Genomic DNA, 139,835 nt, shown 5'->3' with positions numbered 1-139,835 from the left:
AGAGTGTGGGAGTGCTAGAGGAGGGATCCCTGAGGGCTTGGTGGCTGCCTGTGTGGTGGACTGGAGACAAAGCCAGGCAAAGAGGACCCAAGAGGCTCGTCTGACATCTTGGGGAGGACAGCCCTGCCCCTGAGAGGGCTGTCCCATGGAGGATGAGGGGCTGGGGAGAGGAAGAGGCTGAGATGGTGGTGCTGCCTGTCCCCACAGGAGAGCACCTCCACGGCAGGGTGGCAGGGGTGACAGTAGGAAACTCCTTCACCTTGTCCCCATAAAATGGCAAGGGACAGATAGCGCTATCCAGATGCTTCTCCAGGTTCAGAGAAATAATTCACCTTGGATACAAGAGTGAGTGACATTCGGAAATGTAGGAATGGTACAATGCCTGTTTAAAGGGGTGTGGGGGGGAGGAGGAGGAGGAGGAGGAGAAGGAGGAGGAGGAGGAGGAGGAGGAGGAGGAGGAGGAGGAGGAGGAGGAGGAGGAGGAAAATAAAAAGGAGAAAAGGAAGCTGGCACTGATGGCTCATGTCTATAATCCTAGCTACTTAGGAGGCTGAGGTCTAAGGATCATGGTTCAAAGCCAGCCCAGGCACAAATGGACCTGAGACTCTTTATCTCCAATAAACTACTCCAAAAAAAACCAACTGAAAATGGGGTTTTGTGGCTCAAGTGGTAGAGCAATATCCTTCAGCAAAGGAAGCTCGGGAACAGTACCCAAGCCCTGAGTTCAAGCCTCAGGACCGACACAAAAGAGAGATGGAGGAGAAGGAGAGGGAGAGGGAGGAACAGGAGGAAAAAGAAAAGAGGAGAGGGGAAAACAGAAGGAGAGAGGTTTAAATCATAGGTCTGTCCCTTTTTCCACTGAGGGGGAAGAAATAGTTCAATTTTTGAAATGAGACAGAAAAGGAGGAAGGAGAATGCACCTACTCATGGAGCCATAAATAACTGTCCCCCAAGAAAACATCTGTCCAGAGATATATTCCAGAGAGAGAGAGAGAGAGAGAGAGAGAGACAGACAGACAGACAGACAGACAGACAGACAGACAGACAGAGAGATCCCACATACCCACTGCATGCTGATATGTAGGTGAGTGGTGGGGGGCCAGGGGGGACCAGGGGGTGAAGAGCAGAATCTGATCAATGGAAGAGCCATGCCTGGCTTACCTCTCCCCACTAAGCAATAAAACATGCCGGGAAGGGGTGCTGAGAATCTGTACTGTGATAATATCTGTCCTGGACAAAGTGATGTGTTTATTTACAGCATTTGCAGGTTCCCTGTTCCTCTCAGATTTATAGCCTGCAATGTGGTGGTACACACACACGCACACACACACACACACACGCGCACACACACACGCACGCACGCACACACACGCACACAGAGGATGGGAAGATGAGGGCAAGCAACTGGGTCAGGGGAAGAAACGACAATTTATTTATTCTCCCGCCCCGCCCCACCTGCTGCCATCCATCCAGCCAGGAAGGTGGTGATGATATCTGGGGGTGCAGGGTGCTGGGCCCCCATTTCAGGTCTTCCATGGCTGATTGACATGAGTAGTCATTATGGGGTGGGTCACACTGTGTTGCAGACACTGGCTTCCAGGCTGGGGGAGATGAGAAGTGAGCAGGTGTGACAAAGGAGACACCTGAGCTCAAGCACCAGGACTTCTCAGCCTGCCTGCCCTCCCTTCCTCCCTCCTTCCCTCCCTCCCTCCCTCCTTCCTTTCTTCCTTCCTTCCTTCCTCCCTCCAATTCTCTGTCTGTCTGTGTCTGTGTCCGTCTGTTTCTTTCTTGTTTCCTCTCTCTCTCCCTCTCTCTCTCTCTCTCTCTCTCTCTCTCTCTCTCTCTCTCTCTCTCCTCCCTCCCTCCCTCCCTCCCTCCCTCCCTCCCTCCCTCCCTCCCTCCCTCCCTCTCTCTCTCTCTCTCTCTCTCTCTCTCTCTCTCTCTCTCTCTCTCTCTCTCTGCAGTCAGTCATGGAGCTTGAACTCAGGGCCTGGGCTCTGTCCCTGAGCTCTTTCTTCCACTCCACTTTGAGCCACAGCACCACATCCGGTTTTCTGGCGGTTCGTTGGAAATCAAATTCTCAGACTGGCTTCTAACCCCAATCCTCAGGTCTCATCAGCCTTCTGAGCAGCGAGGATGGCAGGCCTGAGCCACCACTGCCTGGCCTTTCTTTCTAAGGCACTCATTCCACTCTCTCTACAAGCATACCCTCTAGAAATACTGCATCTCAATGAAGCCCACTGTCTCTAAGCCTCAGTCTCCCCTTCTTCACACCAGGTAGGGTTCAGCTGGGTATCCCTTAAAAAGTCTGGATGTACACAGAGTGAGAACAGGGATGCTTGCAGGGTTTGAAGCTACACAAGCCAGTCTGCTGAGGGAGATGAGAGCAGAAGAGGGAATGAGTCTCAGATACTACAGATGTCTCATGTGTCTGCCTATATTCCCTGTGGTCAAACCTGTGACTCAAGCCAGGCACCAGTGGCTCGTGCAACTCAAGAAGTTGAGATCTGAGGATCTGGCTTGAAACCACCCCAGGAAGAAAAGTCCAGGTGAGATACTTTATCCCCAATTAATCAATCAAAAACCAGTATGGAAGCTGTAGCTCAAGTTGGTAGAGCACTAGCCTTGAGCAAAAGAGCTCAAGGATGGCACCCAGGCTCTGAGTTCAAGTCCCATGACTGACAAAAAGAACAAAGAAACCTGTGGCTCAGACTGGTCAACCTCTAAATGGTTAGGCTGCTGACCCCAGACTAACAGAAAAATCCACACTTACATCCAAGCTTCTGTGGGTTTTCCTAGAAAGCCAACTCCACCCCACCCCAGTCCATTCCCTCGCCTCTGACGGCTGTGGAAAGTGTTTAATTAATAAGCCTGCCTTTAGAGCAAGCTGATGTTTAAGAGTGATGTTTAAGTGCTAATTATTGTTATCATGGGCCGCTTTCCACCTAATTAAATGCATGGATTTGGTAATTGTTAACTAATTCCCACAGAGAAGCTGGGCCCCGCTGGTGTTACAATGATTTCATGCCCGGCCATTGACTTAGTTTGCAGTGCCAGCATGGCATGTTTTGCACGCTCAAGGTCTGACATGGGGAGGGGTGGGGGTGGGTTGTATTCAAAGAACATGGGTCTTGACTCCACCTGGTTAGCTTCAGCTCCACCCAGCTGTGTCATTTCCCAGTGCCGTGGCCTTAGGGAGATGTCTCCAAACCTTCTGAGTATTCATTTCCAGGCCAGCAAGCAAGACACATGCATACAGACCCTCTGACAGCACTGAGTGATTCTGGGCCAGGCCATGGACTAAGTGTTTTATTTTGTTATGTTTTGTCAAACCAACTGAAGTGTGCTTTACAGACAAAAGAGATGATCAATCCACCCTTAACGGTTACTATAACACTGTGCCAGAGGTGATCCATCCACTTTTATGGAGATAAAAGGTTTCTTTGGCTTTTCTGGGTCTGGTAGTTCTAGCTGACATTGCTGGGCCACAAGTTCTGGATGTGTTTAACTTTATGAAAGAGCAGCCATGCCCCAGTTAGCACTCCCACTGGCTCCGTTTGAGTCCCCTGGGCTGCTGTCCTCCCCAATTCTGCTCCCCCTGTCACTCTTAACAACATCTAGCCATTCCACCCGCCACACATTGAACCCTGACAGCTGTGAGAGTTAAGGCACCACGGTTATTCCTATTTTACTGAGCCACCAGCTAGTAAAGGGAAAGGGAGCTACACTGTAGTGAATCCCATACTCCAGAGTCATCCTTGAGGAAATGCTGTCCAACCCCGAGGGAAGGAAGAGACAGCCTTGTCCTCCAGCCTCGGGGTGATGGGTACACAACCTCTGCGATGTGGTTTCTGTCCGTGGTGCTGAAACATGGCTCACGCACATGCTTTTCCTCATGCATGGATTCTGATTTGAACCCAGCTCTCCTGGAGATTCTAACCCAGTGGAAGAGGAGAGTAAGGAAGGCCTAAACAGCTAGGTGCTGGTGCTGGTGTATGTACCAGCTACTCAGTACCCCATACATAGAAAAGCTGGAAGTGGTGCTGTGGCTCAACTGGTAGAGCCACTAGCCTTGAGGAAAAAAGCCCAAGGACAGGGCCGGGAGTTTGGCCTAGTGGTTAAAGTGCTTGCCTAGCATGCACGAAGCCCTGGGTTCGATTCCTTGGTTCCACATATATAGAAAAAGCCTGAAGTGGTGCTGAGGCTCAAGTGGTAGAGCTCTAGCCTTGAGAAAGTCCAAGGACAGTGCTCAGGCCCTGAGCTCAAACCCAGGACTGGACAAAAAAAAAAAAGCCCAAGGACAGTGCTCAGGACTTCAAGAAAAAAAAAAGGTAAAAGGGCTTGAGCTGTGGCTTAGCAGTGGGCGTGGTTTAGCAGTTGAGATCCACTCCATAGCCTAACTCTGATCATGGTGTGGCCAGGCCAGTGGGAGTATGGCTTCACTGTGGAGGCATGGCTTTAGCATAGGGGTCATGGTTCTAGTGGAAAGGTGCCTACCTAGCCAGTGCAAGAGTCTGAGATGAGCAGCCAGCGGCCTGTAATCCTAGATACTCAGGAGGCTGAGATCTGAGGATGGTGGTTCAAAGCCAGCCCAGGCAGAAAAGTCCATGAGACTCTTATCTCCAACTAACCACCAGAAAACTGGAAGTGGATTTATGGCTCAAAGTGGTACAATCTAGCTTTGAGGAAAAAGAACTTGGGGACAGTACCCAGCCAAGTTCAAACCCCATGACTGACCCAAAACAAACAAACAAAAATCACCACCAACAAGCAAACAACAGAAGCAGCATAGACACGTAGACAAGATTGCACACCTCAGTGCTGATCTCTGGGATTGTGAGTCATTCTCCCTTCGAATTTTAGTTTGCTTATCTGTATATTCTCACTTTCCCAACAACAGCAGAAAAGCAGTCATGACTTGGGTGGCCCCAGGCTTTCATTCATGTTATTTATATTCTAGACCGTCTAAAATAAACTGATTTTCTACTTCTCTGTTCCTCAAATGACATGACTTGATGCATTTGAATCAAAACTGGAGAAAAAGAAGAGCCTGTGAGAGGAATGGACTCTCAACCCTCTCCTTTTCTCTCTTCTCAATGGGCTGTGCTTCCAGCCCCCCTAGAGAATCCTGTGCTGGGCGAGCTCACCACAGGGGCCTCTTCTCAGCTGACATTTAAGGTCAAACAAGCTGTTTTCCTCAGAGCCATCCCCATCCTCTGCGTATTCTGCAGCCAGGGGCCCCAAGGAGATTCAGACTAAGGTGCCATGCGGGCAGAATCCAAGAATCAGAAACCAGCTGAGCAGTCACCAACCCCTCTGAGGAGGACAGAAGGGGATCTGGGAGCCCACACCCCAGCCTGCCCCCCACTTCTTTTCATTCCACCTGCCTCACTTCCTGCCACTTCTCCTATCACCACCATTTGTTTGGGGTCTCTTGCCTGTCCTGAGAACTCACTGAGGGGGGGGGAGGGTTGTTGCCCACAGTGCATGCTGGAACCCAACATGTATCTCACCAATTTCCAGCCAAGAGCCCAGTCTTCTCTCCCCCACCCCTGCTCCTCTTGGCTCCTTTATAACAGAAAGCCTTTCTCTCTGCTCCATGCTAACGCCTCAGCATCTATGTCATTGAGCTCATGAGGCAGACAATTAGCCAGCGGGACAAGCCACTGTGTGAGGACAAACACCTGCGCTCCCGAACGTCCATACACTGCAAGACTGCTGTGGATCATCATGGTGTCTGTGGCTAGCTGGTTGCCTGGGACATAGTAGGTGCCCAATGCCAATGGCAATGGCTGGATAGCCCTGTGGTTCTGAGAGGCTGACTGGATCCCCGAGGGCTTGATATACACATGAAAGGATGACTGAGGCAGTTGCCTCTGGCCACCTATCACCCTGCCTGGAATCCCACACAGGTCAACAGGCTCGGTGCCTGAGTGGTGGCCATTAGCCCAGCTACCATCAGCCAAAGTCCAAGCTTGACTGACCCCTCCTCCCAACTCCACAGCCAAACATCTGGAAGGAGCCGGAAACTCCTCCCCTCATCCAGATGCTGCCGCTAAGGATGTGCCAAATGATTGCACAAAGAAAACTAGAGCAGAGCTCACCCGAAGTGTCTGCCTCTGCCAGGGTTAAGCACCTGGGATCCCAAGCCACAGGCCAGCCAGGGCAAGATGTGGGGGAGGGGGAGACCCCGGGGGTGTCTGTGTCCAATTGTGCATTGCTGTATCACACACCATCCGTGTCGAATGCAGACCTTCTGCCCAACTGATTGCTTCACCTCCGATTTCCACGCAGAGGGACACACACAGGAAGTTTGCGGTCACGGTGATACCAGCCAAGCCCTTAATAAGAGTCCTGGCCGCAATAAAAGCTGCAAAGCATTAGAGAGATGGGGGCAGGGGTGGGGGAGGGGGAGAGTATCTGCTTCCTTGATTTGCAGGCTGCAATAAATCAGATGGGTGATGGGGAAAGGGAAAGATCCCAGGGGGGCCACAGGAAGCTGTTTATGGAAACCTCCTTTGTCTGGGATTGTTCCTAACTTCCCAAGGAAAGAATCCCAGCTCTTCTACATCCAAACCTAACCCCCCCTCTTCCCTGTCTCACTGGGGGAGGAATTGGAAATGGCAGTGGTGGTGGTGGAGTACTCAGAACCAGCAAGAATCTGGGGATGGTGATGCTGCTGCTAGCAACATGGGCCCGTGTGGATTTCCATATTCATTCTACAGTTTAAAAGTTGTGAGGGCCGGGAGTTTGGCCTAGTGCTGGAGTGCTTGCCTAGCATGCACAAAGACCTGGGTTCGATTCCTCGGTACCACATACATAGAAAAAAGCCGGAAGTGGGGCTGGGACTCAAGTGGTAGAGCTCTAGCCTTGAGAAAGTCCAAGGACAGTGCTCAGGCCCTGAGTTCAAGACCTAGGACTGAAAAAAGTTGTGAGCAGTGGCCATTCCCTACCACCACCCCACTTGCAACCTGACCCAGCCCTCCCCTCCTCGGGATAAAGCAATCCCTCAGGCCCTCCCCCAGGGCCCCTTCTTCTAGACGTGATCCAAGCCCTCCACTCCCTTCTCCCTTCACCCACTCCCACCCCCGTCTCCTTCTGCCCACTTGGCTGGGTATCTAGAGAAGTGGGGGGGGCTGGCATGTCATCCTGGCACAGGGACACTTCTGGAAGATTTACTAGGTCAGCACTCAGTGCTATCCAAGGCTAACACCAAGTTCAAGCACTTCCAATCCTGGACTGCAAACTTCCCTAAGCCCCTGGGGGGCGCCACGAGGCCCTGGCTCCGCCCTGCTTCTGTTAATGTATGCATTATTTACAGGGCTTTGCTTCATGTTCACATGGCTCCCCTGAGAAATGTGTGCACACAGAGGCCAAGTTGAGTCATAGTCCCAATTAATTTCCATCAATAGAGCGACCTCCAAGGAGCACAAATGGGTCTGCGGTTGGCTTCCCGCTAACTGCTCCCCTGAGAAAGCTCGGGCAGCCTCTCAGCACCATCCCAAGCTTTCTGGAGCTGTCTCCCACCCCGGTCCCCCCAGCCCCCTCCCCCAGAGAGGTCCAGAAGCATCTTCTAGGCATGTCAGGCATCACACATGACTGCCCCCCTTCCTCGGATAAAAGGCCCTCAGCCCTCTGCTCATCTACCTTCCTCCCTGCAGACCCCAGAACTGCTGTCCTCTCCAGGGCCCCTTGTTTCCTTCCCCCCTCATCTCTCCCTCCCTCTTTCCCTCCTCTCCTTCCTCCCTTCCGTCCCAGAGTGGGGGAAGCCGAGGCTGGTCAGTAGATCTGGTTCCCAGCCCAGCTGCATCGCCCCCCGAGCTGCGAGCCTGACCCCACTGCCTTGGTTGCCATGCGGGATGAGACGGTCTGGCTTTCCCCACATCAGCCATGGGTTCTGACCTGGGTGCCGACACTCGGTGGCTACTCACTATACTAAATAGGCTCTCCTCACCCTGAGATTTCTTTCTGTCCCCTCTTCTCTCATCCTCAAGTGCCCTCTTCTCTTCTTGTCCCTCTACCTCTTGTCCCCATGGTCCCCCCCCAACCCCCCATCCTCCTGCATGGTGTTTGCTGTGGGGACTACACAGGTGATACCCAGAGGACACTTCGGGACATGAGGCAGGTGCAAAGGGGACATGCTGGCTACACATGTATGCTGGGCAGGAAGCTAAGGTCAGAGCAGGAACCCTAGAGTCACAGCCAGAAAGAGGGGGGCCTGACCAGCCTGAACTGGGAAGTTGATAACCAGCTTTTTCAAAGGATAACCTGAACCCCTCGCCTGCAGCCCACTTGGCCTGGCCTTAACCTAGAAAGAGCATGGTCCTGAGTCCGGGGGCACCAGGGCCCTCACATCAGTCTCTGTGACCTGGGATAAACCCCACTGGCACATGGTACCTCCATTCCTCCATCTGGAGGCCTGGGGAGAAAATGGCAGGGGCCATGGGCCAGCTTTTAAAACTCCCTTTTGCTCTCACACTCCCAAGTTCAGACTTCTGGAAGCAGCCAGAGGCCCCCAGCTTGGATCCATCCAAAGCTCCCTCAACACGGACATCAAGACCCAGCCCGGAGACGGCTTGTCCCTAATGAAGTATGACTCAAATAGCCCAGGCGGGGGCAGTTATGACATCGGTTTATTTGTCCCCTGTTGGAGAACAGGCCCTGCCATGGAGTGACTCAAAGAACGGAATGTGTTCTCTCTGGCTTAGGAGGATGAAGGGCCTTGGATGGACAGAAGCTAACCCCTCCCAGCTTCTCCACCCCCAGAGGCCTTGCTTTATCCAGAGGCCCTGGGTAGGGTAGGAAGGGGTGAGGCCTGGAGGATTGGAACCACGGGGGTGGGGTGGGGCAGGACAAGGCCTTGGCAGGTGTCCAGGGGGCTGTAGGCCACATGCCTTTAATCCACTGAACAATGGACGTGGAGGGTTGAGACTTTATAGACATCTCTAGTTGCTTCCTGGCTGCTGTCTCACTTGAGCCAGGCGAACTGAGGTTTCAATTCAAACACCTCTGGCTGTCCTGGGGCCGGTGGCAAAGTCTCGCTGAGTCCCTACTGAGGTGAAAGAGAAGGTATTTTCTCATTGTGACTGGGGTGGCAGGATACATTTGGGAAGTGCTATATACTTGAACATAACTACAATAGGCGGGGATATTCTCGATAGATAAATTCTCCTTGTCAGAAAGGATGGAGTCTGAGTGGATGCTGTTATCTGTGCCTGACTCCTGGCATAGTTGGGCAGGAAACTTCCTCCTTCTCCAAAGCTTTGGCTTTGTCATAGGTCAGTGGGACAAAGTCACTGGCGGCACTCAAAAATTGTCCCTTTCAGATGTGAGAAGCCAGGCCTTGGAGTTGCAAAGGGAGGCAAATCTCCCAAGTTCAGTTCTGGGAGATAGGGAGGATTCAGGCTGTGCTTCAAGTTTATGACCCAGCCCCCTGAGCCACCACCTTCTCCCTGGGGATTCTCTAAGGCGCGTGCGTGCATGCGTGCATGCGTGCATGCGTGCGTGCCTGCGTGTGGTGTGTGTGTGTGTGTGTGTGTGTGTGTGTGTGTGTGTGCCTATGCCAGTTCTTGGGCTTGAACTCAGGGCCTGAGTGCTGTCCCCTAGTTTTTTCACTCAAAGCTGGTGCTCTACCATTTTGATCCACAGCTCCACTTCTAGCTTTTGGGAGGTTAATTAGTTTTGTTTTGTTTTTTAAGTCTCACGGACTTATCTTTTCCAGCTGGCTTCAAACCCTGATCCTTAGATCTCAGGCCCCCGAGTATCTAGGATGACAGGCGTGAGCTGCCTACCCCAGCTCCAGGCTGCTCCTTGGTGCTGCACTCGGAACTGTCTCCCTCAAGGCTTGGAGGAAACAAAGCCCTTCACCCTCCCTCCACCTGCCCAAGAAGCACATGGCCAGCACTGAGTGAACTGAGGAAAGAAGAGAAGAAGGAAAAGGAAAGGGAGGGGAAGGGAAGGGAAGGGAAGGGAGGAAGGGAAGGGAATGAGGGAGGGAGGGAAGGGAATGAGGGAGGGAAGAGAGGCAGGGAGGGAGGGAGGGAGGGAAGGGAGGGAGGGAGGGAAGGGCTCAACTGCGCCCCCCAGACACACCCCTTGGTAACCAAGCCAGGAGGCTGTGGGTGCAGGGGCTGCCACCATCCGCACCCACAAATGGCCTACAGACCCTGCCCTGGAAAAGTTCCATTCCCACAATATTTGTCCCTCTGCCTCCATTCTCATCCTTTCCTGGGCACCATGTTCTGATCACATCCCCTCCTCTCCCGCCCCCCTCCCCCCGCCCCATGCTGCCCTTGCAAAGAACTCATGAAGCCTGGAGGAGCAGGTCTTCTCAGCTCGTCTAGACATGCATGTGGTTGAGAGCTCGCTTTCCTCTTCCTGTGAGCCAGGGCCTTCCCCATGTCAGAGCCCAGAGGGAAGACCAGAGGGGCAGGAGCGGGCCCACGTGTGTATGCTTGCATACACGCATGCGTGTACATATATGTATGTGTGGCTGTGTGGATGCATGTGTGCGTGTCTGTATGCATATGCCTCCCCTGCTCACATCAGAGGTTTTGCAGTATGCCTGGCACTTCTGGGACACACATTAGGCAGCTTAATCCGTTCCCTGTGCCAACCCTAGTATAGGACAATGTTTTGAGAACTGCTCTTTTTCTTCTCTTTGTGTTGTTTTGAGTGAAGTCAAAGCCGGCTCTCGCTCATACAGAGCGTGCACTGCTGCTCCAGGGCCGCTCATGGACGTGGCGGGGCCATGGGCTGTCTACCATCTTCCCTAGAGAAAGGCTTCCCTGCCCTGGGTCCTCAGCTGAGAACAGGATTCGCTTTGCATGCACTGTGGTGAGTACCCCCAATGTGGAGGAGAGTTCTTGCCTTGGTCCTTGGATTGGGGCGCCCCCCCCCCGCCCGGGAGGGGTGGGGGACACACTCAAAGCAGGCTGGTCTCCTTGTCGTTGGCCGAAGCCCTCTCGTTCATGGAGGACATCTTGGTAAAGCTTCTGCGGCTGGGATATGAAGACTGGCCCGTGTCATCGCTCAGAGCGTTGGCCAGGCGGGATAAAATGGTCACCTTGAACTTCTTGAAATCCTGACCCATGAAGACGTAGAGAATGGGGTTCATGCAGCTGTTGGCGATGGCGATGGCGGTGGCCAGGGGCAGGGCAAAGGAGAGGGTGGTGGCGGGCAGGGTGGCATGGCGCAGCTCCAGCAGGTAGATCGTGTGGTAGGGGCCCCAGCAGAGGAAGAAGGTGATGATGATGGCCACGATGACCTTGAAGGGCTTCTTGGTCTTGGCCAGGTGGTTGCGCCTCAGCTTATGGACGATGATGAGGTAGCAGGTGGTGATGAGGAGGAGGGGGACCAGAAAGCCACAGAGGAAGCGGGTCACCGTCACCCCCAGGTGACGACTGTACCCTACCGAGTCCAGGTGGGGCTGAGCGGAGGCAGACGCGTCGGCCGCCAGGCTGAAGTTGTTGAAGCAGATGACCTTGCCGTGCAAAGGGGTCGTGTCCCTGAAAATGAGGGAGGGAGAGCTCAGGAAGAAAGCCAGCACCCAGATCACCAGGCAGGCCACACAGGCCAGGCGGACGCTCCGATGGTTCTGAGCCCAGACGGGGAAGAGCACGGACACGCAGCGGTCCAAGCTGATGGCCGTGAGCAGGAACACGCTGGTGTACATGTTGTGGATGAGCAGGAAGTTGCTCATCTTGCACAGCGTGAGCCCGAACACCCAGTCGTAATGCATGGCCACGTAGGCGATGTGGATTGGCAAGAAGATGTTGAAGAGGAGATCCGCCACGGCCAAGTGCAGGAACCAGACGGTGTTCACTGTCTTTTTCGTCTTAAAGCTGCCGATGACAATGACCAGCCCGTTACCCAGGATCCCCAGGAAGCAGATGATGCTGTAGACCGCCACGAAAACCTCGATCACCCCCGTCCCCAGCGGAGGCGCCTCCTCCAGCGCCACCACGGGGTCTAACTCGTCCACGTATTCCTCGTCGTAGTTGGAGGAAGAATTGTAATCGAAAGTCTCCATCGTCTGCAAGGGAGGAGACTCAGTTACACGTGGCTCTAAGAAGCTGAGCGGAGCCACTGCTGGTGGTTCACACCTGTAATTCCAGCGACTCGGGAGGCTGAGATCTGAGGATCGAGGTTCAAAGCCAACTCCCAAGGCAGGAAAGTTCCCGTGAGATTCTTATTTTCAATGAACCACCAGAAAACCAGAAGTGGCTCAAAGTGGGAGAGCGCTAGCCTTGGGCAAAAGAGCTCAGGGACAGTGCCCAGGCCCTGAGTTCAAGCCCAACAAATGACAAAACAAACAAACAAAACCAGAAGCGGACCAGCCCCAATATGCGTAGCTCTGACCTGGGCTTGGAGAAAGACAGCTACTGGTTTAACCACTTGGCCATTTCCTCTGTGGCTTTGTCCTCCTTCCCTTCTTCCCTTCTTTTCTTTCCATCCTTTCATTGTGGTACTAAAGATCAGACCCAAACTTTTGAGTATTCTTAGGCAGGCACTCTCACCCTGAGGTACGATTCCAGCCCATTGTTTTTCCTTTACCAAACCCTTCTCCACTACCTCCTCCAAGCCAGGCACTGTTCTAAGGGCAGAGAGCTAGAAACTTGTGGTAGTCAGTACTGGGGTTTGAACTCAGAGCTTCATGCTTGCTAGGGAAATGTTCTACCACTAGACAGACTCACCTCTATCCACGAAGCTACATGCCCTATCTCTCTCTGAGCCACGCCCCCCAGCCCTGGCATATATAAGCCTAAATGTGCTTTTTTCTTTTTGGGGGGAGCAGGTGGGGGCCAGTCATAGGGCTTGAACTTAGGGCATGGGCCCTGTCCCTGAGTTCTGTATCACAGCTCCACTTCCAGTTTTTAGACAGTTAATTGCAGATGAGTCTCATGGATTTTCCTGCCTGGGCTGGCTTTGAACCATGATTCACAGATCTCAGCCTCCTGAGGAGCTAAGATGACAGGTATGAGCTAACCCATGCCCAGCTCTAAGTGCGTTCTTAACATCTATTTTCTACCTCTTCCCTTAGAGTCTAGAGGCAATTGTTCCATAAAATCTCCCTCAATGTCTATACTCCTAGCTCTGTGGTTGGCTGAGACCCAAAGTATGTAATTCCAAGTCAGAAAAAAACAACAAAACAAAACCTTCTAGAGACTCCATCTCAACAGAAAGAAAGAAAGAAGAAAACGGCTCAGCAGCACAAGCCTGCCATCTCAGCGACACTGGGAAGTACAAATAGGAGGGTGGCAATCCAGGCTAGGCAGGGGAAAAATTGATACTTTACACAAAAATAACCAGAGGGCAACTGAGGCAGGGAGGACTTAAGAGATGTACAAGGCCTTAGGGGGTGTGGCCAGATGTGCTATTTGCATGTGGCCTATTTGCATATATTTGCATACATCTTCCCATATGATTTGAAACAATCTCCGTATCATTTTCATCCCTACCACAACCAACATGCCATAGAAATGGTCCGTTATGAAAGAACAGGAAGAGATGAAGGGATGCAGTCTGTGTGTCCATTCACTGACTGGATCCACAGACCTGGAGTCCACAGATAATAAGCCACAAATCCACATGATAGCATTGCTATTATTATTTACTGCTCAGGACCCCACACTTGACTCTCCCCACAGAAATGGCCTTGCCTGGGCAGGTGGAACAAAGACTGGCATGTCTCTGCCCACTTGTCTCTCCAGACCCCCTCAGGGAAGAATGAGGAGGAAGATGTATTAGCTTCTCTGAGCTCTAATCTTTTATCTGTCAGCTGTAGGTGACAAACCTCTTCAGGCCACCCCTGTAATCCCAGCTACACAGGAGGCAGAAATAGGAGGATCGAAGTTCTAAGCCCACTGGGGCTTGTCTAATGAGCTGGAGGGTCTGAGTTCAGGTTTCACATACACACATACACACACACACACACACACACACACACACACACACACACATACAAAAAGAGCACATATGCATCACCGTCACACACAATCATTTTTGCAAGACACTATACAAAGCCCTCCCCACAACAGGGATATAAACACACACCCCACTACCACCACCACCACTACCACCCCGCTGCTTGCAGTTAGAAAACTGTGTGTCTGAGGCCACACAGGAAGGAAAGCTGACTCCAGAGTTCCAGGTGGGAAGGTTAAGCATGGCCTCCACTTCACCGCCCCTCCCAACCTTCTGAAGGCCCACACCAGACCTTCAGTCTTTATTGCTTTGGGCCCTCTGTTCCTTCACCTTGAATCCTGAGTGTCAGGCCCTCACCACATTCCTGATCAACTGTACACCAGTCGTTCACTGAGCTTCTCTGGGCCTCAACGTCTCTTTCTGTTTCTCTCTCGGTCACTACCAGCAGCTAAGCACAGGAGAAATACCTCTACACTGGGTCACTTCTGCCCAGTGCTGCTCCCCTCAATGAAGACAAAATGCCCATGAGAGAAATAGCCCTGGAGAATTTTGTGTACAAGAGTGACATGGCTTCCCCCTGGGGAACTGGGTTTCTTCCTCTTTTCTTCATAGTCCAAGATTTATAACTCATCCCGTTTCCCTTTTCTCATGGGGCCACCAGGAAGCTTCGAGTCATGTGTCGGGTCAGTGAGCTCTGCTAGCCTGCAAGGTTTCTGCACTCGTTCTTGGGGAGGGAGGGGTGTCCTTATGTCTACACCCAGTTCTGTTGCAAATTCAATTTGGCTCCTTGTGAGACGTATATAATGGCTCAAGCACCATGTTAAGTACCTAATTAAGCACTGCATACTTAGTTACGTTCCTCCACATGCCTCCAACCATCCCCTCTCCAGGACTGACCCTGCTGCCACTCCACTGTGCAAGTGGGGAAGTGAAGTGGTCACACGGTCAGCTAGTGACCCCGACACCTTCCCTAACCACACTCACTGTCTCTAGAGATCAGGACACACACTGACTCCCCTCTTCTCACCCACCCCACAGCCCAGGATCCCCTGCTCCATCCCAGAGTAACTCCCCAGTGCTCCACTTTTCTGAGCCCTTTAGGGACTGCATTCTCCCTCTGCCCCCTAGTTTCCAGGTCTAGGGGACACACAGGAGTCACGGCGCAGCAGCCCAGGCTGGAGGCCAGTCTGGAGGTCAGCCTTTCTCCCTTCCTGTGCTCCATCCCCACAGAACCCCAGGGCAGATGAGCCAGCCTGGCCCAGCTCCCGGGGTCTTCCTCCAGCCTGGAGCTCAGGCCACACCTGGCGTCCCGCGCAGCACACCTGAATCACAACACCCCAGGCCAGCCTTCTGAGCCCTCGGTCAGGCCCTGGACCAAGGAGAAGAGGCCAGGGATGCTGGACCACACGCACGCTCGCAGGAGTGCCTGCGCCAGGCCCTGCTCCGCTCCTGGAGGAGAAAAGCCGGGGTGAACCGGGTCTGTGGAGCCCTGTCCATGCCGTGTCTAGGTCAGGTGGCCGTCTCTAAAAAGCAAAAGCGCTTTCCCCAGGATGTCTGAGTTGTTACTCCTTTTCAGATTCCTTCGATCAGACCAGGCATGGTGGTGCATGCTGTAATCCCAGCACTCAGGAGGCTGAGGTAGGAAAATCATAATCTCAAGGCCAGCCTGGGTGACCTAAGTAAGACTGTCTCAACAACAAATATATATATATATATATATATAATTATTTTGTTGCTAGTCCTGGGCTTGAGCTCAGGGCCTGAGCACTGTCCTTGGACTTTCTCAAGGCTAGAGCTCTACCACTTGAGCCTCAGCTCCACTTCTGGTTTTTTTTCTATGTATGTGGTACCAAGGAATCGAACCCGGGTCATCGTGCATGCTAGGCAAGTACTCTACCATTAGGCCAAACTCCTGGCCCCCCAAAATATTTTTTAACACGCTCAAAGTTACTGCCCCCCCCAAATCCTAACCAGACTCAAAGCTCATCTCCAGGAAGCCTCTCTTGGGTGTCCTCTGGCCACCAACAATGGGTGTGGCAAGGCCCGGCCCCCCAAGAGAGATGTGTGCACCAGAGCCTGAGGTTGCAAGGTTACTGAGGGACAAGCAAAGGTCTTGGCACAGGGAATGGGGACCAGGATCTCAAAGTGAGGCTCGAACCTCGACCAGAGGAACCCCTTGTGGCAGCAGTCACAAGTCCCTGGGATTTTTGACTCATTCTACCCTGAACCTACAAGGGGCATTGCAGCACACAACCCCAAGGTGAAAGACCAGTCCATGACTAGACGTCTTCCCTCCCCATCTCAGCCCCAAAGCCTCACCTGTTCTAGGGGACTCTCCCACAGACAGACAGACAGACAGACAGACAGACAGACAGACAGACCGGCCCTGTATGTGTCCTGTGTGCATGGGCGCACGCGTGCTCATTCACACAGACACACACACTCACAACCACATACACATACACACTTTGCTCCCACTATGAGATATTTACTGTCCTCAGAGCTTTCTTTGGTGGTTAATTGGAGATAAGTCTCATGGAATTCCCTGCCTGGGCTGGCTTTGAACTGTGATCCTCAGATCACAGGAAGGTGGATGTGCAGTGTCCCAGCCCCAGGAGGCCACAGCAAGGTCAGGGGAGACAGGATCACCCTGCTGTGTCCTGCTTCCTTGCGCACCACAGGACTCTTGCTGGGGAAAGATGGTGCTCAAGACCACAGCTGGTTCCTTCGACCCCAAAGAACAAAAGCCTCAAGTGGATATCATTAGCTTCATTTTTTTTGGTTGTTTTATTTTGTTTGCTGTTGTTTTTCCAGACATGGAGCTTGAACTCAGGGCCCGGGCGCTGTTCCTGAGCTTTCTTTGCTTGAAGCTAGCACTCTACTACTTTGAACCACAGTGGCTACTTCCGCTTTTCTGATGATTCACTGGAGATGAGAATCTCACAGATTTTCCTTCCCTGGAGTTGGCCTTGGACAGTGATCCTCAGATCTCAGCCTTCTGGGTAGCTAGGAGGACAGGCGTGAGCCACTTGCACCTTGGCTAGCCTCATCCTTACTGTTAAACAAGCGGCAGACAGTTCTCACTCTATTCCAGCCACCTCTCCAGACGCTGTGCCCCGAGGAATGTGGGGCAGAGAGAGGCAGCATGGGTAAAACAGAGACATCAAATGAACCCATCCATAGAAGAAGAGGAAGCCCGGGTGCGGGCAGGTGCCAGGCTCCAACCCTGTCAAATTCCTGCAGAACTGACAAACTCACATCCTTGGAACATTCCAGAGCCCTTTGGGAAAGCCTGAGGGAACCCCAGGAGATCCACACATCTGACATTGGGGATGTGGACGAACCCCCCCCCCCCACCTCGGGCACACATGTCCTCAGTGACTGCCCTAGCGAGGGGGGATGGTCTCCCTGCACATTTTGAGAGATGTGTGGATGGGGGGTGTCAGGTGGCAATAACTGAGACCCACATTACCAGAGTGGAACCTGGACCCCACCTCTGGCTGCTCCCGGATGGCCTGTGTCCTCACAGCTCTGGGCCACTGAGGTCAGAAGACTGGAAGCAGCTGTTGGCTGTCTGCTCTGCCCTCACCCTGTTTGTGCCCCTTGGCCTGATGGGAACCCTGGGTGTGCAGGATTCTTTCTGCCTGTCCCTCCCCTCTCCCCCACCCCCTCACATCTCTCTGCCTCTGTCCCTCTCTTCAAAATCCATGTGTCCCCACCTCCCCTCTGTCTAGATCCTTCTCCTCCTGGTCACCTCCTGTTCCCCCATCCCCTCCCCTGCCCGCCCCCTCAGCCCACCCCCTGTCTCATGGCTCACCTTGTGTTCACCTGCAGCAGCTCCCGACTGCTGTCCCTTCCTGGCCTGTCCACCAGGCAGTCTGCTGCTCACCCACCCAGGCCTGGGCTCCAGACCAAACACAAGAGGCTTATCAGGGCCTGTGGGCGTGAGAGCCCCTTGGGAAACTGGAGGCCTTCCTCGCCTCGGCAAATGGCCTCGTTTACACTGGCTGCATCCCAACTCCCAGCCAGGCAGCTGGATACCTCTGCCAACCCTCACACTGCACAAGGCTTTCAGGACCTAGAAGGCCCTCCGAGGATGACTTGGTGGCTGGGGAAACTGAGGCCCAGAGGGAGTGAGGACCCACTAGCCATGTCCCTGATCTCACACACGGCACACCCCAGAACTGCAACCATGCCTGGCACCTCTGATCTCACACACGGCACACCCCAGAACTGCAACCATGCCTGGCACCTCTGATGTCTCATGTTCAGTGCAGTCCCTTGAGGCAGAGGTGGGCAGAGATTTGCAGATGGGACACACAGAGAGGTGAAGTGATTGGGCCAGAATGCACAGCAGTGTGTGTGTGTGTGTGTGTGTGTGTGTGTGTGTGTGTGTGTGTGTGGGACCGGAACTCAGGGCCTGGGTGCTGTCCCTGCGCTCTTTTACACAACCCTGGTACTCTACCACTTGAGCTCTGCTTCTGGCTTTTTGGTAGTTCACTGGAGAGAAGAGTCTCAGGAACATCTCTGCCCAGGCAGAGCTTTGAACCACCATCCTTCTGAGCAGCCAGGATTACAGGTCTGAGCTACCGGCGCTTCCCCTCTTCCAAATCACCTTAGGGTTTGAACCATAGACTCCATGACCGCAGAGCCCAGCCTCCAGCAGCGGCTGAAACGCTTTGCCTGTAGACACATCAGTCCTCCAGGAACCCCAGCCTTGCAGGCTCTGCGGGCTGGAGTTTCTGCCCAGGGCCCCTAAATTCCCAGACTCCGAGAGAGACGGTGGAGCTGGAAGCAACCACCAGCGTCTGCAGATGTTGCAGCCGCACGCCTGGCAGCCAGGCCCCGGGACAGAATTAGCTGTGGTGGGAGAGCTTTTCCTCCCCAGTCCCACACCCCCGCGTGGCGTGAGGGCTGAGTCAGGAGGCCCAGGCGGCCGGCTGGGCTCCCCACCCCTCCCACACTGCTCTCAGGCTTGGATGGCATCAAGCTGAAGCCTCAAACCCCATGAGGATGGGCAAAAGCAGAGACCCCAGGATGCCCCTAGAATGGATGGGTTCCTGCCATCTCATGGCCACCATGCAGCATCTTCAGTACCAGGGACCGCCAGGCTCAAAGGAACACAGAGGTGTCAGGGCTCAGCCCAGCTCCCCTCCATGGCGCCACACCCAGGCAGAGCTCTGCCCCTCAGCTCAGGGATGGCAGGGCCATGGTACCCCTCTCCCAGCCACCTCGGGGTCCACCCTTCTCTCAGCTGAGCTCTCGTCAACTTGACCATTGTGGGCAGAGAGGCCTCCATTTTTTTCCTTCCAACCCAGAAATGAGATTCTGAGGCCAGGAGCCATGGCTCACGCCTGTCATCCTAACTACTCAGGAGGCTGAGACCTGAGGGTGACAGTTCAAAGCCAGCCCGGCCAGGAAAGTCCATGAGATTCTTATCTCCAATGAACCAGCAAAAAGCCAGAGTGGCTCTGCGGCTCAAGTGGTAAAGCGTTAGCCTCAAGCATGAAAGCTCAGGAACAGCACTCAGGCCCCGACGTCAAGCCCCAAGACCGACACAAAAGGAAAAGAAGAAACGGGTTCTTGGTACCTCCCCTCCCTGAACCCCACATTTGCCCAGTCCTGCTCAGAATTCACCTGCCTGGCCACCATTGGCTCCCAGCCAGGCTCTGCTCTGGCTCCAGTTGAGAAGCTTGATTGACAGCCTGGGGCAGGGCTGATGGCAGGAAGTGAGGTCATGGGGGCGTGTCCTCCAAGGGGACCTTGGCACCCAGGGCCTTCCTGTCTCCCTGTGCTTCCTGGCCTCCTTGAGACCAGCCTTCTCCACCAGGAGCTCCTGCCTCGAGCTTCTGCCTTGCCACAGGTCCCGAGACAACAGAATCAAGCCACAGGGCCTGATGTTTCTGAGCCCGGGTAAACCTTTCTCTTCTTCTGAAGTTCATTTGTCTCAGGTATGTGTTACAGGAGCAGCAGGGAGTGACAAAGACCACGGGGAGAGATGCAAAAACGCAAGCCACGTTGTGTTGTCACCTCCTCATCCTAACTCCCAGGCCCATGCTTTGCTAAGGTCCTGAGCTGGGGTTTATGACCATGCTGGGGCTCTGCCTTTGTTGCCTCCCCTCACACACCTGGCCCGTGACACCAGCCTCCAGCCCCAGCCTGACCCTGGCATGGATCCTGTCCTTCCAGGCTTGGCAGACCCTCCCTGCCTCCATCCCCTCCCCAGCCTGCAGGTCCAGCGGGCGCAGGCCCAGTACCACCCCCCGCCACCAGCTGTGTATGGAGTCCCGGTGCCTCAGCCAGGGTCTGTAAACAGATCCAGGTTGTGTACAGCACTGTAGCCTGGGAGGGCCCGGAGGAAGCTCGGTTAATCCCGGCTGCAACCAGAGTCCACTCATGCTCTTAATCCATGGCGTCCGTGTGGGCTGCCAGGAGCCAGCGGATGGCACGCATGCCTGCAGCAGGCGGAGAGCTTAGACCCGATGGGTCCCTGACCCCTGCCCCCAGCCTCCGACAGACTTCCAGGCCCGCTCAGTTAGCATCCACACTGGGGGCCAGCCACCCCTTCTTCCTCAGCGCCTGAGAGCAGGGGGCACCCAGGCTCCATTTTCCCAGATCCCTCTCTTAATCCAGCCCTTGCTGGGGTCCCCTGTGTCGCTCTGTCAATTGTACCACCATTAAACGCACAGCAGAGCCTGTCCAGGTATGAGACATACCACACAGGGGGATAATAATCACCACAGGACTCTGTTTTACTGAACACCTATTATGTGCCAGCCACTGAGAGGGACTTGGTGATTATTCATTCACTCTACGTGGAGGGACGACGGCCACGGAAGAAGCAGGGACCAACAACACTGAGAACTCTCCTTGAGGTCGTGTGGCTCATGAGAGACAGAGGTAAGGGTCAGAACTCCAGATTAAGAATCTAGCCAGGCACAGCAGTGCACACCTGTAATCCCAGCTACGTGAGAAGCAGAGATAGAAGGATCTAAAGCAAAAAGGACCGAAGGCATGGCTCAAGCGGTACAGTGTTTGCCCTGAGTTCAAGCCCCAGAACCATCACCACCACCACCAACAATCTAATGCCAATTAATTTTTTATAGGCCCTACTTAGCAAACATCCTTAGAACTATCTCTGACCCCTTAGGACCTCAGTGTCCCCACCTATAAAATAATGGAGTTGGGGTTGATTGCCTCAAAGGCTCAGCCCTGTGTGTCCCAGCTTTGTCACTGTCTCCGCCCAGTGCCCAGTGACCCTGGCACACACTGCTTGGCCTCTCTGACCTGCAACTGAAATAGAGAAGATGCTGACAGAACACAAATAATAAAACCAGAAACGTGGGCCCAGATGAGGGCATCGGAGGGTATCCTTTACAGCTCGTGGGCGGGAGGTTCGAAGCTAACTTCCCATCTTCCCCCGAGGTCTTCGCTGATGGTTAGGAGCCCCAGACCGTGAGGCTGCCATTCTAGATCTTTGCGTGGGCTATGGTCTCCGACCCCAGGATACACAGTCCCTGGGGTCCTGCCCTCTGCCCTCTCAGACCACCACGGCCCTGGGCCAGAAGCAAGCTGTGGACACAGCGCACCCACCACCCACAGCTCTGCCCCCCCCCCCACTTCCTTGCCCTCTCTCTCCGTGGCCCTTCTGAGCCCTTTCTCACCACTCCAGTCCCTAGGGGAAGCATAGCAACAGATATGAAGGCCGGGTGCCATGGCCCATGCCTGTAATCCCAGGAATTCAGGAGGTGTAGGTCTGAGGCTCATGGTTCAAAACCAACCCGGGCAGGAAAGTTCATGACACTCTTATCTCCAATTTACTATAAGAATCATGAAGTAAAAACCGGGCGTAGTGGCTCACGCCTGTAATCCCAGCTACTCAGGAGGCTCAGATCGGAGGATCAAGGTTCAAAGCCAGCCGGGGCACAAAAGGACCTGAGATTCTTCAATTAACCTCTAGAAAATGGGAAGTGGGGCTTGGCTCAAGGGTAGGGCAGTGGCCTTGAGCTGAAGAGCTCAGAGACAGCGCTGAGTTCAAGCCTCATGACCCACAAAAAAAAAAAGCATGAAGTAGAGCTGAGGCTCAAATGGTAGAATATCAGCCTTGAGCCAAAAGAAAAAGCTAAGGGACAGTGCTCAGGCCCTGAGTTCAAGCTCCAGGACTAGCACGTGTGTGTGTGTGTGTGTGTGTGTGTCTGTGTGTCTGTGTGTCTGTGTGTGTGTCTGTGTGTGTGTTAGTGAAGAGGCAGCCATACTTGCCTGCCCATTTCCACTCCTGAGACCCCCCCACCCCCAGGCCATGCAGGAAAATGGTATCCACATGGTATCCAGCCCTTTAGGGGCTCCCCCTGCCTTCCCAATCCACAGACAAGAAAACTGAGGCCCAGGTCATTTCCCCAGGCTCCTCCATGGGTGAGCAAAGCGGGGTCTCCAGGCTGGGTCCTGACCCCACCGCCGGTCCCCCCTCTGATCCCACCATGGGCCATGCAGAGTCAGGCTTGAATCCCAGCCCCGCCCTCGCAGCCTGGGGGACTCTGATTAAGTTGCTCCACCTCTCCATGCATGGTCAGGTTGTGGGGATGCGAACGCGCATTAGAAGCTGGCAGGCTTCTGGAAACGTGGCCGCCCTCGGCTCAGAGCCACCAGGGGCTTCTCAGTTGCCTGCAGGAATCTCACCATCTGCACTTTGGGCCCCAGCCCCCCAGCCCGTCCCCAGCCCCCGAGTCCCCCAGTCACGCTTGAGCACCCTCTTGACTTGCACACGCACCCCCTCCTCAGGGCTCCGGCTCCCCAAGTTAGTGAATTTTGGAGGAAAGCTAAATGTATGCGGAGGTGGAGTCTCCCAGGAGCCAAGGAGAGGGGGTGGCAGCAGGGGGGCAGGGGGGAGAGCAGCTCCCCCCCCAGCCCCTCCCCGAGCACATCTGGCTTCTGACATCTCCATCCGGGCCCCCAGCCCAGCCAGGACAGGAAGTGTGTCCGCCTAGGCCCTGGAGCTGTGCGGTTTGGCACCTGCACGGAGGACGGGTCCGAAAACAGAGCAGCCATTGCAGGCAGCCAGGGCCCCTCCCGGCAGGCTGACTCAGCCCCCCACCCTGGGCCACCATCCCAGCACCCAGGATTCCTCCCGCCAGCGCCGTCCTCCCCTTCCTCCAGCCTTCGAGACACACAACCAGTGCCCCCCATCTAGACACAGCAGAGAGGAAAAACGGGTGCCTGGCTGCCAGGAAAACAACAACAAAAACACAGTGAAGGGCTAAGAAAGGAAGCCATGCGTACAGGAGGGCAGGCCACTTAGGTGGAGACAGCCGTGCTCCTGTGTGACTCCAGACATGTCACTCGACCTCTCTGAGTTTGTTTCTTCATCCAAAGAGCAGGCCTGGAAAATGGAGTCCTCTTGTGGTAAATGCTAAAGGGATGCCCACAGCAGCAGAACTGAGTATTTAAAGTTGAGGGAGGCTGGTTGAAGTAGAAGGCTCCAGAAGCCTGGAAGAGTCGCACTGAGAGGAGCTCTGAATGGCTAAGGGGAAAGGGGGGAAAGGGGAGTAGGATAAGAAAGTGCAAAGGTCCTGGGGCAGGAGCAGATGTAGTAGGTACAAGAAACAGGGCAGATTCACTCAGGCATCCATTTAATGAAAGAGAGCCACTAATCATGCATCTTGTAAGTGCTGCAGGGATAAGATGGCCCAATCCCTGCTCTGAGTTTGAAGACAGATCACAGCATGGTCACATGAGATGCCACCCCAAGTCCAGATTTCCAGCAAATTGGCCACCAGGACCTGACCTATAGACAAGAGAGGATTTGCCATTATCCTCGCCCCTTCTGGGTGTTCCCTGTACAGTGCCTGCTTTTGCAGAAATAAAAGAAGTCCAGAGGGAGGGAGGGAAGCCAGTCGTTCTAGCTTGTTAGTCCCTAAGCACTGGTGCGTCTTGCCCGGCTGCAGGGCAGCCATGCTGAGGCCTTGGCTCTATACAAGGAGTATGTGGCTGGAGAATCATGGGAGGCTTCCTGGAGGAGGTGACATTTGAGCTGTGCTTTGCAGCCTTTAAATTCTCTGGCAGAGGGAGCCCTGGAGAGGAAATGTATGTGCAAGTCCGAAGCTTGATAAAATGAGATTCGGAGTTGTGAAAAGCAGGTGAGAGGGGGTGCGGGCAGAAGGCAGGGGTGCAGGAAAGAGCTAGAGATTGCCACACTCTTTAGTGGGCAGTGGGAAGCCCTGGGTGGCTCTAAGCAAAGAGTGTCCCCCCAGCTCTACAGCACAAGCAGCCGGGCACGGGGCCTGGGCATCCCGGCAGGTTTGACTCCCTTGGAATTTCCAGGCCTCCATCCAGGCAGCTGACAAATGGCCGGTACTGTTGTCAAGAGCCAGGATGGTGGAGCCCGAGACCCCACCCTGTTCCCAGGCTCTGGGGAGTCAGGCCAGGCTCCGCGCCCCCCAGAACCAGGCCTCAGCCCCGGACACCCTCTTCCTCCCCACCCTCTACAGAAACCGGAAAGCCAGTTGGAAACCAGAGAACATTCCAGAGTCCTGGAAGTCACCCCGGGGAAGGTCTGGAGGGTGGCGGCTGGCGGCTGCGTGCCAGCTGCAGCCCTGCTGGCCCTGGTGGACCTGACCCCAGCCAGCCTGGGCAGTTGGCTCTGCCAGGGTGGAAGGAAATGAGCTCCAAGCAGGGCATCCTTCGGCTATGGGGTTGAAAGAGGCACAACTGCTATCTGCCAGGGAGAGAGAACTTCTAGAAAGATCCATGGAGTCATTTGATAGTTCTTCTTTGTTTTTTGTTTTTTAACTAAACTGAACCTGCTGGGTTTCTGAGGTCCAGCCAGCCTCTAGAGGCTCAGGCCACCGCCCCCTCCCGCCCTGGCACCAGCTACTTCCTGACTTTGTGTCACTCCAGCCTCCCCCCCACCATCCCCCCTCCCCGCCTGCTACCCTCCTGGGGCGCAGCTGGTGAGACACGTGTGTGCTTCTGTGCGGGGTGGTTGGGGTGCCGGGAGGGGTTGTGGAACCAGCAGGAGGAAGAGGAATGAGGATGGGACAGGCGACAAGGAGCCCAGTGACAAGCAATGTTCCACACAAGCCATCTGTCATCTTAGCTACTCAGGAAGCTGGAGGCCTGCGGATTCTAGTTTGAAACCAGTGTGGGCTGGAACGGCCATGAGGGTCTCACCTCCAGTGAACCACCAAAAAGGCAGAGGTGGAAGTGTGCGTCAACGAGGAGAGCGCTAGCTTTTCAGACTCTGAATTCAAGCCCTGGGACTGGAAGGAGAAAACGTAAGAAAGTAAGCCAGCAAGCAAGCATGAAGGGAGGGAGGGCGGGAGGGAGGGAGGGGAGGGGAGGGGAGGGGAGGGAGGAAGACACAGGCCTTTAACCAAATTGCAGAGAGAGGTGAAGGGGTAGACGGTGGGGGTGACATCTGGGAGAAGCCCAGAGACAGAGCAGGGGGACAAAGGTGGGGCGAAGCAATTGATTGACAGGGAGAGAACAAGGTTGGGGGAGGGGGTGGCAGCAAAGACCCTGAGGGACAGAGAGACCTGGAGAAAGGAAGACAGGACCTAGAGTACAAAGAATGTTTCCCTGGAGCCAAAGGAGCTGAGGGCACGGGGAGGGTGGCACAGGAATGTTGGCGCCCAGGTCCAGGTAGACATAGCCTGGAGCGCTGAAGCAGCAGGAGAACATTCCTGGCGTTGGTGACCGAGGGATTGCCACACTCCCCAGAGACCAGAGAGCCAGGCAGAGCCCTCAGAAAGAAAGAGGGAAAGGTCACAGTCTTGTCTTTGGGACAAGTAGCCAAGGGCCATCGGGCCACAGCAGGGCAACGCTCACCCTGGGCCCTCCTGGCCACGGGATATGGCAGGAGAGGTTTGGCTGTTTACCTGCTGGATTCTCTTTTCATTTGTGGTGGCTGGGGATGGAACTCAGAGCCTTGTGAGGCCAGTGAGTCACACCCGGGGCCAAGAGGAGGTTTCCGTGAACAGGGCCCGTGGATGGCGGCCGGGGCTGTGTTCAGAAAGGTTCAGGAACTGGGATGGTGCAAGGGCTTCTGGGCAGACAGGCTCCCACTTTCAATCTGCCCCGAGACCAAACATTTACTTATTTATTTTTCTCTACACCAAGGGCTCAGAGAGAGATGCCCCAACTTAGCCACGCATGGCCACGTAAGGCTCCCATCCCAGCCACCAGGACAACGTGGACCCTGAGAAGTAGATGCAAAGAAAGAGCCTGCTCTTTATACCAACCAGGGAAAGGAGAATCAGGCAAAGATGGGTCTAAAACTCCCCAGCATCCATGTGCTAATGAGCAAGGCAATGATGGTGGTGAGAATGGCAGACCCTGGAGTTTACACTACACCTAATAACATAATTCATTCATAACAGCGTTAACATATTCAGTGATACTATAATAATACCAACTGCAGCCTGGATGGTTAGTCATAATTGCAACTTGGCTTTTTAAAAATAAATATTTGGCTAAGCAATCTAATGGGTAACATTTTCCTGTCACCTTCCAGAGTGGCTTTGAATCAAATACAAATGTATATCCTAAGTTGTCTTGTTTGGCAGAAAAGATAGCACACTGTTTATAATTCACTCTGCCTTCATGGCATCTGGAGTTCTCAAGGCTTGGTCTCCTGGAGGAGCAAATGGGGCCTCAGCCTTCTCTCTCAGGTGCTGGTTTCTTCTCCCACCCAGGAATGCCTCTAACACCTTACGTCTCCCATACAAGGTCCCACAGGAAGTCTCATTCCCTAACCCCAGCCGCGTGAGCTGTTTCTTCTCCCACTCCTGTTGTTGATCAGAGACAACACTGGTTCCCAGAGATGCTGGGGGAAGCGGGACCCGGAGTTAGAAATGTGAGAGAGGGAGGGGCTTCTACGAAGTCAGGGTGGAAAGGGAACGAGCAAGGTCCAGAAGAGACGTAGGTGAAACAGGCCTGGAGAGATGAAGACGCCAGTCGAGCCTGGAATCGGCCAGATGGAATGCAGATAGGAAAACCAAGCCCTCGAGCCTTCTCCGCAGGCACAAAATTTAAACCAGGATCTGAAAGAAGAGATAGATGATCCAACAAGCCCGCAGCAAAGAGAGAGACAGACAATCAGCACAATCTCCACTCACTCCACAGAAACCTGTCCCAGCCCCCTACACATGGGCCAGCGTCAGCAGGGCTCTTTCTACTCCGCCATCCCAGGTCCTAAAAAACCTTTATCCTCAATGCGTCAATACACCAGTAAACAAAAGATGCTAATTGTTGGATTCCTTCACAGCTCTGGAAACATCCATAAGAAAAAATGCCTCCCGTGTGTGTGGGCAAGTGGGCCCCCTCCCCCAGGTCAACCCTAAAAGTAGAGAGGTCTCTGGGTGCCCCGCTGTGAAGGCCGGAGCTGGGCATCTACAGAGAGCTGCGCCACCAAGAGCCAGCCAGCGTTTCCAGCAAGGCTGGAACTTGAGTGCCAGGAACAGAATTCTGGAAGCGGTGTGGTAAATGCAAGCAACCCTGTGAGCCATACCCACAGGTCAAAGCTGGCTTCCACCTGGCATTCAGTTCTAAACTAAAACTGTGATGGCAGAGCCTCTCTGGGGTGAAAAGCTCCTGTCCCCCATAAACAGGCCTCTCTGCCTCCCCAGGGAAGAATTCAAAAGAAGTTTCTAGCCTGGAACTAAGTGGGAAAACAAAATAAAACCCTGTTAGGGCAAGGTGCTGTCCTCTCCTGGACAGGAGTCCTCAATCCTGGAAAGCACTCAAAGTTCTTCCAGCCCATCTCCTGAGGGCCCTAAGTGGCTCACAGAGGAGTCTGCGCGTCCCCTCTCAACCTCCCAGACCCTGAAAACCACTGAGTCACAGAAAAGTGTTACTGACAATCCTCAGGCCACTCCACCCCCACCCCTCACTTTGTCTCAGCCTCTCAACAGCTCTGATGACAACTGCAACCTCACAGCGGAGATCCCAAGCTCAGAGACATCAAGCGATTTGACCGGCGTCACACAGCTCGAAAACAGGGAAGCCAAGACTGGAACCCCAAAGCTATGCTTCACATGAGATGTTTAAAGGATGGTTAAGACCCTAGAGATACCCCAGTTCAAATGTCAATTCTGCCACACAGCTCCTGTGAGACCTCTCTGTTTCTTAAGTTTGATGCCTCAGTTTCCCTATTTGTTAAAACATGGGAGTATGAGCACATGGAGTGGGTGTTAGGAGATCATTTAAGAAACAGAAAATAGGAAAAGCTAATAATGCATGTTCCATGCTAAATCATCAGCATCATTCAACAACTATTATTATTGTATTAGTAGTAGTATATTGCATTTTTAGTATATTATTTATTATATTACAATATATTACTAGTGTTATTTTATTTTATATTATTATTATAGTCAACATTATTATTGTTGAATATGATTATGAGTCTTACTGCTGTATATGGTACAATTCTAAAGGAGTTTTTTTTTTGCTGCTATTTTCTGTTTGTTTTATAATAGTGGGGAACAAACTCAGCGTATCTTACATGCCCAGGCAGTACCTTTCTGTGGAAAGATGATTTAAAAAGAAAGAAGGAAAAAAAAAAGATCTGGGCACCCATTATCCTAGCTACTCAGACAGTTGAGATCTGAGGAGTAAGGTTCAAAGCCACCCTGGGAAGAAAAGTCCATGGGGCCTCTTATCTCCAATTGACCAGCAAAGGCGTGAAGTGGTGCTATGTCTCAAGTGTCTAGCCTTAAGTGAAAAAGCTCAGGGTCAGCGCCCAGGCCCTGAATTCAAAGCCCAGTACTGGCGTGCACGTACACACACACACACACACACACACACACACACACACACACATACACACACATACACACACACACATACACACACACATACACACACACATACACACACATATACACACACACACACACACACACACACGAAAAAAATGAAAGGAAGGTGAGGGGGAAGGGAGGGAGGAAGAGAAAGAAACCATCTTGCCAGACCCTCTGCCACCAGGAGACAGGGGCACCTGGCACCTGTTTCCCCATCAGCTACTCTCACTTTCCTGATCCTTCTTGGTCCCTGGCCACAAGCTACCTGGAGTGGTGTGACCAGGGCCCCCCACCCCACCCTGGGTGCCCACAGCCCCTGGCCAGGCAGGAGAGACCAGAGGAATCACCAGGATGCAAAGGCCAGTGGGCACCCCAGGCCCAGGAGGGTCCCCCAGTTGGCAAGTCAGGGAAGGCTGCCTGGAAGAGGCAACAGCTGAGGAGCAGAAGTCAGCCTGGCTGAGACTGCGGGAGGCAACCAGACGCCCACACTCATGGACCTGCTGGAACAGGGCCCTGTGACCTGAACTGGCTGTCATGGCCAGAACATCCCCCCCCCACACACACACTCTCCCAGGCACGAGGGGAGCAGGACAGAGCCGAACTGTGCAAGAACCTGAGCAGCACCGGGGGTCTCCCTGGAGCCCAGGGGGGCACGGCAGAGAGAAGCCCTGTGTGCCCCAATCTCCGGGTGGCCCTCTGCAGAATCTTTTTCCTGACCTTATCCAAAAGGCTCCATGCACTCCAGCCCAGAACCCCACCGTTCTCTCAGTTCAGCAGAAGCTCGGGTGCCAGCCCTCCCACCGCCCCCCCCCACCGTGTCCCTCTTCCACGGGCCAGGATCAAACCTTGTCGCTCCTTGTTGGCACCGCCCACCTTCCTCTCCGTCCTTCTGTCTCCTCTTCCCTTTGCTTCTCGGATCCTGGACAGAGCCACAGACATTTATTTGTCCCACGCTGCCCTTCCTCTAGCCAGCTCCCTCTCCTCTTCCTCCTTGGGACAGGAGAAGCTGGGACAAACCTTGGACGGCTGGGCCACGCCCACGTGCACGGGCCACGCCCCCTCCCGGCGGCCACGCCCCTGTCCGGCGGCCAGGGCCACACCCCCGCCCGGCGGCCACGCCCCTGTCCGGCGGCCAGGGCCACGCCCCCTCTCGGCGACCCCCCCCACGGCCACGCCCCTGCCCGGCGGCCACGCCCCCGCCCGGAGGCCACGCCCCTGTCCGGCGGCTAGGGCCACGCCCCCTCCCGGCGGCCACGCCCCCACCGCGCACCCATCCCACGGAAAAGCAGAACCCCTGAACAACTCATCTGCCAAAGCTAGCACCGAGGGTGTGCTGGTACCTCTCCCCCCCACACACACACACTGCTAGTGGGGGTCAGCTCACCCGTTCCCCAGCTGAAGAGGCTATAGGGGAACACACTGCCCACAGCTGCAGACTCCGCCTTCGCCTCCTCCTCCTCCTCCTCCTTCCCCTGGGAACTGCTCTAGGCCAGACATCTTACCTGAGGCCCATCTAGCTCACCTGGTCTCCAGGCGAGGCCCCATGCACGCTTAGCTCTGTCTCTCCCTGCTAGGGTGTCAAGGGGCCATCCTGAAACTCTTGGTGCCACATGGAAGAGTGGGGGGAGGGGCACCCTAGGGTGTGGCTGGGGCTCTGCCCTGGTCCACTCTTGGACTCCTGGGTTAAGGAGTTCATGGCTTTCCTGGAGAGGGAACTGGTGAGGTGTTTCTGTGATACCCAGGGCCACTGTGGGATCTGTCAGCCACAGGACCATCACCAGATGTGGCCTCGCCAGATGGGGCCGCCTGGCCTTGGATTGGAGCCATGAACCCAAATAAGCCTCATTTCTTCATAACTTATCCAGGCCAGGGCGACTGTGTCGTCAGGGACAGAAAATAGACGGCCCTGTACCCTCCCTGGAGAGCAGAGCCGGGTGGGTGAATGCCAGTGGGGTGGGGGTAGGAAGGGCAGACCCCCCCACACACAACTCACCAAGTAATGTTGTAGTGCAACGTTTTATTTTGTTTCAGACACTATCCCTTAGGGGGGTTTTGCTGAAGGCAGGAGCTCTGCCATTTGAGCCTCAGCTCCATTTCTGGTTTTGGGGTGGTTAATCAGAGATGAGAATCCTACGGACTTCCCTCCCTTTCAAACCGTGATCCTCGGATCTCAGCCTCCAGAGCAGCTAGGAGGACAAGCGTGAGCCCCCAGCATCCGACTTGAGCGCAATGTCTTTAAACATACGCAGTGAGTGAAGAGCCACACTTTAAGTACAGTGGAGCCTCGCCCCTGACCCTTGGGCCTGAGTCTGCCTGACTCTCATCACCCTGATTCCAGTGCCACCAAGACCCCCTCACGTCTGCCCAACCCTCTGACTCTGCCTCTGTCCTGGACAAAACTCCTCACAGGGAGCTCCAGAATGTTCGTGAGCTGGTTCCTCTCCTCCAGCCACAGATCTCATTCAGCATGTAGGAATAGCAGCTCAACCAAAGTGAGCTTAAGTGTTGTACTTCAGGCTTCTTGGGTTTCCAGTCCCGGCCCTGCCACTCATGGGCTGTGTGTCTCTAGTTAAGTCGCTTAACCTCTCTGTGCTCCTGTTTCCTCAAGTACACAGTGAAGAGGAGCTGGCTGTCTGGGAACGCATGGATTTGTCAGAAGCAGCCTCAAAGACGCCATGGCTGAGCCTGTGGACGCAGCCACCCCCACTTCACAGCTGCGCTGTCTGCTCTCAGTGAGGTCAACTTGACACTGAGCTCCAGGAAGAACAGGATTCAGGGCTGAGCATTTAACCAAAGGCAATGAACCCTTCGTCTTGCCATGCTTGGCTGTCGTGTAACCAGACAACAGCAGAGAGCTCCAGCCCAGCCACCAGGCCTCCAAAAACAGTCCAGGCTGGCATGGGGCAAATGCCCAGAACTTTTAACTCTGCAGACCCTGCCCAACTCCTGCCCCCCCTTCAGTGCTTCCCATCTCACCTGGGCCCTGGTCTACACCTCAGACCAGTACTTTCTTGCCCCCAGCTGGCTTTGAACCTGGATCCTCAGATCTCAGCCTCCTGGATGCCAGGAGGACAGGTATGAGCCACCTGGGTGCCTGTCTTTGTACCACAAGCTTCTGGAAATGAATTACTGACAGGAGACCGTGGCTGGCTTGTCCCCTCTCTACAAGTGACCCAAAGGCTTCCAAGGCTTCCTGCAGTGTATATAAACGCATGCATGCATGCATGACAGCTTGCATGCCTATATGTACACGTTTGTTTTTTCACTTATGAGAGGCCCTCACTGTATAGCCCAAGCTGGCCTCGAACTCTCCTCCCTGCTGTCTCAGCAGCTCTAAGCCCTAGGATTACAGGTGCGCTCAACTGTGCCCAGTCTAAGAGCCACGATTTTTGTGTGTAAACGTTCAAGTCTAGGGCGCCGGGAGCATAGCGTAGCGGTAGAGTGCTTGCCTCGCATTCACAAAGCCCTGGGTTCAATTCCTCGGTACCATATACATAGAAAAAGCCGGAAGTGGCGCTGTGGCTCAAGTGGCAGAGAGCTAGCCTTGAGCAAAAAGTGTCCAAGGACAGTGCCCAGACCCTGAGTTCAAGCCCAGGACTGGCCAAAAAGAAAAACCCAAAGCAACAACAATAACAAAAAGTTTCAAGTCTAGGATAATGCTGAGTGAAGAATCCTCAAGGTTTATTTTCATAATAGTAGGTATCCTCAAAAGAACTGCGCGTCTTAAAACTACAACACCTGGCCTCCAACTCTGAGTGAGGGATTGCTTTTCACTGAGGGCAGGAGAGGGCGCTGGGTGATGCCTGAGATCCTGGGCCCCAGACTGTGACAAGTGCCTGGCAGAGGCTGAGCCATCTTGTTCCACCCAGTGGGGTGTTCACCACCGGGGGCGGAGGGCTTGAGACCCCCCCCCCGGAGCCCTTCCCCTGGGCACCCCCTCCCCTGGGAGGGCCTGGACCTGTTTCTGCTGAGAAACTGTCCCAGCGCCTTGGGAGGTCACAGCCGGCTCAAGACTTGGCTTGAGGAGGCCGAGGAAAACTGCAGGTCAAGGGGGATAGGGGCCAGGAGACGGCAGGGTTGTGCAGACAGCCCAGAGCCACTCGGGTGTTGGGGCCCCCAAGTTGCTGAAGGCCTAGAGAAGTCTTGGTATTTCCACGTGGCATCCAGCAAGTGGCTAGTGACAGGGTTGCCGGCACCATATATCCACTAAGCACTCAGCCAATAACCGTAGCTAGCATCACACTCACGAAGCACTCAGCACTAAGCAGATGGCCAGTAAAACATGGTAGCTAGCACCTGCCCTGAGTCCCAAGAGCCCCTCGCTGTGCCCTGGCAGGAACAGCCTGCATTCCTGCTGCTGTTTATCAGCCCGATTCTAATTTGCACAGAAAGAGAAGGAGGAGGAGGAGGAGGAGGAGGAGGAGGAGGAGGAGGAGGAGGAGGAGGAGGAGGAGGAGGAGGAGAAAATGTTCTCCTCCTTTCCTACCTTCATTATCCAGGTGGAAGTATCGTTTCACACCCTTTCCACAGATGGGGAAACTGAGGCTACCTCCCTAGGGAGTCCTGCTATCCTACCTCTCCAATCCACTCAGGGCAACAGGGCTCCATGTGCCCATCCCCCTTCCCGCCCCTCCCCGTGCTCAGCTGGGTCACCCCAAGTCCTTACCCAGGGCCCAAGATGAAGCTACCAAACACTTGTGTCCCCCGGCAGTCAGTGTGCCAGGCTGTGTGGACTCAGCCACCACAAGATGGTCCCATCTGTGTCCTCAGCTTACCAGCTCCACCCTGCTTCTCCCCACTTTGCTGGACAGCTTTGTCACTCATTAAATGAATAAATGATCAAACCCGTCCTCCTCACTACTCAGGATGGTGAGATCTGAAGATCACGGTTCAAAGCCAACCCAAGCAGGAAAATTGCATTACGTCTACCTCCAATGAACCACCAAAAAGAAAGAAAAAAAAACAAACAGAAGTAGAGCTGTGACTCAAATAGTAGAGTGACGACAGTCTTGAACAAAAAAATAAATAAAAATTTAAAAAGCTTAGGGAGAGCACGTCCAGGCCTTGAGTTGAAGCCCTAGAACCAACACACACACACACACACACGCACACGCACACACACACACACACATTAATTAAATCAGCCCTATTCTAGATACCAGGAAAGGCATCCTGGGAAAACAGAAAAGAGTCCAAAGCACACACCTTTCCCCTGGTGATGACAGAAATCAGAAGTCTCAGTCCCAGGAGCCTAGAGCGGGGGTGGGGGGGTGGAGGGGGACTGATGGCCTCTGGAGGATCCTAACCACAGATCTCCATTCCCCCGTGACCCAGTGGCCTGTCACCTCGTGTCCACTGTCACAGGCACGGTGACTCAGACCCCCTCTGTAACATGAGACTCCTGGTCTTTGGACCTAGGGTCTGAAAACCTGGTTTTTATTCCGCAACATGTTTTCTGGGGGCCTCACATGCACCCACCCTACTTGAAGCACCATGCTCTTAGCCACAGTTGCTTTATGGCAGACTTACTATGTGCTGGGTTCCGCTGTCGCCAGCGCCACTATGAGACCTTCTATATGCTGCCCACCCCTCCCTGTCTCCACCAGGTTTTCTTTGTGGCTACCCATTGGGTCATTTCCACAAAGCCTACAGAGGTTCTGTCACCACCTCAGAGTTGCAGAGGAACTGAGGCAGAGAGAGAGAGAGTCACCCATGCAAGATTGCCCCGCTGGAAATAAAGGGGTGCTGGATTTGAATCCAGGCCCAGCTCCAAGCTAAATGGTAAAAGCTACAAAACCCAGCAGACAGCAAAGAGTCAAGAGAGCAGGGCCCTGTCTATACCTGGCTAACATAGATAACGTGAGCTCAGGAAAGAAGGGCCAGGGGAATGCATGCCCCGGCCCCTGCTCTCTGGGCCTCAGTTTCCCCAGCTGTGAACTAGGACTGTGTATGAGTATAATAGAAACATGGAAACATGGCTGTTTTAAAGTCTTCAGTGACCCATGCAGCGTGACTGGCCCCAGTGGGTGAACTTGGCCCAAATCTTGGCTAGATACAGCCTAATGGAAATAGCCTGTCCTTCAAATGACAGAAGTGACAGAAATAACTTTTGGAATGAGGGCCCACAAGGAGCTCTGGAAAATACAAATACACCAAGAGCTGGGGCAGGGCTGAGAGCTTGAACACCGAGTGTGGACGCAGCAAGCAGCCCAGCCCAGGGGAGAGAAGGGATGGGCAGGGGAGCCCATGCCACCCAAAACCCTCCCCACACACACCCAGCCCGGACAGGCAAACGGAAAGATGAAGGCCTCTCCTGGGCTGCCGGCCCTGGCTGCTCAGCTCCTCTTTCCCACCCCCGGGGTCCTGTTTCTAATTTCCTTCATGTCTTGTTTTTTATGGCAGAGGAGGAAAACTTGCAAAGGAAAGCTTGTTCAGGCTAGACAGTCTCCGCTCAGTCCCACCTCCACCCCAGCCAGTGGTAGAAACAACCGGACAGTCAGGTCACTGCCCAGCCTACAGAGGAATGATGCCAGGGAGGTTGGGGGTGACACTGGGACCCACAATTGGCATTTTCTAGCTTGCTGTGGCTCAGGGATTCTGGGGTCTCCCACTGAGCCAGCCTGCCCACTCTGAGGCTACAGTATAGTCAACTTCGGGCCATGCAGGATATCCTGCGAGAGAACTCTGTTTCTGGTATTTTCTCTTCTTTATGGGCTGGCACTGGGGCTTGAACACAGGGCCTGGGCACTGTTGCTTAGCTTTGGCCACTCAAGGCTGAGTCACAACTCCACTTCTGGCTTTTTGCTGGTTTCTTGGAGATAACAGTCTCATGGACTGTGCTGCCCTGGCTGGCTTTGAACCACCATCCGCAGTTGTCAGCCTCCTGAGTAGCCAGGATGACAGGTGCCATCCTGGATTTGGTACTCTCTTCACAACTGAGGGAATTGGGCTGGTAAGAGGTTAAAGGCCATTTCCAGTGTCACTGCCAGGAAGCAGCAGAAAAGGAGGCCTGCCAGGGGAGCCGGCTCCGTCCTCCCCCAGACCCTGTGCTCCCACTCACATAAGAAACCCTTTTTCTTCTTGACCTAAATCCTTGACAGCTGAAGAGCCCCTGTGAGCTGAGTCTGTCCTATAAAAGACTGGAAATTGTCCTCACTCCCTGGAGATCTATTCCTCATGTCACCTGACCTATCCTCCCAACAACCAGAGGCTGGTGGGCCTTCGAATGCCAGCCAGATGGGTCTGCCCACTGTGGGGTTGGCAAGGTCTCCTGAGTGATCGTAGCCAGACCAGAACCAAAGATTCCTACCCCACTCTTACCTTGCACCAGCCATACCCAAAGGAAATACCTGCTTTCTTCTCAACTCTGAAAGACACAACCTAAAAGATGCTTTGCCAGGTTCGGAGCACAAACTCAGAGTTCCCCAATCGTGTGTCTGTGTCCTCTGATCTGCGCTATTCTCTGCAGAGGTCATTTTACAACCACTTGGGGTTCCAGGAAAGAGGGGGTTCACAAGTAAGCAAGTGGCATGGAAGGCATACTACCCTCCTCACCCAGACAATACCTTCTTATCATCTTAAAGGCATCTCCATGCAACTTGATCACCCACCATGCGACTTGTTCCTGTTTGCCTACATGATAAACAGCTGCTCTGGAGCCCTCCAGACACAGACTGAGTTCACGGTCAGCCAGGCCTCGCACCTGGGACCGGGGACTGTTAGAACTCTGCACTCTGCATACCTTTCTCTCTCTCTCTCTCTCTCTCTCTCTCTCTCTCTCTCTCTCTCTCTCTCTCTCTCTCTCTCGCACGCGTGCCAATCCTGAGGCTTAAACTCCAAGACTGTGCATTGTTTCTGAGCTTTTTGGCCCAAAACTAATGCTCTCACTTGAGCATTAAAACAAGTTCTGTGGGTTTTTTTCTCTCTCTCCAGTTTAACTGGAGATTAAAAAAAAAAAAAAAAAAAAAAAAGAAATCTCTTGGGGCCAGGAGTTTGGCCTAGTGGTAGAGTGCTTGCCTAGCTTGCACGAAGACCCAGGTTCGATTCCTCGGTACCACATACATAGAAAAAAGCCGGAAGTGGTGCTGAGGCTCAAGTGGTAGAGCTCTAGCCTTGGGAAAGTCTAAGCACAGTACTCAGGCCCTGAGCCCAAACCTAGGACTGGCAAAAAAAAAAAAAAAAAAAAAAAAAATCTCGTGGACTTTCCTGCTGGCTTTGACAACTGCAATCCTCAGATCTAACCTCCTGAGTGGCTAGGATTACAGGAGTGAGCCACTGGCACCAAACCTGAGGATGTAGTCTGTACCCTGAAGACATCTGAAGATGTACTGATGTGCTGTCTTCCTGTGGCAACCATGGAATAAACCTCCTTGCTCTGCCTTTCACCATAGCTCTTTACTTGACATATGGAGCCAAATGGCCAAACCTCACTTTAGGTCTCCTGGACTTTGAGCTTGGCAAATCCTGGAGTGTCAAGAAAGGAGACTACCATTCAGGATGATGGGGGGCGGGGGGAGGATGGGAAGACAGGCAAACATTCTCTTCTCTAAACAGGATTGTGGTCCAATTAATCCAGGAATAAAGACACAATCAACTTGCCCTCCGCTGACGTAGAATTTAACTCAATTAGCTTTGGTTTGTCTGCAATGTTCCATTGTCAAAATGTTCCAGCGTAAGCACCATAACCACCGAGTGCAGGAAGGAGGAGGATGCTGGGAGGACAGAAGGAAGCCCACTGGACCACCCAGAAAAAGTGGGCGGGACCTCTGAGGCCTGCCAGACACTCCACACCCACCATGCTGAATAGGGGTTCACGCTGCTCTCTCTGTCTGAAATCTCTTTTATTCTTGGCCAATTCTCCTCCAAGCACCTCAAGGTCAAGTCCTGCCTTGAGGCCAGCTCAGATACAGACCTCCTTTGGGAAGCTTCCCGGTTTCCTGCTAAAATTCCCACCCCTTTGCTGTCGTCTCCAGCAGGCACTGGTGGAGGTTCATGTAACCAGTAGCTGTCAATCCAGAGGGAGAGCGTGCACTGGCTGTGACAAATGGACAAGGAATGGGGACGTGGGGACCCGGTTCTGTGTACTTACACATCTTCCCACTCCACTGGGAGCTGAGAGCAGGCTTGTTTCTCCTGGATCCTAGCACATAGTAGATGTTCAATTTGATGTGAATGGAGCTGTGTCCTGGCTCCTCTCCACTCTCCCTCACACCATGCCACGTAGCTGAGCCCCAGTTTACTCATCTGATTAATGGAATGATTACATTGGCTCAGAGATGACAAATGGTTCTCTCAGATGAGATCATCACCTTTGGGGTTTATGATCAAGCCTGTGGGTAGATTATCTTTAAAGGGATGGACTTTAACCTTTCTCTCCCTCCCTGCACACAAGCCATTCTTTGCATCAAGAGCTGAATTCTTTCTCCCTTCCCTGACTCTAGGCTAGGTGGGTGACTTACATGTCCAGGACAATGTGACACAAGTGACAGGCTTCGGCTTAGGTTTCAAGACGCCTGGAAGATTCGGCTGTCTTCCATCCTTGCAGAACCCTGAGCCTCCAGGTTGAGAACCCTAGAAATCCTGTTAGGGAGACAGATCCCACAGAGAGAGAAAGAGAGAAAGAGAATGTACTTGTTGTCGAGGCTGTGAGATTATCATAAATGACCAAGTCCTAGCTGAGCTCCCAGCTGATCGGAGCTGGGGAATGGCAGCATTCCACAGACCAGAGATAAAACATCCTGCAGAGCTGGGCCCAAAGGCACAAGCGGGAACAAGCCAATCTTTTCAAGCCACTATCTGTTGGCTTGAAACCCAGGCATAAGCTACTGAAACAGATGGGGTTCTGCCCTGGAGAGAGGCAGGAGAGGTCTGCAATGTATGCCAAGGCACAGGGGTGAGGGTATGAAACTCCACCCTGGAACCAGCTCAGGGCAAGGCCAATGCCAGCCTACTTCTAAGCCAGTTCAACATCCTGCTGGGTTCCAGGTTGAGATGAAATCCATCTACCATCCTAGAGATATCGTGACCCCAACCTGGGGCCCAGGAGCAGAAAGAGAGACGTGTGGAGAGAAATGAGCCACACTGAGAGCAGAACAGAAGGCTGCAGGCTCTGGCAGCTAAGGGCACGGCCACAGCCTGGCCTTCTGGACCCTTCCGAATGCAGGGCAGCTCTTACTGTCCCTGTCCCCAGGTAGAACACGTCTTTAATAAAGAATTCCCAGGAAGCTGAGCTCCTCCTAGCAGCCTGTGAGTCAAACCAACCCATGTGCCAGTTTGGGAGAAGCAGAAGGGACTCAAGTCTAGGGCCATCCATGCCTGGCACAGAGAGGCTCAGGCTGGGGAAGGAGGCTGTCCCTCGGGGGAGATGTTAGGGTGACCTACTGCCAGCCCATCCCATGGCCTGGCCCAACCGCCTGCTTGCTCAGAACCTGTGGCTTCTACGAGCCAAAGCGGGGACTTGAACTCATGATGCCAGACCTGACGGCCACCAGGACACGGGGCACAGCCGCAGGCGTGGGCTCCGCCCGAGTCTGTTCTCATTGGTCAGTGCTCTGGGGACTCTAAACCACCTCCGTTCTCATTGGGCGGTGTTCCATGGATCTAGACTACCTCCATTCTCATTGGTCAGTGCTCTGCTGGTCTGAACAGCGGCCTCTAGTGTCTGGAAGAGGGAAAAGGATATGTTGGCCCCACCAAAGGCCTTCCAGGGGGAAAACACATCCCAGTTACGCCTTAGCTGTAGAACTCTGATCTCTACAGCTATGAGAAAACAAGGGCTGGGGCATAGCTCAATGGGAGAGCACCGTTAGGCCACTACATTCGTAGTGATTTGTTGTTACTGAAGCAACAGGAAACTAATACACCCAGCTCTCCAACCTCAGTTATCTAACAGTGCACATTGTAGAGGCTGTAAGTTCAAGTCCCTGCATCCGCAAGAAAAGAAAAGATTATATACCATGCTTGAGCCATTGCACACATTTGAACGTCTGTTTATTACTGCAGCTCAATGAACCCATGCAAGGTTCAACCTTTTTATTGACAAGTGATACAAAGCTGGTAGGATTTGAGGGATTTATAGAGTCTGAAAACTTGATGGAACAAACTCAGAATACAAGGGACAAGCACCTTTGGAATGCCATAAGGTGACTTGGCCAAGTCTGGGGAGGTAGGGTTCGGATCTAAGACCGCCTGCCCTCATCCCTCCACACCCTCACCCCTCTCTTCCCTGATTTCCAAGGGGGAAACAAGTGTGCCAGCCATTGCTCGCACAGATCTGAAACCACCACCCCCCAACACGCACCCATCCCTACACAGGAGGGGCCTCAATCAGTGCAAAGCCAGAGCTTAGGTCACAGAACCCAAGTGCTGTACCAACCTCCCTCCCCCGCCCCCAAGAAAGCAGAACTGACTCTGTGCCCCTGCTGCACTGCCTTTCCCGCTGACTGCTGACTCCGTGGGTGGACGCAGATGGAAATCCCAGGATTGCTATGGTGGGGAGAGGAAAGCCAGACACCCCACCAACCAGAGCACAGAGGCAGAGATAAGACAGCAGCAGAGGGACTGGCCCAAAGTCCCTCTCCAGCCTGGGAACCCCTAGACTTCTCTGTGCATATTAATTCATTCCATGAGCAAGCCCAGGGGGCCCCAGAAGTGGCAGGCGGAGCTGAGAGCTGAACGCTGGAGCCATATCCCACACTAACGTCCACTTCTTTGATGGCACTCAGAAGAAAAAGCACTGCTTCTGAGCCTGGTGCTGTGACTCCCGCCTGTCATCCAAACTACTCGGGAGGCTGAGATCTGAACATCACTGTTCACAGCCAGCCAGCCCAGGAAGACAAGTGGAGACCATGAATCAACAAAACACAGAATCAGAGGTGTGGCTCAAGTGGTAGTGCATCAGCCTTGAAAAGACAAAGAAAAAAAAAGCCCAATGAGCGTGTGAGGCCCTGAGTTCATGCCACACACACACGTGCGCGCGTGCACACACACACACAATAAGTAAATACAATAAAATTGACACCTCTGGTTCCATCCAATGGCACTAAAATTTCTGCTTTTTTCCAATGACATTTGTGACATGTATGTCCCTTGCTGCTATAAGGCAGATTCCAAGAGAAGAGCAACTAGTGTACTAATATCACCAGAAACCGGAATAGTCCTGAGGCCAGAAGCAACACAAAGTGGCTGCCAACCACAGACCCTCTCCCTGTATCCCAGGCCTGGCTCAGGGACACCCATCTTTGCAGTGGGCACAGGAAGAGCACAGAGAGACAGAATATCACTCAACCAGTCAGGGCCTCGCTTTCTCCATCTCCAAGATGGAACAAATATAAGTGCTTGTGGCCCCTGTGAAGTTCCCCGAGGACACAGAACTAACCTCATTTTCTCACTTCTGTCCTGTGAGTGCCTGACACATAGTAGGTGCTAGTATTTATTGAGTGGCTGAATGAAAGTTAATGCTGAAAGGTCTTCTCTCCTCTCTGTGAAGCCATGGGCAAGAAGTAGGCCTGAGTCCCCTCCGTCTCTCCCAGGAAATGCTGGGATGGGGAAAGGCCTCAAGGCCCCTTCACTCCCTGTCCCTTCTCTTTTCCAAGGTCAGTGTTGGGAATCATCACAGTGGGCTTCTCCAGGCCAGGACAACTACCCAGCTACCTTCGAGGGGGCAGCAACCTCTGCCCATCCAGCAGTGAACACAGGCTTCTACTTCCCTTATGCCAGGCCCTGGGGAAGTCCAACCCGTGGAAAATCCCTTCTTCGCCACATGTGCCCACACACATACACACACATGTGTATACAGACACATGCACATTCATGTAACACACACTTGTGTACACGCACATCCTCATAAAATGAACTGCAAAGGGTACAAATAGACCCAAGGTCAAAGTAAGGTTTAAAAGACCTGAATGACAATATGTATGCTCATTGCCCAGCACTGGGGGCCTGAGCTACTCAGGAGGCTGACGTCTGAGGATTGAGATTTAAAGCCAAGCCAGGCAGGAAAGTCCACGAGACTTTTATCTCCAATAAACTACTCAGCAAAGGCCAGATATGGAGCTGTGGCTCAAGTGGTAGAGCGCGAGCATTGAGTTCAAAGATGCTCAGGGACAGTGCCCAGGCCCTGAGTTCAAGCCCTACAAATGGGAGGAGGTGGAGTTCCTGAGACTCTTCAACTAACCAGCAAAAATCTGTAAAAGAAAAAGAGTTGTAGCTCAAATGATAGAGTGCCAGCCCTGAGCTGTCCACCCACCCCCATCTGAGAGCGTCAGATCCTGAGTTCAAATCTCGGTACTTGCAAGGAAAGAGGAGGGGAGGGAGGGGAGGAGGGAGGGAGGGTATCTGCCATGTTTGAGCCATTACACACATTTGGGTCTATTTGTTACTGCAGATCAGTGAACTCATACAAGGTTCAATCTCTTTATGGACAAGTGATACAATTCTGGCCAGACAGTGGGAAACCTTGGCTGAGATCCCCAAGTCCAGCCAAGATCAAACACTTGGTTCCCTTCACTCCTGGGTGCAGACTGGCACTGTTCGTGTCACCCCGGCAGAACACCAAGGATCTCTAGCAGCCTGTCCCCGACGGCGCAGAGCCCCCCACTTCTCTCTCAGGGAGAATGGCGCCACATGGTCTACCTCCAAGGGCACTTCCCCTCCACGGGAGAAGAAAGACTCGAGGCTTACAAGAAGCCAGGAGCCCCTACCCGAGGGTACCGTGACCCGAGAGACTTCCTGTGGTCCTGCGAGGCAGTTTCACTTCTCTGCCAGCCAACCCGCCCGGCCTCCACGCCTCGGACACCCGGCATGTAGTAACGTCGAAGGGCAGAGGAGGTGCTGAGTAAGGAAAAAGAGACCTCAGCGCCCGCCAGAGACCCAGGAACCTAGCTAAATAGAGGGTAAAGGAGAGGGGGAGAGGGAGACTCGAGGTGGGGGAGAGGAGGGGACAGCTGTGGAAACACACACCCAGAATCCCAGCAAATACTTGAGAGTAAAGAAGATGAAAGTCAGAGGCCAAGCCAGGGGCGGGTGGCTTACGCCTGTCATCCTAGCAACTCAGGAGGCTGAGATCTGAGGATCCTAGTTCAAAGCCAACCTGGGCAAGAAAGTCCATGAGACTCTTATCTCCAGTGAACCACCAGAAAACCTGAAGTGGCTGCTGTAGCTCACAGTGGTAAAGCACTGGAGCAAAAAGAGTGCAGGAACAGAGCCCAGGCCCTGAGTTCAAGCTCTGTGACTAGGGGGTGAACATCCAGAAGCCAACCCTGGGCAAAAATATGAGGCAATTATCTGAGAAAGAAACAGAAGCAAAAGAAGGCTGGGGAAATCGCTGCAGGATAGAGTGCTAGCCCAGCAAATGTGAGGAGGAGGAGGGGGAGGAGGAGGGGGGAGAAGGGGAGGAGGAGGGGGGAGAAGGGGAGGAGGAGGGGGAGAAGGGGAGGAAGAGGAGGGGGAGGAGAAGGGAGAGTGAGAGGAAAGAGTTTCAAGTGTTCTTTGACCCCGGGGCTTCAGCTAGAGAGAGCCCTCACGTCCTGGGCTCGAATATGCGAAATCCAAAGCCATTTTCTTTCTGAAGGAAATGCAAGGCCAGCCTTTCTCACTTGGAGATGATGTAGTCGAGAGCAAGAACCACAGACCCGGGCTTTGGAATGGAGGGTGGGAGGTGGGGGCTGGAGGATGCAAAGGGAAGCTGAGGCTTCCCCAAGAGGAAGAGAGGGCAGACCCAGCCACTTCCTCCATGAGACCTCAGCCCTGCGATCCAGCCTCTGAGCCTGCAGGCTTCAGTCCTGAAGCACCTACTCAGTGACTGTCCGAGCTGTCTTTGTGGCACCCCCCTCCCTGGGAAAATGCACTGGAAGGGAAGTGCACGGGACAGGGGAGTCTTCACAACAGAGAGCATTGGCAAAGAGGTTTTTGTAGGTCCTGCATATGTAAAGAGCGCTTCAATACCTATAAGAAAAAGATAACCCAAAGGAGGGTAGGAACGCACGGGCACACTCTGCCTCTGTGCTCCTGATCATATACAATACTTCTTGAAATAAACTCCAGGACATGGACACAAGGGGCTTTCTCCCCTCTTTGCTGTTGTTTTTGTTCTCTTTTCCTTTTTGTCCTGTTTATCTTTCTCTGAGAGGGTAAATGGGGGGGGGACAGAAATGGAGGGACAAAGAGTGACCAAAGGCAGCTTGGCATTCACTGGGCACGATGTTGAAAATGAACTCTTCAGCTAGCAGGTGGGGATGGGGGGAAATCTGAGGAGAGGGAGGGAAGGGGAGACACTGCCCATTAGAAATGTTCTCAGTACCTGACACGTGTCACTGCGACCTCTCTGTATATCACCTCTCTAGTAAAACTTATTCACAAACAAATGAATAAAAAAAAAAAAGACAAACGTGCAGGGGCCGGAGGAGGGAGGATGGTCTCAGGATTGCAAATGCACCCCACACGCATTACAGGTGAGCTACGTGGATGGAGAGGCACACGGAGAAGGCTCGGAATCAGAGTCTCCCTCCACTGTGCGCAGTGTGGCCCAGCAAGCACACACCAGCACCCCCGTGGCCCTGTCCTTTAGCCATGCGGGGAAACAAAAAAAGAAAAAACCCGAAACCACCGTGACAGCCCGGAGTTGGATGAATGTTTAGAGAACCTTTCCAGCCGGCCGAGACACGTGCCCACCTCACAGCCTGGACCTCGGGGAACGGGGCTCGCAGCCCCACTCCAGAACCACCTCGCTTCCTCCACTGGATGTTAGACAGTGAGTGTGTGTCTCCTTCTAGAAACTTCTTTTCCTTTGACAAGAGGTAACACCCGGGTTTGTTGTCCTGTATCATCCTTCCCAGCCCCTGACAGACAACAAAACCAAGTACGCCCCTACCTTCTCGCTCAGTGGTCCTGCCCAGGATCCAGCTGTTGGGAAGGCTCTGGACCCCTGGCTTCTTGCTTGCTGCGGCTTTGCTTGTTCTGTGACTGGTTGTGCTCAGAGTCCTCCCCCCCCTCCCAGAACACAGCCCCCTGCAGCGCCCCCCCCTCCTAAGCCTCCCCAGCTCCCTGTCAGCCAGGAGACAGGACTGAACTCAGCTGGAGAAACAGCTGGAGGGAGGGGAGGAGGGAGGAGCAGGAAGCAGGAGTGCCCAGGCGGGCAGCCAGCTGTGAAATGGGGGGCGGGGAAGTGGGGTGGCTCTTGCCAGCCCCAGCTGGGCTGGGTGAGATGATGGGCCTTGGCTGTGCTCACTGTCTGAGCACTTTTGTCCCACTGCACTACTGAGGGGAAGAGCCTCCACTCCCTGCTAGGGGCTCAGGCCCTGGGAACTGGTTGCTTCTTATCACCCCACGCCCCCAGAACTCCTGGCTGTGTACATGGGCTCCCTCCCACCTACACTGCTGTGCCTGCTGCTGTTAGGGGCCCAACAGCCTCCTATTCTTGCCTTAGTGCTCAACACAGAGGCCACCTCCTCCCCCAGGAAGGCCGCCCTGATTGGCAGAGGCCATGAATGCCATGCTATCCTGTCTGTGCGGGGCTTTCTCCTGCTTACAGTGGGAGCCCCCTGGAACTATTCTGCACCCAGCGCTGACCCCAGCTCCAATTACAGAGCCTGGTTCACCATCACTCTCATGTGTAGAACCAAAGAAGCCAAGAGCCAGGCAGGGTGCTGGGTGCTGAGTACTCAGCCGTCACCACAACCACAGGAAATAGGTATTAGCAATTACCAACCCCCTTTTCCCCAGGAAGCAGTTGAGGCATAGAAAAGTCAAGTGTCTTAACCAAGGCCACTCAGCTGGTAGGTGGCAGAGCCAGGGTTCCACACAGCCTTTCATGGCCTCTCATAACCGGGCCTCGGTGACACAGTTTTGAACCAACAGCTGGGAAGATGATGCTAGGCTATTCAGGTGACCTTCTTCCATGGCTGGAGAAGGTGATGGGTGCCCAGGGAGCAGAGGTGGGAGTGATGCGGCCGCAAGCCGGGGGATCTGGGCAGCCCCTGGACTCAGAGGAGCAGAACATTCTCCCCTAGAGCCTCTGGGGGAACCAGCCTTGCTGACACCTCCATTCTTCTTCTTCTTACGGGCTTCTTGACTTACAGACTTGTGTGACCATGAATCTGTTTTAAGTCCTTAAGCCCCTGGCACTTTGTTACAGCAGCCCAGGAAACCACAAACAGGGCTGTTTCAGAGGAGATGAGACCGTGGGTTCTTCGAATACCTGCTGTAATTTTCTAGCTGTGCAACCTTGAGCCATTTCCTAACCTCTCTGAAGCTCTTTTATTTATTTATTTATTTTTACTTTCCCCCTTTGAAAATGAGAGCGAGAGAGCTAGGCTCAGACCACCACCAGAAGAAGAACACAATATGACATACACAATTATGTTTAAAAAGTGGATACTGGGGCCGGGAGTTTGGCCTAGTGGTAGAGTGCTTGCCTAGCATGCACAAAGACCCGGGTTCGATTCTTCGGTACCACATACATAGATAAAAGCCAGAAGTGGTGCTGAGGCTCAGGTGGTAGAGCTCTAGCCTTGAGAAAGTCCAAGGACAGTGCTCAGGCCCTGAGCTCAAGCCCAGGACTGGCAAAAAAAAAAAAAAGTGGATACTGAACTCCCAAACACAGGCCCGGCCCTCTGCTTTCTCACAGTCACGGTTAGAATCTGGCCTTCTTGAGTTCTGATTTGGTCACTCAGCCCCTCAGCTCACCAGCATTCCCTGCCTCCCTGTTGCAATGTGTGACTCTGAGGGATCAAAATCTCTCACGGCCTGCCTCTCTCCCCCCAAAGAAAAAGGGATGGTGGAGCTGGGCAGAGACTGCCAGGAGGCCCAAGCTCAGAAGTCCACTGAAATATGGCTGGCTGGGTCCCCACAGCAGCCCACCATGAGCCAGGGATCCTGCCCTTTACCTGCTTGTGTGTGGCTCTCCCTCGCCCATGCCTGAAGCTACACAGGGCAGACAGGGGCTCTGTACTGGCTGCAAAGGAGCTGCGGAGTGGGCAGATAACAGATGCACAGCAGAAGCCAGCAGCCTTCTCTGGCCAGCTGGGCCAAGACCCAAGGATTCCTTGCTGAAGACCAGGTCTAATTATTAGCCACAAAGAGGCTGTGTGTGTGCGTGTATGTGTGTGTGTGTGTGTGTGTGTGTGTGTGTGTGTGTGTGTGTGTGTGTGTGTGTGTATTCAGGCCCCAGGAACTATCCCTGAGCTTTTTCACTCAAGGTTAACACCCTACAACTTGAGCCACAGCTCCTTTTCGAGCTTTTTGATGGTCAATTGGAGATAAAGAATCTCCTGGGCTTTTCTTCCATGGCTGGATTTGAACCACACCTTGCAGGTCTCAGCCCCCTGAGTAGCTGGGATGACAGGTGTGAGCCACCAGCGCTAGGCTAAGAGGCAACTTTGAAGTAGACAGACAGGAAATTAAGCTCCAGTCCGAGTGTCTGCAGGCACTGGGGCATGCTGGGAGCTGCCGGATGGAAGGAGGGGCAGAAGGGAGAAACTGAGGCTGGAGAAGTGAGGTCAAGGAAGGGGTATAAGAATGTTAGGGCCTTGTGATACTTCCAGCATCCCTGAAAGGAGCACAGGAAGTGGGGAGTGAGGAACCCCAGCTCTGACACCAGGGGTTGGCCGGGCTGTGCTATCAGGGGAAGGCCAGACCCTGCTGCCTGCTGCTGAGTCTCTGCCCTGTGCCCTCCACCTTGGCAGTGTCCACCCCGGGAGCCACGGGCCCCTGGGGGAGGCCTGGGAGGGTGGGGCCAGCAGGATTGTTCCCACCCCTGCAGGAGGGAGTGATTAGGAAAGCTTGGAATTGGCGGAATCCTATGGCTGTCCCTGACTCAAAGATGCACGGAGCTGGGGTCCGGGAAGGTGTCCATCTCTCAGCCTGTAGATGGAGGCCCAGAGAAGGCTAGAAACTGTCTGGTGCCACACAGCAAGTCTTGAGCGGCTGAGAATTCTTCCCAGTTCTCCATGTGCCTAACACGACCTCTCCTCTAGTCTGCCTTCCAAGGCCACCTTTCTCCTCCGCCCTCTCCACCCCTCCAGCATCCTTCCTCACATATCCCTGCTTTCTCCTTTCTCATGCGCATGCCCGTCTCCCCCCAGCACTGCTGTCACCCCGGCTCCCACTCACAGGGAACTCAGTGGCTTGCAATGGCTCCAGGCCTGCACAACCCTCCCTGGCCTGGCTGGTAAGCTGAGTGGTTTTCAAAATGGACAATGAGCCTCAAAGCCACAGTGTGTCAGAGAAAGCCAGCCAAGAGGTCAAGAACACAACTGTGGAGACACAGCAGTGTGAGGGGTCTCAAAGAACTGCGTTTAAATGCAAGCGTACGTCTTTTGTGTGTTTCTTGAAGTGCTGGGGATTGAACCCAGGGCCTTGATGAACACTTTGCCCCAGCCCTGGGTCGTGTGAGGCAGGGTCTCGCCATGCAGCCTCTGCTGATCCTGCCTCAGCCTCCCCGGGGCTGGAACTACAGGGGTATACCAGTAGGCTCTGTGAAGCTTGCCACTTCCTTGCTGTGTGACTTATACTTTGCTCCCTCTCTGGGTTTCCTTGACCCCTAAATGGAGACAGTAAGTTCAGCTTTCCAGGGACCAGTGAGGAACATTTTTTAAATAATTCATGGACTGGGCACAGCACTCAGAATGAGGACGTAGTACTGGGTGTGGCCAGTGGTTCCCACGCTCCTCATCCCTTCCTCCCCCCCCACCTCAGACCCCACCCCCAGTTCTGGGCTCTGACCTTGCATCATTCGCTAAAGCCCCCATTTATCAGGAGGAAGTAAAGCTGTGTGCTGGAGCCAGTCTGACCCACCCCTGCCCAACACTCCTGGGCTGTGCCCCTTTGGGAGAGTTCCTTCCTCTCTCCAAACTTTCACTTTCTCCCCCAGAATCGAGAGATGGGCAGAGCACCATGAGAAAATGAATGCACCTATAAAGTCCTTCCACAAGGCCTGGTGTGTACTCAGGATGAGCAGGGGCTGGGGTACTCAGCGTCCCAGCCATTCCAACCCCTCACCCCCCACCCCAAACCCCCTCCACCCTCAGCCCCCATTCCCATCTACAACCTACCTGGTGGCTTTCTCTGTCTAGAAAACCCAAGTCTCTCAAGGCTAAGGCCATTTGGTGGCCCAAGGTCTTCCAAACTCTCAGATACCTTCACAGTTACCAGCATCCAGCAGTCACTTTTGAAGCCTTCCCCACCAACCAGAAGAACCCACTTGGAACCTCTAAATATAAAACAAATGTAAATGGACTCTTGCTGGATGCCAGTGGCTCACGCCCATAATCCTAGCTACTCTGGAGGCTGAGATCTGAGGATCACAGTTCAAAGCCCGCCCAGGCAAGAAAGTCCATGAGACACTTATATTCAATTAAGCACTCAAAAGTTTGGAATGGAGTTGTGGCTCAAATAGTAGATCACTAGCCTTGAGCCAGAAGCTAAGGGACAGTGCCAAAGCCCTGAGTTTAAGCACACACCCCCAATTTTTTCCTTTCTTAAAAAAAAAAATATTTTTGTTGGTCAGTCATGGGGCTTGAATTCAGGGCCTGGGCACTGTTCCTGAGCTTTCCCGCTCAAAGCTAATGCTCTACCACTTTGAGCCACAGAGCCACTTCTGGTTTCCTGGTGGTTCATTGGAGAAAAGAGTCTAACATATTTTCCTGCCCGGGCTGGCTTTAAACTGCGATCCTCGGATCTCAACCTCCTGAGTAGCTGGGATTTCAGGCATGAGCCACCAGTACCAGCTCAAAAGAAGCCATTTTTTTTAAAAGGCCTTCTTGGATAAAGGGAGCAGGCATGAAAGGGTTCCTTGGCACCCTCTGGGGCTCAAGGGAAGCCAGCCTAGAAGGCTCCCATTTGCCCTGCCCCCACCACAGCTGGGCCCAGGGTGGGACTGGAGGAGAACTTTCCACTGTGAGCAGAAACCCCCCTAGGCTCCTCCTCACCTGTCATCACCCCTCTTCTCCTCCTCCCTCCCTCCTCTGCCTCCCAGTGGGTATTTCCTGAAGTGTCTTATGTTGCATGTGGGGAAACTGAGGCCCCCGGGGTGTATACCCAGTCCTATCCCCAAGGCCCAGAATCTGAACTCCACAGGCTCATCAGGGACCAACAGAAAAGTACTTCAACCTGAAAATCACGAACCTGCCAAAGCAGCCAGAAAATCTAGTTGGTGGAGGTGAGCCACACTCCACGTCATGCCTGAGAAACAAAAGCCGTCAGTCACCCACGGCATGGCACGAAGGGTTGCAATGGTCATTTGTCCCATGGTGTCTGAATGATGTCAAACCTCACTCAGGTGCTTCTGATAGTGACGCACTTTTGTGGCAGGCCTGTGGGAGCCCTGGAAAGATCCTGGGGGCACGGGTAGGGCTTTCTAAATGTCAGCCCTTCAGAGCGCCTGCAACAAGTCCCCCCCCCCCCCCAAGCCCCACTCGAATTGGCAGAGGACAGGGGTTTTCCATGTGGCTTTACGAGGAGGAGACTGTGGGTACCTTTATATGCTGGTTTCAGGGGCGGGGAGGGAAGGAAATTTGAAAACATCAGGAGTTGTCATAGCAACGGGGCGGCCTTTCCTATTTTTGAAAAGTGAGATTCCCCCTCCGCCCCAGGTACAGAAAGTTTATTTTCCTGCCAGGATTCTGACTCAGTGATGGATCCAGAAGTGAGGACTGTGGGTACTGTGAGGGGGGGACTGGCCCCATAGGGGGGTGCCCCAGGATCAAGCCCATTGGCTTAGGGGACCTGAGTCTCAAGTCATTCTCCTCCCCCCCCAAAAAAAACCAGCTGCATTACATCTGGGAATCCAGGGCTCTTGGCTTTTCCGGTCAACCTCTGGCGTTACCATCCTGCTCCTTCCACCCAGCCAGAATGAACCCCTCTTTGAAGAATGAACCCCACTATGGAGTCTGCACAGCTCAGTACATATTGAAAGACCACGGTGCAGTTGCTATTCAACTTACTTACTTGGCAGCAGCTCCACCACTCGAGCCACATCTCTATCCTGGCTTTTTATTAATGAGAGATGGAGCCACAAAGAATTTTTTTCTTTCTGCCTGAGCTGGCTTTGAATCCTAATCCTCAGCTCCCAGCCTCCTGAGTAGCTAGGGTTACAGATGTGAGCCACAGACACCTGGTTTTCTTGTGATTTTTAAATTTCTAACAGTAGTTGCAACAGATGCCGTGTGTATTCAAAAGTAACCCAGGCAGGAAAGACCATGAGACTCTTATCTCCAAATAACCAGCACAAAGTCAGAAGTGGAGGTATAACTCAAGTGGTAAAGCACTAGCCTTGAGCACAAAAGATCAGGGGCAGGACTCAGGCCCTGAGTTCAAGCCCACAAGACACCAGTGCTTGCATGCCGGGCCTTGCTCACTCGTCTAGATTGCATGAGGCCCTGGGTTCCATCCTCAGAGCCACAAAAGCAGCTTTATTCACAGAGATGTCTTCATCATCGAAGGCTATTACCACATGAGATATTATTAGTAACCGATTCTCTTATAGATTAGTAAAAGCAAGAAGTTGAGTACAATGTAAGTATTCAACACCGGAGTTGGTAAAACCGTGCCTCCTTCCTGAGGTTTACGTGGTGTTCCTATATGAAACAGGAAATCTGTCGTAGAATCATGTCCTAAAAAGACTCGTGAGACTTCATACATTTTTTTAAAGTTCGTGCTTCAAAGGATAACCTAAAAAAGAGGAAAAAACAACCCATAGACTTAGAGGAAATCATTGCAATTCTTATATCTGCTAAAAGACTTGTATCTAGAACGAATAAAGAACTTGGAGAATTCAATGATGAAAACCCAGATAAGGCAGTAATCCACAAGACAGCTCAAGAAACACTGTCTCCCAAGACCTACAAACAGCCCACGTCTGTGAAAAGATATTCAATATCACCATCAAAATCAGGAGACCCACTTGATACTTTTTCTCAGATGGCTACAACAGCCAGTACTGTGTACACCTGTAATTCCAGCTATTTGGGAGGTCAGGGCAGGGGGGAGTTTAAGGCTCACTCAGGCAAAGGCAGTAAAAACAAAAGGGCTGGAGGCCTAACTCTGGTGGTGGAGCTCTTGCCTAGTAAGTCATATAAGGTCCCAGATTCATTCCCAGAATCACTAAACAAGCAAACAAGTGCTGGAGAGAATGCAGTGTTATATACCCACTGATGAGCATGGAAGATGGAGTGGCCAGTTGGTAAAACAATAGGATAGATCCTTAAAAAACTGAAATAAAATGATAAGAAATAAATGCACACAGGACTGCTATGCAACCCAGTAATTCCATTCCTGGGTGAAACCATCCTTAGTAGAATTATTCTATGCTAAGCAGCATCGTTTTATTATTATGCTATGGGGCAGCATTCTTTCTATGGAGCCTCACACTCACTCTGCCAGCCAGCCTTTCTCACTCGCAGTTTTCTGGCTTAGACCAGGCAAGTGCTTTGCATAGGGCCATGGAGCAGACAGGAAGCCAGACTGCCTACTGGGCTCAGGGCCACTGCAGAGGCCTCTATGCTTCCCATCTCTATTTCACATCTCACATAGAGCTGAGGGAGCCATCCAGGCCCGCCCTTTTGATTTAGATCTGAGAAAGAACTGGAGAAAAACAACACAAGTTGTGCTCTTCTTTCCTTTTTTGCCAGTCCGGGGCCTTGAACTCAGGGCCTGAGTCCCATCCTTGGACTTTCTCAAGTCTAGAGCTCTACCACTTGAGCCATCACACCATTTCCGGTTTTTTTCTATATATGTGGTACCAAGGAATAGAACCCGGGTCTTCGTGCATGCTAGGCAAGCACTTTAACCACCAGGCCAAACTCCCAGCCTCCTTCTGCTTTTATTCTTCACACTTAATCACGTTGCTAGGATGACAGACATACACCACCACACCGAGCATTTTTGTTGAGATGGAGTCACACAAATACTTTCCCAAGCTGGCCTTCAATTTTGATCCTCTCCATCTCTCCCTCCTGGGTGGTACTACAGTCTCGAGTCACTGTCTTGACCTAAAGAGTAGTATACTTAATGTCAAAACATGGAGCTTACACTTGATAACACAAACTATGAGTTCATTTAAAGGAGTTGATGAGAGTACAGCGCTTTATAACCTGGAGAAGGTACTACATAGGGATGGAGTGACAACAGGAGAAAAGTATTCTGTTTTCAACTCTTTCCCAATCCTTCTAATTCTCAGTTTGGCACTAATATTTTGAGGGTTTGTTTTTTCTAATGCCACCTATAACATTAGCCAGTCATACTCTTTGGTCACAAGCCCACAGACAAAAAACTTTGGGGTGTAGGAGCAGGCAATAATAACTTGCAGACATTTAATAACCTTGTTCTATTTTTTAAATTATTTTGTACAGGTATTTTATTTGAGGAACATGACATCTGATTTTACTTTTTCCTTCCAAGTTGCATTTATTGACTTTTTTTAAAAAAAATGAATACACTTACTGGAATGTTAAAGGAATATATTTAAAAGAAAATATTAAATTCATGATAGCAAAGAGAAGGCAGACAAGCCAGGAAAACACACATGCGCACACACACACACACACACACACACACACACACACACACACACACACACACACAAAGGTAGCCCTGGAGTGATTGAGACCTGAAGAAATCATCCCATGAAATTAAAAATAACCCAGCCATGTAAGTCATGTAATTATATTGCCCTGAAAAAAGATTTCAAGGTACCTAAAGAGCACAGCTTCTCAGGACCTTGGGCACTTAGTAAAACACATTCCTGAGGGCTTACATCTGCCGTTACTGTAGCAACAGAAGCCCAGCGGAATCCTATTCAAACCACAGGATAAACGCACCGGAAAGTCTAATTATTGGAAAATTATAGACCCGGAAAAGGCAGCGAGGCCTCACTGCAATTAGGGGGCTAGAGGGAGAGAGGTATAGAAGAGAAATCCTGTGATGCCTGGATTATGTAGGTCTACACATGAGACGGAGAGGAGAAGCCCTTCCCCAAATGTGCCACCCTGAAAGATATTCATTCATTCATTCATTCATTCACTGAGCCCCTGTTGTATACACTGGGATACAATGAAGGACACCATGGGCCTTACTGCTGTTCTTCCCACAAGCTTGAGTTTCCAGTCCCTGATGGATGCCTGGCTTCAAATCTGCCAAGAGACTTGTTCTCTGAATACCAGGAACACAGAAGGTAGTCCAGGAAGGCCTCCTGGAGGAAGTGATCATCAAGCTGAGATCTGAAGGCAGCGCGGGAATTTGCTGTGACAGGAAGGAGAGGGGAGGGACAAGGAAGGTGGGGATTTGAACTTCCCCCTTAGGCGCAGCTCCTCCAGGCCATGGGTCCCTGGGATGCCATGTGTGTATTTCCCACACCTTGGACCCTAAAGTTACGCCAGCAATGGTGATTGCTCTTCTGGTCTCCACCACCACCTCCTCCCAGTGGAAATCAAGAGTGATTTGGGCCACTGAGGCCTGAGGTGTGAGGCAAGGCGTTTTATTTACAGCGGGCCTCTGTCTGGCTGTACTTGGTAGCTCTGGGGAGCTTTCAAATCTCCAAACCCAGGTTATACCCAGGGGGGGCTCCAGCCAGCACCAGCTGCAAGAAGGCCATGCCAAGCCACGCCCACTGATCAGGCCACGCCCCCACGAGGCCACGCCCAGAGCCACGCCTCTAACCACCAGACCACCGTTGTCAATGGAGTTTGCCCTTATCTATGGAAAGATGTTAGAGGAAACTAAACGCAGAAAGACAAAAGACACTTGATCTCATGCCAGTGAAAGTGGCTCTCAGGCAGAGAGAAGAAGCGAGTCCTGCAGCTACAATGTTGCAGATGAACAGGAAAAGTCACTTACAGCCTTCCCGGCCCCTCAGGCTGAATACAGTGTATTGTAATGCCTGATCTGTTTCAAAGTAACTACTAGAGGGATTGAGTTCTCTTAGGACAAAGACAAGACAAGACAAGCGTTTGAAGGACTTGCTAATTACCCTGATGTGGTCCTTACTCAGTTCCTGTATAGAAACAGAATTCTGCACTCTGTAAACATGAAATCACCTGTCAATTAAACTTTAAAAAAAAATATTTGAGGCCCGGAGTTTGGCCTAGTGGTGGACTGCTTGCCTAGCACTTGCCGGGTTCGATTCCTTGGTACCACCTACATAGAAAAAGCCAGAAGTGGTGCTGAGGCTCAAGTGGTAGAGCTCTAGCCTTGAGAAAAATCCAAGGACAGTGCTCAGACCCTGAGCTCAAGCCCAGGACTGGAAAAAAAAAAAAAAAATGAGGGAAGAGCCTGATACTCAGTAAGTTTGCTGTTTATGGCTGGTGGGGGGGAGGTGTCGGTGTTGAACAGCCCTCTCTCTCTCCCCCCCCCCCCACTCCTCCAGGCCTCCAGCCTCAGAGAAGACCCTGGGGCTTTATGAACACCAGGCCCTTGTCTGGGGCAAGATGAGCATTATTTTTGCTCACTTTTCTATTGACATAGAATAGTATTGACTGAAGACAGCATGTCGTTCTGGAATATGATGTACACATATTGTACTGGACAGCACCTGCCCCACCCCCACCACCGCCAAAGAAAGTTCTAGAATCAAGGAGAGCCAGGGAAGGTTTTCTGGTCACACCAAGTTGCCTGGTCACCCAGTTAAAAGGCACACTCTGACTTCGAGGGGGTTAGGAGTCCGCAGGGGGACACTTCTAGATCAAAACCCACCCTTGGGCAACAGGGTTCTAAAGAGAACCTCTCAAGGTGTACCCCACTGCCTGCCCGCCCCTCCTCCCCACAGGGAACAAAGCATCTCCTGGCGGTGGTGAGGGCCCAGACAAAGTTGCCCTTACAGCCTGTGGACCTGCACAGCCCAGGGAAGCCTCCAGCCTACACTCCAGTGCAGGGGGGGGAGGGGGGGGAGGGGAGATCTGGAGGAGAAAGAGAAGGATGGGGCCAGTGGGTGCTGGTCCGTGATTGTCATAAATAGCAAACCTCTGCACCCAGAGGCCTGCATTGCCTGCATCCCCCATCTGGGGCCAGACCAACGGCAGAGAAATTCAAGAGACATCAGAGATCTGAGCGGCCCACCCCACCCCCCACCTCCCTTCATTGCCCTTCTTGGCAAATCAGTTGGTTATGTTTTCAAATCTTTACCCCAAAGGGAAAGAATGCAGGGAGGGGGACTGGAAGACAGCGGACTCTGGCGCTGACTGAGAGTTCCTAGAGGAACCAGCTAAGGGCTGGACACAGGAAGGGCATCAAGTGGTCACTCTGACTCATTGGCTCAGGTCAGAAGAGAGTAAGGCAAGGGACACCAGTGCTGGCACAGATAAGACAGGTCACAGAAACAGGGAAGTTGAACGAGGGTCATAGAAGGGGCAACAAGAGCTGGGGGGGCAGTGAAGATGAGAGACTAAGTGAAGGCTCCTCAGTGCTGGCCCCTTCTCATTAAACAGAAATGCACGCCTGGTTTGGCTGGATTCCTCTCTTCCTTTTTGAAAAATGCGCTGAGACAGAAAACAAACAAACAAACAAAAACTAACATGGGATGTGTGATTTGTGTTGCTACTCTGTCATTGTCCAGTGAAAACTGTTGACAGGGAACTCAGAAAATGCTAATAAGTTATTCCCCATTATTGTAAGGCCCGAGGCCATCAACGATGGTGTCAATGTCATCTGTCCACGTCCATCCTCAGTGCCAAGATGGTGGGAGGTGGTGACCTCTGGGGAATTCACACCCAAGAGGCCCTCCTGGACCTGGGCTTCTTCACCAACCATGCAAGATGGCTCATGAAGACACAAAACGCCCTCGGAGGGCCTTGCTCTCCACACCATAGCTAAGCACCCCACCTCCACCCCTCTGGAAGAACAGAATCTTCCAGAGGAATGCAAGGGAAAGACATGTGAGTGTCCCTCCAATCACAGCCATGGCTTCCTCATGGATAGGGAGGCCAGGCTGCAGGATTCCAAAGCAGATGAGCAGTCTGTCCATTGCCAACCACATTTGACTCTGGCATGAGGGACCCCTCCACCCCCTGACCCTGAGCCTGGGGTGAACCTTGATTCTCCTGATCCCAGATGAGCTCTCCTGACAGGCCACACAACCTTCATGAAAGACCACTCACTGGGACTAAAGGCAGCACACAGGGACTCGATTCCTTCCAGGCAAACGTGAAGATGTAGAGGGATCCCTCCCCTACATCCAGAGCTGATCTCCCAGGATCCCAATTCTCCAAATCCATCCTCTCCGTCATGCTCTTGTTCTCTAAAAAATTATTGGCTCAACCATCAGCCACCTAAAGAATACAGCGAAGCCACCACGAATAAATCAGAAGCCGGCAGCAATACTAGGCATTGATTCAGGCAGCCAGGCAAGGCTGCAGAATGATGATTTGAGAGGCTGCGAGCTTGCTGGGGAGATGCAGAGACCCCCCGGTGTCATCCTGGGATCTGAACAGGACTACTGAGAGGAGGAGAGGGTGAAGAAAGGGGATCCCTCAGATGTGGAAGAGCTAAGGAAAGACACAGCAGATCGGGACAGGCCCTGGTGAGCCACGGCTGTCACCCTAACTACTCAGGAGAATCAAATTTGGAAGCCAGCCCAGACAGAAAAGTTTCTAAGACTCTTATCTCCAATTAACCACTACAAGGATGGAAGTGGAGCTGTGGCTCAAGTGAGTGCTAGCCTTGAGCACAAAAGCTCAGGGACAATGCCCAGGCTCTGAGTTCAAACCCTAGTTCTGGCAATCAGAGAGAGCGACTCAAATTAATACCCCAAATCCCAGCACCCCAGCAATTCCCTCTACTCAGTTTCCACATCTGAATGCCAAGGGTTCCAAAGGAAGACATGCCTTACTTGTGTCTCTAGACTTTTTGTTGATAATCACTGACCAGCTCTAACTGCAAACAGGAGCCTAGAAAGGAAAAGCCACGTGCCCAAAGTCTCCCAGCGAAGGCAGAGAGGGCAAGACCCCAACCGGTGCCTTCTTTCCCAAAGCGAGGGACACCCTCCCACACCCTCATTCCCCATGTTTAGCAAACAGAGCTCCACTTGTGGTTCTAAGCTGCTGTGGGGGAACACACAGTGCCCAGCCAGATGCCCCACCAGGGCCTGGAGGGCTGGGTGGCCGACTGTGTCCCCAGCCCTGTATCACTCAGGACATCAGGGATGGGGAGGGAGGTGTACTTCCCCTAGGCCACTCCTCCAGGTACAAGAATGTCTCAGATCCTGCCAGAAACTACCAGGAGATCTCAAGCAGCCTTGAATGAGGAGAGGCCAGCTCTGGTAGAAACGGGGGGAAGGAAAGGACACTCCCCTCTGTCCCTGTGTTCTGCAGGCATCTTGTAATAGCATCAGGACCCCAGTGCAGGACCCTAGATCCCAAGGAACCCCCACTACAAACTAGGGCTCTGGTCCCACAAGGAAAGCAAAAGAGCCCAGAAAGGTGAATACCCAACCTTATTTGCAGTACTGGTGATTGAACCCAAAGCCTTGGCCATGCTGGGCAGATACTCTAGCACTTGGGCCACAAGCCAGCCTACAGGCTCGCTTTGAGCTTCCATCCTCCCATTCCCAGCTTCCTGAGCAGCTAGGATGATACCCATGAGCCACCATGCCCAGCTTGACCTAGAATTCTACAAGGAGTTAACGCGAGAATGAGATTGCTTCCCAGGCTGACTGCTAAAACCAAACCAAGGCGACAGATGGCTTCTCCCTGGGCCAAGTCAGAGCCAGTGTGGGGTTTTGTCTAACAATTAGAAAATTTGGGTTGATTTGGAGATGAGTTAGTTGGTCTGTGAGTTGGTTGCAGGGGGGAATATGGTTGCTTATTGGATGGGCTGAATAGTGATTGGCTGGGTTATTGACTAATTGGCTAGTTAGCTGGTCAGTGAGTTGATGATGATGAGTTGGTTATTGTTAGCTGGTTGGGTGGTGAATTGGATGGTTGGGAGGTCAGCCTGTTGACTGATTGGTTGAGTACATGGTCAACTGGTTCATTGGCTAATTGATTGGCCAATGAGCATATGTATATGGGTGCACACAGTTGCATGTGTCTTCCTGTACATGTGTGTGCATATGTGTATAGGTATGCATGCTTTCTAAGAGTAAGAGAGAGACAGAGAGAGCCATCTGGGAGTCGTGAGCTCTGGGACCTCACAGGGCCTCCCATCTGCTACCCTCCAGGCCTGTCCCACCTCCCTTCCTCGGGGATGCCAAGCCAGCAGGAAGACCTAAATATCACCCTTGCCCAGACCAGGCCCGAGTGCCCTGTGGCCCCTGCTCACAGCACAGCCCAACCAGCTCCAAACCTGCTTCTAATGCTGCATCCATTAACATAAAAGCTCCCAGCTGCGGCCATGCTGCGAGTCTGTTTGCAAGATGAACGGCCAAGACAAAATTATTTCCTCACGGTGGGACAGCTAGGGAAATGCAGAACACACCGAGAGGCAGCCCCATAAATATCCCAGAAACCACTCGGCCACCTGCCACGCCCTTGTGATCAGGCTGTAATCGTCCTGTCTTTCCCCCCCCACACTTCTTGCAAGGCCAGGGGGAATCTGTGGGTCGGGAGATGGAGGAGAACCAGATCCTCTCCTCCCTCCCACCCATTCCGTGTGTGCTTCTGGGGGGGAGGGGCATGGGGAGAGAGGCTTTGGGGCCACAAGTGGCTCCTTGTCATATATTAATAAAGACACAGTGGCTCTCCCAGCACGGCCTTCCTGTTGACTGGCTTTGCTGTGATACAAGCCCTTGCTGAGTGCAGAGCAGATCCTCTCTCCATTTTTTCAGATGAGAAGACTGATACCAGCAAAGGAACTAAGACTTGAACCTGGGCTGTTGGATGTCAGACCCAAGCTCCTAACCACAGTCTTCATAGTGTGGGTTCCCCTTTCCCTAAAGGGGTTCATATGATGGCCCTTAGTCCTCCAGGGCTGGACTCCGAAGCTCCACCTGTCTGGAGGTCTCCCTGTTTCTGCCTGAGCCCTCCCAGGGAAGAAGTCCCAGCCTTTGTCTCTCTACTTTTCAGTGCTTGAGGCCTTGATCCTTCTCAGAATCCCAGATTCTCCTTTACAAAACTATTCATGGGTGCTTGGTGTGTGTGTTTCTTTTCTGCATTTTGTTTTCTTTTCTGCCAGTCCTAGGGCTCAAACTCAGGGTCTGTACACTGTCCCTGAGCTTTTTTGCCCAAGGTTACCACGTGAATCACAGCTCCACTTCTGTTCTTTTTTAATTTATTTATATTTTTTGATAGTTAATTGAAGATAAAAGTCTCATGTACTTTCCTGCTTGGGCTGGATTTGAACCTCAATCCTCAGATCGCAGCCTCCTGAGAAGCTCGGATGATAGGTGTAAAACACTGGTGCCCGGCTAATACCTTCACTTTTAAGATAAAGACATGCTATAAAATGAAAGAACAGCTATAGTGTTAAAGTCCTACATTAAGTGCTGTTCAATGCCTGTGGGTGCTCTCTGCTGTGGTATCTCCAGCCTTGTTAGGGCAGAAGCTGAGCTGGGCTAGGCCCAGGCTGAGCTGAATCCCTGCCTGTGCAGAAAGTTCAGGCTCCCACAAGTGAATTATGATTAAGAATTTTCCTCCAGGCCTCCGAGTGTTTTACTGGCTCGTCCATCAAGCTGTTGGAGCAACCGTCAAAGCAAGAGCTGCCGAAAAATAACAGTTCACACCCAAACAGCCTGAATAATTCAGTGCCTGCCACTGCCTCCGACCCCAAGAACACAAGCTAATTTTTTTTTATTTGTTTCTCCGGCAGTTTATATTTCCATGGTTCCCGAGGCTTAGAGAGTCAGAATGTAGCACAATCTGTGGGCCAAGATGGGTGTCAGGCCAAATTTGTGGAAGCTGGGGTGGTCCGACCCCTGCTATCTGGGGGACGGGAGAGGAGAGGGGGACCCAAGAAGTGTGCCCTCTGTTCAAGGAAGAGGGAGAGGCATTAGAGTCAGAAGCTACTTTTTGGCTTGTGGTCTTGAGCAAGTCTTTGACTTGTGAGCTCAGTTTCTCTGGCAAGCACAGCTGCATGGCACATGGCACTTACTGAGTACCAGTCCTGGTCTGACTATTTACATACAGATTTTTTTTTTCTTTGAGTGTATCCCAGGTTTGAAGCTTGAACTCAGGGCCTGGCACTGTTCCTGAGTTTTTGTTCTAAGGCTAGTGCTCTGCCACTTGAGCAGTGGCTCCACTTCTGGCTTTGTGTGGGGTGGGGAAAGGGGTGGTATTTAATTGGGAAAAAAAAAAGAGAGAGAGAGATTTGCAGACTTTCTCACTTGGACTGGTGACCCTCAGAGCTCAGCCTCCTGAGTAGCTAAGGTTAGAGGCTTGAGCCACTCTAGCCCTGGGCTTTACATTCATAAATATAATACACAAATGAACCATGAGATTCTTTCAACATCATCCCCATTCTCTGGACTCAAAACTAAGGCCCAGAGTTCAGCCAGACAGATTAAAGAACTGGTCTTATCACATGATAGAGCCAATGACTGGGGAGGGAGGAAAAGAGAGAGGGAGTTGGAAAAGAATAGAGCCCCCAGAGTAGGGGGCTGGGGGAGGGCGAGGTATTAACTGGGGATGGACTGACCAGGCTGGGGATGAGGCGAATAGAATAAGAAAGACAGCTGGATGGAATGGGGCCTGCTGGGAGCCTAGCCCTCAACCCACTGACAGCAAACAACAGCTGGGGCCTGTGAGGGGAGTCCACAGAGCAAGAAGTCCAGAGCCTCTGTGAAGATCCGAGCCCTGGGGCAGCTGGGGAGATGGTGGAGAATTCTTCCCCTCTTGAGAAATGTGCTCTGCTGCTGCTGTTGAATCCACGAGGCCCCTGCCTGGTTGGCGTGGTGGGGCAGAAGGAAGCTTCTGACCTGGAATGCGTGGCACAGCCTGCATGCTCCCCAGTCTCCCAGGATGCACCGGGAGGCGATACTCAATTCTGACCTCCTTCCCCTGGTCCAGGAGACCCCGGCTCAGCCCTCTACTTCCCTGGCTGAGTGCAATCGATTGAATTGGGGACAGGGAAACGGGGACAGGAGGAAAGGAGGCAGAGGGACCCCATCTCGTAGGACCTTGGAGACCTTAAAATCTAGGCTTGATTGCTGGATGCAGTGGCTCACGCTTGTAATCCTAGGTATTCAGGAGGCTGAGATCTGGTGATTGCGGTTCAAAGCCAGCCCAAGCACTAAAGACTGAGACTCTTATCTCCAATTAATCTCTAGAAAAGGGAAAGTAGTGCTGTGGCTCAAGGGGTAGGGCAGTGGCCTTGAGCTGAAGAGCTCAGAGACAGAGTCCAGGCCCAGAGTTCAAGCCCCATGACCCACAAAAAAAAAAAAATTAGGCTTGATCCAGGGTCATGGGGAGTCATAGAGGTCAAAAGTGGAGGGCAAATGCCTGCAGGACCTCAGATGATGGTAGTGGAATGAGGACATCTCATCTCCCGAGTAAAAGAGAAGAGGGGGGCTAGCCAACTTTGAGATGGTCCGTAAAGGCTCTTCGCTCAGAAGCCCTGGGAGAAACCAAGTTCATGGTCATAGCTGCTTTTATCTACTCAAGCAACAGCGATGCTTGGGGACTGACCAGGAGATAATGGGGGTGGGGGACCCAGGGATGGTGGGGGTCCGAGGTGCCCCTGAGTTAATTGGGAGCATACAGGAAGAGCTATTCCTATGTCTCGGTGATGGATTTAGAGACTGTTAGACGGGCTGGTCCCAGCAGACTGAGGCCACTGCCAGCTGCCCAGGGGCCGGACTAAGAGACACAGCAGTCTAACCGTCATTCTTACAAGACACTCAGACTAAAGAGCAGTTGGGGAACAGGAGATCTGAACCCCAGGGACTTGGTGACAATCTGGTATTGGGACTCACCAGGAACTGTCACTGCTTCCCTTTAAATAGAGGAACTCTTCCCTTATGGTCCTTGATTTTGATTACAGAATAAGAATTTCTGGACAACTCATGATGATAAGAAAACTTAGTGGAGCTTTATTGAGTAAGTAAACGAGCAGACAATCAGACATGCGAGCAAGCAAGCCTTGCAGAGGCACACTCAGAAAGCGTGTAGGAGTTCTAAAGGAGAGACACCACTCGTTAGCTTCAAAGTTAAGCAAAACTGGGATTTTTTTTTGTTTTGGGATTTATTGTGCCAGTCCTGGGGATTGAACTCAGAGCCTGGGCTCTTTTCGCTCAAGGCTAGGGCTTTCCCTCTTGAACCCCAGGGCCACTTCCAGCTCTTTCTGTGTATGTGGTAGTGAGGAATCAAACCCAGGGCTTCATACATGCTAGCCACTCTACCACTGGCCCACACTCCCAGCCCCCCCAAACTGGGTTTTTTGTCTTTGCCTTAACACACCTGGTGTTATTGTCTGAGCTTCCAGGTCAGATATGCTTCCTGCCATAAAACAGACTCTTATTCTTGAGACCAGGATGTGTCCTACCACAGGGCATTTTGGGGAAGGTGGCTTACGTTCTCTCAGGAAGGCATACATCCTGTCAGAGGGTTGTCAATTCTTGGGTGACAAATGTATCCCTGAGGGAGGATACATCCTGTTGTCTCTCCTTGAAGCAAAAGAGAGCGTGTCTGCATTTCGAAATACCATATTTCTGAGCTGTCTTCACAGGGCCTCAATTTCCTTAAGTCATCCTGCTTTAAAAGCAGTGGTATTTAATACTCCATGTTCTTGTTTACCAGGACACTGAAGGGAAGGAGATTGCCCCTTCCTAGGCCATAATCTGTCTTCTTTCCCTCACTTTAAAAGTAATTTTTATTGTTATTATAAAGGCGATGTGCAGAGAGGTTACAGCTATATAAGTCAGGTAAAGAGTACATTTCTTTTTTATTAAAAGTTTTTATTAACACTGAGTTTTTACATCATATTTCGAATGTCATGTTCTATAAACAAGTATTCATGAAAGTAATCTCTATATGCCATCACTGGCACATAAATTTAAGAACATAATTAAAATTAAGCTGAGTCTTTGAAGGTCATAGATACATACTGATTCATATATCAATATATGAATATATAAAATATATATCCCACCATAGATTTACATGTATATAGATATATTTATATCTCCAAGTTCATGTCAACAACCTTGAGTACCGAGCATTGGGTCATCGCTCTTGCACTGTTTGTATCTAATATCTACATATCAAGGAGACCATGCACCTTTTGTTCCTTTAGTATTGGCTTATCTCACTCAACATGATTCGCTCTAGATTCATCCACTTCCCAGTGAATGCCGTCATTTTATCTTATCTGGTGGCTATGTAGAATTCCATTCATCTGTAGTGGGACATCTGGGTTGTTTCTTTTCTTTTTTTTTTTGCCAGTCATGGGCTTGAGCTCAGGGCCTGAGCACTGTCCTTGGACTTTCTCAAGGCTAGAGCTCTACCACTTGAGCCTCAGCACCACTTCCCGCTTTTTTTTCTATATGTGGTACTGAGGAATCGAACCTGGGTCTTCATGCATGCTAGGCAAGCACTTTAACCACTAGGCCAAACTCCTGGCCCCATCATCTGGGTTGTTTCTATCGCTTGGCTATTGTGAAGAGTGCAGAGTACATTTCTTTAATGGACAGTGTCACCCCTTCCCTTGCTCTCTTCCAGTTTCTCCCTCCAATTAGTACCCACAGGTTGTATAGTCCATTTTCCACAGTGTCCAGTGAATACCTCAGCTGCATTTATTTACCCTTTGTCCCCCTATTTCTGTGCCTCCCCTTGCCCTCCCTCAAACAGACAAATACATAAACAAAAAGAAAAGAAAAGAAAAAACATCCAAAAAGAAAACCGGGTCAGGCACCATTATTATGCCTGACTCAGGAGGCTGAGATCTGAGGATCCCGGTTCCAAGCCAGTCCCGGTAGATAAGTCTCCATGAGACTTTTATCTCCAATCAACCACTCAGAAACCAGAAGTGGTGCTGTGGCTCAAGTGGTAGAGCACTAGCCTTGAGCACTCCTGCTCAAAGACAGCGTCCAGGCCCTGAGTTCAAGCCCCACAACTGACAAATGAGAAAAGGAAAAAGAAAAGCCCTCTTGTTTCCACTCTTCTGCTGGAAACAGACTATACAGCCAGGCCCCGCCTGGGGGGCTCCAGGATTCTGGTGGAAAGCTGGCCAAGGCTAATTTCTCCACCAGCTGCCTCTTCTAGGCTTCAGCCTCTGAGGCCAGCTCCCCAAGGTTTTATCTGCCTTTCCACAGGCCGCCGCTGTGGAGAGCATGAATTTCATTTCCTTGCATTCTGGCAGCTCTGAGGCCTGCACAGCCCAGGCTCCTGGGAGACACAGACCCATCCCTTCCTATCCTCCCTAAAAAGCCAGTGACTCCCTCTTTCATGGTCATTCCTGCTTAGAGGTGTCTGCTCAGAGGACAAAGGACTCAGCTTTACCACTTCTCCCAGCCAAGCAGCTTGAGGACAGAGAGGGGACCAATAGTTTTGTCACCTGCCTGCCCTGTCCCTCAGTCTCCCAATAAAGGAGGGCCATTGATCCCTGCAACTAACCACCCTGCTCTCCAAATAAGAGCAGCAATAGAGCTTGGCTGGGTAGGCTAACCAAGAGCCTGAGTCCTGGTGTCTAAGCCTGGTTCTACAGAGAGAGGGGGGAGGGAGGGAGAAGGAGGAGGGGGGAGAGAGAGCCAGCACTGTGACTTTGGGCACAGACATCAAATCCCTCTGAGGCCAAGATGGGGGAGAAAATGCCAAAAGCAAACACTTCTCCATAGAGTCCTAAGAGTCCAGCTCCATCTCACAGGCAGGAAATGGGCTAAACGGCCACACGCTCAAGTCCCTGCTAGAGTTGATAAGCGAGAGGAGCTTCAAGATGGCGAGAATGACAGGCATATGGGAGCCAGGCTGGTTGGCTGCCCTCTGAGTGGAGGATTTATGGATCTCATCGCAGCTACAGAACAGTCCACAGCTGGAGAGTTACTAAACAAGACAGCCCAGCGGGGGGCGGGGAGGGCTGCCCTGATTTATGAGATGAGTGGAATTACGCCAGGCAAGCCAATCAACAGGCAGACATTTACATATTAATGAAACCTCATAAATAAGGCAGAGAATGGCAATGGAAGTTGATGTCCACCATGAGACAGTCTACTAAAAAGGGGGGTGAGGGGGGTGTCTCTAAACAGAGGCCGGGAGTGGTGACTGTGAGGTGGCATGTATAATCAGTTGCCAGCTTACTGCTGCCACCACCTGCCACTGCCCCAGAGGTTACCCCTCTAACCCACTTCAGCTTCTCACCCTCCCCTGTCCTCCCCCTCCACCAAGAAGGGCACTGACCAGAGGGGATGCCAACTGCGATCCTGGCTCTGCCATGCACTAGCTGAGTTGCTTGTAGCAAGTTTCGCAAGCTCTCTGCTCCTGGGTCCCCTTGTCTGCAGAGTGGGGGGACAAGCACTCCTCTTGAGATGACCACACAAAAGGGGGCCCCCATTGTGCCCATAGAGTACTTGACACATGACCAGGGTGGACCCCTAAATGCCATCCCTGTGTCCTTATAAGAGGGAGATTACAGTCAAATTTCCACAGGGTCAGAGACAGACAAGAGTGGTGCTGACACAAAAGTTATAGGGAGGCCAGCAGCCACCAAGCAAAGACCAAGTCTTCGTTCAGCACAGAGAAGGCTGCTTAGAAGTCAGTGGCACTGAGAGACACGCCCTCCTCACCAAACCTCACAAGCCATCAGCTGCCACCTCTGCCCAGCTGCTGACATCCCTTGAGCTCCTGGGACCTGTCAGCCAGTATCCTTTGGTTCTGTGAGATCTTCCTACTAATTCTTTCCCACAAGGATTAGGCAGGGATGGATGACTCAGTGTCCAGTGCTCCTGAAACCCATGCCTTAAGGAGGACCCAAAAAGACCTGACTTCCAGCATCATGAGACCTTGAATTCATAGACTAGTGGGACGAAAGAAGAATTCACTGGCCTATTGGCCTGCTATGTGAGACCCCTGCCGTCCCTACCTGGTCACTGCCTAGGCTTTCAGTGAAAATTCCACTGCTTCCCCACCCCAACTTGCTTCAGCGGGCTTTGATTATAGCTGTGTCCTTAGAGCAGCCTCCACGTTTCCTGACGCACAGGTACGCTATGCTAAGTATTCCCCTAAAGGCAGTTGACATTATCATACTTGACCACCAAGTCTGCCTAGTCCCAGAGCCCATCCCTCTTATTTCATTAGAACCCAAGGCCTTGGCTAAGGGCTAGTCCCCCTTCTAGGCATTTATGTTACTGTGATAACAGGCCCAGGGAGTTGCCCAGCCGGCAGTGGTGGTTCAGGGCTCGGGTGTCATGGTCTATCTGGTCTCAGAGCTCCACCTTCGATGTTGTGGCTCCAGGTTACAAATAGAAGACCTGAGACCATCGAGAAAATCAGAAGAGAGGAAAATGGCTGGAGAAGAAAAAGAAGAAATCATTTGATCCAGTGCTCCGGCTTCCATCACCTGTCACCTCGCTGGTGGCACATGTACACGTGGTTACTGAGATGTGACTCAAGTGAGACCCCATGGTCTGTATTTGAGAAATGGAACAATTCACCTGCTGAACTTGTCTGTGTGCAAATCCACTTTCACATGGGGTCCAGAGCAGAAACACACTATTCTTCTGACAGGTTATTTCTATTTTTTCTCTTTTTCAGTCCTGAGGCTTGAACTCAGGGCCTGGGTGCTTGTCCCTGAGCCTTTGTCCTGGAAGTTCGTACTCTACTACCTTGAGCCATAGCTCCATTTCCAGCTTTTGTTTTTTCAGTTAATGGGAGCTTAGAATCTCATGAACTTTCCTGTCCAGGCTGACTTTGAATCTCAGTCCTCAGATCTCAGCCTCCTGAGTAGCGAGGATGACATGCATAAGCCTGTAACCCAATGAAGGACAGATAGGTTCTGTGGTGAATCTGCCTGAACTGAAGGAGAAAACCACTACTCATGGCTAGCCAAAAGTCACCATGTGTGAATATAGGTCCTGGATTGCCAGTTCCAGCTCTATTACTTACCAGCTGGGTGGCCTTGGGCAAGTCACTTAACCTGTCACTCAATTGTCCCATCCACAAAATGAAGACAATATTAATGAGCATCTCTCAGAGCTGTGGTAAGGACTCAGTGACTCATACATCAACTGCTCAGAGCATTGGTGATCTCATAAGAATACAATAACTGGTAGCTGTATCATGACATCTGTGGTTTGGCAAGAAGAGCCAATGGGGAAGAGAATATTTAAGTTATTCTGAGTTATCCAGGGGCTAACAGTATTGGATAAGACCAAATTGACTACAGAGACCTCTGCTTTGGTGGGATTGCCAGCAATTGTGATTTGTCTGTAAATCTCAGTCTTAATGTCTGGGACAAATAATTAAACCTTATTTTATGCAGAAGATTTAGCATTTTCAATTAAGGAGTCCCAGGAACATAAAAAAATGGAATAAGGCCAAAACCAGAATGTGCAAGAGGTAAAGTTTGTTATCAAATTTGCTTCAATCTCTGATTTCATTAGGCTAAGAAAAAGGAAACTCGTTGGCCACAAGGTTTATGTTATAGTGAGATAATTCTTTATTGTAAAAAAAAATTGTCAATAAGCCAGCCACTGTGGCTCATGCACATAATCCTAGCAGCTCAGAAGGCTGAGATCTGAAGAACACAGTTCAAAGCCAGCCCAGGAAGGAAAGTCGATAAGACTCTTATCTCCAAGTAACCGCCAAAAAGCCAGAAATAGTGCTGTGGCTCAAAGTGATAGAGCACTAGCCTTGAGCACAAAAGCTCAAGGACAGAACCCTAGGCCCTGAGTTCAAACTCTTGTGTGGACAAGAAAGAAGGAAAACAACAGTAGCAATTCATCAATAAAAGGAAAGCAGCAAGCAGTTACTCTGCCTTTCCTAGAACTGAACCTCAAACTGGCTAAGTACTTCAGGAGACTTTATGGACACATTCCAGGTAGGAAATAAATACAGATCTGCAAAAGTAGAATGCTCACTGCTTGAGGAAAAAAAGCCCTATAAAATGAAGTCCTAGGCCCCCAAAGCTTTGAATATCACAAAATGTACACTGCTGGCTATGAAACAGTCCTCCGAGAAGACATACTGTTCTTAAGTCTGACTAGATCCAGTTGCCAATTTGCAAGAACACAGAGAACAGAAAGAACATTAAAGGAACCAATAGAATACAGGAAAGCACAAACCGGAAGAATCCTCCAGGAGAAATGGCCCCATGGTTCAACCACCCAGAGTTCTAGATCTACAGATGGAAAGTGAGAAAGGAAGAGTAATGGGGGTTAGCTGGGAGCATGGAGGGAGAGAGGTCTAGTCCAGAGACACTGGAGACGGTGTATCGCCAACCATGTTGTACCACTATTTAAAGGTAAACGAATGATTGTATAGGCTCATGCTTATAATCCTGGCTATTCAGGAGGCTAAGATCTGAGGATCGAGGTTCAAAGCTAGCCAGGGCAGGAAAGTCTGTGAGACTCTTCTCTCCAATTAACCAACAAAAGAGCCAAAAGTGGAGCTGTGGTTCAAATGGGAGACCACAAGCCTTGAACATAAAAGCTCAGGGATGGCACCTAGACCCTAAACTCAAGCCCCACAACTGGTACATTTGCTCACAGGCGTAGGCACAAAGATAAAATAATTTTAAAAATAAAGAAGAGGGCTAGGAGTTTGTCCTAGTGGTAGAGTGCTTGCCTAGCATGCACGAAGACCCAGGTTTGATTCCTTGGTATCACATGCATAGAAAAAGCCGGAAACGGTGCTGTGGCTCAAGTGGTAGAGCTCTAGCCTTAAGAAAGCCCAAGGACAGTGCTCAGACCCTGAGTTCAAGCCCAGAACTGGCCAAAGAAAAAAAAAATAAAAGAAGAAAAGAAAAGACCTTTCAGCCCCATACGTAAGGTTCACGTCTGTAATCCTAACTATTCAGAAAGCTGAGAGCTGAGGATAACAACCAGGGCAGAAAACAGAAGTGGCCTGTGGCTCAAGTGGTAGAGGGTTAGCCTTGAGCACAAAGAGGCTCAGGGATAGGGCCTAGGCCCTGAGTTCAAGCCCCACAACCAACAACAATAGAAAAAAAGACATGCCTCTGACCTTCATAACTGTATAAACTTCATCTTTCCAACCCTCTGTTTCCTCCTGGGGAAGACTCAACGCCCTCCCTCTGGTCTCTTTACACTGCAGGAAGGTCTCCAGAGGTTAAAGCTGTCCTCAGCTTGACACAACACAGATCTCAGCTTCCTGAGTAGCTAGGGTGGCAGGCGTGAGCCATCAGTGTGTGGCCTGGTTATTTTTCACACAGAAGGCTTCCTCACTCCAGAGCACCAGCTGCTGGTTTCCGCATCTCACTCAGCCAGGCAGAACTGGGGTGTACATCCCTAAGCTCACCCTACAGTGGAGAGCGGGGATTAGACTCCATCCCTGTGGCTCGCAGTCAAACTCCATTGAGCCCAGTGACCCTGCTGCTCGGAGACCTTTGAAGAATGGCGATTCACAAACAGAGCTCCCGCTCTGTTCCTCTGCACGCTTCCTCTGCCTGACGTTTTTTCTGCCCTGGCTCCAGCAGGTGAACAGATTTAAAGTGGCATTTCCCTAATGGCCTTGAAATATCTCTAATATCCATCTTCCCCTCTGCTTCCTGGTGATGATGCTAGAAACCCAAGTTCAGACAAGATAAGTTGCCTCCTGGTGGGGCTGGGTGAAAAATCAGGTCAGTGCTCAGGCCCTGAGCCCAGGACTGGCAAAAAAAAAAAAAAAAAATCAGGTCAGCAGGTTGGTGATTGAAACCCAGGTGCCCAGACGTTTGGGGTGATTTCCAACCCTGAACTTGTACTTTCTCCCTTCGGTCCTTCATGGCCTCCCCGCGGGGCTCCCCGCTTCCTGCAAGCCTTGATGAGCAGACAATGCTACCATCCAACCAGGGTAGGGTTTAGCTCTTCCTCTGCCTCCCTCCCCTCCTTTCCCGATGCATCTAGTCCCCAGCTACTCTGCTTCCTGAATACCTCTGACCCCATCCACCTTTCTCCACTACTTCCACTCCACATCTGCCTGGCATCCCTGAAGGTATACAACCCCACTGCTCCTCTTGCCGCCCCTCCTTTCCAGGGACAATGTCTTCCTAGACAGTACAGCTGACCCCGCCTCGTGCCTGTCTTTAAATCCTCCCATGACTCCTGCTGATGGAGGCATGGAGGGAAGTTTCCTGATTCCCTGTGACGTAACCGGAAGTACCTGCTGCCCACCAGCCCACTACCCATCACTCTGCGGCAGCACCTGCCTTCTTCCTGTTTCTCAGGAGGCTCCATCCTCCTGCAGAGCCTATGTGCAGGTTGTTCCCCTGCCTGGAAGGCACACACACACACACACACACACACACACACACACACCCCTCTTCTCTTCACTCTGTCTCTACCTCTGCTTCACTCTCTCCTCTCAGAGGACCCTCTGCTGTTCCCATATAACTAAATTTGGGGGATTTTGTGGATCGTTTTGAAGAGCTCTGCATTATTTTTTTTTCCTTGTCACACTTATCAAGAATATAAGTAGAAATTATGTGGTAGCATTGCTTGTTTACCACTTGGCCCTGGGAGACCAGACCCATCTCTTAGGACCAGCAGAGACAGAGAGAAGAGCCCACCTGCAGATTGCTATACAGAGCGAGGCAGCCCGGCTGCCTGGATGAACAAGCAGCTAAAGCAGAAGTGAAGCACCCAGGCCTGAGCACCACCAGGCCAACTCCCCGCTGCCTAAGCGCAGCAAGGAAAAAAGGAAGCTGTGAGGTGTTCTGCACACTTCTGGGACCCCAGCTGCCTCCCCATCACCCCATGAAAGGGATTCTCAGGGCTTCCCCACACCCATGTGGGTGTGGAAGAGAAATGTAGGTGTGAGGGTGGAAGGAAATGGGAGTGTCCGTGAAAGGAAGTCATTTGAGGGTTGGGGGGGGAAATCAAGGAAATTCGAATTAAAGCAAGGAAAGGATATCTCTTTGCCAATCAGATTAGCACAAAGCTAATTACCTACTCTGAACAATGCAAAGGGAACTCATCATTCATCTCAAGAAAGCACAAACTAGGCCTGGTGCCAGTGCCTCTTGCCCGGGACCCTCACTACTCAGGAGCATGAGATCTGAGGGTCAAGGTTCAAAGCCAGCCTCATGCACCCCTGTCAACCATCAGTTTGTTGTTGTTTGGGTTTTGTGTCATTGCTGGGACTTGAACTCAGGGCCTGGGTGCTGATCCTTAGCTTATTCACTCAAGGCTGGAGCCCTGCCACTTGGGTGGTAGCTCCATTTCTAGCTTTTTGGTAGTTAGTTGGAGATAAGCGTCTCACAGATTTCCCTTGCGGGGCTAGCCTCTAACTGTGATGCTCAAGACTCAGCCCCTAGTAGCTATGATAACAGGTGTGAGCCACCAGCACCCAATTTGTAAATAATTTTTCTTTTGTTTTGTTTTTTTTAAGTGCACAGCCCTGCTGCATTACATAGCACTGCTCAAAGGTTGACTGTGAAGCTGAGTGCAGCTCCCTGCCTGGACCTTTCTAGACCACACACCGGCAGAGCCTTGCCTTCCAGCAAAGGTGCAAACTCATTGCAACTGGGCCCCCAAACTCCCTCTTTCCATTTCTTCTCCATGGAGAGGCATCCTGACACACCAACAAGAGCAGACATTTGTAGGCAGAAAAAAAAAATAATCCCCCTTAGTCCATCAGTCCTTCCTGGATAGACAGTGAGGAAACTCGAAGTTTGGGAATTCACCGCAGGCTGTGGAGCCAGGCTTTGACACACATGCCCCTGACTCCATTACCCAGCATGGAATTCTACCACTCAGAAATCACCAAGAGACAGGCTGGAGGAGGCCAGCCAGCCAGGGGTAGCGGCTCTCATCGCTTCCTCTGTGATAAATGGAAAGCAATCTCCAAAAAGCCCCAGCCTGGAAGACAGTCGTGGTGAAAGGACTTTACCTCCCCAGCTGTGGAATGGCCAGCCAGGAAGGGACACAGCCAGGCAGCTGGTGAGCTAACCTGAGAGTGGGCACCACTCCTACCAGCCAGCCAGCATCCTCCAGAGTGGACACTGCCAATCCAGGGACATCCTGAAGTGCCTTTAGTACCCACTCCCAGGCTAAGGTGAGTGTGGACTTCAGGTTGAGTCCAGTAATTCTGGACAGAGTTGTGCTGCAAATCTCTAGTTACTTGTGATGTTCTACCAAGACAGAAGACGTGTGAGAGAATGAATCCCACTCTAGTGCTTCCTGCAAACACCTCCTCTTCCTTTCTTCCTGACCATACCCAGCACAGAGGAGGATTAACAAATCACTCCCAGTCATTCTCACTTCCTGGTGACACACACACACACACACACACACACACACACACACACACACACCCCAAATGAATATCTCAATGAATGGTCCTGATGCTAAGTCCACTAGCTGCTCACCCCACACACATGCTAACCGAAAGCCAGAAGTGAGAGAGCCAGTGAGCTGCAGGAAAATGGATGGAAGAAAAAGCTAAGGCTATCAATTCCATTCACGGGGATCTGATCGAGTTCTTCCTCCGCTTGTAATTGGAGATGACTTCACACTGGTAGAATGTCTCCCAGACAGTCAGCATTTGGTACAAAGTCAGCCCAGCCGAGCCCACATGCCATTCTCAAGCCATACCTACACTGTGAAAAATAACATTTATGGTAGCCAAATGCCTGGCTTCTCATAATGTGTAAACCTTTTCCCCTGAAAGGAAATAACTTACAAAAACATAACTTTTGGCAGAGCCCAGTGGCTTGCTCCTATAATCCTAAGCCATGAGGGAGGCAGAAAGCTAGAGGATCTCCTTTCAAGGGCAGCCAGCCAAAAAGTTCTCAAAACACCTTCACTCTTTCAGCTCAACAATAAAGGCTAGGTAAATGGGAGGATTTCTAGTCCCAGCCAGCCCAAACATACATGCAAGATCAAATAAATAAAATAAATAAATGTAAAGCTAAATGACCAGCTGTATGGCTCAAGTCCTGTAGTTCCTGTCTCCAGAAGCTTCTTCAAGACCACCAGGCACAAGCAACCACCCAGGTTAACTCTCTGCGTAACTTGGACTCTGTCCAGTCTGGGAGCCGCTGCAGCAGAAGGGACTCCAGCTGTGCCTAGATAGTGGCCTGGGTGCCCCCTAGGGGATCCGAGGTGCAAAACACAACCACATAAATGCAAAACCCACACACAAGGCTGTGCAGTGTTTCGTGATACAGTCAATGGAAAAGCACTTCATTCCACAGTACATTCGATAAATCGCTTTGCGTTTTGTATTTAGCATTATATGACAACCTAGGCTTTCTCATTTGTTGGTTTGGTTTTGTTTTTGCGGGTCTTAGAGCTTGAACTCACGTTCTGGACACTGTCCCTGAGCTACTTTTCCTCAAGGCTAGCACTCTACCGCTTGAGCCACAGCACCACTTCTGGGGGTTTTTTCTAAGTAATTTATTAGAGATAAGAGTCTTATAGACTTTCCTGCCTAGGCTGCCTTCACACCATGGTCCTCAGATCTCAGCCTCGTAAGTAGCTAAGGATTACAGGCGTGAGCCACTGGCATCTGGTGACAACCCAAATTTTTGACCTAACAGTCAAGGAAGGAGGGTCTCCTTCACAACTTATCCCCCCGCTGCCCACCCCAGGTGAGCCTTATGTCAGTGCTCACATGTTAGAACACCTAAATAGACAAGTTCAAGTCCGGTTCCCTCACTCTGACCCAGCACACAGTCTGTCAGCTAACCCTGTGTCCTCTACCCACTGTGGCATCCCATCCAGCATGGCTGCATATCTGTGGTTGCTTCTTCTCACTTCCCTACATTTTCATACACACCTGCCATAAGCTACTGGCCTGAAGAAGTTAGAGTGCTTCTTGTAAAATACAGATTGGGGGCCTGGTACCAATGGCTCACGCCTGTAATCCTAGCTACTCAGGAGGCTGAGATCTGAGGATCATGGTTTGAAGCCAACCACTCCAGAAAAGTCCGTGAGACTCTTAGTTCCTATAAACCACCAGAAAACCAGAGGTGAAGCTGTGGCTCAATGGTAGAGTGCTAGCCTTGAGGGAAAAAGCTCAGGGACAGGGCCCAGGCCCTGAATTCAAGCCCCAGGACCAGTATAAAAAATAAAAATAAGATTGGGAGGGGGAGGTGTCCCAGATTTGTGCCTCTACAGAATGACTTAAAATACTTAAAATAAAAGCTTTCTTTCTTTTTTCTTTTTTTGTAATGATATTTGTATCTGTATAAATTGTTCAAAGATATTTGTCTTACCATAAATTAATTGTATAAACGGGGGTTTCATGGTTCTGTTTGTCTTCACTCACCCTTTCTATAAATTTGTGGGGTTTATTTGTGTGTGTGTGTGTGTGTGTGTGTGTGTGTGTGTGTGTGTGTGTGTGTAGGTGTGCACTCATGCAGATTCATGGGCACCAGCACTGGGGTTTGAACTCAGTTTGGTGGCTTTTTCACTCAAGGCTGGTACTCTACCATCTGAGCCATGTGTTCACTTACTAGGTTTGTGTCTCTATGTGTGTGTGTGTGTGTGTGTGTGTGTGTGTGTGTGTGTGTGTGTATACCTTAATGTGTTTGTGTGTTTTGTGTGGATATGTTTGTGCTTCTGGCTGGGCTGTCTTTCCAGTGTATTTCCATATCCCTTCCCAACCGCCTTCTGGAAGTTTATGAGCCTCCCTCCAAACCATGGCAGAGGCTGTCTTTCTTTCCTGAGATACTTTCCCTCCTGCTGACTGCACAGAAAATCCAGGACCTGCCGTAGGCTCTAGTTGAGGACATAAAAGTCTATACGAAGGACATGCTAACAAAGTAAGTTAGAAGATGCTAAGTGCGTGTCAGTGAAGGGTAAGTGCCCAATTCCTTCTTCCTCTTTTTTATTTATTTTTTCCCTGGGGCTTTTTACATTTTATTTTTCATTGTTATTTGTTTATTTAGTTATTTATTTGTTTATTTATTTGTTTCCTGAGGCTTGACCTCAGGGCTTGGGCTCTGTGGATCATTAGTAAATTAATTAGTGAATTACAGGTAAGAGTTTCACAGACTTTCCTGTTCCTGCTGGCTTCAAGCCATGATCTTCAGCTCTCAGCCTCATGAGCAGCTAGGATGACAGGCCTTTGGACTTATGATTGGGTGTGCAGTGCTGTCCATTGAAGTGACCCCGAGGCCTTCGGCTCTGATTGGCTCTTCCGGTGCATCATTGTGTCCAGGAGGGGACAGGGGATGGGGCTGCTGCTGCTGAGTGTCACAGCTTAGACCACATAGAAGGCCGGGGTCCCATGGCTAGGAGAGCCCCAGGCACCAGGCCCCTGCTCAGTGCATTCTGTGGAGATCATAAAGCAGGGTGGCCCTGTCATCACTACTGCCACCATTGTGTACTCTGCTCCACCCCCTGAGGGCCCCTTCCACCCCCTGCCCATCACCCCCCATGCTGACCCCTTCCTGGAACCTTGTACTCCATAGCAAATGGCTTAAAAGGGCGGGAGGGAGAGAAAAATAAACAAATAACCTGTCCAATTCCCAAGGCCCTCGAGAGGCAGCTTTCATCCCCCAGCTCTGCTGTCATGGAAACCAGAGTGCTAGCAACCAGACAGAGGAGGAAAACCATGCAGATGAGAGGCTGGGAGCTCAGGCAGGAGGAGGAGGAGGCAGTCTTGTTCCTTAATCAGAAGTTGGTGGGGATGGGAGGTAACTGACTTCAGGACCAAGGACAGTTCCCTGAAGACCTAAGGAGAGGAGGAAGAGGAGGAGGAGGAGGAGGAGGAGGAGGAGGAGGAGGAGGAGGAGGAGGAGGAGGAGGAGGAGGAGGAGGGATGGAGGGAAGGAGGGAGGAAGAAAGGAAGGAGCTGGACACCAGTGGCTCATGGCAAAAGAGCCAAGAGAGAGCATGAGACTCTGAATTCAAGCCCCAACACACACACACACACACACGCACGCACGCACGCACACACACACACACACACACACACACACACACACACACACACACACACAAAACGAACCTGTTCTAATGTTGTAGTGATGAGTTTGAGGAAGACTCAGTGGGTAAGGGAGGGAGCATGAGCCACTCTGATGTGCCTCTATGGTATGAGAACCACTGACAGGGGCCCCCCAGAATCCCCCAGCAGCAGCCCCGAAAATGAGGCATCAGGCACACACCCCACATGTGCATGGAACTCACAGAGTTTAAAAAATGATTTTCTCCACAGCACTGCTCTCATTCTGTCTTGTTTTCCCTGCTATAACAGAGCTGTCTGTGGACTGATGGGAAAAGAGTGTGGGGGCCAGAGGCCATGACCGACAGGCTAGTCCCTCCCTGGCCTGGGCCTTTCTCCCTGTACGGTGCTGCTGTCGGAAGCACAAAACAAAAGGCCTGGTCAGGCTTCAGCAGTGCCAGAGGCCTGGGCTCTGACAACTGTGTTAACTGGGACTTGTTGAGTGCAGCACAGTTCCCAAACTAATATTAGAAAAAGAAGGGGAAAGCTGGGCACCAGGGCTCACGCCTGCAATCTTAGCCACTCAGGGGGATGAGATCTTGGGATTGTGGTTCAAAGCCAGCCCAGGCAGAAAAGTCCATTAGACTCTGTGTGTGTGTGTGTGTGTGTGTGTGTGTGTGTGTGTGTGTGTGTGTGTCGTGGGACTTGAACTCTGTGACTGGGCATTGTCTCTGAGCTCTTCACATCAAGGCTAGCGCTCTACCCCTTGAGCCTCAGCACCACTTCCCATTTTCTAGTGGTTAATTGGAGATAAGAGTCTCATGTTATTTAGTGCCCGCTGGCTTTAAACTGATCCTCAGATCTCAGCTTCCTGACTTGCTGGGATTACAGGCGTGAGCCACCACGCCCCACTCCATTACACTCTTATCTCCCACGAAGCACCAAAAAGCTGAAAATGGAGACACTAGCCTTGAGCAAAAAACTCAGAGACAGTACAAGTCCCAGAACTGGCAGAGAAAGAAAGAAAGAATGCATGAGAGAGAGGGGGGGAAGAGGGAGGAGGGAAAGAAGAAGGGAGGGAGAAGAGAGGGAAGGGATAGGGTGCCAGGGAAGGAAGAAGGGAGGGAGGAGGACAGGGTGGAAGGAGAGGAGAGGGAGGAGGAAGGGAGGAGGACAGGGTGGAAGGAGAGGGGAAGAAGGGAAGAGCGGGGGAGGGGAGAGCGCTTCTTCATTGTAAGTTTGTGGAATTGCTTTCAGGACCCCACTGGGCACAGAAGTGACCTGAGCAAACATGCCGGGTGCTCAGGACGCCCCCCCCAGCTGTTCTGCGTAGGTGACGGAAGGTGTGGCTGCCCCCACACTCTGCTGTGTCTGTGCACCTGGCTGTCCTGTATGGGTGACAGAAGGTGTGGCTGCCCCCACACTCTGCACCTGGCGTTTTATTCAGAAGCAGTCCACCAGCATCACAGGATGTCCATCCCAGCCCCCCATCTCTGTCCCCTTTCGCCAGCTCACTAGCCAGGGAAGTGAGCTGAGAGATGAGCGGTGCACAAGGCACTCACCCCAGAGGCCCTGTGGACCCAGGCCAGGGGCTGGTGGACACGGGACAGCTCTTTCCAAGAAGGTGAGGTTCCCTTGACAATGACATGTCCTGGACCCTAAAGCCAGGAAAAGTGCTCACCCTGAAGGCTGAGAGACCTGTTCCAGGGGTCAGGGACCATGGAGTTAGGCATCATGGGGTTCAGGGTCCCTCCTGCATGGAGTCATGGTAGAACTGAGCATGAAGTCAGCTCTTGACTGTTGCAGGTTGCCCTGATCCCCCAGCAGCCACTGGGGCAGCTCCTGAAAGCACTGAGGTGGAATGATACATCATCATCTTAATTGAGTGAAACTGGCTAGACACTATTATTCATGATTATTAGAGCAGCTAATTTCCCTCTTGATGGAGAGCAAGTAGGGTTCACGTCAGCGCTGCTCCCTTCCGGTCCTTTCCATTTCTCTGGGGGGCAGGGGAGGGAAGAGGACGAAGACTAGACGCTCTGAACATTCACTCATTAGCCAGAGCTTTCAAAATGACTTTGCCCTCTTGGAGGGATCTGGGTAGCAGCTGTCTATTCATATTTAGGAAAAACAAAAACAAAAAACAGCCAGCTCACACCTGTGATCTCGAGACTGAGATCTGAGGATTGTGGTTCAAAGCCAGTCCTGGCAGAAAAGTGCCCATGAGACACCACTAGAAAACTGGACGTGGAGCTGTGGCTCAAGTGGCAGTGCACTATCAGCCTTGAGCAAAAGAGCTCAGGGACAGCACCCAGGCCCTGAGTTCAAGCCCCAGAACTAGCACACATGTACACACACACACACACACACACACACACACACACACACACACACACACACACACACGAAATAAAGAATGGCTGGGCCTGGTGGCGTGTGAGTTCCCATCTATTCCAGTCAATCCCAAAGACAAGTGAGACGCCAGCTGTCAGGGGCTGCACTCTCACAATGAGATGTTGATTCCCAGACTTGCCTCTCTAGGCTGTGCTTACTGTAATTACAGATTTTCATTAAGTAGTGTTTTGTAGGATCAAATATTAGGGGGAAAGAAAGTTGTTTCTAGAAAAACTATTAGCTGCTAAGGAAACTAACATAGGAGCATCCCAGTTGGAAGCCAACCCAAGCAAACAAATCTGAGAGGCTCTTATCTCCAAGTAATCACCAAAAACCAGTAGTGAAGCTGACTCAAGTGGTAGAGCATCAACCTGAAACCTAAAAGCTGGGAGGGGGAGGGAAATGGGGACAAAACCATGAGAAGAGGTGGCAATAATTGTGAAGTAATGCACTTCTATCTGGAGAATATAATGTAACTCTTCTATTAATTACAATAAAAAAGAGAAGAAAATAAAAGCTATGCAAGAGTTCAAGCCCCAGCAACTGCACATAGTAAGATACCGGTATAAGTACGTGTGTGTGTGTGTGTGTGTGTGTGTGTGTGTGTGTGTGTGTGCTGAATTCAATAAGTAAGCAATTTTCTTTTATTTCTTGGTTTCCAAAAAGAGAAATAAGCAGCCACTGGAGTCAGGTGCTGGTGGATGATACCTGTAATCCCAGCAACTCAGGATTGAGGTTAGAAGCCAGCCCAGGCAGGAAATCCAGGAAGCTCTTATTCCAATTAACCAGCAAGACAGCTGGGCATAGGCCAGGTGGCTGTGGCTCTTGCCTGTCATCCCAGCTACTCCAGAGGTGGAGAGCTGAGGTCTGTGGTTCAACACCAGCTCAGGAAAGTCCAGGAGACTCTTATCTCCAATGGACCACTCAAAAACTGTGGCTCTGTGGCTCAAAGTGGTAGAGTGCTAGCCTTGAGCAAAAGAACTCAGTGCCCAGGCCCTGAGTTTAAGCCCCATGACTGGCAAAAAAAAAGAAGAAGGAGGAGGAGGAGGAGGAGGAGGAGGAGGAGGAGGAGGAGAAGAAGAAGAAGAAGAAGAAGAAGAAGAAGAAGAAGAAGAAGAAGAAGAAGAAGAAGAAGAAGAAGAAGAAGAAAAAGAAGAAGAAGGAGAAGGAGAAGGAGAAGGAGAAGGAGAAGAAGAAGGAGAAGGAGAAGGAGAAGAAGAAGAAGTGGAAGAAGAAGAAGAAGAAGAAGAAGAAGAAGAAGAAGAAGAAGAAGAAGAAGAAGAAGAAGAAGAAGAAGAAGAAGAAGAAGAATAATTTAAAAAAAAAAGTCTGGACATAGAGCTGTGGCTCAAGTGGTAAAGTCCCTTATTCTGGCTTTTGGAGTGTCTTGTGATTGCACACAATCATTCCTGAGCTAATTGGGGATCCATGTTATTTGATTTAAAAACAATTGACGGACCATATTCTTGTTGGGCTCTTCCTACAGTGGACAGCATAGGAGATCTTTCCGGATGCACACACACACGCATGTGCAGGGTGCAGTGGCTCAAGTGATAGAGTGCCCTGCACTGAGAAAAAGAAAACCTGAAGGACAGCATCCAGGCCCTGAGTTCAAGTCCTAGTACTGGTATTAAAAAAAAAAAAAAAGAAGATGAGGGGGAAGGGAAATGGGGACCACGACATGTGAAAGGGTATCAATGTGTGGTAATTAAGGCACCATTTATCTGGCAAATACCATGTAACCCTTCTATTAATTACAATAAAAATATATTTAAAAAAAAGGATGATGATGGTGGGGAGGGAAGTTCATGAAAATGTTCTAAAATTGTGATTATGGTTACATGATTCTGAGAATATACTAAAAAAAAACATTGATTTGTGATTTGTACACTTACAATGGATTGTGCAGTGTGTGAATTACAATTCAATAAGGCTATTATTTAAAAATCAACCACCAAAAAAAGCCAAGCTGTGCACTGGAGGGGAGCGGGGGGGCTTGTGGCCAGCCTGAGTCACTGTCCCCGTCAAGAAGTAGAGAAAGAATTAGTCACACCTTTCAGAGTCTGTGATCTCAAACTGTACATGGAGTACCTGAGCCGGTCTCCATGTCAACAGGACCGTATTTTTAGGCAGATGTGGGCGGCTTCTCCAGCCAATTAGGAGAACTGGGCTGGGAAATATCCTGGCACAGCGAAGGAAGGGCAGATGAGTCTCACATCTGCAGCCTCTTGCCTCGAGGTCTCTGCAGACCCCATCACAACAAGCCCAGGGGGGAGGGGGCTGAGGTCCCACTGAATGCCAGCTGTTAGAGCTGTGGAGACTGCTGAGTGCAGGGTTAGAGCCTTCAAGAAGGCTCCATGAAATCCCTTCTCCAAGCAAGCCTGATGGAGCCCTCACACACCCTCTGCAAGCCAAGGCGGATGCCTCTGCCCAGGACACAGCAGCGATGACGTCGGTGTGACTTTCCTAGAAGGCTAGAACACACAGCACTTCTGAATGGAGCATAGGTAGGACAAGGCCGGGCAAAGCCACCTGCCATATTGTGAGGACACTCAATCAACTGCATGGAGGAACCCAAATGGAGAGGAGCTGATGCCCCTGGCCACCAACCATGCCAGTGAGACACTGAAGAAACAGATGCTCCAGCTCCAGCCTCTACAGCCCCACACATACACAGCCCTCAGACAGTTCATCCTTCCAGCACCTTGACTGTAATCCTAAGAGAGACTACAGCTGAACTCATCCATCTAAGCTGCTCTTAAAGACTCTTGGGAAAACAAGATGATTGGGAGAGGGCGGGGGGGGGAAATGGGGACAAAAACATGAGAAGGGGATCAATGAGTGAGAAGTAATGTACCTACTATCTGGCAAATGTAATTGTACCCTGACAATAAAAAAGAAAACAAAAAAGACTCTTGGCTCAAACAATGAGGCCATTTTACCTTTAAGAAATAAAATAAGGGCCAGGAGTTTGGCCTAGTGGTTGAGTGCTTGCCTAGCATGCATGAAGACCCAGGTTCAATTCCTCGGTACCACATACATAGAAAAAACTGGAAATGGTGCTGAGGCTCAAGTGGTAGAGCTCTAGCCTTGAGAAAGTCCAAGGACAGTGCTCAGGCCCTGAGCTCAAGCCCAGGACTGGCAAAAAAAAGAAAAAAAAGAAATAAAATAATGAAGCCGGACATGGTGACTCATGCCTGTAATTATAGCTACTCAGGAGGCTGAGATCTGAGGACCAAAGTTCAAAGCCAGCCGGGAAATACAAAACCGAGAGAGACTCTTATCTTCAAATAATCACTAGAAAATGAAAAGTGGGGCTGTGGCTCAGGGTAGGGCTGTAGCCTTGAGCTGAAGAGCTCAGGGACAGCACCCAGGCCAGAGTTCAAGCCCCATGACCCCCACCTCCACCCCACCCCCCAAAAAAAGAAATAAAATAATGAGCCAGGCACTGTTGGCTCAAGCCTACAATCCTAGGTACTCAGGTGACAGACCTGAGGATTACTGTTCAAAGGCCAACCTGGGCAGGAAAGTCCATGAAACCCTAACCAATAATTACACACACACACACACACACACACACACACACACACACACACACACACACACAGGTGAAGTGGAGCTGTAGCTCAAGTGCCAGACTTGAGTGAAAAAGTTCAGGGACAGTGCCCAGGCTCCAGGACTGGCACAGTGAGGGAGAGAGAGAGAAAGGTGTCATGGGGTCTGGGGGAGGGAATTCCACATCCCACCAGAGTCCACCATGCAGACACAGTCTCATGCAAAAGAGATCAATGTACTGGGGAAGTGGATAGCGAGCTGACCAGCCAGGGATGCAGCACAGACTCCAGAGCTGGAACTACGACCCCAGCAATCCTCAAGCTGAGGATTTTGAGGGCCAAATCCATGTGGTCAAGCCTGGCCACACCCGGGCGGCCAATGGGATTGCAACACACACTGAAAATCTGCATAACCCTCTCAGGCCACATGCAGGTGGCAATGGAGTCCCAGTCTGCCTCACAGCAACCGTCTGGACTAACCTATCATTTTGGTTTGAATTGGAGAGCAAATTTGGCGGGTCCCCACACAAAGCAGGTGGATATTCTTTCTCCTGGGGGTGGGGATAAGGCTGCTCCTTCCTGGAAGGGCAAAGGTGGCTGGGCTGCTTTACTATTGTTAGTCTCCAATATTTCACACCGCAGGTGGTCAAGCAGATGACACAGTCTTATCATAGCGTGCGGGTTGAAGGCATTTAGGAAGCTAAATACAGAACTAACTAAAGGCCAAAGTGAATTATTACATCTTTCTTCTCTTTCTGGTATATCAGGGATTTTGTCAGAGTTAGTTGTTATTAGGGTGGCAGGGGTTAGTTGTTTAAGCTCCGGTTGGGGGTTAAGGGTGGGATTTGGCCCAATTGGCTGAGGTGGTTTTTTCACTTTAATTCTTTGTATAGTTATATACATGCCATGGTCTCTTGAAGCACTTCTAAAAAGTCTCATTCCCCAGGTTCGACCCTGGTCCCAAACAGGGTCTTGGGGATTTATTATAGAAAAAATAATTTGGAGGCAAGGGCTATTAACTGGGACCCTTTTTTTCCAATCAAAACCATAACACCCCTTCCTTCTGACCCAAATATCAGGATCAGGTCGGGGTGGTACCCAGTATCCCTTGGCATCTGCCACCACTATTGTCTCACAAGCCCAATGGGCACAGTAATATTCCCCTGGGATGTCACAGCCTGAGGCAGCTGTCCTTGGACACAAGTGAAATTGATTGGGCACCTCATCATTCTTAGTTTTACCTCCACAGTGGGGGAACGTGTGGGGCCAGCTGACATACTACATCAAATTGTACTTGTTGGTGAGTTAGTTTTTCTTGGCTCTGAACCACTTCTGACCCTTCTCTCCGAATTTCCCACTTGTATCTCTCAGTCTGGTGGGGTGAGTCTCCGCCCCTCCTCACTCTGCATCCAAGCCACAAGAGCATTACAAGTCTAAATGTTTTACGAATGTCCGTTTTAGTGAATCATCGCCAGATTGCACTGCCTTCCATTGGTCCTCCTTGGTCAGGTTAGCTGCTTTGATGTGGGAGGCGTGGATCCAGGTCTTCAGGCTGTCTACCTTAAACAGAACTATGGTGTAGGGGCCTTTCCAGCAGGGCTCTAGGGGCTCAGTCTTATGCCGCTTTACCCACACCTGTCCTGGAAGGAAAGGGTGTAAGGCTGGGGTGTCCTTAGGCTGGGATGGTGCTGATCTGTGTGGAGTTCCTTCTGGACTTTTTGCAGGGCCTGAAAAGACTGTGACAAATGTTGGTTAGACAGGTTATGCTGTAGGGCATCTCCTAAGGTGTGACACCCCTGAAGTACGGTGGGGAGCGTACTCACAGGAGAGCAAAGGACAGGAAAGCTGTCCAGTTTCCGCCAGTCTCAAGGGTTAATTTGGTGAAGGTCTCTTTTGGAGTCCTATTCATCCTCTCCACCTGACCCTGAACTTTGGGGGTGATAGGCACAATGCAATTTCCAATTGATCCCCAATGACTTACCTAGTAACTGAGTTGTTACCGGGAAAATGAAAGAGGAGCCATTGTCTGAACCTATAGCTACTGGAAGTCCAGACCTGGGAATTATCTCCTCCAGCAGTTTCTTTGCTACTGTCTGTGTGGTTTCCTGCTCGGTTGGGAAAGCTTCTGTCTACCCTGAAAAAGTGGCTACAAAAACTAGCACATATTTATATCTGTACTTCCTGTCTTTACCTCAGTAAAATCTACCTCCCAATAGGCTCCTGGCACCGTTCCCCTTTCTCTTTTTTTCCCTTGATGGCTATTCCAGCAATTGCATTTGTCCTTTGGCATGGCACACACCGGCTGGTAATATCTTCTAACATTTTGTCCATTTCAGGTATACAGTAGAACCAGCAGATCAACTCCACTAACTTGCTTTTTCCTAAATGAGTTCCTTAGTTTATTAATTTAATAGTTTAAGTCCCAACTCTCAGGGAGAATAACTCTCCCTCTGTGAGTCTCCATGAAGAGACCGGTGAATCTTCTGGTCTTCAGGTGGATCCTGGGCGCCTCATGCCCGCTGTCCTATAGATGTCAAAGCTTGGGTTAGGGTGATGAGCTCTGCCCTGTGTGCTAAGGTGTTGGCCCGTAACGGCCTGGCCCAAATGACTTGTTTCCCTTCCACGACCATCACTCCCGCCAACCTCTCGTAACTGCTTCCGTCAGTGAACATGGTCTTTTCCGAGTCGGGCAGCGTGACGTCTGGTCCGATGCTGTGGGCATGAGTCACAACCTAGGCACAATCGTGCAGCACTGTCTGATCAGTGTCTGGGAGCAGGGTGGCACAGTTGAGGGCTGTGGGAGCTCGGAAAGTCACGGGCTGGTTCAGCAACAGAGTGTGGTACTGTGTTAGTCTGGCATTGAACATTTGCCGGTCGGAAGGGCTTCACAACAAGCTCTCAGCCGCGTGGGGGCGTGGGGGCAGTCACCACAAGATCCTGTCCCAGTGTCAGCTTGTTAGAGTCTTTGACTAGCTGGGCTGTTTCTGCCATTACTCTCAGGCAGCCGGACCATCTTGATGCAACTGGGTCCAATTTCTTAGATAAGTAGGCCACCGGCTGATAACAGGGTTCTAGTTTTTGAGGCAGCATGCCCTTATCTACCCCAGCCTTTTCATCCATGAACAAGTGGAAAGGCTTGTGGATCTCCAGAACGGCCAGGGCAGGGCCCAAGACTAGCTGTTGTTTAAGGGCCTGGAAAGTCTGTTCCTCTTTTAGTCCATTTAATATTTTATCCCAGCCCTTTGGTGATCTCATGTAAGAGCCATGCTACTTCAGCACACCCCAAAATCCGGAGTCTACAGTATCCCACAGTTCTCTCACTTGCCCCTTAGTCCTGGGAGTAGGGATTTGCACGATTGCCTGTGTCCTGAAACTTGACAAGGTCCGGAGTGCACCTTGGCGATCGTACCCAAGATTTGTAGCTCTTCTGGTGCACAGCTGGGCCCTTTTCACTGAGACCCAGAGCCGAGTTCCTGAAGCAGGCAGGTCTCTTGCCCTGGCCTGTGGTCGCCTGTCCCTGCCTTCTTTACTGGGAGTGGTGGTATATTCCAAGATGACGGGCATGGGACCAGAATCCCTGCTTGCCAGAGGCGGTTGGTGTGGATCCTGATTGCTTTCCTTGCTTCTGGAGCCATAGGGTATTGCCTTTCTCACACAGGTTCAGCAGAAGCTGACCAGCACTGGGCTCTGGCGGTCAGCTTGGCCGGGGGATTCATCTCTGCCCAAAGCTGGGGAAATTTTTCTTGGAGCTTCCGGAGGAAGTTTGTGGTGGTCCAGTGCAGAATATATTCCCGGGCTATCAGCAGCGATAGCTTTAAGGCCAGGTCCTCCCGTGGGGGGAACTCAGGTCCACTTTAATCTGTGCTGCTTCAACCTGACTTGTGCCCCTAATGTATGTAACAAGTTTCTCCCCAGCAGGGGGTGCGGTCACTCGGGCATGACTAGAAAGGAGTGGGTCACAGTCCCTGTGCCCTGGTTCACTGTCCTGTCTGTAGTCCACCGATCAGTTTCAGATCCTGTGGCTCTCTCTCTCTGGACTTCCATCCTCCCTTTGGTCATTGGCCCCAGGGCCTGCTTTAAAACTGACATCTGTGGCCCAGTGTCCACCAGGAAATGGACTGGTTTTCCCTCCACTTCCAGAGTTACTCTGGGCTCTGGGAGGGCAGAGCCCTCAATCATCCAAGGCCAGTACTTTGGCCTCCTTCCTCTTCTCCTTAGCCCAATGTCCCCTTTCCTTGCAATAGGCACACTGACCCTTCCCTAATTTCTGCGTTCCTTCTCTGCTACTTTCTCTTCCCTTCTCTAGCCTCCCTTTCTTTACGGGGCCTGTAGGCCTCCCTTCTTTTTTTCTGTTTCTCTGGCGAGAGAACAAAAATAAAAATCTTGGCTAACTTTTTAACCTGGTTTTCTTCTGTGGAGTCTCTGTTATCTCAACCTTGTGATACAATCTCTACTAGTTCTGACAAATTCTTTCCCTCAAACCCTTCAGTGTTCTGAATTTTTTTTTTCTAATGTCAGGAGCTGCCTGGTCCCACAAATGTCACATTCGTCACTTTTCTATTTTCTTCAGCTTCTAAATCTACAGGCGTATAGGTGCGGTAAGCCTCAAGGAGTCTTTCTAGAAGGCTGCTGGGGATTCATCTACTGCTTGTTTAACGTCTCCTACCTTAGACAAATTGATCGGGCACTTTCCAGGCGCCCAGAGACCCCCCAGAAGAGTCTGGCGATAAACCTTTAGCCTCTCCCTACCTGCCGGCGAGTTTGGGACCCAGTCCTGATTCCATGAGAGGAGGGCTTCCTCTATCTCAAGGGGGTCTTGCCACTGTGTCCGGGGACCAGCTTCTTGGCTTCCCGGATAATCTGGCCTTTCTCTTCAGTGGGGAAAAGAACATCTAAGAATTGCTGTTCATTGGCCTAAATGGGTCGATGTGTCAGGAAAAGAGTTTTGAACAAAGAGGCTAGTGCCTGGGGTTTCTCCCAAAAGGGAGGGCTCTGCTGTTTCCAACGGAATAAGTCACCAGATGAAAAGAAGACTTGAATCTCATAGGGATGAAGCTGCCCCGCTACCGGGGTCCCATCTGCCTAAGTGGGAGTACAACAGGGGGTGCAGGTGGACCTTCACTGTGGGGTGTCGAAGGGCGGATCTCTCTCAGGTCCCTTCCCCCAGCCTCCCCATACAAAGAGCCAGAGCCAGTATGAGATGGGCTCAGGGGGTCTTGATCTGACCCCTCGGGAAAAGTCAATGGATACCTGAGGGTAAACACGTGAGGGGGCTGGGTAAGGTGGAGGAGGCAGAATGGCCTTCGGCTGTTTAGGAAGCAGTGGCCATGATCTCAAGGCCAGAACTATGGCTGAGGTCTTTTTGGAAGGCAAATGGGGTTTCAGCACTCTGGATTCCCTCCACTAGCGAGTGCCAGGCTACGATGTAGGGATAAATGCCTGAGAGCTGTACATTACCGGCAGAAGTGCCTTCTAAGGGCCACCGGGTGCGAGGGTGGGCCACGCGAGTGGGCAAAAAGGAGTCAGTTTTCCTGGGAAGACACAAATTACCAGGTAACTTAGTTTTCTTTAAAAAAAAAAAAGTTCAAATGTTGCAAGACCAAGTCTACGGGACGTTCCTGGACGGATGCTGCTTGTTCCATGTCTTCCTGCAAATTAAGTTCATTCACAAGGCTAGCAAGCAAAAGCAGAAGCAAGAACAAACGACACAGACAAACACCACCGTACACAGAACAGGTTAACATTACTCCTGTTTAGCCGATTTGCATTCTAGGCCAATCTTCTCCCTGTGAAAACTGCTATAAAGGGGGCAAAATTTTGTTGTGATAAAACTCAGTATCACCTTGGTCCCGGGGAGGGGACTCCACATCCCTCCCCATAAGGACACAAGGCGGGCAAGGCTTCCTTGACCACCCCAGGTTAGGGAGCTTCGCCGCGTCCAGCCTCTCTCTGTCTTAGGCCCACAGTGCACTTTCTCAACACAATACAAAGCGGCCGACCGACTTGTACTCAGCTCTGGAGGTCTCTTCTTCACCCGGGCGTCTTTCCCCCAAAAGGTAGTTAAGGACTCTTTCCCCACCCATGCACCAGAAATGTTACAGGGTCTGAGGAGGGGAGATTCCACATCCCACCAGAGTCCACCATGCAGACACAGTCTCGTGCAAAAGAGATCAATGTACTGGGGAAGTCGATAGCGAGCTGACCAGCCCGGGATGCAGCACAGACTCCAGAGCTGGAACTACGACCCCAGCAGTCCTCGGTCGAGCCTGGCCACATATATGTATGTATGCATGTAAATAAGAAGTACTGCTCCCCTCAAATGACTTGCCCTTGGATAAAGACTTGTATTCACATGTGTGAATTGTAGCACATTGGCGAAAATTATCTTGACACCATGAGGCTGTCATCAACCTGGCACACCCACATGGGGCCCCAAGCCCTCTAGAAGGCCCACATAAGTATAAGGGACAAGCAGGAGCAGAGACAAAAGCTGCAGGGCTGACCTGGGAAGAGGAAAAGGCCCAGGCTGAGGGGAAAGGAAGCTGAGGTGAGGAGAACACAGACAGACATGACCCATTTATTTATTTATCACCAGTCCTGGGGCTTGAACTAAGGGCTGGGCACTGTCCTCGGGCTTTCTCAAGGCTAGTGCTCTACCACTTGAGCCACAGCACCACTTCCAGTTTTTTCTGTATATGTGGTACTAAGGAATCGAACCCAGGGCTTCATGCATGCTAGGCAAGTACTCTACCACTAGGCTGGACCCTCATCTACTTTTTAATGACAGAGCCTCAGATTGTGGAACTTGGTTCTTCCAAAGCCACGGGCTCCACCTCTGCCAGCAAGAAACACTCTGCTGCTGTTTCTTGGAGATGCAGAAAGTGTTTGCTTTGTTTTGCATAATAGACATATTTCCCAGGCCAGCCCCTTTCTGGTTCTTTGTCATGTGTCACGGCAAGTTGTTTTTTTTTTTTTTTAAGTCCTTGGTGAGCTGTGGGGAGGCAATTTCCATCTAATACAAAATTCTTAAGATGGAAAAAGTCAACTTTTCAATATCACTTCAGGGACCATATTTTGTGCATTCAGCAGCTGCACACAAAGTCAGGGAAGGAATTAAGTGCAATCTCCTGACAAGAGGATTGGAGGAAGGGATGCCCGTGAGCTGCTGCCCCCTCGTGTCCAGACACAGGCGTTTGTGTTCGGATCAGCTTCCCTAAAACACCTAAGACTGCAGGCTGGCAGCCCCTGTAGCCGGGAGGAAGACCTACCTACTGTTTTAAACTCTGGAAGAAAAAGGAAAACAACAAACAAACAGGTTGGATGCCATGGTGCACACCTGTAATCCTAGCATTTGGAAAAGTCTGGAGTTCGCTCCCAGGGTTTCAAATTCCAGGCAGTGAGTGTGAGTACTGCAGACTAAACTGGGCCTCAAGCTTGTTTGGCAGGAATTACACCATTTGGGCCATGCCTCTAGCCCTTTTTTTTTTTTTTTTTTTGCTTTTGCTGCCTTTCTTTCTTATTTATTTATTTATTTATTCATTGCCAGTCCTGAGGCTTGCACTCAGGGCCTGAGCACTGTCCTTAGACACTTTTTGCTCAGCCAGCTTTCCCTGTGATTGTGGTACCGAGGGATGGCACCTGGGTTTTCGTGCATGGTGGGTGAGCACTCTACGCCCGGCCCTGCTTTATTTTTGAGGCAGGGTCTCCTCCTTGCCCCTTTCCCAGTGGGTCCAGGCATTGTGCTTTTCCGTGGCTGGGTTACCCGGCACGTGCCACTGCGCCCGGCTCTTCCGTGAGATGCGGTCTCGGGAAGGTTTGTGCCCCGGCTGGCACGGACCCACGCTGTTCCTGCCTCCACCTCCCCAGGGCCAGGATTCCAGGCTCCAGCCCCAGCAGAAAGCCCTGCGGAGGCCTGGGAGAGGAGGACGCTGGGCGCCTGTCTCCAGATCTGAAGTGGAAAGCCTCCTGCAAATCTCCAGCCGGGTTCCCGGGCTCGATGTGGAGAGCCTGAGCCAGGTTGGAGGAATCAGGGCTCGCGGGCCCCGACCTCGCCATCTGCACCGGGCTCGCTCACCGGCTCCGCCCGCTTGTGACCCAGGCCCCGCCCCCTGCGCTGTTGATTGGCTGCTTCCGGCACGAGACCCACACCAAAGACAACCAATGGGAGTGGCCCACGGAGAGTTTTTCCCCGGTTAGCCGACGCGGACGCTAGAACCCGGAAATGACACGGATGGACAGGCGAGGAAAACCAATCCGCTACGAGGAGCGTATCGGATTGTCCAATAGAGGGCCTCTGTGGGCGGGTCCAGAAGGCCGGTGGTGAAGAAGGTCCTAGTAGTGGCCGGGGACTGCGGCCGTAGTGGAGGCTGCGAGCGCCGGGAGCGCGGCAGGAAGGCCCCGTAGCGGCGCGTGGTGAGGTGGAGGGCGACGCCGCGGGGCTCCGGAGGGTGCGGTAGGGCCGCGAGCCCTGGGCGGGGTTCGCAAAGGCCAGTTCTGCAGAGTGGCCTTCCAGCAGCCCCTCCGCGCCTCCTGGCCTCAGTTTCCCCCTTCTGACCACACGCTCCCCCTCCCGCGCACCCCCAGCACCGGTGAGGCGTTGCTTCACAGGCAGGGTGGAGGAGCCTCTGAGGACCCCAGATTCCAGCTGGGGGGGGGGGTCCTTCCTGACCCCTCCCCTCACCCCCCTTCCTGGAACCGAAGCGCCTTGATTTCCCTCACCACCTGCAACGTGGCGTTCTGGGTAGCAGCTCTTCCTTCTTAGGGTGGTGTGAATGAAGGTCTGGTGAGTTGAGCTGTATGTCCACCTCATGTCCAGCTACCCCATAGTTGCCCAATAAATGCTTATTGTTGGCACCATGGTGCTTGAGAACTGCCTTCCTCCGCTCCCCTTTCCACCCCACACATACCCTGCCTGTGGTCAGTGGGATGCTGACCCAAGGCCTGTCCTCTCCACAAGATCCCCGAGGGACAGGCCAGAAAAGGAAGACTGGAGGGAGCAGCGCTGCAGGCAGCACGGAGGCTGAATCAGGGTGAGGGGAGGTAGACAGGTGTGTGCTGCAAGAACAACCATGGCAGATCCCGTGTACTCTAGGCCCCAGATGTCAGGTTTTAGGGGCCAGGTAGAGGGTGGCTGAGGTATTTTCAAGCCATGGAATTCCAGAGTTTGTGTCTTCAAACTGTCTCTTGGTGACTTTGGCGATTCACTGCTGCCAGCCTCAGTTTCCCCTTCTGGGGCATGAAACTCGGATCAGCACTCACTCATTAGGCTGTTTAAGATGGTGAGAGATAAGAGATGTGAGGTGGTACTTAGTGTTAAGTGCAGGATCTGGCATTGGTGTAGTACCTAGCTCATAGCAGCACTTTTCTGTCACACCAGTCCCTGTAGGCTGTGATACCCATTCCTGGTCCCCAAGGAATCAGAAGGCATGGGGGCGTATCCAGACTTGCCCTTCCTGCCTGTCCATCAGCCTCTGGAGCAAGTCCACTTCCATCCCTGCCTCTACAACTCTCCATTCCTTGCAGATCCTGCTGTTGCCTGGCCCAGGTGACATGTGCATGGGGCCCCACCCCTGAATCCCAATGACGCTCCTGCCGATGGCGTCAGTGATGGCGGTGACCGAGCCAAAATGGGTCTCCGCCTGGGGCCGTGTCCTGTGGCTGACGATGCTGAGCATGGCCCTGGGGTCGCTGCTGGCCTTGCTGCTGCCACTGATGGCAGTGGAGGAGCGCTGCTTGGCTGTGCTCAAAGGCTTCTACCTGCTCAGCAGCAAACTGGACAGGGTGCAGCATGGTGCCACCAAGCGTACCAGCCCGTCCACAGAGCTCAGCGTCACTTCCCGGGACACGGGGCTGCTGGTGGTGAAGACCAGGGCATCTCCAGGTAAGGCAGGGGGCCAGTGCTGGGGCTTAAACTCAGGGCCTTGTGTTCTCACTTGGCTTTTTCACTCAAGGCTGGCGCTCTACCACTTGAGTCACAGCTATACTTCCAGCCTTTGGGTGGTTCAGTGGAGACCAAGAGTGTCTTGGACTTCCCCTACCAGTGCTGGCTTCTTGAGGAACTCAGGGAAAGAGCACTAGCCTTTAGGCCTGGCACCATGAGCGGTGGAGCAGAGCCCAGTCCTCAGCCCTCCGATGCTCTCGCACACATCTCCCAGTGATGCAACCGTTGCAAGAAACAGCCCAACCAGGTGCTAGTGACTCACGCCTGAAATCCTCACTAATCAGGAGGCTGTGATCTGAGGATTGTGGTTCAAAGCCAGCCTGGAAAGTCCAAGACATAGTCTAAAACATCTTGGTTCTAAGTCAGGCTGGGGCAGAAAAGTCCATGACATTCTTGTTTCCAACTAACCAGGTAAAAGCTGGAAGGGGAATGTAGTTTAGGGGGGATAAGAGTGACAGCCTTGAGCAAAAAATCTCAAGGACAGCACCCAGGCCGTGAGTTCAAGCCCTGGTATTGGCACAAAAAAAAAGGAATGGGGCCGGAAGTTTGGCTAGTGGTAGAATGCTTGCCTAACATGCAATACCCGGGTTCAATTCCTCAGTACCACATACATAGAAAAAAGCCAGAAGTGGTACTGAGGCTCAAGTGGTAGAGCTCTAGCCTTGAAAAAGTCCAAGGACAGTGCTCAGGCCCTGAGCCCAAGCCCAGGACTGGCAAAAAAAAAAAAGGGAAAGAGGGAGGGAGGGACAGAAAGATAAAGTGTCTAGGGATGGTGACCCAGACACCAGGCTGAACAGCAGCCAGCAGCTACTGGCCCAGAGGGGAGGGACAGGGTCCAGCATCAGATGAGATGAGCAGCAGAGGTAGGAGGGCTTACCCATTGGGGCTGTGGGCCCTGGACGCAGAGCAGTGGGGAAGGGACAAGGGCAATGGGCCCAGCAGAAGACAGGTGGAAATGTAGTCCTCTTGGTTCTCACCAGGGTGCAGGGAATGCCTGGGGAGGCAGTGACCCACCCTCCTCCCCGTGGGGCCAGGGGCGTGTGGCTGGGCTGTAAGGCTGACCGGGGCATCCGCTGCCACGTAGCCTCCCTGACCAGGTCTCTGGCTGTCTCCTAGCAGGCAAGCTGGAAGCCAGAGCAGCTCTGAACCAGGCGCTGGAGATGAAGCGCCAGGGCAAGCGGGACAAAGCACTCAAGCTCTTCATGCACGCCCTCAAGATGGACCCACACTACGTGGACGCGCTCAACGAGCTGGGTGTCTTCTCGGAAGAGGACAAAGACATCATCCAGGCGGATTACCTGTACACCCGGGCTCTGACCCTGTCCCCCTTCCACGAGAAGGCGCTGGTCAACCGGGAGCGGATGCTGCCGCTGGTGGAGGAGATTGACCAGAGGTATTTCAGCACCATCGACAGCAAGGTCAAGAAACTCTTGTCTATTCCCAAGGACAGCTCAGCGTTGCGCCGGGTCCTGGAGGAGACGTACTATCACCACATCTACCACACGGTGGCCATCGAGGGCAACACCCTCACGCTGTCTGAGATCAGACACATCCTGGAGACGCGCTACGCCGTGCCTGGCAAGAGCCTGGAGGAGCAGAACGAGGTGATCGGCATGCACGCCGCCATGAAGTACGTGAACACCACGCTGGTGTCTCGCATCGGCTCTGTCACCGTCGACGACATCCTGGAGATCCACAGGCGGGTGCTGGGGTACGTGGACCCGGTGGAAGCGGGCAGGTTTCGGACGACCCAGGTTTTGGTGGGACACCACGTGCCTCCCCATCCCCGGGAGGTGGAGAAGCAGATGCACGAGTTCCTGCAGTGGCTCAACTCGGAGGACGCCATGAATCTGCACCCGGTGGAGTTCGCCGCCTTGGCTCACTACAAGCTGGTATACATCCACCCGTTCATCGACGGCAACGGCAGGACCTCGAGGCTGCTCATGAACCTCATCCTCATGCAGGCCGGGTACCCACCCATCACCATCCGCAAGGAACAGCGCTCCGAGTACTACCACGTGCTGGAGGCTGCCAACGAGGGCGACGTGCGCCCCTTCATCCGCTTTATCGCCAAGTGCGCGGAGAGCACCCTGGACACGCTGCTTCTCGCCACCACCGACTACTCTGCGGCACTGCCGGAAGCCGCGCCCAACCACTCAGGGTTCCAGGAGACACTCCCCATCCGGCCCTGACCCCCGGTGTCGTTTTCTCCCTCAGTGAAGAGGGAACCAAAGAGAATGCCATTTCTAGATACCTACTTCTGCAAAACCAGACCTTTAAATAGTCTTGATCTCCAGATTTTTTGTTGTTGTTGATGGTGGGTTTTCTTTGTTTTGTTTCAGTTAAGAAAAAGCTAAGTGATGACGCTATGTCTCTTAATTTATATTCCAGGGATGTTATTTATTTGCTGCTACTTTGGAGGGAGCTGTGCTGGTGGCAGCTGTGGGTGGTCAGGGAAGGAGGCAGAGTCTGTGGGAGGAAACCCAGGTTTCTCTCTGAAACGTGGTTAGAACCGGAAAGTGGACTGTTCTGGGGAGAGGTGTGCCCATCTGTTTGCTGAGACCCAGATGGCTCTGGTGGCTTTCCTGCCTCTCCAGACTGGAAGTGAATGCTGACATTTGCATTAGATGCCTTACTCATTTCCAAGGAGTCCTTTTGAGCCATTGTGACCTCGCAGACTTGAGTGCCAGAGGCTATTATTTTCATAATGAGACTATTTTTCTAAATCCGAGGAGGGCAGCAGCTTTGGTTTTGTTTCCCCTGCATTTCAACTGCAGTGGTTCAGACCTCTAGACTGGTTCCCCAGTAACTGCATTGGGATCTCTACCCACAAGAGAGGAATCTGAGCAGCAGGGGACTGGAGTCAGGGTAGAGCACTGGCAGGTGCAAGGCCCTGAAACTCTTCCCCAGCACTTCAAAGGAAAAAGAGGGAAGGGGGAGCTGAGTTGTGACTCAGTGGTCCCTGCCTGGCAAGTTCAAAGTCTAGTACCATGTCCAATGGCTCACCTCTAGGACCAACCAAGCAAGCCAAATGAGTGTGAGGTCCTAAGCAACTCTCTGGGCATAAATTAGAACTCAGTAATCATCTGTGACCAGAAGCAAAGTGTGTGTCTCTTCAGAACCCAGTTACCCTTCTTGCCCCCACGTTGTGGCAAAACCACTCCACTGTCACAGTATCCCCTGGGGCGACGGACAGCGTCTCAGAGGGCCTCAATTTCTAGCAACTATTCTTGTTACACAACCAAGTGCCCTGTGTTAATGTGTAATCTTAGGGTGCAAGTGTCAACTGGCTGCTCTTTAGAAGACCTGGAAATCTCGGGTCCTTCTGCATGGCCAGGAAGGTGTCTGCACCAGGCAGGACTTTGCTCTGTGTTGGGGGCTGCCATACTTGCTGAGACCTGCTTTTGACAGTCAAATGATCTTGCTCTAACATAGCAGGTGTTTGCTAAGTCACTCAATTGTGTCACTGACACACTCAGCCTGTTTTCTGAAGTGAGAAGATGCACAAGATGACTGTCAGTAGTGGGTGGGCCCTAGAAGCTGGAATTAAGCGCTTCAACCTGGCCCCGTGTAGGAAGTGGGGTTGTCTTGGTTTCTCACGCCAAGAAGGCCTGGGGCCTGCTCGTCGAGTCCCACAGTGAGAATCTGCACTTTAGTTATGTGTGAAGGATATTGTTTTAACAAATTACTGATTATCTAATAAAGTATTTTATTACCTACATGTCTGAGATTTGCTATCTTATTTGAGTGACATTTCCATTTTTCCCAAGGGGGATATAGAACTGTCACTGAAGTGGACACCCTGACCCAGTGAAGTGTGCCGAGGCCCAGCCCCATGGGGAGGGAAGCCATGGCATGCTGGCTGGGCTCGGATCTGCTCGCCAGCAGAACTGGCTTCAGACACAGCCCGAGAGCCCAGCAAATGGCAACTTTCTGTGGCCACAGCTGCTGTTAACCTGCATCCAGAGGGAAGGCCTAGAAAAAGCTGCTTTCCAGGCACTGTTAAAGACTCACAGGGAATGACAGTGACGTCATGGCTGGAAGCTGAGGACATGAAGGCACTGTTGTTTCTAAGGGTGACATGACCTATGACCTTTCCACACTGACACCTGTGTGTCCCTGTAAAGGGAGGGTGGAAGGATGGGCAGAAGCAGTGAAGTAGGCTGTGGGCTGAAAGTTCAAGGATAGGCATGAAAGACTTACAGTTCAGCAAAGTTGTTTAATCTATTCAAAATTTCCCATTTAAAAAAAAAAGGTAAGCCGGGTGCGGTGGCTCATGCCTGTAATCCTAGCTACTCAGGAGGCTAAGAGATCTGAGGATCACTGTTCAAAGCCAGCCCGGCAACTGAAAAGTCCGTGAAACTCTATCTCCAATTAATCACCAAAAAAACGGAAGTGGTGCTGTAGTTCAAAGGGTAGCACAGTAGCCTTGAGCTGAAGAGCTCAGGGACAACACTCAGGCCCGAGTTCAAGTCCCACAACCAACAACAAAAAAAAGGGTAAGTGGCTGGGCGTGGTAGCACACTGCCACTGCCACTTGCCTATGAAGGAATACAAGTTTGAAACTAACCTGGGCCTACACAGGGAAACTATCTTTAAAAAATAAAAACAAAATTTTGGGTTGAGTGTGTTGGCTCATGCCTGTAGTCCCAGCTACTCAGGAAGCAGAGGTAGGATTGTAATCGGAAGGTCACTCAGGGCCTTCAGAGACCTTCTCTGAAAAGCAAAAGATCTGAGGTCACAGTTCAAGAGGTAGAAAGAACACTCTTGCCAGCAAAGCCCAGCGTTGCAAAAACAAAACACCAAGCTCAGTGCTGGAGGACTTGCCTAGCTCACCAAGGCCTGGGCCCCGTCCTGGCACTGCACAGACCACACACGGGAAGCCATTCCCATGTGCAGGTGGTGCCGCCACGGCGCTCACCGTTCCAAACACACTGCTCCTGCAGATAAAAGACAGGGACAGCAGAAGAGCTATTATTGTTTTAAGGCTATAGAGGGGAAGACACATGACTGTGGAAATCATTAAAATCAGAGACACGTGGAGTGACTTAGAAAAGTTCTCTTTACAGAGCTAAGTGGGCAGAGCAGAGACCCCCTCCCCCCAGGACCGCTGGCATGGCTTTTGGGTGAACAAGGTGGCGGGGAGAAGGAGGGGCTGATGGGGTCTGTGAACAAAAGCAAAGGGCTGAAGCTAGTCACAGGCAGGGAAGACTCCCCAGCAGTGGGACGAAGAACGTGACATTAACGCTTCGGGATCTAGCTTTGGAGACAGAACGAACTGCCTGTCATTTACAAACAAAGAACAGAAAATCTTCTCGGCCTGGACAAAAAAACCAGCTAAAATAGGCCACGCCCACGGCAGTGTGCTGCTGCTGAGTGAGGACACAGACCACAGGCGGTGACTGGGGTCAGAGAACAGGCCGGGGCGGCAGAAGCACCAGGGCGAGGGTCTCCAGAGCCACGGTCCAGTGTCACTTCTGCTCTTGATCTGGGCCCAGCACACAGCCGGCCCTCAATGTGAGGGGGGCACACCAGTGTCCGAGTGGAGCACGCGCTCCCGTTCTGCTCAGCAGTCTGGGCACAGTCGCTGTGCTCGGCCCTCTGTCCGGGATGCCGGCATGATTAAGGCATTTCCATTCACAGAGTCCTGCTCACTTTCTCAGAAGCAACTTGGCAAAGTCGGCATTGGACATCTTGGGCGCCTCGGGGGCAGCGGTGGCCGCTGGGCGCGGGGCTGGGCCGTTCTCTGCCTGAGGCGTCGTGGTGCTCGGGCGCTGCAGGGCACGAGGCAGCAGAGCCAGCTGGGTCCTCCCTTTCCCTCGCCTGGAAAGCAAACACAGCACACCCGTCCACACGAGGCTCCTGTCACTGACCTATCAGGAAATAACCCAAACTGACAAGGGCTGGGGAGCGGGGCCAGAGGCTCACACCTACAATCTAGCTACCCCGGAGAGTGAGATCTGAGGATCACAGTTCAACGTCAGCCTGGGCAGAACAGTCCATGTGACTCTTAGCTCCTATAAACTATCAAAAAGCTGGAAATGCAACCATGGTTCAAGTGGTAGAGTATAAGCCTTGTGCAAAAGAAAGTTCATGAACAGTGCCTAGACCCTGAACCAAGCTTCAGAACAAGAGAAAAAGAAAAAAGAAAAAAATAAATAAAAAATGGAGAGAGAAGTGGGTATGTGGCTCAACCAGTCTCTAATCCCCACCACCCTCAGAATAAAGCGCGTAATGAAAGTATATACAATACGTACACAGATGTACAGACACACACATCTAGAAGGCATAGGTACATGTGCATCAGAACAGTAAGCCGTATATACCCACAGGCCTGTCCCTGATTCTGGATGGTAAGGGGAAAACAGGTGAACCCACTTTGCCTCGTCCCCCATCCTGGCCAGGGTGGAGAAGGCCACAATAATCACTGCCTACCAAGGCGTGACCTTAGAGAACTGGCAGAGACGGGCCCCAGTGAACTAGCAGGATCCACACAGTGTGGCCCTGGCTCCCGTCCTAACCCCACACCAGCGGTGAGCAGACAACTTACGCTCCGTATATCTGCCTCGGCACCATGGGACCTCGGGGTGCCTTCCCCGCCTCTGGCTTCTCGGGAACTTTCCTCTGAGGGGGGTTGCTGATGGCCACCTTGATGGTGTTCTCTCGGATGGTCATGCCGTCCATCTTCATGACCGCCTGGGATGCCTGGGACTCGTTCTCATACTCCACATAGGCTAGGCCCTGAGCAGCAAGGACCAGATGGGGTCAATGCCACAGCCCGATGCCACCCAGGCCAGGCCTCAACCACAGTGGAAACCCTGATGCTTAAAGCGAGGGGTATGGGGAGCTCTAAGTGGCCAGGGGTGAGAGAGGGCAGGAGACGCAGGCCTGCGGGAGGAGCGACAGCTGCCCCAGGCCCTGTGGGCCCTGCCAGCTAACGCTTCCCCTCTTAGAAGGACTCGACTCCTGGGTGGAGCCAGGTCAGCCAGCCCAAAGACCCGCACATGCGCATGGGGCACGCCAGTGCTGACCTTGGGTTTGCCGGCCCGGTTGGTGACCAGCCTGAGGTCCTTCACAGTGCCGTGCGCCTTGCAGATGTCCAACAGCTCCTCCTTGGTGCAGGAGAAGGGCAGGCCCGAGATGAAGAGCTTGTGTTTCTCCAGGGCGGTGCTGTACCTGAACACCTGCAGGGGCAGCACGGAGGGGCGGGGCTCAGCAGTGACAGTGACCCTGCACCCCAGTCAAGAGACCCACGGGAGCCCCCCAGCCACCACGACCTCCTCCTAATCCATGTGGAAGTGCGGGGCAGGCTGGCAGGGTCAATCATCTCAAGTCGGATCACACTGGAGATGCCTCTGGGTGCCACACAAACCTGCAGCCCACAGGAGGGGCATGCTTCTCCACACACCTACCTTAAAGTCGGGGTGCTTGCTCTTATCCACACAGGGGGACACAAACATGGGCCTTCCGTCCACACTGGTGCGGTCCAGCCGCAAGGCCTGCAGGGCGGCCGCCTCGTCGGGAAACTCCACGTAGCAATACCCCCGGAAGTCCCCGCGGTTGCTGAAGACGGGGCGCACCTCCACCACCTCTCCGCACTCCTCGAAGAGTGGCTTGAGTCTGGCGGCCGGCTCTTCCAGGGAGTAGGGCAGGTTGCTGACGAACACCGTGACGCTGTCCTTGCTGCTGTCGTGGGCCACCTTGAGCAGGTCACGCCGTGCCACGGCTGCCTTCTCCTTCTGCTTTGCCGGAGGAGCCACGTCTCCAGCTGCCCATTTCCCCTGCTTCCCTGCTTCTCCGTCTGCTTCCGGCAGCACACGGTCCTCCACCCTCCGGCGCTTGGGGGGCTGCTTGGCTTGGCCTGAAAAACAGCAGCAAGTGAAGTGGAGAGTCCAGGGCAGCACAAACTGGACGACCCGGGCCTCTGCCCAGTCATTCGTGGCCCTCTTCCCCTGTCCACGCCTTCCTGCGCATGGAGGGGCCATATCAAGTGAGGTGGTAGCACAAATCTCCGCTGTCCAAACGAAGGGTCAGAGGACCTCAAATTCGGGTGGGCAGAACGCAGGGCCTGGCTGGCCGCCAGCACAGGATGGTGGACAGGCTCCATGTTGTCCGTCACTACACATGCTCGATACTGTGACATGACCTCATCAAACCTAATCCGCTCTTCTCCAGCCTGTCTTCTGAAGCTCCCACGGGGGCAGTATCTGACAGAGTGACCTTCTCCATGGAGCTAAAGCCCTCCGTCTGCACCAGGAGTCCAGGACGCAGCCAGCAAGCCCATGTCCCCGCGCCAGCCGCCTCCCCGCTGCCCCATTCCTCTGCTGGGCAGCTGAGCTCACACCCAACTCTGCTGCTACAGAACATGCTAGGCCTCCTGTGCCTTCACAGGGCGCTAACACCTAGGGCTGGGCCACCCGGGAAAGGCAGGGCAACCCCAACAGGGGGTCTGTCTCCTTCACAACTGTCCAGAAACATAGGCCACTCAGTCCTGGACCCTGTGTGAGGGACACGCCTGGGACCGTGGCACAGAGCACAGTGGCCTGGGGACAAAAGGCAGGATGGCACCTCGAAGCCAGGAAGAAGGCCGACATTGCAGCCATGAGAGATGCCTACTAGGCTGGAACAATACTTCAGGGGAAGAAACACTTGTTACTTCTGCACCTCTTCTGTAAGCATGAAATGGTTCCAGATAAAACCCAGGGGAGTTGTTACCTTCCTCACCGCCCCACTCATCCTCTTCCTTGTCCTCCACCTTGCGCTTGCCAGCCTTGTCGGCGCCCCGGGTCTTCTTCAGTGCTCTCTTCTCAGCCCGTATCTTCTTCCGCTGCTCCGCCTTCTCCTCCTCCTGCTGTGCAAGGCTGGCCTCCTTTTCGGCGGCCTGGAGAGCAGCCCAGAAACGGACTTAGGAGATGAAAAGGAGCGAGGGAGAGAAGGGAAAAGAGGGAAGAAGGGCAGAAAGACAAGCAGCCCAGGAGCCCAAGAAGGGGGCAGGGGCTCCTCGCAGGGCCTGCTGGGGCCTCATCCGAGTTAATGGGAGTTTAGTGCACAAAATCATAGTGCAAGCACAGGAATAATCTGAAGTCTATAAATCCTTGGCCCTAAGGAAGCTGAGGCGGAAAGTGTTGTACTTTTTGTTCTATTCCATCTACTTCAGGAAATTCTAGGGCCAAGAATCCCTCCCCACTTTCCCCCGCACCGTCCATGAAAGAAGCTGTTCACAGAGCCAAAGTTCTAACTAACAAGATGGCACACGTTTAAATAGTACTCCAATAGTGTACAAGTAATACTCAAAGAGAAACTGCATCCCACAGGCAGGGCCGGGAGCTGGGTGCCCTACCTTCAGCCTCTGCTCATTGACTCTGGCTAAGCGAGTCTCAGTTTTCTGAACAGCCATGTCCCAATCTTCTAAAGTACCTGGACAGGGCAGAGGCGGAACTGTCAGGCCTCAGGCTTTGAGAAGCGTCTCTACCTCCCACACATCGGGAGACGACTCCCTGCACTCTCTGCACAGCAAGGGACATTGAATTCATGCAGGCTTCAAGTTGGGAATTCAGAGAGCCCAGGGGTGCTGGGTGCGCCTCCATTTATGGGTCTGAGAGTGGCAGAAGCTGCCCTGAGAAGCTGGGGGTAACATCACAAAGGCATTCCAGTGGGGAGGTACAGGCATTCGTGTTGCACTCTGAGGCCCTACGCTGCACAAGGGGGTGGGGGGCTCCCTTGCAGGGTTCAACCCATCAAGGAGTGGTCAGCACTGTCTGGAAACGTTTTGGGGGTCAAGTGTGGCTACGTGGGAGGGTGGGAGGGTAGGCGTCTGAGGACAGGCACATGGCATCATAGAAAAGCCCCCTGGTCAGGGGTGTCACCACCAAGGGCAGTGGCCACTGGCACCAGCCAGCCAGAGCAGGGCGCGAGGCCGCACCTTCCGTCCTCTCCATGGTGAGCAGCACATCGCAGACGTGCTCTGGGTAGTCGCTGGTGCACTGGACGGCCCGGTGCAGAGCCTTCCGGCAGTGCTGCGTGTCACCGTGGGCCCTAGGGGAGAAAACAAGCGTTCTGCCACTAGGGCACAAGGCATGGGCACAGCAGGGGGTGCTGGGTCAGAGGAGGCCCAGTTCTCAGAACCACCTGCGGTGTCACCTTTCTCCATGAGCCTCCGCGGCTGCACAGGCACACGCCCTCCACACCTCGGCTGCCAGCGGAACAGGCCATTAGGCCTGCTCAGCAGCCAACACCAGCTTTGGTCTCAAAGCCACACACAGAAGGGCCCTGCCCACCAACTCCACAGAGCCAGAAGGCCCAGAAAAGAGGCTGTGTGGTGTGCAAGAGGTAAGCTGCTGGGCCAGGAAGGGGTCGGCTTTCACTCAAGGCAGACCTTTCTCTCCCTGCCCCACAAAGAAAACAGCTGTTCACCTTAACACCACACACACACCACAGGTTTCAAGGTTTGTAACATGTACGTTACAATTACATTTTTATTTTCTAAATTTCAGCATCAAAAAGTCTCAAACCAGGGGTTGGGTATTTGGCCTACTGGTAAGTGCTTGCTTATTAGCACGCAAAAAGACCTGGGGTTGATTCCTTGGTACCGCAAAAAAAAACACAGAAAAAGCTGGAAGTGGCGCTGTGGCTCAAGTGGTAGAGCTCCAGCCTTGAGGAAGCTGAAGGACAGTGCTCAGGCCCCAGGTTCAAGCCCCAGGGCTGGCCAAAAAAAGAAAAAGAAAAAAAAAAGTCTCAAACCACAGATTAGCAACAGTTAAGTATAGGTCAGTGGTTTCAAGTAAAGTTTTCCTCTCTTTGCTTTTTAGTATTTATTACTTTCTCACAAAATAAAGAGAAAAAAAAAAAACCTCCAGGAGTCTCACACACACAAACAATAACAACAAACAGTCATCTAAAAAATAAGAGCCTAGGCACAAAATCCTGTGTGGCCCTGTCACCTTATACATAATTACGAAAGGAGGAAGGAGCAGGAGGGGCCCCCTTCCATGCCAGCCCAGGCCGCTTACCTTTCCAGGTTGTAATATTCAAGCCACATGTTGGCATACTTGGCATTTCCTTTGGTCATGATGCTGTCCCAGAGTTCCCGAGCTTTCTGCATATTGTTGCAAAGTCGAGCCTACAATGCATAAGCAGGCTCCATTAGGACCAGACCATAGAGAACCTTCTGACAGCATCCACAAAAGCTGCTTCACAGACCCAAACCAGACACCCTGCATTACATCAGCTGGGGTCCCCAGCATCGGCAGGTGTGCCTTCAGGCTGGGGCGAGGCATAGTGGCAGAGCCCCCACGCATAGGTGGGGCCTGATATCTCCTCACCACACACACACCCCAGGCTGAGAAGGAAGCTAGACAGGTCCCAGCGCTCACACGAACACCATGCAGTCACTCCATTTGCATTGTTATCACACTCAGGTACTGTCTGGTTAGAGAGCACTGCAGAGTCACTGATCGATGCAACCTGGGGCTCAGTTTCCTCATCCTCACATTAGTAGAAACCCCCTCAAAGCCATTAGCTTCTGTCTGAGCCCCTCAGGGTAAAGCTGGTCAGGGGCAGGTCCGTGTCCACTCGTGTCTCTGACAGACTTACTTCATCTTCTAACGGCATGTCTGATCCATCCTCTGCCCCGAATCAAAGCTTTCGTAGGCAGATGATGAGTCCTTCACTGAACACACACTCATGAGTGGAGCCAGGAGGGAGGGGCTGGAGAAGCAAGTAAACGCAGACCTGTCCTGTGCCTCCCACTGCCAGCTTCAGGCACCCCACTGAGTAAGCAACACCAACGTGCCCAGCCTACACCCTCACGGGGATGGCAGCTCTTGTCAGCCAGTGGTTCACGGGACACACGCCGCAGGGATTCGTGAAGGTGATTACCTCAATCCTAGCCCAGTTCTGCATGACCACACAGCTCGGATCCCCATTCTCATGAAAACCTTCAGAAACAGGAGGGAGCAAATTAGAAAGACATGGAGGCAAACAGCCCTTGGCTGAAAAGGTTCACCAACTGAGGCCAGGCCAGACTTACGCTCCTCCACCTCCTGCTCCAGATACTCCAAAGCACGGGCAAAGGTGGCGCGCAGCTCTTCCAGCTCCTTGCTGGAGTCTGTTGGAAACATACAGTGTTGTGCATATCACAGCCTGGAATCCACACGGAGAGGACATGAGACGCACTGGGAGCCCAGCGTGGTGTGGAAGCACAACCCTGCCTCATGCACAGAGGTGGGAGGAGGCACAGGCCAAGCTGGAGAGCACAGGACAGAGACGAGCGGGAGCACAGGGATGCCCAGAGCACATGGCAGGGGCGCAGGCAAGCAGCAGACTGGCTGAAGGCCTCCTGCATGAAGCAGCTGACAGGGGGTACAGACACAATTTACGGTTTGTCTGGTTGTTGTCTGGTTGGCTTTCAGGTGAGGGGAAGGGAGGGGAGAGGATCCTCAGAGATTCAGAGATCTAAGGAAACTAGCAGACATTTATAAACAGGGCAGAAGGAGAAGAGGTGAGGCTGGAGACGTTGGCAGAGGCAGCACTGCACAGCCAACATGAGGGCAGCATTCACTTCTGGCTCATGGCTAGACGTGATAAAGCTGGGAACTGCCCAACTTGGGTCGGGGGTTGACTGGGACATTACAATCCCTCAGTACCTTGTTTGAAGTCCACCCTTCTCCTCAGATAATCCAGGTACGTCTGCCAAATCTCCACGTAGTCAGTGGCCTGGATGAAGCCGGCACTCAAAGCTTTCTCAAAGGTTGCTAGAGTTTGGACAAAAGGTTAGGACTCACTGCCCGTTCAAACAGAGGCTCCTCTAGCTAGCCAACTCCACTGACTGTAACAATAATGACGGTATAACAGATGCACCTAAGACAGACCCACAGCAGCACACATGTAATGACTAGAGCATAAAAAAATAAAATAAAAAGAGGATGCAACAGGTGGAACCAACAGAAAAGCATCCAGAAGGTAAGCGCACTGTTCTAGAAATCACTCATTACACACACCCTTCAGGAAGGTTCCATATCAAGTGAGTGTGGAGAAAAGACCCAAACTTAGCAGGTCACCGTGAGAATCAAAATGTTCTAAGCATTAGTCTACCACAAAGAGCCCTCTATCTTTAGTATTCAATCTCCCAATAAAAGCTGCTGATGCTGGTGAGTGAGCTCAGCACAGCTCTGCTGCTCGCTTGGACTGGAATGCTTAGAAATGCAGGGGCACAGCAGTGTGCAGCTGGAATCCCAGCACTCAGGGGGCAGAGTAGGGGCGATCGTAAGACTGACGCCAGTGAGACAGCAGAACTCTAACAGGGCCTCAACGAAACAAAAAGGGCAGCTTAGAAGTCCTCCCACAAACACATCCACACCAGAAATTTCTTCATGATCAACTCCGTGTCGCTCCATGGCCAAGAGGTGCCGACCCCACAGGGCAGCTGTCCAGGGGCAGTTCCTGACGGCACGGCTGTGTACTGACAAAACCAGATCCTTCACCTTCAGCTGCCGGTCCTATGAGACAGAATTCCGAAGGAGAAGGTAAAACTTCACTGGCCTAGTGGGAGAGTGCTTACCTAGCATGCACGAAGACCCGGGTTCAATTCCTTGGTACCACATACTTAGAAAAAGCCAGAAGTGGTGCTGAGGCTCAAGTGGTAGAGCTCTAGCCTTGAGAAAGTCCAAGGACAGTGCTCAGGCCCTGAGCTGAAGCCCAGGACTGGCAAAAAAAAAAAAAAAAAGTCTCATGTGATCTGGTTTCTTTAATGAAGAAATGGCCAAGGGGTGGAGAAGAAGAGATAGCAGGGCCCCAGGTTAAGTTGTCTGTGTGTGTGTATGTGTGTGTGTGTATGTGTGTGTGTGTGTGTGCGCGCGCGCACGTGCACACGCGTGCCAGTCCTGGGGACTGAACTCAGAGCATCCTGGGGACTGAACTCAGGGCGTATTACTGTCCTTGAACTTGCTCAAGGATAGTGCTCTACCCCTTGAGCCACAGCACCACTTCCGGCTTTTTCCACATATACAGTACCTAGGAATTGAATCCAGTACTTCGTGCATGCTAGGAAAGCCTTCTACCACTAGGCCAAACTCCCAGCCCAAACAGTCTTTTTTTATTAAAGAATTTATTAACGTTGATTTTTACATCATATTTCAAATGACGTATTTAACTAACAAGTATTCAAGAAGGGAATCTCTATATACAATCACTGGCACTTAGATTTTAGAACATAATTAAAATTAGGCTGAGGGTCTGTATGTCATAGACACATATTAATCTATCTATGTAATAAAACATCATGTCTACAGAGTCATAAATGTTGATGTCTATGTAGTTGTGTTTATATTTCCAATACCATGTCCATAGCACTGGGTAGGCAAATATTGAGTCATCCAAAACAGTCTTGATTAAGAGGCAACAGCCAACCCTAGCATGGGCCCCAGTCAGGAGTCTTTCCACATACAGACCCCACACTTCCATGCTGAAATGTTTACCAGTGCAATAGACTCTGCATTTTGCTCTAAAATAACAGCCAGGGAAGTAAGGACAACATCCTTGGAAGCAGGACCAGACTACAAGCATCACTGTTCCTCAGCGTGGAAGATGAGACTCCATTTAACCTGCCTGCTTTTGTATGTTTCTAGTTTGTTCTTAATAACCCAACAACAAAGATCCATCTGTAATAAAGGTCTTGACTATAGGTCTATAAGCAAAATGTTCATAGAATTAGCAATCAATTTAAAGTAACTTCAAATGAGAAGAAAACCCCAAGCAAGTTGGCAGAGAGGAGGAAAAGAGGCTAGAAAAGAGGTAAGGCAGAAGAGCATACCAGCGGATGTGCTTTAAGGAGATCTTAAGCTGGGCACGATGGCCTGAAATCATACCAAGATCTGAGGATCACGGCTCAAAGCCAGCCCCGGGCACCAAAGTCCGGGAGACTCATATCTCCAATTAGCCACCAGAAAACGAAGTGACACTGTGGCTCCAGAGGCAGGGTGGTAGTCTTGAGCTGAAGAGCTCAGAGACAATGCCCAGGCCTAGACTTCAAGCCCCATGACTAACAGAGAAAGAGGGAGAGAGTGGGGGGGAGAAGGGAGAAGAGGAGATATTCTTAATTGGCAACACCAAAATAAAAGCAGAGCATTTATCTTACTAGGTACTGACTGTAACGGATCCATAAGTCTGGAACGAGGCAGTTTTCAACCAGGGCACGCTCAAAGATCAGCTGGATACGAGCAGGGTCACCAATTTTCATCTCAAAATCGATGTACGACTGGTACTCTGCCAGCCTCGGGGCCTCTGCTTGTAACTGGAGCATAGAACAAATACGTGAAAGTTAACTGATCCTGCCAGAGCACAAGCATCTTCAAACCAAGGGAAGGTCGGCAAGAGACGTGGAACCAAGATCACCATCGCCAAATCCCCACTAAGACTACAACATGGGCGTGTTCTCTGATGAATGCTCTTTTCCTGACTTATACAACTGTGACCCCTCTACACATCACCTTTATAACAATTTTTTTAAGTTTAAAAAAAAAAAAGTAAAAAATCAAGCCATCAACTTGGGAAAGGAGGGGCTAACCCATACAACCAAAAGTAAGATTAAAAGCCAGGACTCTCAAGAAGCAATTCGAAAGAGATTAAAAAACAAAACACTTTAAAATTTTTTATTACTTCAGGCTGTGAGTTTGGCCTAGTGGTAGAGTGCTTGCCCAAGTTCAATTCCTTGGTACCACATACACAGAAAAAGCCAGAGTGGTGCCGTGTCTTAAGTAGTAGAGTGCTAGCCTTGAGAAAAGCTCAGGCCCTGAGTTTATGCCCCAGGACTGGCAAAAAGAAAAAAAAAATTATCACTTCTAAAGCCTAAGCTTTCAGCAATCAAGTGAGAGTGTACATGCACGCATGCGCACACGCACACGCACACGCACACGCACACACACACACACACATGAGAAATCCAAATAAACACCTGCTCAGCCTCATTAGTAATAAGGAAGTATGCAAATTAAACTAGCATTTCCAGCTCATCACTGGCTAAAATTCAGGCTGTCAATAGAAAAGACTAGTATGCATTTGACAATCAATGCTCAGAGCGTCCCTGCTCCTTTTCAAGTGTCCATCTGTCTATCAAGTCCCAGGAAAATAAATCAATCACAATGCTACTTATCGACGTAAGTAAAACCCACACCCATAAATCCATTATGTAAAAGCTCAGCAACAAGCAAAATGGAACCACACACCAGTTGAGGTGAACTCATAGCTGTGAAACTACAAAGAAAAGCAAGGAAAAGCTGGGAATATGATTAGCTCTGAGAGGGAGGGAGGGAGGGAGGGAGGGGTAGGTAGGGAGAGAGGGAGGGAGGGAGGGAGGGAGGGGGAGGGCTCCCAAGTACTGGCAGAGCTCTAAGTGGGGACAACAGGAGGATCTTCACTTTATCATTAGGAAGCACAGTACCCTGTATACACATGGTTATACAGACTGCATTCACAGTAAACAGGAGAGATGTTTCTAGAAAGCAACACACTCACCAGGGCTTCCTCATAGGGCTTGTATTTCTCCAGCTGCTGCAAGGCTTTGTTATAGCTCTGGATCACTGACTCTGGAATTGGGTCTTCTGACCATTCCTCATACTCTGCAAATGTGGCCTCCATATCTGTTGAAAGACAAATTTGCCCCAGGGATCTTGGCATTGGGTTTAAACCAGCCCAACCTAGAAAACTGGGCCTCTGAGGGCCAGGACTTTAGCCTAGTGGTAGAGTGCTTGCCTGGCATGCATGAAGCCCTGGGTTTTACTCCTTGGTACCACATATGCAGAAAACCTGAAAGTGGTTCTGTGGTTCATGTGGTAGAGCCTTGAGAAAGCCCAAGGACAGTAAGAAAGAAAGAAAGAAAGAAAGAAAGAAAGAAAGAAAGAAGAGAGAGAGAGAGAGAGAGAGAGAGAGAGAGAGAGAGAGAGGTGGAAGGAGGGAGGGAGGGAAGGGGGAAGGAGGGAGGGGGTGAAAGAGAGAGGGAAAGAGAGAGAGAAAGACAGAAAGAAAATTGGGTCTCTGAGCCACCAGCCCCTCCCACATCTGTGGTATGGCTGGGGAAGTAGCCTCTGCTGCCAGAATTACAGTCACCCAGCAATAACACACAGCCACTTTCCCACACATAAGCTCAAATCTAAACAAGCCATGATGGGAACAGAGAGTAACTGCTGTGGACAAACCAGGACCATGTACAAGAGATGGATGGGGCAGTGCCCTTTGGAAGCCATATGGGAATCCACATGAGTGATCAACTGTGTTTCTGAACCCCATCACCCACATAGGGGAGACATGCATCTATGTAAAACTCCACTGTGTGGCAATGTATCTAACAGAACTCGTTCCATAGCTGACACCTGGATCCTCCTTTCCAACTGTGTCTGAAAATGGGAAAAGGACTTGCGTGGGTGCCAGGCAAGGTGCTACCAGAGCTACCCACCTGCCCTGCAATGCTCTTGGGAATGCACAGCTCAAGGCTAGTTCTTCCTGAAGAGTCGATGATAAGGCCCAATGAGTGAGAACACCAACCCCATCCCAGGACAATGGACATGGACAAGGACAATGGACAAGGACAAGGACAAGGGCCACGAAGGGCCACTTATGACCCATATCCATATATCTCTTACCATAGAGCGGGATTGCCAACTGTCGCCGGAAGAGACTGTGGACTTTCTCAAGCTGTGAATCAAAGGTTTGTTCCTAGTCAGAAGGGGAAAGGAAGCTAGCTATGGGCTAAAGAAGCAAACTGGCAACAGATAACAAATTGGTTCTATTTCAAAACAATCTGAACACATTTTCAACTCAAACAAATAAACAACAGGCCCATGTCCACATGTGAGGGAGATTTCCTGCCAGATGCTGGAAGGGAGCTGAAAGAAATGCCACCTGTGCACTGCAGGGCTCCTGACAGAGAGAGCAGGGGAGGAAGAAACACACAGATCAAAGCTGCACTGTGGCCGCCGGAGGATGCAGCAGGGCAGGACTTGTTCTCTGCTAGGGTGGGAAGTGGGAGAGATGTTATAGAAGAAGGAAGCTTTCTGCAAGAGTGGGTAGCATTGGCAGGCCCAGTGACTTGTGACCAACAGCATGAAAGAAAATTGGTGGCCAATGTGACAATGTGCAAGGCAGCTGATACAGTGGCAGGCACCTGTGATCTCAGCACTCAGGAGGTGAAGGCAGGACAATCCTGAGTTCCAGGTCGGCTTGGGCCACGAAGTGAGGCCTTCCCCGAAGCCAAAAAAAAAAAAGGCTGGATATGGAGCTATGGCTCAAGTAATACAGTACTGGCCTTGAGCAAAAATAAATAAATAAATAGGCTCAGGGACGGAGTCTAGGCCATGTTTGAGCTCCAGAACCAGCAAAATAAATAAGCAAGCAAGCAAGCAAGCAAGCAAGCAAGCAAACAGGAGTACCAGAGACACTGGAATAGCTGTGGGTGGAACATGCAGCCATTTCTCAGGTTTTACAATCCATGCATGTACAGAATAAAGTTCCTTAGGTAAGGAAACCAAGAGCAAATACTTTTTTTCCCCCCAGTCCTGGGCTTGAGTTCAGGGCCTGAGCATTGTCCTTGAACTTTCTCAAGGCTAGAGCTCTACCACTTGAGCCTCAGCACCACTTCCGGCTTTTTTCTATGTATGTGGTACCGAGGAATTGAACCCGGGTCTTCGTGCATGCTAGGCAAGCACTCTACCACTAGGCCAAACTCACAGCCCGCAAGGGCAAATACTTCTTTCACACCACAATCCAGTGCTGGTCTCCCTGCATTATTTTTTGGTGTGTGGGAGGGGGGAGGGTGTGGTCGTGGGGCTTGAACTCTGGCCCTGGGTGCTATCTCTGAGCACTTCAGCCACAGCATCACTTCCAGTTTTCTGGTGGCTCATTGTCTACAAGTCTCAGGGACTTTCGTGCCTGGGCTGGCTTTGAACCATGACCTTCAGATCTCAGCCTCCTAAGTAGCTAGGATTATAGGCGCGAGCCACCAGTGCCCAGCTTCACTGCATTTTTATTTATTTTTTTTTTTAAGCTGCATTCTGACTGCAAGCCTCAGCACAGGCGATTCCTAGTGGAATTTTTTCTGGCAGGTGGTTTGGTTTTTTGAGCACTTTGGCTATCAATTTTCAGGTTAAGAATGCTCAACCTATAATGATGTATTAGAGGATCCACGGTGCACCAACGAATACTGCACATCTGCACTAAGTAGAGAGAAGACACAGCTGCACAATTCTACACATCTCACACATAAGCACACTCGAGCACACATAGACAGGTTTGTGCCTGTATCTACACGCGCATCCAGCGGCATGGCAGTTCTAGCACATCCACTAGGAACCATGTAACTATGGCAGGAGCATTTATGGCCACCATCTGCTGTTAAGGCAAAGATTTCCTTCTTCCTACTCAACAGAGACCACTGATTTTATTTATTTACTGGCCATTCTCTAACAGACTAGCAAGGACCATCCAGTTAGCTAACTAAGCTAACCGGAAGACTCACTTTGGACATGTTTCAAAACAGCATTCTCAGACCCTACCACAACAGCCCCTCCACAAGCAAGCAAAGGCCGGCTTGGTGGTAGAGGCTTGGCACTCACCCGAGCAGCTTCCACGATGGCGCTTTCAAACTCCCGGTAAGCCTCCCAGATGGCCAGCCCCTTGGTCACGTGTAAGCCGACAGATGACAGAGCTCTTTCAAATACAGAGCGAACTTTCTCAAGGCCACCTTTCTGACCGATGCCACCAACTGAGTACTGACCATACTCCAGCCAAATGTTAGGGCCTAAGAACAAGAAGCACTGTGTTAGTTCCAGACAATGGTAGCCAGATACCAAAAAAGAGCATCTCAGCCAGCTACCCAACTGGCTATACTGACATGCTGCAGCCAGAACAGAGCCATTGCTAATATATCTATTCCCAGGTGGGCCAGGTCACTTATGCCTGTAATCCCAGCTACCCAAATAGCAAAGTAAGAACTGCAGTTAAGAGGCCAAACCAGGCAAAAAGTGTATGAAAGCCCCACCACAACCAACAAGACTGGCTGGGTTTCATTTGTCCTGTATTATAAGATATGGGGAGGAGAAACCAGTTGTCATAAGAATTTCTATGCTGGGCCAAGAGCATGGCCTAGTGGTAGAGTGCTTGCCTAGCATGCATGAAGTCCTGGGTTCAATTCCTTGGTACCACATAGACAGAAAAAGCCACAAAGTGGTGCAGTAGCTTAAGTGGTGGAGCACTAGCCTTGAGAAAGCATATGGACAGTGCCCAGGCCCTGAGTTCAATCCCCAGGACTGCCCACCCCCTCAAAATTCTGTGCAATGTTTTGCAACTTCCTGTGAAACTATATCTCCAAATCTCTATTTTTAAGATTTTTTTTCCCTAAAGCATTTTGCTAAAAACTTAATTCAGTGTGCAAAAGATAAACTATAATGACCTTGAAATGGCATGTAAATTCATCTTGCCAGATAAATTCTGAGTGTGAATATATTCGCTCTTTTCCTGCAAATTTATTAAAATCTAATACCTGCACTGGGAGGTGTAGCTGAGCTGCAGAACTCCTGCCTGGCAAGCAAAGGACCCTGAGTTCAAAGCTACTACCATCAAAATAAAATAAAACAAAAACCAAATATCTCAATTGAACAGAGACAGAAAACCTCAAGAAGCTGAGCTTCAATGTAACAGTAAGGCTGAGGCTCTGCTTTCTAGGACAGGTGAAGACAATGCAGTGAATGCCAGGCCCAGGCCACTGTTCCCAAACTCACAAATGTAGTCCTGCACAGCTCTCTCGAACAGCTGGTACACGTGTTCACGGTCTCCGCCATCTGAAGCCATGCTGACTTCGTCCTGCAGCCACTCCAGCCAGAGCTCTAGGAGACAAGCACTGGCCTGTGTCCAGCACTGCCCTCCCCAAAGGGAAGTGGAGGGCAGGCTTCCCACACATAACATGGCATCAACCGCTGCACTACCTCCACCCAGACCCGGAACAAGCACCCATCCCGGAAGACCACACAGCATACAGCTAAGGGGTTAACTGCCAGCTGGGGCTGACAAGGCCATCTCCCTCAGGGGAAAGAAAAACACAGCGCCTGTTTCTGTTCAGGGGCATTCTTATACCATAGGGACTAGAGTCGGGAGGTACCCGAGTGCACAGCTGGTCACTGGCAGGGTAAAGTTTAGGTCTGGGCAGAGAATATTCCACTGATGCAGCAGGGGCTACATACAGATACATGCTGAGATAGAGACTGTCAAGCCCCAAATGGAAGAGGACACAATAACAACATGAAATCAAAGATACCGTACAGCCCATATCTGTGTTGCACCTAGTTTTTGCATAGTTTTCTCAAGTATCTGTGTATCTACCTTGGCATTCAATCTTTACCTGCAAGGTCTCTTAAGGTCTACAGGGGAATACCAATTCTAGTACAGTAGGAGCTGCTAATATTATTAACAACAGCATCCATCTAAGGCTTTGCCACCTGTCAGTGGATACTAAGTGTGTACACTGAAGCACATACACTGCTGTCCTAACTGTAAGGCAACAACTACTGTCATCCCTCATATTACTCAAGGACAACTGAGTCAGACTGCAGCCAGAGTTCATTAAAGTCACTTAGGAACAAAACACCCGTCAGCAGCAGCGCTTTGTGGGAGGAAGGCAGGGGCAGAGCTGGGCCCAAAGCAGGGCTCTCCAACTCCTGCCCCAGACACCACTTAGGGATACCTGTGAATGTAAGGCATGGCGGCGGGGCCTGGCCATTCCAGCACCTTGGGAAGTGGACATGGGGAAGCCCACAGGTAGGGTTGCCTTGGGCAAAAGTCAGCAGGATACATCTCAACAAAAATGCTGGGCACAGTGGTACATACCCATCATCCTTGCTATATGGGAGGTGTAGACAGGGGACCTGGGCCCCTACAGGAAAAATAATTTAAAAAAAATAGTAACAATTAAAAATGAAACAAAAAAGGCTGGCAACTTACAAAACAAAAAACACCCAGAATGTTGCTCAGGGCAAGAATGTTCTAATAAACAAATATGCCAAAATACCCTGAACACACAGGGCTCAACAAAGGGATGAAACATTTGCATTGAAGTTGGTAAAAATTCAACTGTGTTTACAATGCTCAGGTGCTGAGAATGGACTAAGTGCACACATAATGGACTGGGGAGACAGTCCTGCCAAACACTGAATAGAAAAACACTGTGTCACAGCATCTGGTTAAAAAAAAAAAATCAGGACTGAACACGTGGTGGGTGTTGTATGGACACAATACTAGCCAAGTACAGCACAGCAGCTGCCTGGATGAGGGCACCCTCTCCTTCAAGGAACCAGGGCCCACCCTCAGTTACCTTCGGTCAAGGGAAAGATCTCACTCATCTTCTGGCGGGCCGCCCTCACTTTGTCCAGCTCCCCCTCCAACCGGAGCACCTTGATGAGGTCCACGTGGCAGTTGTAGTCATAAACGTTGATGGACAGCTGGAGGAAAGCAACCCGGTGAAACTGTAAATGCCAGCCACAGACACTCACCTGCCACAGCCAGGTAACATGGCCATGCCACCCCTGCCACAGAACACAAAACCAACACAACGCTCCCTCTGTCTCTTACCACTCCTGTCAGGAGCCACATGGGTCCTCTAAATGAGAAGAGGTTTGTTTCAATGAAACAAAAAAAGTGTTTATCCTCAGGCACCTGCCAGGCTTCTGGGCCTCCATTTCCTCATCTGCAAACTGGGGATATGACTCTTTTCTAATCCTGAGGCTCTTGTGAGCAATAGTCTTTAGCACCCAACAACACTGTAAGAATGCTATTTCATTATTCAAAGAATGAAAATCCCCATTAAAGAAATATAAATGGCCAAAATAGCTGCTCAAGAGGCAGAGATAACAGAACATCACAAACCAAAGCCCACCCCTAGGGATATATGCTACATCTTTTTGCAGAAGCAAAAAAGGCTAGTAGTGGGTGCCTGTCTAGCAAGTCTAAGGACCTGAGTTCAAACCCCAGTACTTCAAAGCCTTGGTGTGGTGGTGATTATATGACTATGGCCATCCCGGCTGCAAACACCATTGTGCCTATACCAAGCACACATCCCCCATGCTATAGCCAGCTCATTGTGCCAGCACTGATGCCTGAGGCTGGCCATGTTAACACAGGTACCACACAGCTCCATTACATATGGTCAATGAACCTCACCTCACACTCGAAGGCTCAGGCAAGTTGGTTCATAATAAAAGGACAAAGATATCCATGCAAGCTCTCGTTATGAAGAGGGGCATGCAGTGGCATAGCATCACATACAGTGACTCCAAAGCAAAGTTTAGCAGTCAAAAGGAAGCAAGCCATGAGCAGAAGGGCAATCTACAAAGATGTCACCATCCTAACTACTGTACACCAACACATAACACCTCCCAAGACACAGAGGAGCTGAAAGAAGAGATACAGTTTGGGAATGGTAACATCTCCTCTCCAGCAGCTAGAGGGAAATCATCTCAAATCTAGAACTCAGTGCCCTCAATCAGCAAGGACCCACCTGTATACACAGAACACTTACCCTCACAAGAACAGAACACAGCTTTTTTTCACGTGCCCATGGAGCAGGCATTGAGACCATATCCTAGGCCATGATGCAAATTTCCACACCATGAGAAGAAATAAAACCACACAGCCACTATGCAATCCAACTGGATAGATATAGTAGGAAAACCTCCAAACATTCAGAAATGAAGCAATGCACTTATAAGTATACTTCTAATTTATACAAATTTAAACTACATAGAACTAAATGAAAACAAAATTACAGCAGATCAAAATCAACAGAACGGGGGCCAGAGTTTGGCCTAGTGGTAGAGTGCTTGCCTAGCATGCATGAAGATCCTGGTTAATTCCTCAGTACTATATACATAGAAAAGAAGTCGGAAGTGGTGCTATGGTTCAAGTGGTAGAGCTCTAGCCTTGAGAAAGCCCAAGGACAGTGCTCAGGCCCTAAGTTCAAGCCCAAGGACTGGCAAAAATAATAATAATAATTTTTTAAAAATCAACAGGATGCAACTAAAACAAGGCAGAAAGGAAAACACTAAAAGAACTAAAACCAGCACATAAATGTACAAAAACAAGTGAGACTCATTCCAGGCATACAAAATGAATCCATTAGTTGAAAACCAATCATGGTAAATCTACTGTAGCAGCTGCCAAAGATGTTACCAACGATGTCAAAACACTCCTGGACAGAAGCCCTCACCAAGGCAGGCCTGGGTGGAAACTATCTTAATCCGAGAACAAGCAATTAAGATCTGCAGCCCACAGCTTTCTTAATGGGAAAAGGATTACTTCCCTCCTAAAATCAGAAACAAGGCAAGAATGTCTACTCAACACTTTTTTTCAAGAGTCCTAGAAATTCTAACCCATTCACTAAGTACAAGAATTAAAAGGTACACAGGTGGAAAGAAAACTCTCCTGATTGGTAGGTGATACGAACAAATATATAGAAAATCCGAAATAAAAAAAAACCCTCCAAAAACAAGTAAGTTATAAGCAAAGTCACAGAACACAAGGAAACACACAAAGCAACAATGATCGTGTAGACATTAAAAACACAACATCGGGCCGGGAGTTTGGCCTAGTGGTTAAAGTGCTTGCCTAGCATGCACGAAGACCCGGGTTCGATTCCTTGGTACCACATACATAGAAAAAAGCCGGAAGTGGTGCTGAGGCTCAAGTGGTAGAGCTCTAGCCTTGAGAAAGTCCAAGGACAGTGCTCAGGCCCTGAGCTCAAGCCCAGGACTGGCAAAAAAAAAATAAAATAAAAATAAAAATAAAATAAATAAAAACACAACATCATTTACAATCATTCCAAAAAGCCAAATGCTTCCATAGAAACTTGAGATGTTACAGAATCCATGTGCTGAATGAAGGTAATCACGGAGGAGAGAAATCACAGATTCAGCAACATGGAGAAACATTCTATGTTCAAGGACAGAAACAATGACCATAATCCCAAAAGAGTAATTCTCAGGCTGGGGGTGGCAGCTGGGTGATAGAACACACTTTTACCCTGCATGATACTGAGTTCAACACTCAGCAACACCAAAAAATAAAAAGGAAAAAAATAACTAAAAAGGAAATGATTAAATTCTCCTCCAGTTGACTAAGAAGTCTAATAAAATCCCTACCACAATCCCAACAAGTTCATTTTGCAGACAAGTTCATTTCTAAAACACAGTCTGGCAACCCATACCACGCTGCATTTGCTGAAAAATATTAAATAAGTATGAGCACATGCAGTGATGCAAAAGCCCAGACTTAGAGCACAAGAAATCATTCTACTGTCAGCCTCAGTGATTCACAAGGTGTGAGGCTGGCAGAAAGCCCAACAAACGAGCACACATAATTCTTGACAAAGATGCAAACACACATGAATGAAGAGCCTTTTCAGCCAACAACCTTAGAGTAATTGGATATCTAACAACACGTAAAATAATAAAACAACAACAACAAAAAATATGCCAGGCACTGGTGGCTCAATTATTCCTGAACAGGAAAGTAGCTCCACATCAGAAAAGCAATCAATGTAATTTTCCACTCTTGCTGATGAAGGAAAAAATGTAGGGATCTCAATGCAGAAAAGATATTGGTCAAGTAACTTCATGATTTTAAATGTTTTCATTTTTAAAACACACCTCAAGGGAAACATACCAGGTGGGGCGATTTGTCCTGTCAAAATTAGCCAGATGCAAGCTGGGCACCCATGGATCAGTTCTAACCCTAGCCATAAAAGCTGCAACCCAGGCAGGGCCAGGTCATTCTCAGGTCTGTCTGCAAGTCCCATCAGAAAGCTTCACCAGAAGGGCGTGAAGCAGGCAGGAGAGGAGAGATGAGAACATCAAACTGAAAAGCCCCTAGCTAGACCCAAGACAAACAGAGTAAAGCCGTAGGCTCTCAATTCTTGTTCACATGCCACCTTGTGCAGTCATCACTGAGCTCCACCCCACTCCAGTGAGTGGACAGGTAGCTGAGGTAGGGCACACAACTGCTGGGAACCAAGCTAGAACTATGCTCTGACCCAGGCCCACCTAGGGCTCCAGACTCCTCCTCCTTCTAGAACAGGAGAACTTGTTTCTACCACCTCACAGAACAGTGAGCTCATCAAAAGGCCCAGGCTAGCAGCCTAAAAAAACGATTTCAGTTAGGGCAGGGGCACAGTCTGTCAACCCATGCCACCCTTTATTTGCTGAAAAATATTAAATGAGTACGAGCAAAAGCAGAAATGGTAACCACCAGCCTGCCCCAATCAGACCAGGTGCCCAATGCAGTGTCACCCCAATGTGCTGTCACGACTTCATAGATAAACAAAATTATCCATGCCACAGGGACATCACGGAAACTGACCAGTGAAGTTTGAGTGAGGCATTGTGGAAACTGACTAGTAAGACTGAACGAGTAGGAGGGTTAAGTCACCTTTCATCTCCTGAGGGCTGCACATCCCCTGTGCCATGAACCCCAGCTAAGGTTCATGCATTCAAGTCTCATTAGGAATGGCTTGAAGCAAATTGTCTCATCACCATCTGAGCTTTGTCTCCTAGGTGTAAAATGAGAATGTGCTCCATCACTTTTGGGCACCAAGGTTCCAAATCCACTCCCTGCTCTCCTTCTGCCCTATGTTCCTGGTGTCAGAAAGTAAATGGACACACTGGAGATACAGGAGATTTCCTAATGGCATGTACAGTGTTCAGCCCCTCTCCCCGCAGCTGGGCAGGCATACCCGGTGGGTGGTCTGCTCTGTTTTTTCTATTTTAACCTTGTCCCTTCTCCTAGTGGCTTGTCCCTTCTCCTAGTGGCTGAGGAGCTCATCTTTTCTTTACAATTGACCACCAGGGTCAAGAGATAATAGAAGGAAGTTAGAAAGTACTGTTAACAGTGAAAGGTTCCTAACTAGGACAGTGGGAGGGTGGGACTGTCCATTTTGGAGGCAAAGGCTGACTGGCCACAGTTGCAGTTGAAGGAAGTTGGTAAAGTCAGTGGACAGTTCCCACTCGAGGAGGGGGGAGGGTCTGTTCGTTAACTCCAGGGGCAAAGATTTATACACAGGGCATGGCTTGGCTGATCACAAACACCACCCATTAGGGGAACTGTCTCTCCTTAGGAGCACACAAGTCGTGCTTGCGAAGCTCCCTGGCTTACAGGTTAGATTTATGACCCCAATCTGCAGGGATGGGGAAACCACGGCTCAATGGAGGTCAGAAATGTGCCCACGAGTGCGTGGGTCACCAGCAGAATAGCCACAAGGGGCGTGGTGAGGGGACCCTTCTCACCCCAGCTTGGAGGGGGGGCCGAGGGTAGGAGGGTCGCCGCTCCCGTCCAGTCCTAAAACCAAGTGAGGAGCCCTCACCCTTCGTAATGGCCACCAGAGTGCAGGGCCGGGGGCGTGGCTCACGTGGAGGAGCGCCCGGCCCCGCCAGTGCCCGGCTACTCCTCGCCCGGCCTCACCTGCTCCTCGAGCCTCTCGATCTCCAGCTGGTTCTTCTCCTCCTCCTCCTCGAACTCCCACTCGCAGTCCTCGGGAGAGTTCTCGGGGGACGAGGCCATGGCGTACTCCCCGTCGCCGTCGCTCTCGCCCTCCTCCCGCTGATCCCAGCCTAGTTCCAGGGTCAGCATCTTGCGCTTCGTCCTGGTCGCCTTCGCTTCGTTCTCGTCCTCCTCCTCCTCCTCGGCCTCGGGCCCCGTCTTGGGCTCGGCCTCGGGCTCCGAAGCGGAGGTGGCGGCGGTCGCCGTCGCCATCTTGCGTCTGCAGCGGCTCCCTGGGTCCTTCCCCGTGCAGCTAGGACCCGCTAGCGGCGGGCTGCCCGCGGCGCGCCTGACCAAAAATCCTGTCCTCCCGGCGCGGCAGGGAGACTAGAAGGCCGATGACTGAGAAGTCCCAAGTCGCCTGCAGATCCTAATATGTTTGCGTACTTCGAAAGGCCTCCGTGAGAGAAAATAATGACTCCTGAACACCGAATCCGTTCCGGCACAGCCTCGGACAGAAGTTGGGTCTTTGCACCGGAAGTGGAGGCCATAGCGGAAGTCGTGGAGTGAACGTGATGTCTGCAGGGATGGGGGGAGGGGCTTACGCCATGGTGGGAAGGTCAAAGTGATTCTTGGAAAAGAAACCTCAGGACGCCTGCTGGGCCCGAAGTGCGTGGTTCTGTTTCCCAGCAACCAGGCTTCGAAAACCCGAGCAAACTCCCAGGTCCTCCGGGAAGAATCGAATGCTCCGTCCCGGCGAAAAAGCGGCTTCCCGATCGGCTTCCTCAGCAATGCCTACCTAGATGTTAAGTGCGTGTCATTTTCCCGGCTTTCTAAGACCATATTTTCAAGCTACTGCTGTCCAGACATTTTAATAAACGGGCATTGCTTTAAAAACTTATTGGTGTCGTAAAAATCGTCATTGATTTGCTATCTACTCAAAAATGATTGCAAACATTTTTAAAAATCGGGGCATGTCAAACAAATCATGGATAAAACGGAAAGCATAGCGTAGGTGGGAAAGTATCCAGGTGTCCGGGACCTGCCTTCCTTCCCTCATTAGCAAGGTCGCGCCCGTTTGCTTTCTGGAGCGCCAGCTGCCGTATCTGCCCCATGGGTCACCGAACTGTCCTCGCGTCCACACAGAAGGGAGGCTGGAGTCTCACCGGCCCGACCTCCCTCCCCCGGGGTCAGCAGCCAGCAGCAGCAGCAGCCAGGTCCACCCAAGACCAGACGAAGCTGAGACCCCCTGAGGAAGTTACTAAACCGCTCTGAACTCCAGCTTCCACCACTGCAAAATGGGGGACCCAGGCGGCCCCTGCGCCGCGTTCCCGCGCGTTCCAGGCCTGGCGGGCGTGAACCCAGGCCCGGTAACTCGGAGGCAGAGCCCGGCGCCCGGGACAAACTCTGCCGCGACGTAAGATTTTCCCGCTCTGCGTCCCCGCGAGAGGCGTGGCCAACGCTAGGCCAGAACGCAAACGCGGCCCTCAAGCCAGACTGCGCAGGCGCAGAGCTCTGGTGACGTCAGAGAGGCGCGCCGGCCCACCCCTCCCGTCCACGGCGCTCTAGGCTGACGCAGGTGCAAGCCGGCAAGATGGCGGCGGCAGCGGGAGCGGGCCGTCTGAGGCGGGCCGCGTCCGCGCTGCTGCTCCGCAGTCCGCGCCTGCCAGCTCGAGAGCTGTCAGCTCCGGCCCGGCTGTATCACAAGAAGGTACGGGCGGGCCAGGGGGTGCACGGGCCGCCGAAACAGCCGAGGCGACCAGACTGCGGGCGGGTCTCCGGGGCCGGGAGCGGCGGTCGGCTCCCCTGTCTCCCGGTACCCGGATAACAGCGACCGACGACGGGGACGGCGAGCGCCACGGCCCCTGCTGCTGGTGGTGTTGACTCGGAACCTGCCGGCCACTCAGGACGGACGGCCCCGTTCCACTTGTCACCCTGAGTCCAGGGACGTGGGCCGCCGCCATCGCCCCGCGGCCCTGGCCGAGTGAGCCGGGCCACGGCCCCTCTCTCGGCCCGTTCGCCCCTGGGGAAGCGGGGTTCCGCTGTGTGTACCCTGCGAGAGTTCAGGCGTGGTGCCCGGGACACACAGACACGTTTTGTGGCAGTACGATAGTTATAGCGGCGCAGAGCCCCTGAGAGGATTCAGACGCAAACACGACGAGCATAAAGTCTGGATTTTCCTCGTGGTCGTTGGCGGAAACGACGTTTGTGGTCCCGTGCCCTCTGGGGCCGTCAGCGTCCCAAACGGGACCTCCACTGGGGCGACAGCTAAAAATGACAGCAATCGGCTAGAAGTAAAAACGACAAGGCTGGAAATGTGGCTTAGCGGTAGAATAGGTTTGCCTGGCATCATGTAAGCCCTGGGTTCGATTCCTCAGTACCACAGACACAGAGAAGTTGGAAATGGTGTCTGTGATTCAGGGACAGTGGCCAAGCCCAGGCCCAAGCCCCAAGCCCAAGCCCCAGGACTGGCTTAAGTAAATAACCTCCAGTTAGCATGTTGTGAGTGCCTAGGGAGGCGGGTCTGTGGTCGGATGGGCAAGCCCCAGGGTTATTAAAGCCTAATGTATGCCTGTTTTCATGGTGTTCATCCCGTCTGGAGTGTGTTGTTGACCTGGCAGCACGGAAAGACCTTGGACTGCCAGGTTTGAACACCAGGGAGCGCTGCAAAGCAGCTGTGGCGCTGTTTTTATTTTTCATAGACTCCGTTCCTAGAATTGCTTGTTTCGTAACAGTCACCTGGAAGCTTCTAAGAAACCCTTCCATCCGCGGGACATACTCCTGAGAGTCTTTAGATAATCATTCTCTTCTGAGAATGGACTTGATCTGGAAATGAGGCAGATGTTGTTGGAGACAAATCTGGGGATTGTGGGTTGTTTCTGGTTGAAAGCTCTGAACTGAGACATGACGGTTTGAGCTTTTGTTTGGGCCTTTCAAGAAGCACCTCCAGTCCCTGAAGTAGTTGGAGAGGAGTACAGAAAGAGTTAGGGGTCACCATGGTACCCTGCCATGAGTGTAGGCCACCCTGCCTTGCCAGGATCAGGATGTTGAGCCCAAGGAAGCCAGTGCCACTGGAGTGATCATGAGTTCTCTTGCCGTTTCAGGTTGTCGATCATTATGAAAATCCTAGAAACGTGGGCTCACTCGACAAGACATCTAAAAACGTCGGCACGGGCTTGGTGGGTGCTCCAGCATGTGGTGACGTCATGAAGTTACAGGTGCATCCCGTTCATCTGTTCAGCTTCAGTGGTGGTAACGGTGGTCTCTAGTGGTCTTGCGCATAAAGCCTTTTACTCCGGCTCCTAACTGTTCCCTGAGTTGGAATGAGTCAGTGTTACACACGAGCCTCAGGACTCAGGCCCCGCCCTCCTGCTGCTTTACCCTCCACGCTGACTTGTTCTCAGTTACAATTCCCCCTCAAAGGAAAACTCCAAGCAGAACAAGATAAACAGGACAGCTGTCACACTGGAAGTGACTGAAGGTAGAAAAGAGCACTTGTGTAAGCCAGAACTGTATACGCACAGTGTGTTTCGTGGTGTGCGGGCAGCTCACCAGAGGTCTTCACACCTGTCTTGGTCAATAGAAATAGGGCAGGAAGGAACTCTTAAGTATATTGGTGCCCAAAAGAAAACTCACCAGAGCCCTTACGTTCAGGCTCTCCCAGATTGGCCTAGCAGCTGTGAAACGATATCCTCAGAATTCACCCAAACAGCAGCTGGATCACAAATCAATCCTTGCCAGGGGTTTCTAGCTGATCTGGCCTGTGTGGTTCTAGGTTTCATCTCATCACTGAGCTCTTTGGAAGAAAGGAACGGAATTGAATGCATAATTTCTAGGGTGAACAGTCAGCCCAGAGTTCATGTGGATGAGCTGTGCCCACATGAGTGCCAGACTCCTGGCTTCCAGGGGACACCCCAGGAACTACCGCTTAATGCTTGTCTCTCTTCTAGATTCAAGTGGATGAAAACGGCAAGATTGTGGACGCCAGATTTAAAACATTTGGCTGTGGTTCTGCAATTGCCTCCAGCTCCTTAGCCACAGAATGGGTGAAAGGGAAGACAGTAAGTTGCTCATGAGGGTGATGGGGTTAAATGGCTTCTTGACAGCCTCCCTGCCTCTCTGAGAGTCTTGTGAGAGAAACATCAACCTAAAAGGTCAAGCCAGCCTGGGCTCCAAAGTAAGATCCTACCTCAAAGAAGAAAAATGGAGCCAGGTGCTGTCGTTCCCGCCTGTAATCCTAGCTAGTCAGGAAGCTGAGATCTGAGGATCGCAATTCGAAGCCAGCTGAGGCAGGAAAGTCTTTGAAACTCTTAACTCCAATTAACCACCAGAAAAACACAAGTGGAGCTGTGGCTCGAAGTGGAAGAGCACTAGCCTTGAGCTGAAGAGCTCAGGGACGGTGCCCAAGTCCTAAGTTCAAGCACTGCATCTAACAAAAGAAAAATAGTAACCATGACTTCTTCAAAATATTGCTCAAAATATCCATATGTATTTCTCCCTAGTCAGATGGATTATGTTTTTTCCCTTTAAACATTCTTTTGTTTGTTTGGTCGGGACTTGAACTCTGGGCCTGGGTGCTGTCCCTGAGCTCTTCAGCTCAAGACTACCACCCCACCCGTTGAGCCACAGTGCCACTTCCGGTTTTCTAGTGATTAATTGGAGATGAGTCTCATGGACTTTTTAGTGCCTGGGCTGGCTTTGAACCAAGAGCCTCATATCTCAACCTCCTGAATAGCTAGGATTGTAGGCATGAGCTACCACGTCTGGCTCCTTTAAGCATTCTTTTCCCCAGATGTTGATGTCAGGGATTGCAGACCAGTTTGTCAGGTGTCTCTGGCTTTTGATTGGTCGTTTTCATTTGTTCAAGGGGTTAGACAGTGTTTTGTCAATTACACAGGAAAAAGATCCTTACCATGACCCTCTGACAAAAAAGAATAGAAAAGAAACCCTGGCATTCTTTAAGTTGTTGATGTTCCTGGAGTTTCTTGAGCGGCTAAGTCTTGCCCTCACAAGAGAAAACCTCCTCCAGGGGCTCCCCTTCCCCTATCTCTTCCCCTTCCCTCTCAGGTGGAGGAAGCCTTGACCATCAAAAACACAGACATCGCCAAGGAGCTCTGCCTGCCCCCTGTGAAGCTGCACTGCTCCAGTGAGTGCCCCCGAACTGCTAGGAAGGGCCCCAGCAGTCAGAGAGCTCACAGGGTCCTTTAGGTTGTGTGTGGCCTTTGTAGCATACATATACCCAGTTCGTGGAGTCTTTGTAGCCGTCTGCAGGGTAAAGCCCTCATGGTCTCAAGCCAAGGACTGAGAGTCCTGCTAGGATTTGGGGTTTGCTAGGCTGATTTGATGGTGGTGCCCTATGACTCCCTTCAGGGGTGGAGGGAGAGTGTTCGGGTAAGTCACCCCATCACACAGCTGATAAATGGAGGACATGAGTCCACAGCCCCACAGCTGACAAGCACTGGCAATTCTTCTGTCCCTGCTTGGGGTCTTCTCCCTGTCCCAGCAGGAAAAGCAGGGTCATCCGGTTGTTGAGGAGAGACAGTATATCCCCAGAGGCTACAGAGCTAGCCAGAACCCCAGCCCAGCCTGTGTCCCCAAAGCCACCTACAGCTGGGCTGCCTGTCTGCTAGGCCACGCCCCTAGTGTCTAAGCCCAGCCTGGCTTTCCTTCTGTTCCCTTCAGTGCTCGCAGAAGATGCAATCAAAGCTGCCTTGGCTGATTACAAACTGAAACAGGAAGACAAAGGAGAGACAGAGAAGAAATGAGCCTGGTGGGGCTTGGCCTAGCAGGCAGCCACACCCCCTGCCCACCCCTCTAGACGCACATTCCCCCAGATGCCCACCAGAAGCTGAGACGCACACAGTACCTGCCATTCACATTGTGACTGACACTAGCAAGATTATTCTGAACCCCCTGGTTTCTTTCGGCCCACTCAGATTGCCTTAATGCACTTAGTGTATATTTTGAATGCTGTGTATGGGTTTAGAAATGAAATAAGTACTGGAGTCATAAGTTTTGAAAAGTGCATAAATATTTAACCTCGATCTATTTGGGGGACGATTACCAGCAGAAAGCCTTTGTTTGATTGTTTGATAGGACTACTTATTGTACATAGAACGGATCTGCTTATAAATATACATATATATATATATGCACACACACACACATGTACACACACACACACACACATAATAAAAGGATGTAATGTAAGATGGCCGCTTCTATCTCTTGCATCCCTCACTCACCCCAGGTGCTGCCCCAACATGACCCTGGTGACCTGCGTGGCTTTCCGTGAGGATTTCCACAGCCGTGGTGAAAGGCAGGCCTCACTGCACACTCCACAGCTACGCCTTTGACAGCCCTGAAGGTTTTTGTTGTCATTTTACCAGTGTGTGTGAGATCTCCAAAACACTGGGTGAGATGACGCCACAAATCTGGGGACTGAACGTCAAGAACCCTAGAGGATGGGTTTTGAATGCAGAGGTCCAGGCCCTGGCCTCCGCCTTCAGGCTGGGCGGGTGATGGTGGCGCCCCACCTTCACAGAGCCTCCTGGGTTTGGTGCAGTCACAGGTGAGCCAAGCCGCCACAGGGGGGAAGCGATCCTTGTACATATATAGTGCCTGAATATGTTCTGGTAACTTGCCTGCCAGAGCCTTTGACATTCAAGCCTCACTAAAGGGGGCCACTTCCCAGTGAAAAAGCTACCGTAGTGAACCTCAAAAGTATGTCTGTGTGTTCTGGCAGTAGCTTTTTTGTTCAAGCACAAGCTTCTAAAATATACCTCCTTTGTTTAAGAAATAACTCTTCTTTCATGTTCTGAGCTCTGGTCGAAGAGCCCTGAACTTCAAAGGCTGCTGTCCCCAGCGTGTGGGACCACAGACCAAGGCAGCTCAGAGCCTCAAATTAGAAGCTTGGGTGGACCCATGGCAAATGGCCCTAGGTGGTGTCTCCCGTGTAATCCGAAGGCCCGCCCTCCGTTCTGGGCCCATCTCCCCGCGGCATGTGGCAGCACCACAAGTCCCCACTTAGCCTTGTCATTTGACAAGGGGACATTTCTGTCCTGCCTAACGTTCCCTGAAAGTTGGATTGGCTTCTCTCCAGTGGCCCAGGACCTGCCCACCCCTCCCACACCCTGGTGCTAGGGCAGCTGAGGGAAAGGGCTACTTTCTCTTTAACTTAGATTAGACTAGCTTCTTTCTAGGCAGGTCCACTTTGGGACACACAAGGGACTCGAGCACCTTTCACTGGTCACCAAGGTGGAGGGGGTCTTAGCTCCTCCCTAGGGACCCTCCCATGGGAGGTCTGAGCAAATGAGCTGAGTCAGTAGAGCCCCCAGCCCTGCGCTATGCCAGCCCTGACATTTATAGTTCCCATCTCACAGCTGCCCACTGAGGTGGGCAAAATTCCAAATGAAGTGACCCAGCCCATCTTCTGTCCCTTCCACGTGGCAGAGCACAAACACCACGTTCTCTGGCCACAGAATGCTAGTCAGCCTCACCCAGAACACTTGTCAGGAGGGACGGGAGCCCTTCCTCATCCCAGCCATGGGCCCTTCCATCTGACCCTCCTCAGAGGTGGGGGTGGCACAGACAAGAAACAGGTTCAGACTATCTCCATGCTTAGTTTTCTGTCAGCCCGGCATCTGCGGCTCACCCCTGGAATCCTAGCTCTCAGGAGTGGGGGCAGAGCCCCAGGCTCTCCTGCAGCCCTCCTGCAGGGGTGCTGTGCCTCTGAAACCACTGTCCCTGCACTGCCGCTGAGCAACAGTCAAGGGTGTCCCCCGCACGGAGCATGGCATTGTAATCACAGTGTCAGGCCTCCAAAAGCTGGTTACACCTACCTCAGAGACGCAGGGTGACTTCTGTCCCCATCCCTTCACAAGCAGACTTGCTCTGTGACTCACCATGGGGAACAGCGATTCTCCAGATCCAGTCTTAAACACTGTCACCGTCACCCAACCACCCTGGTCATACTAGCCACCAGGCCTCACTCCAGAGGCTCCTGGCCCTGGGGCCACTGATGCCTCAGGAGCCTCCATCCACTGAGTCAAGGCCCAGCTGACGCACCGGCCATCTCCACAGCCCTCTGCCACACAGCTCCTTTGTGCAGAGATCAAGGACATTAGGGACTTTGGCGAAAACCTTGGAAGCTCATGTTCTAATTCCGGCTCTACCATGATGCCAGATATTATTTAACCTCTCTGAATCTCCGTTTCCCCTTCTGAAATCAATGCTGACTTCTACGTCATAGGAATTTTATGAGAACTAAGTGCAATATTAACCTGTGAAGTGAAAAAAGCATAGTGCCAAGAATAAGCATGTGCCCGCTAAGTGTCAACTACCACCACCACCATCATCACCATCACCATCTTAACACCACCACCAGTCCACCATCATCACCATCATCACCATCCTAACACCATTACCACCACCATGGTGACAGTTGAATCCCTCAAAGCTGCCCCTGAGATGGAGATTACTATGATGAGTTCTGTAGAACCCACCAGCCCATGGAAGGGGATTGTGGCAGCAGGACAAGGTAGAGGGGACTGGGCAGCAGTGGAGCCTGGTAAGAGTCTGGGTCCACTTGGTAAGAACTGCTCTGCTTGCCATTACCTGTGTCGCCATGTAGTCTCTGGCCCAGCCCTTATTAGGGCTAGGACTTCATCTCTCTCTGTCTCTGTCTGTCTGTCTGTCTGTCTCTGTTTGTCTCTCTCGCTCACTCACTCTCTCTGAGTTCTGGGGAAGAGGGCTCTGGACAATGAGACCAGCAAGTGTCAATGTCCTGCAGCAGAATGAGTTGGGTGAGTTTGAGGGAGGGACAACAGAGGCCAGCAGGATAGGAGAGGGGCCCAGCGAGACCAGAGGTGGGTAGGTTAGGTGCATCCTGGTCGACCGGGCAACCAGGGAGGAGCTGAGGCTGGCGCTCTCACCCATGCCTAAGTCTGCAGAGTCCCAGGCATCCACTAGGCTTGCTGCTGAGGGCAAAGGGCGTGGGGGGTGGCCTCACACTACCCCACTGGCCCTGGGCCCAGAACCCTGCTCGCTTTCCCACAACAGCAGGGTCCCTGGGGCAGCACCGCTCAGCCCATCAGAGGGGTGCCGATCCTCTCCCACCCCCAGGGCCCGAAGCTCTCCACTGGTTTCAAGAGAGGACAGTCTACCAGTTGGCTAAGCTGAGGCCCAGGGAGCGAGGCTGGCTGCGAGTGGTCTGTGCCACCACGCAGTGGTCAGGTCTATACATGGGCTCTCATTTGTTCTCTTCATCTCACTGCCCAAGAGGAGCTGTTTGTAAGACTAAGTGGAGAAAGTACCCAGCCTGTGTGAAACATTTACCACAGAGCCAGGGAGACCCTGGCAGATCAACCCCAGGCTTACGCCAAGCAGCAGCTTCCCTTCAACACACTCTACCCGCACCCCGACCCACCTAACCTACCCACCTCTGGTCTCACTGGGCCCTCTCCTATCCTGGCCTCTGTTGTCCCTCCCTCAAACTCACCCAGTCATTCTGCCACAGGACCTTGGCACTTGCAGGTCCCATTGTCCAGAGCCCTCTTCCCCAGAACTCACAAGGCTTCCTCCCTTCCAGTTGGGTGTCTCATGAGTATCATCTCCCAGATGGGCGCCCTGGCCACCATGCTAAGGTGAGGTACAGGCCTTCACGGGCACGCTGCATTCACAGCTGTGTTGTTCAGGAAAAGAGCATTCCAGAGGTGTGCCACAAAGTCTCAGCCTGGCTAGCCATGGCACATGACAAGATCTAGGGGCTTCCCTCAACGCCCCCCCTGCCCAGCCCAGCCCCCACTCCTCCCCAGTGACCTCCATCCACAGAGTCCTGGGAAAAGTAGTACTCGTCCCTAACGCCCCTTCTCCATGACTGCAAAATGAGAAACTGGATCCCAGGCGTCCTTTTCCCATCCAGCTCAAACAAAAAGATTCCGTAGACTTGGATAACTTCTCCTTTCAGCCAATAACCAGCCTGGCCAGACTGTGATTCATCCCAGCAGTCTAGTCCTTCTCCCTCACCCCAAAAGCTCCCCAGAAACATTCCTCCACCCTCCCCTGTCCTGGGGAGGAATGCAAGGCTCCGAGACCCCCGCCACCAGCACTTCAACCCAACCTCAGAATGACTCTGGCTGTCTGCAACAACTAGGGGTGGGGGGAAGCGGGGTCCCCCCTGGGACCGGTACCGGAAACAGCAGCAGAAGGCAGGCTGGCAAAAGCGCTGACACAGCACCAAGGCTGGCGCAGCAGCTCCAGGGCCGCCTCTGCCCAGCCTGGCCTGCTGGGCTGCTCTGCCTGGACGTGTGGGCACCTAAGTGGGTGAGGGAGAGGGAGCGGGTCCCTGCATGAGGGGGTTCAAATCCAGCATTCCACGGAGAGGGAAAGCTAGGTGATTGTCACTGGCCTCCATGACACAAAAATCTCCACACTGTCAGACTAGAAAGAAACGGCTTTTCCCACTAAAGGACGTGAATTGTGGAGGGCAGACATCTTCCTCCTGGCCTCACTGCCATGGCATGGCATTCTCATTCCATCAGGATCAAAGACATCTGACCTTCACCTCCGACCCCATGACCTTCACCTCCCTCTCTGCCTCCTGTCTCCATTACCACCATCACCTCTCCCCATCATCTCCTTTTTTTCCTCGGTCATCATCTCTGTCTTCTCTAGCATCTCCTCTTCCATCATCTCCTCCTCCTCCTCCGCCCTCACCCTCTCCTCCTCCCTCATTTCCACTGGCAGCACCTCACCGTCACCACATCCACCATCCCCTCCCACCCCCAGCACTGCAGGCCCTTAGTACTGGAGACCTGGTCCCACCATTGCACTGAGACCCTCCCACAACGTGACAGGTGAACAGCAGAAAGCAGAGAGGAGACAGCCCCCGCAGGGGCTTCCATCTTTCCTTCTCTTTCTCTTCATCATGGGTTTGCTGGACAGGGCTCTCCCTTGGCCTTGGTATTTTGAGTCGGGGCGTACAGTGTGGCCCAGACTGGCCAGACATAGAGTCCTCTTGGCTTCCGCCCGCCATGTGCTGAGATGAGAGACAGGCACCACCACTCCAGCCTCGCCGTTAGTCCTCGTCCAGGAAACCATCAGGTGTCGGAGAGCTGGGCTGGAGAGCTCATGAGATTTCTGCACACCTCTGGGTGCCATGTCTCCCTCTGAGACTTGAACGAAGGACTCCAGCAACTCTGGGTGCCCCATGCTCCCCCGCCCTGGGCGGCCTCTCATTCCCCAAGGACACAGCTCTGCACCCACAAGCCTCTGTCTGAGGCCGGTGCCAAGGATGCCAGGCTCAAACCATGCCAAGTACAGACTGGTCCCGACACCATACTTCACACTGGAGGGACCCCAGAAGGGACTGGACTGGTGTCCCCAGAGAGCTGGGGCCATGGCAGCACCAAGCCCTCACCTGAGGCGCCACAGGGAAGCAAGGATGCCGGCCGGAATGCAAATCTGTGGCTCCTGGGCCAGGACTGCCCAGCCAAAGCCACACACACAGGGACACTCGTGGGGACACAGCCCCCAGCTCTGTGACCAGGGCCCCCTCCCTGAGCAGAGCCAGGCCCCCTCTCACTGTCCAGGGCTGCAGGGGCCTAAGATGGCACCTGAGCAGGTGGTCAGCAACCAGGGCAACTGTAGATCCAGCCACCAGCACCCTAGAATATACACCACAACCACACCAGCACCCCCCAGGGCCTTCTGCAGTCAGGCTCTAGAAGAGCTTCCGGGTCAAAGGGCAAGGCCGTTTACAGCTTTGCCAGGTATCCCACAGGAGCCTCTGAAGGCGACATTTGTCCTCCACTCCAGGCTGTGCAAACACACACACTGCGCACCCAGATCTGGACCAGGGGGGAAATGTCCTTATCTTAGGCAAGGTCATGGGAAGAATTTAAGAGTATTGCCTGGCTGTGTGCCACGGCTCATGTCTAGAATGCTCACCGCCCCAGAGGCGGAGAACAAGATGCTGGTGGTTGAAGGCCAGCTTTCTCCATGAGACTTCATCTCAACCGGTAAGCCAAGCACAGTGGTTCATGCCTGTCATCTCAGCTACGAGAGAAGCACAAATAGGCGGCTCACAGTACAGGCCAAACCTGGGCTTAAGGGTGAGCCTTTATTAAAAATAATAATGACAATAAAAGGCTGGGGTGTGGCTAAAGTGGTAAAGCACCTGCAATATCATGTGCAAGGCTGTGAGTTCAAACCCAGGTGCCACCAAGAAGCAAGTGAGTATTGCTAACATGGTGAGTCCAGTAGTTCAATCTGTGCAAGCAGGCTATGAGAAAACTGGTCTTCAACATAGCCTGCTTGATGTAGGTTAAATAAAGGAGGGGACGTGCTGAGCATGTTGGCTTCCCACCCTCCTCCTCTCCCCCCCCCCCCCCAGCTCCATCTCTGACAGAAGCCTGAGCCTGGGCTGACTTTCAGGCATCAGGCAAAGCCCAAGACCTGCGAGGGGAATTGTTGCTAACATCTGGAGAGGACGGCGGACGGGGATGAGATGACTGTTTTCTCCTAAATCTAAATGCAGTTCTTACACAGGAAGGAATGGGGAGACAGCCTTCCTGACCTCTTCTTCCTCTTCAACACATCCCAGACAGCTCATCTCTCCCACTTCCCCATTTAAGACTCCCCGCCCCCCCAGACAGGAGTTGTAGCACACACCTGTAGTCCCAGCAATTGTGAAATGAAGGTAAAAGGAAGGATCTTGAATTCAAGGCCAGCCTCAACTACATATCGAGGCCCTGTCTCAATCCCCCTCCTCAAAGACAGGTGGGGGGGGGAGGGAGAGAGGCCTACTAGAAAAAAAAAATCTGATCCCTCTCTCATCTCCAGCATGCTCAGGAAGTTCTTCCTTTTATCCATCTAAGCTAGATCAAGCAGCCTGGGTCAAAGCCCATCCTCCAGCGTTCCGCCAGGATCAATTCCTCTCCTCCCCATCTTCACCTGTACCGAGGCCTGGACCCCAGGGACTCTCAGGTCTACCTGTGGCATCAGGGGCCAGGTCCAGACCACTGGCATCCACAGAGACAGCCTGATCACTTACTGCCACCGAGGGCGGCCATTTAGAGCTCGCCCTTGGTCAGGACCAGGTAAACGGCTGCTGCTCATGCGAGGTACTGGCCCGTCGTGGCTTCAGCATGCGGTCTTCTTGCCAGGGCCAGTGGTGGGAGGGCACTGGGGGGGGGGGGTTGCTGTTTGTGGGTAGACAGGAAGGACCTGAGAGGAGGCAGATTGTGGTCAAAGCCTCTTTAGGGCCCTTCAGCCCCAACAGAGCACATGAGATCCAGCTGCCAGTAGCTTCTCTATGGACCCCATTTTGGCCTTGACCCCCCTACCCTGATGTATCATTAATTCATTTGTTCATTCATTCCTTTTCTGCTGCTGGTGCAGAAAAATGGCTAGAAGCCGAGAGCTCAGCTCCGACATTGCCTGGCTGTGTGACCCTTGGTTCGTGGTCGGCTTCAGCTCTCACAGCGTCCCTGGGATCTGGTGCAAAGCAAGTGTTTGGTCCAACGGCCACCTGGCTCGCTCCCCTGCTGATGGACGGAAGCAATGGGAGCTAGATGCCGGTGGCTCATGACAGCTACTCAGAAGGCTGAAGATCCTGGTTCAAAACCAGATCAAGCAGGAAGGTCCGTGAGACTCTTATCTCCAATTATCCAGCAAGAAAGCCAAAAGTGGAGCTGTGGCTCAAGTGGTAGAGCACCAACCTTGAAAAGGGAAAAAAAGCTCAGGGACAGCGTCCAGGCCGCGAGCTCAAGCCCTAGAGCTAGAACGGAAAGTAACAGAAACACAAAAGACACATTGGAACCCAAAGAAGTACACAGCAAGATGGGGTGCAGGGAGTGCTTAAAGGGGTGGCCTAGAACCCCTGGTATATACACGTTATACAGGTGTGTAAGAGGGGGTCCACCCTCCTCTCCATCCATCCAAGAACCCAGCCTTGAGAGGAGCTTTGTGCTCCCTTCTCAGCACCACTGAGTAACCAGCTCCCAGCCCTGGCGCCTGTCCCCAAGGGGCCTCCCCACTCACCATGCACATGCGCGCACGCACACACACATCAGCTCCAGACAACAGCCGTGCCCCTGCTGGTGGGGGAGGGGGGGAAGAGGAGGAACAGCTGGGCTGTGACCTCTGACCCCATGGGGGAGGGTGGCATGAGCCTGTCTCTCTTCTCCCCTCATCCAAATTTTCAGCCCACACAGGGGACCCTAGACTCCCCTGGTTATAGCCACTAGTCTGACTTCCCCAGCATTTCCAGAACCTTCTTCCTTGCACTAAAGAATTACTCTGAAGACTCCAGGACAACCCAATGTTTAGACACAGAAATTTCCCATCATGCCACACTGCCCTGCACGTGTGCCCCCCTGCTGGGTTCTCACTCTTGAGCCTCAACACATTCTGGGGCATCCCCCAGCATCCTGCCATCTCCCCACACTCTGTGCTGGCCCCAGTCAGCAATCCCGTGCAACCCCGGCCTCTCTGCTGCCTCGTTAGCCCCCTGTGTTGAGTTTGGCTCCCCAGGTCCCTAAGGAAGAAGCCACCAGGGCCACCCCCAGGGGATGGCGGACATGGCAGCTGCCACTGGCATCACTGCCCCAGCAGACACAGATTTACAAGCTGGGCTATTTTGCACTCTGCAGCTGCTGCCGTAAACCCTGCGCAGCCCTGGGGATGGGAGCAGCTGCAAAGGACCCTCCCCGTCCCTGGAGCCAACGCCAAATCCCTGAGCCATTTCTAAGCAGCCAGAGGAACGCTGAAGCAGAGCCCTGAGGTCCCCTCTCCACTGTCTTCATGCATACGCCCATCCACCCACCCACCTACCCACCCACCCATCTACCCACCCACTCATCCACCCATCCACTCATTCACCTACCTACCCACCCACTCATCCACCCACCCACCCAATCATCTGCTCATCCACCCACTCACTCATTCACCCATCCAATCATTCACCCATCCACCCACCCACTCATTCACCTACCCACCGACCCACTCATTCACCTACCCACCCATCCATCCACTCACCCACCCACCCACTCATTCACCTACCCACTCATTCACCTACCCAACCATCCATCCACTCACCCACCCATCCACTCATTCACCTACTCACTCATTCACCTTCTCACCCATCCACCCATCCATCTACCTACCCACCCTTCCAGCTACCCACCCAGCTCTCTGCCCATCCACCCACCCACCTATCCACTCACCCACCCATTCACCTACCTACCCACCTATCCACCCATCTGTCCACTCATTCACCTATCCACCCACCCACCCATCCATCTACCCATCCACCCACCCCCTCACCCATCTATCCACCCACACATCAACCTATCTATCCACCCATCCACCCATCTACCCACCTACCCATCTACCTATCCCTCTGACCAACCGCCTACCAAACCAGCCACCTGTCCATCCATTCCTCAAAGAATTAGAGCCCATCAGAGAATACAGATTCCAGGGCCAGGTTCCCAGCAGCAACTCCCTGACCTCAGTTTCCTCCTCTGGGACAGAAATGACAGACTCACCCCTGAGAGTTGGCAGCAATAGGTTCATATTGTCCAGTGTTTGGAGCAAGGCCTGGCACTAAGTCCAGAGGACAAGGAAGGGGCGAATGGGCCTATGGGGGAAGGAGCCCTGGGGAGAAGACAAGACATCTAGGGCAGATGCTGAGGCTGAGGGCAAGTTACTCTGGCACTGGGAGAAAGGAGGCTGGAGGGGTGTCATAGGCAGAAGGAACAGGAGTTGGCAAAGCTCAGAGATGATAAAATGTTGATTCAGATCCCGGAGCTCAGCTCATGCCACCTCCTTGGTCATCAACTCCCCACCAGCCTCAGGCGACGCAGGCCATGGCCTCCTGAGGACCAGCAGGACTGCCCGCTGGGAACCCCCCACTCCCAGCGCTCTAGTGCGGGTTTGTCACAGGTGGGAGGCGGGAGTTGTGAGGACATACTGCATCCCATCAGTGCCTGGGTCCCTACGAGAGCTTAGAGGCAAGGGGCAAGATACCCAGGGACTTTGGCTGGCTTTGCCAGAGCCACACAGCACGCTGGCATTCCTCTAGGACTCTTCCTGAAGTTTTCCACAGGAGCTGGGCTGAGCCAAGAATGGAGGGCCGGTCCCTCCCCACTGCTAGGCAGACAGAGGCCATTGTGTTAGGAAACCCAATCCCGGCCCCCTCTGGCTGATGGGAGGTTGTTGAAGGCCAGGGCTGCAGCAGCCAGCCTCCCTGCCCCCACCCTCCCCGCCACCCTGGGGACCTCACACAGGCTCCAGCCCCACATCTGGATCCCAGCTGGCCGACTAGGACCCAGGACAAGGCCCAGGACAGGGGAGGGATCATGGCACAAACTTGCCATCAAAGGCAAGAAGGAGCCTGTCCCAGGAGCAAGGAGACAAAGGCGGAGCACGACCCCAAATGCCTGCCCAGTCCAGGGTGTGGGCCGAGCAGGCCCAGGCCGCAGGGATGCCACCACTGCTCTGTCCTTGGGAGACTGCCCTCACCAGAGCCACGGTCCATAACAGCAGGAGAGGAGGCTGTGGTGTGTCTGAGTGTTTCCTCAGGGAAGAGCTGCCCCTTCCACTTTTAGGGTTCACTCACTGGGTCTCTCCCCCTTTTACTCACTCGTTCCCAGTCCCAGAAAGCCAGTGCAATGCAAGCCAAATTAAGATTTATTATGCTGGCGTGCTGCATCTCAGCACCTGGGACACTGTGTGGAGGTTGGGGGGGTCTGGGAGGGGGTTCCTCAGAGACACCTGCAGAGAGGACGGAGGCCAGGCTCCCTGTCGAAGAGCGGTGTGGCCTTTAGGCCATGTTGTTGTCAGTGGAAGAAAATGCCCTACCCCCCCCCCCCGCCCAGCCCTGCAGGCTGGGGCCAGAAACCAGAATGGTGGGGGGCTAATGCAGCTCCCCACTCAGCTTCCAGCCTGCTCAAGGTGGGGGAGAATCAATAAGAAAGGTTCAATTCATGCACCCACCCCAGTAGCTGTAGTGGGGTAAGAAAGAGCCCTACACCCCAACTCAGAACCAGCTAAAAACTAGGGAGAGGGACCTTTGGAAAAATAAAGAACAGTGCTTTCTAAAGTGGGAGTTGCAAGATTTGACTTTGTAGCTGTAAAAAATATATATATATATATATTTTTTTTTTTAAAGAAAAAGAACTTAGGAAAGGGTTAGCCGAACCCAAAGCAACAGAAGCCTTTAGGGTGGTGATTGTAGGAGGGTGGGGGGATTCTCAGCGAGTGGGGGCATCTCTCAGGGTGCAGCTGTCAAGGAAAGGGAGGTAGCATTTCCTCAGATCCTCTGTTGTTAACAGCTTGTTTCCCTCTGGGAAAGGAGGCCCAGGGAAGGGAGGCCGGGGGAAGGGAACCCTGTTTGGGAACTCCTCACGAAGCCCCTTATCATGGCATCTGCTGGCACCTCCCAGAGCCTTCTCAATAAATCTGAGCCACAGGAAGATGCTGCAGGCTGGGGAGACAGGGAACAGGTCCCTTGGGGTTCCGAAAGCCAAAGCTCCCAGCTGTCCACTTTCTCTGCCCCTCATGCCCTGTGGCGGGCAGGAGCTGAGGGCTCTCCTGGGGACACCCCATCCCACATGGGCACTGCGGGGGCAGGGAGGGTGGAGGGGGAGCATCTGGGACCCTCAGGGACATTCCAAGATGCTGGCATCTGGGGAGATTCCTGAGGTGGAGCAGAGTTCAGCAGTGCCTGACGGAGGATGGGGACCCAAAGATAGGCAAGGAAGGGGGGTGTCAGGCAGTGGTCAGACTTGGAGATGTTTTGCACAAGGAGGTGACCACCGGGTATGGCAGGGGGGAGGTCCCCACGGTCAAGGCCAGCAGCTCTGGAGCCTCTTAGACACTGGGGGAGACAGTACTGCAGGCACAGGGGTTTTCAGGGGGACCTGCTGGTCCCTGGGCTTCCTGGGCTGAGAAAGAGGTTCCTGGATCCTCATGGCCCCGGCTGGCTGCCACAGCTGCCTCAGCTGAGCCCACCTCCTCTGGGACCTCTGGTTTCTCCCCGGAGTTCCCAGGGGCCGGGGCTTCCGGGGCCTCCCCCTGGCTGCCCTGGGCACTGCCCTTCACCAGCCTGGCACCCTCCCCGCTGGCAGGGGCAGCCCTGGCAGGTGATTTGAGGTTCTGGGTGGCAGCCAGGATGTCGGCCTGGAGCTGCAGGGAGGAATCGAGGCCCTCCTCGGGCCGGCTGTCGGGAGCTCTGTCGGGGACCTCGCTGAAGGCTCGGGGGCCCCCGGCCCGGTCGCTCTGGTCCACGTATTTCTTCTTGGGGAAGGAGGATGGGTAGTAGGCCGTGGCCTTGTGCTTCTGGCGGGTGATGAGGGCGGCGCAGACGATGAACATGAGCAGGAAGGCCAGCGAGCCCACCACGGCAATCAGCATTGCGTACTGGCGGAAGAAGTCCACCAGGCCCTCCAGGAGGCTGGGGGGCCGGGCCGGGCCACCCCGGGGCGTGGGCTGGGGTCCCCGCGTTGCCGTGGCGCTGAGGGCCGGGGTCCGGGGTGGCGGGAGGCTCGGGGTGGAGGCCAGGGGGCCATCGGCCTCACCGCTGCCTCCCAGGTCCTCCAGGAAGGCGGCGGGCAGGGGTGCAGAGCGGGGGGCGGCAGGGGCCGCGTTCAGGAGCAGCAACAGCAGCAGCGCCAGGAGGGGGCCGGGGACCATGGTGACCCCCAGAACCTGCAGGGGGGCCGGGGAGGGAGAAGTCAGCACCTGGAAATGCAGCTGCCAGCCTCCCCCCCTAGGTTTCCCAGGAACTCTTCCCTTCTGGGGCTGAACCCCCACAGCACAGGGGCCCCCACTTCTTCATGCAGATGGAGTGACCTGCTCCCCACCTCCGTCTGAGGTCCTGAACAGTGGGGCTCCATCGTATCTCCTCAGGCTGGGGGCTTTGCATCCGGCCTGGTATACAGTAGATGCTCAGTCATTGCCTCTGGACTGACGTGGCTGAATCAGGCATGCGTAGGCACATGTTCATGGCTTAGCATGTCCTGAGGTGTTGGGGTTTTGGGTTTTTTAGTTATTTTATTTTTGCTAGTCCTGGGCTTGAACCCTGGGCCTGGGCTCTGTCTTTGGGCTTTCTCAAGGCTAGCGCTCTACCACTTGAGCCACAGCTCCACTGCCACTTTTTCTGTGCATGTGGTACCACGGAATCGAACCCAGAGCTTCATGTATGCTAGATGAGCACTCTGCCACTAAGCTAAGCTACGCTCCTGGCCCTGGTGTTTCGTTTCTTGTTTGGTTTTTGGCTTTTAATTGTCCGGATAATGTAGAGAGGGCTTGCAGTCATATCTGTTAGGTAGTGATACCCCTCTGGTTTCTGTTTTTTAACCACGGATTTCTCACTGTATCCCGAGAATGCCCTAATGAGGAGATCCTACATCATCTCCATTCTCCATGTGGGGAAACTGAGGCTGGGAGAAAGAGCTGGGGTTTGGGTGGCATGGAGGGAGAGGTGTGGTTTGGCTTAGGGAGGTGCTGTGTGGATGCCTGAAGGACTGAGGGGTCCCCGCCCTGAGGGTCCCTCACTCCAGGGACCATCCTTCCGCTGCCTCCTTCTGAGAGCTCAGACTTCCTGAACCCTTCCTCCTTTTCCAGAAGGTTCTACAGATCTCTGAGCCCTTCAGGAAGCTTGGGAGCCAGTTTTCTCCATTGCTGACCATACCTGGCCCTGAGGCCCAAGCAAGGAGGAGAGGGCCTTAGAGGACCCCTGCTGCCCAAGCCAAAATGCGAGCTGCCACCCCGCTCTGCCCTGCCAAGGCCCCCCCTAAGCTGGGGACCCCCGGAG

At 52.1% G+C, this 139,835-nt stretch overlaps 5 protein-coding genes and 1 long non-coding RNA gene across 13 annotated transcripts; 3 read left to right on the top strand and 3 right to left on the bottom strand.

The window, feature by feature from the left end:
* Positions 1-10,921: 10,921 nt before the first annotated feature.
* Cmklr1 (chemerin chemokine-like receptor 1) lies at positions 10,922-44,707 on the bottom strand. 5 transcript variants are annotated; one of them, XM_090320349.1, is made up of 3 exons: positions 44,596-44,707; positions 38,183-38,303; positions 10,922-12,034 (listed from the first exon to the last, which is right to left on the bottom strand). In XM_090320349.1, exon 3 carries the CDS (start codon positions 12,029-12,031, stop codon positions 10,925-10,927), a length of 1,107 nt encoding a protein of 368 aa, XP_090176475.1. In that variant the 5' UTR covers positions 12,032-12,034; positions 38,183-38,303; positions 44,596-44,707; the 3' UTR covers positions 10,922-10,924. The 5 variants fall into 5 exon arrangements, with proteins under 5 accessions (XP_090176475.1, XP_090176474.1, XP_090176471.1 ...); XM_090320348.1 differs by lacking the exon at positions 38,183-38,303; XM_090320345.1 differs by lacking the exons at positions 38,183-38,303; positions 44,596-44,707 and adding an exon at positions 29,598-29,770.
* Positions 44,708-66,186: 21,479 nt separating this feature from the next.
* Positions 66,187-67,231, top strand: LOC150045147 (uncharacterized). Its single transcript, XR_016532983.1, has 2 exons — positions 66,187-66,450; positions 67,029-67,231. It is a non-coding gene; the product is annotated as an uncharacterized LOC150045147 (long non-coding RNA).
* Positions 67,232-90,893: 23,662 nt separating this feature from the next.
* Positions 90,894-96,230, top strand: Ficd (FIC domain protein adenylyltransferase). Of its 3 annotated transcripts, none has more exons than XM_090320338.1 (3): positions 90,894-90,981; positions 92,092-92,449; positions 93,629-96,230. In XM_090320338.1, exons 2-3 carry the CDS (start codon positions 92,149-92,151, stop codon positions 94,699-94,701), a joined length of 1,374 nt encoding a protein of 457 aa, XP_090176464.1. In that variant the 5' UTR covers positions 90,894-90,981; positions 92,092-92,148; the 3' UTR covers positions 94,702-96,230. The 3 variants fall into 3 exon arrangements, with proteins under 3 accessions (XP_090176464.1, XP_090176462.1, XP_090176463.1); XM_090320336.1 differs by having other exon boundaries at positions 93,626-96,230; XM_090320337.1 differs by lacking the exon at positions 90,894-90,981 and adding an exon at positions 91,110-91,351 and having other exon boundaries at positions 93,626-96,230.
* A 478-nt stretch (positions 96,231-96,708) lies between these two features.
* On the bottom strand, positions 96,709-120,309 carry Sart3 (spliceosome associated factor 3, U4/U6 recycling protein). 2 transcript variants are annotated; one of them, XM_090320335.1, is made up of 19 exons: positions 119,996-120,309; positions 114,861-114,987; positions 113,275-113,379; positions 112,111-112,295; positions 110,143-110,215; positions 109,019-109,143; positions 107,643-107,798; positions 105,867-106,005; positions 105,154-105,261; positions 104,538-104,615; positions 104,387-104,445; positions 103,519-103,628; positions 102,432-102,544; positions 101,850-101,926; positions 101,225-101,390; positions 99,922-100,370; positions 99,541-99,693; positions 99,060-99,250; positions 96,709-98,332 (listed from the first exon to the last, which is right to left on the bottom strand). In XM_090320335.1, exons 1-19 carry the CDS (start codon positions 120,284-120,286, stop codon positions 98,161-98,163), a joined length of 2,877 nt encoding a protein of 958 aa, XP_090176461.1. In that variant the 5' UTR covers positions 120,287-120,309; the 3' UTR covers positions 96,709-98,160. The 2 variants fall into 2 exon arrangements, with proteins under 2 accessions (XP_090176461.1, XP_090176459.1); XM_090320333.1 differs by lacking the exons at positions 109,019-109,143; positions 110,143-110,215; positions 112,111-112,295; ... (1 more) ...; positions 114,861-114,987; positions 119,996-120,309 and having other exon boundaries at positions 107,654-107,706.
* Positions 120,310-121,573: 1,264 nt separating this feature from the next.
* On the top strand, positions 121,574-126,197 carry Iscu (iron-sulfur cluster assembly enzyme). Its single transcript, XM_090320332.1, has 5 exons — positions 121,574-121,724; positions 123,118-123,231; positions 123,964-124,074; positions 125,081-125,159; positions 125,696-126,197. The coding sequence occupies exons 1-5, from the start codon at positions 121,608-121,610 to the stop codon at positions 125,776-125,778; spliced, it is 504 nt and encodes a 167-aa protein (XP_090176458.1). The 5' UTR covers positions 121,574-121,607; the 3' UTR covers positions 125,779-126,197.
* A 10,687-nt stretch (positions 126,198-136,884) lies between these two features.
* Positions 136,885-138,712, bottom strand: Tmem119 (transmembrane protein 119). The gene has a single exon (XM_090319995.1). It carries the CDS (start codon positions 138,710-138,712, stop codon positions 137,891-137,893), a length of 822 nt encoding a protein of 273 aa, XP_090176121.1. The 3' UTR covers positions 136,885-137,890.
* Between the last annotated feature and the right edge of the window lie 1,123 nt (positions 138,713-139,835).

Source organism: Megascapheus bottae, chromosome 28 (assembly GCF_031878675.1).
Source record: "Megascapheus bottae isolate mThoBot1 chromosome 28, mThoBot2.hap1, whole genome shotgun sequence".
In the NCBI taxonomy this organism is placed as follows: domain Eukaryota; kingdom Metazoa; phylum Chordata; class Mammalia; order Rodentia; family Geomyidae; genus Megascapheus; species Megascapheus bottae.
Note: the sequence above shows the minus strand (reverse complement) of the source record. Positions and strands in the feature narration are given on the sequence as shown.

Coding starts and splice junctions, on each gene's coding strand:
- Ficd (XM_090320336.1), top strand. CDS start 92,149: ATGACGCTCCTGCCGATGGCGTCAGTGATGGCGGTGACCGAGCCAAAA. Junction 92,450..93,625: donor GAAGACCAGGGCATCTCCAG/GTAAGGCAGGGG, acceptor GCTGTCTCCTAG/CAGGCAAGCTGGAAGCCAGA.
- Iscu (XM_090320332.1), top strand. CDS start 121,608: ATGGCGGCGGCAGCGGGAGCGGGCCGTCTGAGGCGGGCCGCGTCCGCG. Junction 123,232..123,963: donor GTGACGTCATGAAGTTACAG/GTGCATCCCGTT, acceptor TCTCTCTTCTAG/ATTCAAGTGGATGAAAACGG. Junction 125,160..125,695: donor TGTGAAGCTGCACTGCTCCA/GTGAGTGCCCCC, acceptor TGTTCCCTTCAG/TGCTCGCAGAAGATGCAATC.
- Cmklr1 (XM_090320345.1), bottom strand. CDS start 29,663: ATGTCTGTGGCTCTGTCCAGGATCCGAGAAGCAAAGGGAAGAGGAGAC. Junction 12,035..29,597: donor ACAGAAGGACGGAGAGGAAG/GTGGGCGGTGCC, acceptor CCTCCCTTGCAG/ACGATGGAGACTTTCGATTA.
- Sart3 (XM_090320335.1), bottom strand. CDS start 120,286: ATGGCGACGGCGACCGCCGCCACCTCCGCTTCGGAGCCCGAGGCCGAG. Junction 110,216..112,110: donor CCATCGTGGAAGCTGCTCGG/GTGAGTGCCAAG, acceptor CCTTCTGACTAG/GAACAAACCTTTGATTCACA. Junction 104,616..105,153: donor AAGGGTGGACTTCAAACAAG/GTACTGAGGGAT, acceptor TGTTTCCAACAG/ACTCCAGCAAGGAGCTGGAA.
- Tmem119 (XM_090319995.1), bottom strand. CDS start 138,712: ATGGTCCCCGGCCCCCTCCTGGCGCTGCTGCTGTTGCTGCTCCTGAAC.